Below are 120,081 nucleotides of genomic sequence, written 5' to 3'. Positions count from 1 at the left end.
CCATTGAGTACACAGAGCACAAGAAGGCCCTTAAGTTGCTTTACGCACTTGATCGCTCTGTGTGGGATCTCAAGGTGAACACCATCATTGAGTCTGCTGGCTATGGGACTCTGACGGTGAACGAGCTTTTCAGCAAGCTCAAGGCCACGGAGGTAGATAACCAGACACGAGCCAAGCTCAATGGTGCCCCTCCCTCTAAGAGCGTCGCTCTTGTGACTGGCCCAGATGGATCGAGCTCTAACGCTAACTCTGCTCTTGGCTTTTCTCTTGCCTCTTTGCCTTCTGTTTCAGATGAGCAGCTGGAGATGCTGGGCGACGACGACTTGTGCCTCCTCATCAGCAAGTTCCAGCGCGTCTACCACAACAGGCAGAGGAAGAAGAACCCCGGGTGCTACAACTGCGGCGATCTGAACCACTTCATCGCCGATTGCCCCAAGAAGTCCGGCGGTGGCCAGAACAACTCCTCCGACTACTACCGCCACCGCGACTGCGACGAGGGAGGCTCCAACAAGGAGCGTCGGCACCACAAGCACCGCAGCCGTGACCGGGGAGGACGCTTCGACAAGGAGTCGCTCAAGAAGCGCTTCCAGTACAAGGCCAAGAAGCGGGAGAAGGCCTTCCTGGCGTAGCTCAGCGACCTCGACAAGAGCTCCAACACTGACCACTCTTCTTCACCGACCTCCGACGACGACGATAAGAAGAAGAAACGGGACAAGGAAGCCACCGGCTTCATCGGCCTTTGCTTGGCGGCCGGTCGGCGCAAGAGCTTTTGCACCATGGCGGGTGAAGCCGACGGTGCTCGTGCGTCTTCGGGTGGACATGCTACACCGACGCACTCCGGCTCTTCTCCTGGATCCAAGAGCGATTCAGAGGTAAACTCCATGATCGACCTGCTTGATACAGAGGTTAGGGAGTTGTACGCTGCTCTCGACAACCAGAAGAGGCTGCTTAAGGAAGCAGCTAGAGAGCGTAGAAAGCTTAGGGCTGAGCTGGCTTGTGCTAGGGAGAAATCTAGTGAGGATGAGTGCGCTGGCTGCATATCTCACATGAACGATCTTGTTGCTCTCCGTGCCAAGCATGATGAGAACGTCGCGAACTTAGATGTTGCTAAGATTTCGCTTGCTGACGTGTCTCATGAGCTCGCTAAGGCCAAGCATGAACTAGAACTGGTTAAGGATGCTCCTATTGTTAGCGATGTGCTTGAATGCGAGGAGTGTCCTATCTTTAAGTCTGATCTAGCTTCGTTGCAGTCTAAGTTTGCTATTGTTGTGTGCGAGCTAGAGGAGATGAAATCTAGGCCAGTTTTGCTTGGCACTTGTAAGCTTTGTCCCACGCTTAGGTCGGAGCTAGAGGAGAAGAACGCTTTGATCAAGTCTTTTGGAAAGACTAAGGTCGTAGAGTCTAGCCCACCTATTGACTGCTCTGTTTGCCCTGGTTTGATCTCTGATTTGGATAATTTTGCGGTAGAGAAAGCCAACCTGGAGAATGAGAATACCTATCTTAGGGCGATTCTTAGTTGGGTTTCTGCTAGTGAGCCGCAGTTGGGCATGATGATCAAGCAGTTCAAGCGTGGTGACGGGTTTGGGGTCGGTTACACATACACGAAGTCAGACTTTGACAGGTTGTATGGTAAGATTGGCAAGGCTGCTGGAAACACTGCTAGCACGAGCACACAGCCTTCGCTTGTTGACCCCGCGGATGGTGTGCTTAAAGAACCACCTAAAGCACCTCCGCAGAAGCAGGTTTGGGTTCCAAAGCCCAATGAGCTGAGGAACTCCCTCGACACGCTCCCTGCTGCCACAGCCCAGAAGAAGAGGGCTGCTCCTCCCCGTCCGCAGGCTAGGCCTCCACCTCCCAAGCGTGAGGTGAGGTACCACTGCGAGTTCTGTGACAAGGAAGGTCACCTGGAGGAGTTTTGCTTCAGGAGGAAGCGGGCTGTGAGGAGAGAGCAGGAGAGACGGAACGCGGACATGTACTCTGCTCGGGTGCATGGTCCTTCTCGGCGTGGTGATAGGCGAGATGCTAGGGCGCGCCGTGTAGGTGGAGGTGAGGGAGACGGTAGTAGTTACCGTGCTCCAGCGGGTGGTCGCTTTGCCGGCCGTGCTCCTGGTCGTTTTCAGTACGGCTATGGACCACGGGACCGAGGCTTTGGAGGAGGTTTTGAGGCTCCACGCTTTCCTCGCGGTGGTGTTCGTCAGTCACGCGATAGACGGGACGGGGGATACGCTTTGTCTGGTTTTGCTAACCCTTCTGTAGAGCAAATGACTCGACACTGGTTTGCTTCTCACTTTGCTAACCCCAGTGTTGAGACATTTACTCATCCATTGTCTCACTACTGATGTGCAGGTCGGAGGCTTGGAGAACAGGTGGATCATGGACTCCGGTTGTTCGCGCCACATGACCGTGAATGACAAATGGTTCTCCAGCCTCACCCCGATGCGCTCAAAGGAGTACATTGTGTTCGGGGATAATGGAAGAGGAAAGGTACGTGGAATTGGCGTTGTTCGGGTTTCTGATCGCTTTACCCTGAGAGAAGTTGCTTTGGTTTCGAACTTTGGTTTTAATTTGCTCTCTGTTTCGCAACTTCTTGTTGAGGGGTTTGAGGTTCGCTTTAAGGAGGGCTGTTCGCGTGTTCTTGATTCCAAAGGAGATTTGGTTTGCCGGATTACACCTCGCGATCGAGTTTTCTTGGTTGACTTCTCTGGAACTTCTTTTGGCCCTTCTCATTGCTTGATGGCTGGTCCTTCTTCTGATTTGTGGAAGTGGCATAGGAGACTTGGACATTTGAGCTTCGATTTGTTGTCGAGACTGAGCTCACTTGGCCTGATCCGAGGATTGCCCAAGTTGAAGTATGAAAAGGATCTTGTTTGCCATCCGTGTCGCCACGGGAAGATGATTGCCGCTTCTCATCCGCCTGTTAATCAGGTGATGACCGCTCACCCTGGAGAGTTGCTACACATGGACACAGTTGGTCCTTCTAGGGTGATGTCTGTTGGTGGGAAGTGGTACGTGCTTGTGATTGTGGACGACTTCTCTCGCTATTCTTGGGTCTTTTTCATGAGAACCAAGGATGGGACTTTCGAGTTTGTTCGAGACTTGATCTTGAGGTTGAAAAACGAGCTACCCCAGGCCATGCGAGTGATTCGCAATGATAATGGCACAGAATTCAAAAACGCTCGTTTTGACGCCTTTTGCAGTGATTAAGGGATTGAACATCAGTATTCTTCTCCCTACACTCCACAGCAGAATGGAGTTGTAGAGCGGAAGAATCGGACGCTGGTTGAGATGGCGAGGACGATGCTCGATGAGCATAGGACTCCTCGCAAATACTGGGCTGAGGCGGTTAACACTGCTTGTTACGTGTCCAACCGCATTTTCTTGCGTGCTTTCATGCACAGGACTTCTTATGAGTTGTGGTTTGGACGCCAGCCCCGTGTTGACCATCTCAGAGTTTTCGGGTGCCGGTGCTTTGTGCTGAAAGATGGAAATCTTGATAAATTTGAGTCTTGCTCGTCTGACGGTATTTTTCTCGGTTATGCTTCTCACTCTAGAGCGTACCGTGTGCTGATTATTGATACTAACATCGTCAGAGAGACTTGTTAAGTCACTTTCGACGAGACTGCACCGTGCAATTCTTCTGTCTTTGAAGTTGCAGGAGATGATGAGCTCGGCACCTCCATCTTTGAAGATGAGGAGGAAGAAGCTGCAGATGGCGAGGCTGAGGCTACCACGCGTGCTGTGGACCCAGTTATCTCTGCTACGAGCTCGGACGATGACGACGGCCCCGATCCGACTACGTCTACTTCACGGGGGCTATTCGAGGAGGTGACTCAGGCTTCACCAGCTGCACCTGAGGAGACACCAGCTTTGGTTGAGGAGGAGGCGACTTCGACACGGGAAGCACCGCGACACATTCAGCGCCGCCATCCACCTCAACAGATACTAGGTGATCTCAACGAGCGAGTCCACAGGTCCAAGGTAACAAGTATCGCTGGCTTTGCTCATTCAGCGTTTGTTGCCTCTTTTGAGCCCAAAGATATTGGACACGCTCTTTCTGATTCTAATTGGGTCAATGCCATGCATGAGAAACTTGAAAATTTTGAAAGAAACCAAGTTTGGGTCTTAGTCGAGGCTCCACCTGCTTGTAATCCCATAGGAACGAAGTGGGTTTTCAAAAACAAGCAGGGTGAGGATGGTTTGGTTGTTCGAAACAAGGCTCGTCTTGTTGCCCAGGGGTTTTGCCAAAAAGAGGGTATTGATTTTGAGGAAACTTTTGCCCCTGTTGCTCGTTTGGAAGCTATTCGAATCTTTCTTGCATTTGCTGCTTCCAAGGGTTATAAGGTTTTCCAAATGGATGTTAAATCTGCATTCTTGAATGGTTTTATCGAAGAGGAGGTTTATGTGAACCAACCCCCTGGTTTCGAAAATCCCAAGTTTCCAAACCGTGTTTATAAAATTCAGAAAGCTCTTTACGGTTTGAAACAGGCACCTAGAGCTTGGTATGATAGATTGAAAATCTTTTTGCTGGCTCAGGGTTTTAAAATGGGATGTGTTGATAAAACTTTGTTCCTCATGCGATCTGGCATTGATTTTCTTTTAGTTCAGATATACGTGGATGATATTATCTTTGGTGGCTCTTCTCACGCTCTTGTCTCCAAGTTTTCTGAGCAGATGTCCAGGGAGTTCGAGATGAGCAAGATGGGTGAGTTGCAGTTCTTCCTCGGGCTGCAGATCAAGCAAACTCCTCAGGGCACTTTTGTCCATCAAGCCAAGTACACTAGAGACTTGCTGCGGAAGTTCGACATGAGTGACTTGTCTCCTCAGCCGATTCCGATCAGCACATCTACGACGCTTGATGAGAACTTGGACGGCGAGGCGGTGGACCAGAAGGAGTACAGGAGCATGATCGGCTCTCTCCTGTACCTGACGGCGATGCGACCGAACATCCAGTTCGGCGTCTGCCTCTGCGCGCGGTATCAGGATTCGCCGCGCACCTCCCACAGGCAGGTGGTGAAACGCATCTTCAGGTATCTGAAATTCACCCCTGAATTTGGTCTTTGGTATTATGCGGATTCTTCTCTGGTTTTGGTGGGCTTTTCTGATGCCGATTTCGGTGGGTGTCGGTTGGATCGCAAGTCGATATCCGGCACTTGTCAATTTCTCGGTACATCTTTGGTGTCTTGGTCCTCTCGCAAGCAGGCTAGCGTAGCGCTTTCTTCCACAGAAGCTGAGTATGTTGCCGCTGCTAGCTGCTGCTCCCAGATCCTATGGATGAAGCAAACCTTATAGGATTATGGATTGAGTTTTGGTAGGGTTCCCATCTTTGTAGACAACATGTCAGCTATTAGCATTGCAAAGAATCCTGTCCTACACTCTAGAACCAAACGCATAGATATCCGATTCCATTTCCTGCGAGATAACCATGAGAGAGGACACATAGACCTGATCCATGTCCCTTCAGAGAGGCAAACCGCAGATATCCTCACCAAACCGCTAGAGCAGGACACCTTTGCTCGCTTGCGAGGGGAGCTTAGGGTTTGTTACCCCTTTTGATCGCTGATTTTTGTTTTGGTTAGCTTGGTATGTCTTTGTTTTGCTTCTCTTGGTTTTCTAGGTTTGGTAGTTGCATTGTGCATATGCATTGTACATGTTTGCATTTTGCACTGTCTCACTTGCACTAGCATTTTTGTATACATTGCTATGATCTTTTAGTGCCTGATAGTGTGAGTTGATAAACTTGATCATGTATAGCTTGCTCCACTGTGTATATTACATCATCTGAGTTAAGCTATTTTGATTTGAAAATCTGAAAACATGATCACCCTGTCTTGGCCACTAGCATGTTAGGGCGTGTTGATATGCTTTGCTATCTTATTCATGCTAGTGTGGCTTTTTCGTTCAGCAATTAATATTTGAAATGATGTAAACCTGATAAAATTGGTTGAACTGTTCTTGAAATGGATTGAAAAGATCCAGGTGGGATTGCTTGTCGCACTGATCGAGTTTTCGGGACGGCTCACTTTGCACTTGTGAGAACCCGGGCAAGGCTGTGCATGACTGAAACGAGTGCTTTAAGCTTCTGATTGTCCTTTGACATAGGCTTGGCCTCGTTGCTAAGTAAAGCATGACAAGCTTTCAACCCCTGACATTAAGAATTGATTGCCATAAATTTGATGGAAAAATAAATGTTAACAACATCGTTGGCTGGTTTGGCTCACCTGTATGAGTTTGAGTAGCACTGTTTTTCATTCCCTATTTGTTAGTGCTAGATCATGGGTGATGCTTTTATTTCTCCTGAAACTGAACTTGCCTAGCTCTAGACTAATTTGATATACCCTGTTGAGCTAGATGCAGGTCTTGTTTTTGGATGCACACGTGCTTGAGACTAGATGTTGCTCATATCTTTGTATCCCTGAATGCTTTCACTTACACCTCCTGTATTGCATTCATTGCATAGCATCTGTTCAGAGGGAGTTTCAGCTTCAGGGGGAGCTTTAGGTCTTTTTAGGCTTGATGTGTGCATGTGCCAACAAGGGGGAGAATTTTGAGAGAAGTGATCGAACAAGGGGGAGACTTGTTTGATTTTTGAAAAATTTGTTGTGCACAGGGCTTTGAGAGTGCATCATTTTGGGAGAGTTGCACTTGTGAGAGGGAAAAACTTTGCTTAGGGAGTTTCTGCTTTGGTTTTGGCTCCTGATTTCCTCGTTTTTCCTCCGCTCCTTGCATGACTGCGTCGAGCGTTACCTCTGTCTTTGAGGAGTCATGTTTTGGCTTTTGATCGATTGCGTCGAGCCGTTGCCCTTATCTTAGGGGATCGATTTCTGCTTGAGTAAGTGACTGTTTATGCTTTTCTGAGCTTTGTGTCACTTGCTTGAGTTCTTCACTTTCTTGCTTCTATTTTTATCACTTCTTTGCTTTCAGGTGGTGTGTTGACAATGCACTCTTCAAGGGGGAGATTGAGGAATGTTGAGTACTCTATCCTACTAATATTTATAGGCTTGCTCGCATTTTGGCATGTTAATTGTTTTAATAAATTTTTGGCAATTAGATAAGTTATTTTTTGGCCGGCTAATATTTATAGGCTTGCTCGCATTTTGGCATGTCAATATTTTAGAAGCGAACCAATCAGATTCCATATTTGAGGAATGTTGAGTACTCTATCCTGCTTGTGATGAGTGAATTGTCAACCGTGCGGTGTGATCGTGCGCTTGGTCTTTGGATTGTAGGTACACGGGCATCGAGTGTCGACGGGGAGCTGCCGTGGAGGTGCTGTGGCCGATGGACCGTGCGGTGGACGGCGGTGAAGGGCAGCCGGGACCGGAGCTCGGACCGGGCGGCAGCTGTGGCGTCCACTCCTGGATCGAGGGCGCAAGCGGCGACGGAAGGCGGGTTTCTTAGTTTGCGCCACAAAACCAAGGAGGCGGACGGCGGTTGAAGACGTCAAGTCGTGGAGGCACGGGCGTCGGTCTCGGGACTGACGGAGGCGACGGGCGTCGACGGCGTCTAGGGCCTCGCTGCGGGCGAGGAGGTGACGGGCGTCGGGCGGCGTCTAGGGCCGTCAGGAGACCGAGGCGGGAACGACGTCTAGGGCCACGGCGTGGAGGCGGGAATCTTCCCGCGCGTGAGGTTTTGGCGGTTTTCTCAAAATCGGCCATCTACTCGGGTTTCGCGGACTCTCCAAAACCGCGGACCGGATCTTCGTTGACGTGGCGGCATCGCAGCAAAGACTTCGAGTCGAAGAAAGAAGCTCCGCCGTCGATCGAGGCTGTACAGCGGGGTGCTGCTGCCCGACCGGTCTGACCGTAGTAGCCGGGTATAAATACCCCAACCAGCCCGTGGCTGGGGGAGGCTCTTGAGTCTTTTATTTTCTCTGAGTTTTTCCTTCTCTCAACCTCTGCTCTAGGTTAGGGACAAGGACTCCAACGCAAAGAGAGATTAGATTATAGCTATTCTCTTCAATCTAGTGGGTGGATGACGGGCGGATGGCTCTAGCCTTTGTATAGGTGAATTCCTCGGTGATTAATGGATGAAATTTGTTTGAGATTCACTTGTGTGTGCTGAGCATCTCGTCCTCCCCTTCTCTTTTGCGTTTTGGGTTTAATTCTCCTCTTTTGGTGTGTTTCTTGTTTGGAGGAGATCAACCCTTGAATTCGTGATTTGATGGACTCTTTGTGACGATTCTAATCCCTCTAGCCGTGTGCTAAACCTACTGGAATCGAGAGTTCTCACGAGTTGGCGATTTTGTGTTCTTGAGAAAACCCCAATTCTCTTTGATCTTACCTTGATTTCTCTCAATCCGTGAATCTTTTGGGTGAGATCCTTTGGGGATATGTTCACGGGGTAGTTACGAAGCTTTCCTCCAAGTTTCGTTAGATTTGGACTTCGTTTGCTCGAGAATTGAGATTTGGAGCTTTGTTGGCGGGCTGACTGGGAGAGACCGTTCTGTGCAACCGGTCTGACCGGTCTGCAATTTGAAATTCCCAGCCGACCGGTCAGACCGGTCCAGTACACCGGTCAGACCGGTCTGTGTGTGCTATGCTGAAATTTGTGAAGTTTCACTCGCTTTGCTTCCACGCTGCAATCTGGGTCTTCTGCTTCGAGATAGCTGGTCCATAGCTATTCTCGCTGACCTGGGTTGGAGGGGCTTGCGGTGATTTTGGGACATAGGCCGACGATTCGAATTTCGGAGAAATTTTGATCGACTCTCGTTCACCCCCTCTGGTCGCCAGTTTCGGTCCCACAGTCTATATTGTGAACGTTCTTATGAAAAGGGAATCAAATGTCTACTTGGGTAAAAAAATACTCAATGGTGCTAGTATTAACATGCACATGCTATATTGCTATGCATATTTCCCTGCTTTATGGTTCTCTCTCTAGCCAAACGATTGTTGCGTGTCCCTCTCCACACTCTCCTAGCTTTTGCCGCTTTGGGACTGACTTGGGTCACCACCCAACTCTCCCCTCCCCGAGATCATCATCCAGGTTCCTCTCTTCCCCAGCAGATGTTGCACTCATGTCTATTGCATTTCTATATCCGTAGATTGTTTTGTGCAAGTGTGATCTGTGGGGTTGGAGGGGGTTCGATCGTTGTGCCTGCTTCAACGAATACCTTTTTTCCCGCGAAATTTCGAGAGGTGCGGGGACGGCCGGCGCCCTGCGGAACTCCGGGGCGGGGCGGGGACGGCCAGGGCCTGCCGGTTGCTGGGGAGAGCGGCGGCGGGGAGAGACCGAGCGCCTGCTTAGGCCGGCAAGGCAATTCGGGCGTGAGCATCCGCTGATGGCCCGGCAGATCGATCACCGTCGTGGTCCCCGTCTCTATTGCATGCGAAGCGGATTCGACTCGACAGAATCCCAGCGCAGCCATGCGAGGAGTCCAGCCCATTTCTTGTTTGGTTTCTGGGGTTGGGTGGTTGCATTTGCCTGATTGTCTATGAACTTTTAATTCTTCCTGCTAGAGGGCTATTTTCTCGACTTGCCCCCAAATTAAAAGAAGAGAGGGAAATAGGAATTCAAGCTGAATATAACTTCAATCTGCTAATCGACATGCAAGTTCACGCGACCACGCCTTCGTAGCTGGGTGGGAACTGAAATGCTTAAATCATTTGTAGCTAAAGTTTCTACCCGTTTCATTAATCGTTGCATGAAAGTTTGCTTGACATTTTTTACAATGGTCGTATTTTTAGTGACAGAATGTTCCTAATTTCCTTTCCACCATGAATTTAAGAGCTAATTATTTATGTGTGACAAATATGCAAGGTAGGTGGTCACCAAGTACAACAGAATACAAATTTTTGTTTAATATTTAACAGATTTGCAGTATTTGCCTCTCAAAGCATGTAATAGTTCTTTCTGTTCTTTTGAAGGATGGATCCTGCTGGACACAAAAGGCAGAAACTTGGTGATGAGCACACTAGCTCACCAGGGACCCAGTCTCAGTCAAACATCTTCCTTCATAATAGACGTCTTCGTCTTCAGTTTCTTGAGCTATTCAGTGAATTGAAGGCTGGGAGTGCCACAAAAGATCTGAAGTCAATCAACATCAAACGGCGTGAACTTATGGGCATCATAGAAAGGCTACAAGTACCAATCCAACAGCCTAATGCCAGTCCAGTGCCCAAATTTTCAGACGCAACACTATATGACTCTGGACTAATTGCGAGCAATTATAGTTCAGATAATGTTATCAACTTGGATGCAGACGAAGACAATGTTGAATATCATTCCCAAGCTAATGTGGGTAATGTTGGGGTTGATTCTACAGTTTCAGCAGTTGATTCTGACAACAAGGACAGGGTTAAATCCTGTCGAGATGAGAGTTCATCCTCTAATGATAATGGTAGTTACACCCAAAAGCACATGCTGGTTGAGCAGCAAGTCGGGCATCAGGATATCATCAGGCTGGATAATTGCAATAGCAGTACTGAACCACATGATTTATTTAAGCAACCGAAGGATGGCATGGACACCGGCAATGTTTCTGCTGAGGTGTGTTGCTTAAAAGCAATTGAATGTTGTCTCTTCTACAAAGTTGTTATTTTTTTATCTGATAGATTGATGTATACATATTCCTAATTAACCTATATGGAGACATGAAGAATCATGTTTTGCTTTCATCATCTTTAAGCGTCAAGATTTTGCTTACAGCATCGATTCTTTAAGCTCAGCTATCTCCACCTGATAATGTTCACTCCTTTGCATTTGAGCAGGATGATCTTGAAGAGAAAGGGAAGATTCGAAGAATGATAAAGAAACATGTTGGTTCCTATGAAGTATCTTGTGAAATTGTACAAAATGAACCACAGAGCAAAGAGAGTAATCATCACGAGAAAGACAGCTCGGTTGATGAGTTGAATGATCTTTGGATGGGTATGTCAGTTGCATTGGCATTTTCAGAGGTACTCGAATATGAAATCATTCAATTTGTTCTAACTATATCAAACTCGGGTTCTAGCTTTATGATAGACAACCTCAGACCTCAGTGCCTAGCTTCGCAATCTTCTTTGTGACTTGTTTAATTGTAATTTGATATCCACTTGTGAAGGTTTTCATGCCCACAATTTAGGAGTTTATTCTTACTAGATGAATCCCTTTGGTGCAGTCTTGCCTAGCAACATGACGATCTGACTAGTTGTATTGCAAATTTTAAAGCTATATGTTATACCCTTTATTATTCTTTGAGGGACTAGAGGCTAGAGTATCTGCCCTCTGCGTCATGAAAGCGCGTCCAACAGGATTCGAACCTGGGCTGCTTACTCCAAAGCTGGAGCAGCTAGCCACCCAGGCCTCCTCCCGTTCCCCCCTTTTATTATCCTTTGACTCTCTCATTTCGATGCTTGACCATCAGACTATCAGAGTAGTATTACTGAATTAATTTTAAACAGTATCTTTTACTCTCTTTTTTTAGTTTGTGATTTGCCTTTCCTTTTCCTGTAACTTGAGCTTGATTCCATTTACTTCAGCAGATCAATCAAGTTAATCAGGGTATAGTTCCAATAGAGAGCAACTGTGAGGAAACAGAGGATGCATGTAATCATGACTTCCTGTTGAAAGATGATTTGGGCATTGTGTGCCGTATTTGTGGTCTGATCCAGCAGCGCATTGAGAATATTTTTGAGCATTCATGGAAAAAGGTATAGAATTTCTTGTCCTAATTAGTTTAATCGATTCCCTCTTTGTTGGAATCCATAAATTGATTAAAAATCTCAATATCGTTTTCTTATATTATTTCAATCTTGGCATCCTCGCAATAGCAACTTTACTGGTTAATGTTGAATGCAATAATTAATAATTTTTTAGCAGGTTATCTTGACAATGGCCTATTTTTCATGAAACATCAGCTTTTACTCTGTTGCTGAAATTATTTGAAATTTTATGAGGCAATCAATCTGTACACAGTTACATAAGTTAACATGATTTCATGGCATCACTTGGAATAGAAAAATTGGAGCTTTTGTTATTATCTAATGAATTGATTCGCTCAAACAGTTTCTCCATGTATATTCCTTAAAAAATGTGTCCATTCATCGAATTTACCAGCTGCTGCTGCTGCTACTATGCAGTTTTGCTAGTGTTTGCTCATATGTTAACAACTTGGCAATTGGCACGTGTAGGCTGCAATTATTGATCAAACACATTTTTACACCATTCCAAAATTCTATTTCTAATGTGTTTCTGACTGAAAGAAAAACATAGATAACTTAAAAGTCCTTTTTCCGATATCAGGTCCTAATCAATATCCCATTTGCAATTTTTTTTAAATTTTTACATGAATGCACTTATTTCTTTTTCTTGGATCGCTAGTTATCCTTGCTCTTTATTTTTTTTGTGAGTTAGCGGATCCCACTTCTCTCTTTTTTTTTTCTCTTTCATGTTTCAGCACAAGCAGTCATACAGAACAAACCCAGCAAAAAACAGAAAGTCTAGTGATCCAGATCCAACTGAGAATCCTTTAGGTACTAATCTCAATGTGTTCCCTGATTCTCTGTCAATCCATCCTCGACATTCACAACAGATGAAACCTCACCAAGTGGAAGGTTTCAATTTCTTGATCAAGAATCTGGCAGATGAGAACAATCCAGGAGGTTGTATTCTAGCACATGCGCCTGGCTCTGGAAAGACCTTTCTGCTGATCAGTTTTATCCACAGCTTTCTGGCCAGGTACCCTGCTGGGAGGCCATTAATTATGCTTCCAAAGGGTATCATGGGAACATGGAAAAGTGAATTTCTCCGCTGGCAAGTTGAGAACATTCCTTTGTATGACTTTTACTCCTCTAAAGCTAATAGCCGGTCTGAGCAGCGTAAAATATTGAAATTGTGGGAAGAAAACAGAAGTATATTGCTGCTTGGCTATCAGCAATTTGCACACATAATTTCTGACGACTCTTCTGATAGAGAAACTGTAATGTGCAGAGAGAAACTGCTGAGGATCCCTAGCCTTGTAATTCTAGATGAAGGCCACACCTCAAGAAACGACCAAACAGACTTGCTCAGTGCACTTGAAACTATCCAAACTCCTCGAAAAGTGGTTCTAACAGGAACCTTGTTTCAGAACCACGTAAGTGAGGTTTTCAATATTTTGAACCTTGTACGACCGAAATTCTTGAAGATGCAGAGATCCCGTGCAATCATGAAGCGTATACTAAATAAGGTGGACATGTTAGGGACAAGTGTGCGATCGAAAACCATCTCTGAAAAGGTTTTCTATGAATTGATTGAGCAGAACCTTCAGAAGGATTCGAAAACAGTGAGAGTGATGATTATACAGAATCTACGAGAACTTACTGAGAATATACTCCACTATTACCAAGGTGAGATCTTGAAGGAGCTACCTGGACTTGTGGATTTCACAGTTTTGCTAAATATGAGTACCAAACAGGAAGATGTTGTCAAGGGTTTGGTAGGGTTGAAAAGATTTGAAGCACATGCAAAAAGCAATGCTGTTTCTCTTCATCCATGCCTAAAGGATGTCAAGAATGTTGATAAGAAAAATAGAAACATCTGCAAAAGGAAGATGGATTCGATCGTACACAGAATTGATATCAATGATGGGGTGAAGGCAAAGTTCATATACAATCTGTTGTCGCTTTCAGAAGCTGCAGGAGAGAAGGTACTTGTGTTCAGCCAGTATGTGCGCTCTCTAAATTTCTTGGAAACGCTGTTCACCAAAATGAAAGGATGGAAAGCAGGAGTTAACACTTTCCTGATGGATGGGGGTTTAACTCAAGAGCAGCGAGAGCAAGCAGTTGAGAGATTCAACAGCTCACCTGAAGCTAAAGTCTTCTTTGGTTCCATCAAAGCATGCGGGGAGGGTATCTCCCTTGTTGGTGCATCTCGTGTTGTCATTTTGGATGTCCATGAGAATCCTGCTGTGATGCGGCAGGCGATCGGGCGGGCGTTCAGACCAGGCCAGTCTAAAATGGTGTACTGCTACCGCCTCGTTGCTGCTGGCTCGCCGGAGGAGGAGGATCACCATACTGCGTTCAAGAAAGAGCGAGTGTCAAAGCTGTGGTTCGAGTGGAACGAGCTTTGCAACAACGAGGATTTTGAGCTCACCAAGGTTGATGTTTCAGACTGCAAGGACATGTTTCTTGAAAGCCCTGTGCTACAAGAGGACATCAAATCCCTGTTCAAGAGGTACATCTTAATGACTACTTTGGGTATTGTTAGACGTTCTGTATCAGCTAGTAGAAGGTTGAACACGATGACGAGTAAACCATCCTTTTGCTTTGTTTTGCAGGTGAATGCATGCGTTGGATGCTGACAGAGTGACAAACAACTTGATGGTACTGTTGACTAGTCTAAGTGCTGGACATTTGTAGTTAACGAACTAGGAGAGGAAGTGAAGCAGGTTCTTTTTTTTTTAATCTTCAAGCAGGGTTTATTTTTCGAGGAAAAAAAAGTTGATCATTAAACTTAATTAGGTCACATTCAGTCTAGGAGCACAACATGCTGTATACATCTAGGAATTTCTGTTAACCAAACCTCAGCTGATAGCTTGTCTGGCATGTTGTGCCAATTCATGCGCTACTTTATTTTGCTCTCTATTGCTTCTTTGCACTGTTTGGCAAATCCAGTGCTGCAGTGCAGTGTGTTTGTATAAAGTTGTGGCAAATCCACATCAGCAGCTGCACACGTACATCAAGGGACACAAGACACAACACAACAGAGGAACAAAAGATTCATATCCGTGATCTATCATCTAAATGAAAGAACATCTACGCTCTAATGCTCTATCCAATATTCCAGTTTGATGAACAAAGGTGCTGTTGCCGCTCTTGTGAGAGACCTCTAGGCACACCGGTTATGCCTGAATCGGATGGATTCTGTACTTGTTGATGCATTCAGATGCTGCATCAGTCGAGCTGCAGCCGCACACCGGTTTCTGGGCTGTGCCCAGGCGCAGCCGGAGACCTGGGCTTAGTGTGGGCCGCCTGGTCACAATCCGCGGCCCAGGTTGAGGGGGCCATGGTCGGATAGCGCGACGGGAGCCGTTGGATCGCAGACGCACGGCTCATATTTGATCAAGCACAAGTCCAAATATATGTGATCGACCTTTGACATCGACTAGGTGCGTGCGTGCTCCGAAGAAAATAACTGTAGGTCGGCACCAGTGCTGTGAAGAGACTAATCATTTTGTACACTTTCTGAATGTCCCCTCGATTTGCTAGAAAATTGACAGCCAACTCAAATCATAACTAAAGGACTTGGTTTTGGGTAGTCGGTAGGCAATCACCCTAAAACGTTGCAAACAGTTTGTAACAACTTTTAGTGTCGACATCTTTGCAAACAGTTGGCAGGGTAAATTTTGGCCTAAACCAAACATACAATGTGCAGAGAGAGTGGGGGACTGGGGAGTCGCTATCTCATCGAGGAGTGATGACCCTGGCCCTGCTGCTGGGCAAAGAGTGAGACAAGAGGCGACGAAGCATAAACTCAGCTGTCGGTGAGAGACGGAGTCATCAGGAATACGATGGACTCCCTCCAATACTGGTGCTATCCCAGCACAGTGAGAAATAGTCTGCATGGTATGCGTACAGGATGAACGAAATGGTCAACTATTCTGTACTGTTAGGTGATGATAATAGGATGATATGAACGTCTATTATTTGGCGGCGGCCATTTGAAAGTTCTCTTGCCCTCAGAAGTCTTTAGTCGTTGTCCTCTTGTGGGAGATGCAGCTTGCGTTCTTCTCAGCCAGGTCAACAAGGTTGTGGAAAAATAGCACCTTCAAGTCAAAAATATTAGAACAGTTGGACTAGCAACCTTGTTGGCCTGACTGATAAGAACAAAATTTGCATATACAGATTACTTCTGAAAGTTTGTGCCTGCTTGTCTGAATTGCATATGATTCTATACTTGCATAATCAGATATATATGGGGACATTCATTTTCAATCTCCACCTGCCTAAGTAGGTCAAATGAAAGGTTCTGACTATTCATATGCATCCATTCTACATGTCTGAATATCCAAACTATTTTTTTTAAAAAAAAGATCTGAATATTCAAACTTTGTTGGCCTGCTCCTCCACCTTTCGAGGAATCCAGGTGCACACACTGCATTGCAGCCACCGGCCAGTATATCTGTCTCGAATCAGATGTCATGAGAAGTTCAAAACTTCAAACCATGAGCTTATACCGGAAACCATGCAGACCATTACACAAAAGCCATAGAAACACACTACTGTTTCTGCATTGCTGTTAGAATTGAACTGAACAACTGGTACCATAATTCAGAACATGAAACATTAGTGTCTACAACCTCCAAAGGAAGCCAAGGTCCAATTGGACCAACAACCACTCTGTTCGCTGGGCTGGAGCTGGTGGCTGGAGTGGTGTGAGAGAAAAATACTGTTGGCTGGAAGCTGGTGCTAGAGCGGGGTGAGAGGAAAATACTGTTGGGCTGAAGGCTGCTGGAGCTGCCGAACAGAGTGAACACATCATATATGGGACTTGAATCATCAGTACACGAATATTCAAGCTACCAAAAATACCAATCTAATATCCTTTTACAGCACCCTACAGCTTACATATACAGTTTTGGTATACCCCGCCCCCGCCCCAATTATACTGCCCACTACGTACTACCTCACTTACCATACCAGTATATATATATGCGTATACACTTACTTGTTTGATGAAACCGTGTACCATGATGAACTGAATGTATACCCGCGGCGGCGCCGGCCGGCCATCCCAGGCTTCTGACGCCGTCCGCGTTATTCCCAGCGGGCACCCCAGCAGCCGCGCGCGCTCACGCGACAAAATCGTGCAGCAGCTGCGACGAGCCGAAGCGCTGCCTGTCCTCGGAGGCGTTGATGAACTCGAAGTCGCCGGCGTTGCCGTACAGGAGGCCCTGCTGCTCGGCTGGCACGGCCCCGGTGTCGTTGCAGTGCTGCAGGCCCAGCGTCAGCGACACGCTGCCGCCGTCGTAGCCACCGCCGCCGGCGAGGCCGCCCATGTCGCCGTACGCCACGAACCTCGGGTCGCCGTGGTGGTGCGCGAGCGCGTCCTGCAGGAGGCTGCTGCTGCTGCTGCCGTGGCCGACGGCGCCGAGGTTGAGGCTGGTCGCGTACGGGCCAATGGCGCCTCCGGCGAGGCCGGACAGGCCGACGCCGCCGCCGGCGTCCATGCCGCCGATCGCCTCCGACTTGAACGCGTTGAGGTGGCCGTGCTTGGCGGCGGTCGACGGGCTCTGGAACTCGTCGTGATCCTCGGAAGATATCGCCGCCTCGTCCTTGCCCTTGTTGCCCGCGTTCTCCGACGACGAGTGCGAGTCCATCTCCGCGCCGAATTCCTCCTTGTACATCTCCTCGATCATCGGCTTCCACAGGCGAACGCGCGCGTTGATGAACCAGTTGGACACCTGCGTATAGACACGCAGCTTAATTAGCAAGGACGCCAATTTTTTTCCTCGAAGTAGTACTAGTATATGACAGGACAGCACGGCATCGACTGAGTTCATTCATGTCTCACCTGGCCCCTGGACAAGCCTGTCTGCCTTGCGAGCATCAACTTCTCGGAATCCTTAGGGTACCTGTGTGTGCCATCGATTCATGGAGGTGAGCAGTGGAGTGATGCCTCATCAACTTGTCAGAAGGCGTATCTAGCTGGGTTCTTACGGGTGGAGGAAATGCTCGAAGAGCCAGGCGCGGAGCACGGAGACGGCGGACTCCGGGAGGCCGCGCTGCGGGCGCCAGGCGTGCTGCGGCTGCTGCATCATGCCGAACTGCTGCATGGCGCGCTGCTGCCGGAGCTGCTGGTCGATGTAGCGCAGCCGGGACAGCCCGCCGCCCTGCGCGGCGCCCTCCTTCTCGCCGAGGCTCCGGCGCAGGGACTGCGCCTGCGCGCCGATGGCGTCGCGCAGCGACCGGAAGTGGCGGGAGATCGTCTGCAGCGCCAGAGCCGTGTACGGCCTCGCCGCGCCGGCGCCGGCCACCGAGTCGAAGGACGACATCACCATCTGCATCTGGCTGCGGTAGTGCCTGTACTTCCGGTCCACCTGCCGCCAGAATTCCATTTATGCCAAGTTCTTGTTCCAATACCCGGCCACTTGCTGACTTGCAGCAGGCAGCAAAAGAACAGCATGCACCACCGACGTAGCCATGAACGAACGACTCGGCGAGAGACAGTGACAAAAAAATTACCTGATCCAGCAGGGCCATCAGCGCCGACACTTTGTTCTGAAGGTCTTGCCTCTCCGACGGCGTCAGCTCGGCGGAGGAGTTTCCCTCGTGCTCGTCGGCCTTCTCCTCGCTCTTCTCGGCATCCTTGGCGCCCTCGCCGGAATCCTTGCTCTGCTGGTTCTTGTCGCTCTTGCGCTTGATCGCGTCCCGGACATTGACCACCTCGTCCAGCAGCTCCCTCGCGGCCTTCAGGTACTTGGAGTTCTGGATGTAGATGCTCTGCGCGTTCCTGCTCGCCGCCGCCGTCGTCTGGCCCGGGCTAAGCAAGGAGGCGGCGGCCATGCCTGCCTGGCGGTACTGGTAGAGAGACACCGGCACGCCTTGAGTCCCGAGGCTAAGCGACAGGCCCTGGTGCTGCGCCGCCGCCGCGCTCGCCATCAGCAGCTGCGTCTGCAGGCTCATCTCGGCGCCACTCGATGGCTCGTCCCTGCCGTCGCCGCCATGCGCGACGTGGCCTTCAGACACGATGGTGGCGGGAAAAGGCATCAGACCGCCGGTTGGTGTGTCTGAGTACGGATTGGACGTGGTGGTGTAGTGGTAGAACGACATGTCGCCGCCGCCGGCGAGGTCCCTCTGATCGGTAGAAGCGGAGAAGAATGTGGCCATCCTCTTCAGAAGCAGAAGATGCGACCAGCTGATGGATCATCAGAGTGGTGACGAGAGATAGTGATTGATTTTGTCATCAGACTGGTGTTATGAAAGCTGCAAAAACAGGATCTGGTTGCACAAGAAAAAGCAAAACCATCAGAAATTCGGCTTTGCTGCATATAATTGGAGCTAAAAGAAAAGGATAGTGAATTCGTCAGACAACTTAGTGAATCCAAACATCTATTGGGCGAGCGTAAATCAGGACGAAAAGGATAGAGTGAACCCAACAGGATTCGAGGCATCTATCTACCTGGGACGATGAACTTCAGATTACTGCACTTCCGTACACAGTTCCCAAGGCTTTCAATGTACCTGCATATAGAAAGCAATCGAAGCCTTTCAGACGCTTTGATAAAGGCAGTACCTAATTTCAGCATAATGAGCAGTCCAAATTAGTGTCTATGAACGGAAATAAATCCCAAACTTCCACACACAGCCAGACATTTCAGAGAAATTTAGTCCGAACAAAGAACCTTGACTACTACTTCAGAAACAAGCCAAACAAGAACCAACCTATCCAGCTGGTGCACCCACCACCAACACAAGAAGCTAACGAGAAATTGAAAGCTCAACAAGCAAGAAGTAGAAAGTAGAAAGCAAAGAATTCATATGGCATATGTTGTCCACAGAAAAAAAAATTAAGATGCAAAAAAAAGAATTTAAACTTGACAGGATAAGGCTATACCTCTTCAAGAAACTGAACTTGAGACCAAGCAAGCAAGAGTTCTTGACTATAACAGAAACCACCCAGCAAGGGGACAGGGCTGATCCAAATGATTCTAAGAAGGAATCAGCAGATGAAAGAAGATTGGGATATGAAGAAGAGAGCTGTGTCTATTCTTTTTGTTATTTTTCCCTGTTGGTTCCCTCTCTAGACTTGAGTTGTTCTAACCTCTCACTCCTCCTACCTTGAGCAATAATATACTCCTGCCACCAATAAGGGTTGCCTAACACTATCTCCCTAAAAATCCTAAAGAGACCCCACCATCATTTTTGTTTGTTTCCTTTCGCTTATTCCTCTCTATCTCTTTCTCTCCATCATTTTCTCACATAGGTTTCGACTCTCGTGGATCGACTAAAATTATTCACACGCTGCTGCATGCTCGAGAAGTAGGAGATTCGACGGCTGGGATTGAGTGCAAGAAATTTTAATATCTTTCACATAATTAACGCCCAATCTCAGCCATTGGTTTGCCTACCTAAAGAGCTTATCATCCATGGTTGTGCTCACCACCTTGTCCTTCTTTGGTAAGTGACAGAGTTTCTGGCATTTTGTTTCTTTTTTTATATAGAAAAATCCATGTCCAAAGGCACATCGATGCAATTCAGACAGGAATTTTAATAACGTGTAAACATTTTTCCCCGTGCGCTATCAGATAAGCCATCTTGGATCAGCTTAGTTTTCTCCACAAAGAACACAAGGAAAACAAGAACCGTTTAATTTCTTAAATTTTGCGCTTCTTGGAAGTACTGATGTGATTTCACTTTTCCTTTTTGTACTAAAGTGTGATTTCACTTTCAGTAGTGCCATTTCAGCAGAGGAATCCAGCTTGTTGCCTAGTTCACTCGCCGGACAGAAAGGTATTTGCTCACTTGCTTGGTGTGTTTTTACCCGAAAAAGCCCCCCAAGTTGCCATTTTCAGGCGATTTACTCCCGATGTCTTGATTGCTGGGAGGCCAATGGCTAGAGTAGGTGATGCCATCTGTTAAGCTGTATTAGTCCTGTAACCACCAGTTGGTGGACCTAAACCCTCTTTGCCTTCTGAACCTCCCAATCTCCCAACTGATCATCATCAGATGCTCCTGGGCAAGTGCATAGGGATACGACGCTGACGTCTCACAGGACGAAGTGCAGCAACAGAAATGTACCACCAGACGTGCTGCGATGCACGCCCAAATCTCGTTTTTCGTTTCATTTCTTTTCTGGTTAAAAGTGCAGAGGGCGCCCCTAACACCACAAAACTAATGGCACCTTTATTTCAGTTTGGTGGCAGCACTTGCTTTTGAAATTGGGCATGTGGTAGTGATGTGCAAGGACAAGTGTTCCATTGGTCCCCTCCAATCATGGATTTGACCGGCCAACATCTCCCATTCATATGCTCTTGGTGGCATCACTGACATGTGGGATTCGGCGAAATTCGGTGAATTAGTAGAGTGTAACCAAGGCAAATTATGTATCCCTCAACCTAAAAATTCAAAGTTATAATGTGTTTCTCAAGATTGTGACTGTTCATAGTTTTCAGCGAATGTGCCATGTCCAAGCATAGGAAAAATCCGAAAATTCCTTTTTATTAATATCAGTTGCTTCGTGTGATTTATGACAAGCTATAAGAAAGTAATATGCGGGTGTCGTTGTCAGGCTTCAATGGTCAAGAAGCATCGGTCACATCAAATTTATTTATTTATCGTTGCAATATCTGATTGCATTATCTCGAAGTCTAGTTACAGCAGACCGGAGTATAAGGCTAAACTGACCTCAGTCAGTCAGAAATTTATTGAACGATGATAGGCGATCCTTCATAGGTTTAGATGAACATCTTCCGGTGATTTCAAGCTCAGGAAACATTATATTTGATTTTAGAGTTCAGGCTGGCATTTTCAACAATGAGCTTATTGCAGGCTCACAAGTTTTTTTTCTTTTTTTAAAAAAAAAGAAGAGAACAAGAGATCACTGAATATCAGAAAAGCATTCAGTACAGTCTGGTCAAGTCTTGCCGAAATCATTAAGATGTAAGGCATAAGGTTAGTAGTGCACGGTGCACCACGCACTTGGTTTCAGAAGAACTTCTAGTATAGCAATAGCCAATAAACACTGGAGATTTTTTTTTAGATTAAGGGAAATGTTAAGCTCACATCCCTTGTTTCTCAAGAAACATATGATGCACTGCACGGCCTATCAGATTTCGTTATGGACATCCCAATCCCATCAGACCGGGTCACACTACCTACAGGCTACAGCTACCCGATATGTCGGTTCCTGACACCAAGAAACTTCGGCCCGGTCGCGGCGCATCTCGTTCAGATCAGATGACGGATCCTGTGCCACCCGACGCCATTGTCGATCTCTGATCCTGACGTGTCTCCCCTCAGAAACTCCTCCAGCGAATTGTTTAACACCCTACCGCTGCCTCGCTCGCTCGTAGACCTGCTGGCTTTTTCCGTGTGATCGCCCCTCGCCTTGTCCTCACCGCTTATCCTAGTGGACGAAGTGACAGCGATCAACTCTGTCAGATCGCCATTGGAATCGAGTAGCTCGCCGTGTCGGCCGGCGATTCGCCGGTGCGGCCAACGGATCGAAGCTTCTGATGACTCGGGAGACGGAGATGCTGTTGGGTAACAGGGGAGAAACTCCCGGTGCTTTCAGTTCCGGGACTGTGGAGGAGCAGTCCGCGGAAGAGGCGCTGTCTGGGATCATTGACGAGACCGGGTCGCAGCAGGCTTGGAGGCGTTGCATTCAGACGAAAAGCTTGGGAGGAGGTGAGTGAGGTGCCCGTGGATGGATGGAACAAGTGGCGGCTTCACGCGAGAGCGAGCGAGACGGACGCCGAGCAGGACAAGGCTTGGTGTTTCTTAGGCGAGCGAGCGAGCTGTGCAGGTACTTGGTCGGCAGCTTCGCTCAACGGTGACGTTCAAGAGATCGTCGGAGGGGATAACAATGAGCACTTAGTTCGTATCAAATCGGGCCGACTGAAAATGAGAGGAAAAATCATAACAGCAGCAAGCAAGAACTGGGTTGTGTTCTCGACTAATTTTACGGGGGAAAAAAGAGAGTAATTTAAGAGTGGTTTCTTGTGGTGTTTAGTTGCGACCAAACGAGAAGAAGAAGGAAAGAGATGGTGGTGTGCTCTACTACCAAACGAGGACAAAGAAGAATTTTCTTGTCGAGTCACGTGAAACGCGCAGGGATGAGATGAGAGAGCGCCATCAGCTGACGGGCAGCAGGCAGGCCCGTTACCTAACCCCCCCGTCTGGATCGTCCGTCATCACATGCAATTTTCTTTTCCCCTACACTACTACCTGTCCTGATGACTTGTTTCTTGAGGCGGTTCGGGGTTGGAAGATGCCAGGAATGAGCGTCGTCTGGCATCAGCTGCCAATGATTGCACTAACGCGTGTGGCTCAGCGACCCCTGATTGAAGCGCAAGCCTATCTCTATCTCCATCTCCATCTCCATCTCCATCTCCATCTCCATCTCCTCCACGCGCTACCCTACCGACCTCGTCGCGAGCTTCCGTCTTCAGATAAACATTGACCTTGCATAGCAGCCTGCACGATGCATGTTCTGCAGTGCTCCATCAGGCATCAGTGCATCTCCATCCCTTGATTTTCAGTAATGCAACCCCTTCAGGTGCTGCATCCTTGTATTTGTAGTACGAGCGAGTAGGGATCGAGCAGGTGTGCTGCCAGTTAAAGAAATGAAGGAAAGCGAAGACATCGAAACGCAAATTTTTTGAGTGGTTTTTGTATATGTCGGTGGCGCGATCTGTAGACGATAGGTTTGGAGAAATTTCTAGAATGTTATTCACTCTCCCACTCTTTGAGTACATACATATATCAGTATACATGGGCCTCTTGGGCCTAGATTTTCTTTGTACAAATACACAGCCCAACACTCCCCCTCAAGATGGCTGATAGATATCTATCATCACCATCTTGTTACAAGCTGATGTACATTCTTTGACACCTAAGCCTTTCGTTAAGCAGTCTAGTTGTTCGCTAGAAGCTATATAATCTAGTTTAAGTGTCCCATCATCCAGTCGTTCCTTAATGAAGAATCGATCAATTTCCACATGTTTGGTTCTATCATGCTGCACAGGATTATTAGCAATATGGATTGCCGACTTATTGTCACACCAAAGCTTCAAGGGACCATCTTTCAACCTCAGCTCAGATAATAAGTTCCTTACCCATATCATCTCACTTAGACAGACTGACATGGCCCTATACTCAGCCTCTGCAGTTGATCGGGATACCACTGGTTGCTTCTTGCTTCTCCAAGATACCAGATTCCCTCCAACAAAGGTACAGTAGCCAGAAGTTGACCTTCTATCGTCAGGACAACTAGCCCAATCTGCATCACAGTAGCCTTCCACATGTAGGTGGCCATTCTTCTTGAACCATAACCCTTTACCAGGACTGCTCTTCAGATATCGTAAGATTCTGTAAACTGCATGTAAATGGCCACTCTTAGGATCATGCATGTATCGACTTACCACACTAACTGCATAAGTTATATCGGGCCTTGTATGACACAAATAAATCAAACGCCCTACAAGTTTCTGATATTTCTCTGTCTGCCGGATCTCCGGATTCAGCACATAATTTGTGATTCTGCTCAATAGGCATAGAAGCTGGGCGACATCCAAGCATACATGCCTCATTTAACAGATCCAACACATATTTTCGTTGTGAAAGGACAATCCCTCTAGGAGATCTAGCAATCTCGATGCCTAAAAAATATCAAAGTTGGCCTAAATCCTTGACTTCAAATTCTTTGCTAAGATTCTTCATTAGCCGAGTTATTTCAAGAGTATCATTACCCGTAATAATAATGTCATCCACATACACTGCAAGAATGGTAACATGATTTCTGGAATGGCGATAAAATACTGTATGATCGCCATTACACTGTTTGTATCCCATATTGCACATTGCATGCCTAAAACGATCAAACCATGCCCTTGGCGACTGCTTTAGACCATACAAAGATTTCTTCAACCTTAATACCTTTCCCTTGGTCTGAGCGGTAGCAAACCCAGGTGGAACTTCCATGTAAACTTCCTCCCGAAGATCTCCATGGATGAATGCATTCTTTACATCCAATTGATACAATGTCCAATCATAGTTAGCTGCACAAGAGATCAATGTTCTCACTGTGCTCATCTTTGCTACTGGGGCAAAAGTCTCGTCATAATCAATCACATATGTTTGGCTATATCCTTTTGCCACCAATCTCGCTTTATACCTCTCTATTTTACCATCAGGATTTTGTTTCACCGTGTATACCCACTTGCAACTAACCACCTTTTTACCTATAGGAGCAAGTACTAGATCCCAAGTCTTGTTCTTCTCAAGTGCTGCTAGCTCCTCGAGCATGGCCTCCTTCCACTTTGGATTCTGTTTTGCTTCTCTCCAATCTCTAGGAATTTGCACTGATTGCAATGATGCAAGAAAGGCCTTGTATGAGGGAGATACTGATTCATACGAGACATAGTTAGCTATGTCATTTCCGCTCCCATCATTACTTACATCTTCAAAGCCATATCTTGATGGGGGCTTTCCTGCAGTAACTCTTGTTCCTTTCCTAACAGCAATAGGTAGATCGATAGAAGGATCAGCTTCTTCTCCCCCTATTTGTGGAAATGGATCAATCTCATCACTTGTCGCTAGAGGTTGTTCTTGATCCACCATTGGTGGCTGTTCTTGATCCACCATTGGTTGTTGCTCTTCATCATTAGCAACCGTATCTCCACCGTTTAAAAATTCAACAACAGGGCCCCTTCTCCTCCTTGTGTAAACTCGTAAATTTTCTTCTGCATGTGATCTTCTTTCCCTATCCTCGTGTATGGTTTCTCTCACAGGCACAGGGCAAGGAATTGAGCCAATAATAACTCCCATCCTCTTGGATTGCTCATTATCCTCATTCCATGAAGTTTCATTCTCCTCCGCAACACCATCCTCATGTATATTGGGAGAGTCAAGATCAGAGAAGAGAGAAGACAGATATGTTTTTTCTCCATAGAATGGAATGGATTCCTGAAGGATACATCCATGCTGACAAACACACGATGTTCAAAAGGGCTCCAGCATTTATACCCTTTTTGACCACATGAATAACCAACAAAGATACACTTGATAGCTCGAGGATCCAATTTTCCTACAGAAGGTTTATGATCTCTAACAAAGCAAGTGCAACCGAACACCTTTGGTGGGACAATAAATTTATTCTTCCCAAACATCATTTCACATGGAGTCTTCATCCCAAGCACTCTTGATGGCATCCGGTTAATAAGATGAGTAGCAGTCATAACTGCCTCACTCCATAAGAATTTAGGGACATTCATAGTATACATAAGTGAACGGGCTACCTCCAAGAGATGTCGATTCTTTCTTTCAGCCACTCCATTTTGTGGGGGTGTATCGGGACAAGAAGTCTGATGTAATATCCCTTCCATAGAAAGAAAGCTTCTAAACTCATTATTCACATACTCTGTCCCATTATCAGTTCTGATAATCTAAACATTAGCATTAAATTGATTTTTTATACATGCATAGAAGTCCTTAAAACATTTAAGCACCTCATTTTTATGTTTCATTAGATATATCCATGTCATCCGAGAATAACAATCGATAAAGGTGACAAAGTATTTCATTCCACTCACAGAAACAACTGGAGAAGTCCACACATCATAGTGGATTAAGACAAAAGGTGACATACTTCGGAGTCCCCTACTCACATATGAGGTTCTTGTATGTTTCCCGAACTCGTATGCATCACAGACTAGTTTATGTTTATCCACCTTACACATTTCATTAGGAAACATTCTACTCATAATATCAAAAGATACATGTCCCAGTCGACAGTGCAAAAGCATTACCTTAGCCTCATCTTCACTTGCAGCAGTAGATAAAGCAAGACATATTGCGTCATCTGTTTTCTTTCTATCAAGATACCAGAGTCCATTATGCCTTACTCCAATCCCAAGTCTTCTTCCAGTCTTCCTTTCCTGAATTAAACAATTTTGACGATCAAGGGAAACCCGACAGTCCATATGATCAACCAATGAGCTTATTGAAACAAGGTTAACAGGGAAGGATGGAACATATAGTACTGATGATAATGTAATTGAGGGAGTGCATCGCACAGTACCAACACCTCTGATAGATCGAGATGTTCCATCAGCAGTTTGAATTGTCTCTTTATGAGAATATGGGTATGGCATATATGTTGTAAATTCACTTGACATACCGGTGACATGTCTAGATGCACCAGAGTCCAATATCCAATTTGAATTAGCATTTTTCATAGAAGAAAAAGGTTGATTTGAAGTACCTGTGTTGGAATGAACCATATTGGCAACATTATCAACTGAAGCACTTGTCTCCTGATCACCTGAACACTTTTCTTCATTTTTCAGCTTTATTAGTTCCTCTAATTCTGCAACTGGAATTGTAACCATATCAGATGTACCTTCCTCAATCATAGCAAGATTAACTCTGTAGCCTCTTCTTCCACCACGACTTCCACCTCCCCTTGTAGCTCTACCTCTGCCCCTTCCACGGTTGGGTTTAAGTGGCTGTTGACAATCACGACTCAGATGTCCAACCTCACCACAGTTATAACATACCCTTGTCTCCTTAAATTCAGTCACCATAAACACTGGACGACATGGAGGTGAAGCATTACCCTTCATCATTTTTAGTCTCAACTCCTCTTGTGCCATAGCAGCTATGGCCTCCTCTAGGCTAGGTAGAGCAGGTTGGTGAAACATGGAAGCATGCCTTCCCTCAAACTCTGAGTTTAGGCCTCTCAAAAACTGAAGGACCCTTCTTTTTTCTATCCACTTTTGCACCTAGGCCACACACTCGGGGTGTGGTAACTCAATCGGATCAAAGTGATCCACATCAGCCCATAGTCGCTTCAGTGTTGCAACATAATCCATTAAAGGCAGCTCCCCCTGTTTCATATCACTGATCATATCCTCAGTTTCAACCAATAGCATCACATTACCAGCTCCTGAATACATCTTTGACACGGCATCCCATATCCCAGCTGCAAGTGATAGTATCCACAGACCCGGCTATGGTTGGAGACATAGAGCTCAACAACCATGCAGCCACCAAAGAGTTTGTAGCATCCCATGTTTTCCAATCATCACCTGATTTATTCTCCGGCTCAGCTGACTTTCCATTTACAAAGCCTTCAAGTTTATGTGCCTTCAACAATAATAGCGCCTTTCTCGACCACGCCAAGTAATTTCTTATACCTTCCATGTCGGTACCCCAGGACTGGGGTACCCCCTCTTGCTGTGTCTAGGCAAAGGCCTTTGTAGTTATCCTTGACTACATCCAAACAGCCGGACCCCTGCGGTCCGAAGTCCTGTTCTCCCGACAATGGTCCGGACCCGTTCCACGGCTGGGGAAGGTCCGGAGACGCCACGTGTCCCGGGAGAGACAGGCACTCAAGCGCAAGCAGCCGGGGCTCCGGACCTCCTAAGGAGTCCGGACCCCCGCGGAGTCCCGGACCCCTCATGGGGTCCCGGACCACCTTATAGTGACCGGACCCCTCACTAAGGGAAGAAGTCGACACCCTGCCTCGAGGTGGTCCGGAGCCGACACGTGTCTACAAGCACAGACACGTATACAAGGCCGCTTGGTCTCCATACTAAGCCTCACCCACCACTGCATTCATTGTGGTAGGTGGACATCCGCATTAATGCAGCAGAAGCCGAGGCGATTCTTTGACCAGGGGACACTATTGATCGCGTATTACCAAGATAGTGGAGCTGCTGGCGCCGCCCACGCCGCGCCTGCCAGTCTGCCATAACAGATGGATACGACGGCTCGGCTTCGCCCTTTATGACGCCTACATAATAGCCTCCACAGGGCACGCCGCAAGCTACGTTCTCCCAACGGGCGCCTTGCTGACACGACCAGACAAGACCTCCCTTCGTCAGAGAGTGAGCAGGGCATGGAAGCATATCGGAGGAAAGATTCGCTACCACTGTAGCCGTTTAATTACTCTACGCAGTACGCTGCACAGTCACGTTGGGCCCACCTGTCGGGGCATCAACGTCCTATGTATCCGCTCCCCTTGGTCTATAAAAGGGGGGCGACCGCTAGAAGAAAGCTCAGGCTGGGTGAAAGCCAAGGCCTGGCAGAGGATAGGTTCATACACAACCAAGAATAATACATCTCCCAGTGGACGTAGGGTATTACGCTCCGGCGGCCCGAACCACTCTAAATCGTGTGTTCTTGTGAGCTTCCTCCCCAAGCTAGATCAGCCCTATCGCCAAGGTACTTCCCAGAGTCCTCCCTCACTGGGAATAGGCGGGTGCGCTCCGCCACCCGGCTGTGGGTACCCTAGAAATCCCGCAACATTCTAGTTTCACATCATTTGGCATCAACTATAGTTTCTGGAGAGGTTTCTGGACAGATTCCACTTGTGTTGCAGTCTCTGTATTTGAAGATGAGGTCTCACTTGTCTTTGCAGCTAGCAATTCAACCAATTTCCCAAGCACTTTCTCAATACCTTGATTTTCCCCCATGGTGCAGTAACAGAACACAACAAAATAAGAATTTTAGTTAAGATCACCTTCACCTGCACAATTTGACACACTTTAGTTTTATTCCCCCCAACAAACAGCAACTTGTATCTGATGAGGTTCAGATTGGAGTGAGGACGCATGGTTCATCTCAGGGCCTTCTGTGTCTGTGGGAGTTCCATCCCTGATCAGATCTTCCATGCTGTCTTCCAGTGATTCACCTTGGCTAGCATCAAAATCCCTATCTAGATTTCTTTTTGGTTCATCTTTATCAAGATTCCTGCGTTTCTGGGTGTTATCATCCCCCTTGTCGGCTCCATCCTTTTTATCATTCGGTTTTTCAGACTCCAGGGGAGCATCCTTATTCTTCATGGAGTTGGTAGCACCTTCAGTACAGAACTTAATCTCGTAGCCTACCCCATTGAAGAAGATCTCCACAAAGCCTCTCAATCTAGCTAGGTCCCTACAATTCACCCTAGCCCGCACTGGTTCATCCCTCAAAAGGCTAAATTCATCAACCTTGATTGGTTCAGCCACCGGAGAGATAATTTCCTTGATCACCTCCTCTTTTCTGGCAAAACTGGGAACTCCACTAATTCTGATCCAAGCAGTGTGTAAAATTGAGGAAGCAGCTGGGTCAACATTAGTCTTGGATATCTTGATCTTGTAGCCGTACAGAGCCAAGCCCATGGTGGTCAGCTTAGAGAAAGTGTTCAGAGATGCCTGATCAGGGAAGGAAGCACTGAATTCATTCTTATCCACTCTTTGACCTGAAAATTCCAGTCAGGTTTAATCAGATTTTGCAACTCTTTCTCCAGCCTATCACGCCACCCCATCTCTCTGCCTCCCTGGATGACTCACGCCCCCCTCCACACATGAGCTTGTGGCGCAGATCCTAGTCGTGGTGACGGTCCGGCTCCAGCAGGTCGTCTTCCTCCATCCACTCTTCGTAGTCCAGCCGCCGCTTACCACTCCGCTGCTGGGGGGCGCACGCCATGTCATGGCTTCTTCCTTGAGCACCGCCGCGAAGGTTCTGGCCAGGGGTGGCGGCAGACCAACTCGACGCACCCGTCTTGCGAGGTGCCCAAAGCGCCTGATCTCCTCCTTGCGGGCTGGAAACCCAACCCCCTCAATGGCACTCGCCTTAGACATCCACAGCCAATTTGGGCTGTCCAGCCTCCACGAGTGGGAGTGGATGGCCTCGTGGGTTAGCCCAGAGCAGTAGTTAGGCGGGTCATCGTCCTCCTCTGGGTTCCTATCGGCCCGGTCCAGAACGCATTCCGGGCTGGGCCTGGAGGAGATCGGGGGGGTTCGCCTACCTCGCGCCTCCCTGACAGCACGTTTGGAGGGGGAATCCTCACCAGAGCTTCCTCCAGGAGGGACGCTGCTCGATCAAGTTCCTTCTAGCCATCGCCAAACAGAGAATGCTCGAGGTCCAGCGCCAGCCGCTCCCGTTCCAAGTGACGGTCCCAATCCGAGCGAGGATGGGCGGAGATCTCCCCTGATCCCTGCCCTCCAAACCTGGCTCGTCCCTCGAATCACGGTGGGGGAGCCGAGCGGGGCTCATCCCGTCGCAAGGGGGGGGGGGGGAATCCGCCGCGTAATCGATCCCACTGCACCCCTGATCCGAACCCATGGTGATCTCCTTCAGATCAATCGGAGAGCACCGGGCCCTCGCCCGCCCAGAACCGGCGCCCCCGCCCAACGCCGGGGGCTCGAGCGGCAGGGGAGACCGGCGAACGGCGGAGGGAGTCCGGTCCGCTGGTGGTAATTTTAGCGTGAGAGAAAAATATTGTTGATGATAGCTTTCGCCGTCGCTGGCAGCGCGCGAACCAAGAAAGAGATAGAGAGCGCGCAAAAACAATAGTATCCGTGGGCGTCTCTGTCGGCTTTCCATTCCTTTGCCCCCGGGCCGTTTTCGCTGCGCGCTTTCTATCAGGATTAGTATATGTCGCTGCGCTGGCGCTTTAGGCAAAGCGTCGGCACCCGACGGGGAGCTCGCATCGCATCGCATCGGCTGCTCGCTGAGGCGGATGGATCCTGGTCCCGGGCACGGCACCCATGGCCCCCCATCAGCGCACGTCGATCGCCAACAAGTACCCTCCACAAGTACAGGCGCCAAGTGAGTCAGACCCCAGAATCTGCAACAGTTGTGCAAAGGCAAAGCATGGTGGATAGGGCATGCAGATGCAGGGGCTCCGCCGCAGCCAATAATTGTGCAGTGGGATTGGGATCGAGCGCTATGATCCGGGCCGCCGCCGCATGGGGGGGTTGGAGTTGGAGTTGGAGGGGGGCAACGGCAAGGCAGCAACCGGAGGGACGGACGGACAGCCCATGTGTGCGGCCGCGGAGGGAGGCCATGTACTTGCCGGTGCCGGTGCGCGCGCGCACGGCCCGCGTGGGGGGGCGTCACGGAGGAGATGGCCGTGCCGGTGCCGTGCATGCGCCGGCGGGGCCCTCAACCGGGCGCGGATGCCGGGGCACGGGGGCGGAGTGGGCGCCACGCCGCCGCGGTCAGGGTGCTGCGGGCTGCGGCGCGCTCTGGCCCTCTCGGGCATGCTGCCGCGCTCAGCACAAGTGGATGCGGTTCACGCTCCCTATAGCGCAGCTTCACAAGCTGGTCCATACAGAGCTGTGGCCCATTGATCTTGGGCTGCAGCGTAATAGGAGGATGTGCAAAATGGGCCCAGTTTTGAGCCTCAGTTGCAAATTGGGCTGGGGAATAGTTGCATGAGGTGTGTTTCGGCCTGCGCGCTAGGCCATTTCCTTCTTTTGCTGGGAAGTTCAGCGTGTGCGGCCCAGCATGGAGGCACGCAGCGGGCGGGGATTATTGGTGGAGCGGCGCCGGAGCCGCCCCGGCGGCCGCCCGACGGTACAACCTGTGGAAGTCGCCGCACCTCGGCGGAGTGTGCTCGGACGGTGGCAGTCGTCCTCGTCCATAGTGTCGCAACTGGCAAGGAAACGCCGCAGCGTCAGGAAGAAGGGCAAGACCGAGACCGGTCGCTTCTGCTGCTCCCAAACATTGCTCTAAAAAAAACATTGCGTGCAGTAAAATAAAGATAGACAACGGCAGGCAATGCAGGCATGCGGCGCTGCCCACTCCGTTCATGGCGCGGCGCCTGGATCGAAAGAATCTACCCCAACCAACCAAAGCACCTGAGTTCTGAGGACGTGTTTAGTTCCCACCCCGTAAACGCAAAAACGTAAAATTTTGCGAAGAAATCTTACTAATTTGAAGTACTAAATAAAGTCTATTTACAAAAAATTTTACATTGATGGGCTGTAAATCACGAGACGAATTTAATGAACCTACTTAATACATGATTTTGTAACAGTGATGCTATAGTAACCATCCGCTAATTATTGATTAATCATGGATTAATTAGCATCATTAGATTCGTCTCACGATTTACAACCCATCTGTGCAAAAAGTTTTATAAATAGACTTTATTTAGTACTTCAAATTGGTAAGATTCCGTCGCAAAATTTTTTTGCGTTTACAGCATCCGCCAACTAAACACGGCCTGATTCAGAACCGAACAGGAACGCGGCCCACGTTCAGCAAAATCCTCGAGAACGACGGCAGCCCCCAAAACGCACAGGAAGCATGTAGCGGCACAAAAGCATCAAAAGGCCACACATGCATGCTCATTGCTCACCCACACCTCGAGGAAAAAGACGCGGGTTTTCTCTAAAAAAAAACGCGCGCCCTGCCACCTTGTTTGTTGCTGTAGGATTCGATTCCCCCCGTCCGGGGACGAGCCGACGGTCGCCGGCGGCATGGCCGCATGGGTGTCGGTCGCCTCGGCCGCGAGCGCACCAGCCCACAGGCCACGAGTGCTGTGCCGCCAAGGTAGGGAGGGGGGGAGCACATCGTCAAAAGGGGCGCTCGTTTTATTATTGCGATCGCACTGCGCTGCAGATCTTGCAGCAGGAGGCTAACCGCCCGGTCTGTCAGCAAGGGCCTCCTGTCTGTCAGCACGTTTGTCGCGTCAGTCAGACGACTCAGACCTTGTTTATTTACCTTTGCCTTTCTAGCAGTGCCGCCACGAGTTCGCTTGCTAGTGTTCAGCTAATCAGCTAGTATAATGCATTATTCTCTTCTTCTCCTCCTCCTCGCTGGTTTCGTCGTGGTCGGGGCATTGCTGCTGCATCCTCTTCTTGTCTATTCCGCCATTCATCAGCTCTGCTGTGCGCCGGGAAAACGCACGACAAAATCATCACCTGCTTCTCTGGTGTTGGACCAACATTATCCTACGTCACCTCCTTTGCCCTTCGTCTCCACGGTTTCTGAGATCATTAGCTCCATGCCTGGTAGGCCATGCCGTGCCCTCCGCCTTCCCAGGAGGATAATGTATCTTCAGAACTGGTCCCTGGCCTGTCTCACGCAAATTTCTGCAGCAATGATGGCCGAGCCGAAGAAAACGCATCCAATGCTGAATGTATGAATGACACACGTTCCTTTAGAATTGGGAGTCCTTTTATCTTTTACAAGTGGGAGTGTCAAAACAATTCGTCAGCATTTTGGTCCCCAAAACCAAACAACTCCCAAGCGCGCGTACGTCGTATCTTCTTTTCTTTTATCACAAGTGAAGATTGATAATTCCAAAGAAATTCCACAGGCTCTCTCCATTCAGAACAGATGCCCTACCAAATCTAAACTTCGGTTACAGACAGTGCCAGGTTACCATCGGCATGTTCAGGCACACGGTTTCCTCATATTACCACTAGTACATCAAAAAGGTACAATGCACACTTCACCAGTTCACCTGCGTCTTTCTCCATTTCAAGAAAGACACGATGGCACGCGCGCTACTACTAACACAAGCAAAAGAATGCATCATCAATCTTTCGCGTTTACTCCCCTCTACACTCCATTCCCGGGCCAACTTCAGTTACCAAGTTGCCACTTTGAACAATTCATGGAGATGTAGTAGGGCATCAATCCTAATCTGGAAATCTGACCGACGAATGCTAAGTTCACGACCTAATCATCCAACCACATCTACTCCAAGTCGATACTTACAATTCATCTCCCCATTGTTTTTGGCCACCTTTTTGTCAACCTCCTTCAAATTCGTTGCTTGGAGAAGTAAGCTAAGCAGTGGGAGAACATACTGCCTCGACCGCCACCCTTTTTGTCACGTTCGGGCAGGGATCTCCTCCAAAGCTCTCGGGGGAGATAGCGACGACACATCTTTGTAGGCCAATGCATTTCTGTTCACATGAAACATAAAATGATGTTGTGAAGCTAAATGACATGGCAAAGTGCCTGCCCCAGTATTTCTTTTACAGGGCAAAAACTGAAATGGACAAAACAAAGAACAAACCTTCTCGAGAACAGTGTGAGAGTTTGCTGAATGGCAATCTCCTTGCTGGAAACTTCCACAAGTTCCCATAGGTGTCCCAAAGCTTGCAAATTTGATGGCAGAAATGGATTGCCCAGGTGCACATCTTAAGTGCACTTTGGCCCTGTGGTACTCACGCTCACCGTAGCTCTCAATCTGCCACTTCTTGATATTTGGATGATCCTCAGATACATCAGCACAGACACTTGAGACTGACCTCTTCACAAGAGCAATCTTCGATGAATCCCCACCAAGTTCCTCAAAAACTACCAACAAATTTCTAGTGGGTTGCAGCCAGGATCTTGGCACATGATACCTGTAGACAGCAATTTGACACCTTTTGTTAACAGTGGAGTTGAATCCACTAGCAAGCATCTCATGAATAAGAGTGCAGAACCATAATAGCTAAAACCACTCAAGAAAAAGGGAAAAAGGAGAACAAAAACACTAGACAGTAAAAAAAGTCAAGAGGTGGTAATCCGAATAAATCAACTGCTGTAACAAATATTCTTACCAACGTTGTGTGGGCTGACCGCAGCCTGCTTGACACTTGGGCGCACGGAATGTCCCCGTGTAACTGCATTCCTTGCAGTCCCCATTTGCATATGCTGTCCAATACCGACCAATGCTTTGTCCATTTATCCAGATTTGGCCCTTGCCCATACTACCCAAATCCAGAGCTAGTGGCTCATCCCCAGTGGGAGTCTCAAAGTAAGCCTACGAAGAGAAAATATACTAAGAATGGGGGTGCAAATGTAGCCACAAGCAAATGGTGATGGGATGGCAATTCATACCTTATACCAGGCCAATGGCTGTTGGTTTCGGGCTAACAACGATCCTTGCATCCATTCAACTGAGCTTGAGCCTTCTAGGGAGTTCAGGTTCATCTGTTCACCTTTCAGGCCAACCTAACATGGAGAAAAGGCAAGTTTGCTTTCTTTCTTAATAATAATCCATTCATTGACAAAGGTTTGTGATGTTAAATATACCTGATAGGACCAAGTTTGCCAAGTAAGGTCTCGCGAACCGTCATTCAACCCATGAAGTACAACAGGACCAACAACACCAGTGTTCCATGTCTCATAATGCACTCCAACATTCTATATCAGGACAGAAAACTGAATAGTCATATACTAGGTTATAAGGTCAATATATATCGATTCACGCAGTAATGAGGGGACGGACCGGCAATCCACAGGCAACACTCAGTAGTGCAATTCTATTAGTACCGGCTCGAAGGTTAGCCATGCCATTATATTTAATTCTTCGATCTTCCCTAGTACCATAAGCAGAACCTACAGAAGTAAAATGATTTTATTCAGAAACCATGTTCCGTGTCACTAATGTTCAGAAACAGGTGATTTTTCTCAGTATATACCTTGAAGTTGTCCATTGATAAAGACATGCAAGGTGTGACCAGCAGACTGCACACTGAGAGACAGAGGCTTGCCACCTTGAAGAAAGTTTTCAGATGGGCTTATCTCAACACTGTAGACAACAATTAGAGATTTTCAGATAAAAAATATTCCCATGTGTATTGAGATGTAGAGCAAAAGCACAGAATAACAGTCCTCCATAACCAAGAACAACAACAACAACAACAACAACAACAACAACAACAACAACATAGTCTTTTTTCCCAAGCAAGTTGGGGTAGGCTAGAGATGAAACCCGAAAGAAATAAGTTCAAGGTTCAGGCACATTGATAGCTAGTCTCCAAGCGCTCCTATCCAAAGCTATCTCTTTAGAGATATTCCAATCCTTAAGGTCTCTCTTAACCGACTCATCCCACGTTAGTTTAGGTCTACCTCTACCCCTCTTTACATTGTCGACCCGCTCAAGAACCCCATTACGCACCGGCGCCTCGGTGATGTACAAATTGATATCTGCGAGACATGGATACATCATTACCTGGTGATGTACCACAGATAATCACTGCTGTCTCTCGTGACATTAAGCTGTTCAAGCAAACCAGTTGTCGTTAGCAGTGGAGCAGCTGCCAGAGAATCAACCTCCTCATCATACCTCTCCCACATCATTGAGGAGGCCCCATCTGCCCACATTTGCATTTGAGATGTCTGAACACCAATCTGCAGAGAAACAATTTTAATCAGATAAGCCAGGTATCATACAGTTGTTGCGGAATAAAAGGGGTAAAATGCAAGAACAGGACAATGGGCCGTACTGAAACAAAAATACAAGTGAAACTTACTGTTGCACTGTTAAAGATTACATTCTTGCAATCAGGAAGGATGCTGATTGACCAAGGTGGAAGGTTGTAATTCTCATTGTTGAACACAACTTTTGCATAAGAATTAGAATTGTAGTTCGCAAGGAAAGCAGCACAGCCAGATGGAGATCGGAAGACATGGGCCTGATGTATGGATGATATATATAAGTGGCACATCAACCCATATATGATACATGGTTCACTGCAGAGAAAGGCGACTAAGACATACCTCTTGCATGGTTCCAAGTGTAGTAATTGCTGGGTCAACAGAAACCAATGCCTGCTCACATAACTTAACAGCTCTATGGAGTTCTTTCAGATGACTGTGCTTTGGTTCTCTAACAAGTCCTGGACATAACAAAACAAAGTATGAGTACCAATAACACACTTATAAAAGATATACTATATTCTACAAAATGCAGTTACAGGTTAAGTCTTGATGACTACCGATATATTTAGAATGCATGGATGTAACTTCATTTAAAATGGTATATATATACACTTTATAGAGATAAAACTGGCAACGACGCACATCTGAAAGATTCTACTGAATTTCTTCCTAGTAAGCTTACCATATTCATCAATTGGAGCATCATAATCATAACTTGTTGTGATGAAGGGACCCCCAGCAGTGCGTCCAAAATTTGTTCCTCCATGATACTTCATAGACAAAAATCAAAACCAGTAAACCACCAACCATGAGTATCTCGCAACAGGTAGCACAAGATAAACAATGAGTACTTCCATGAAATACCATGTAGTAATTGATAAAAGAACCACCCTTTTGTACAAATCGAGCAACAGCAAATGCGAGGTCTTCAACCGGTCGTTGGCGGATGGTTCCACCAAATTCCGTGAACCTAAAATTTTGTGAACATTCTTTTTAGGACAGATGTCACAAATACTAATACATATGACCCCTGTGAATAAACAGAAACTGAAACAAAAAGATAAAATCTGAATAAACCATTGACTATTGGCTATTGCACTTGCAACAATTTGACAAAAGACTACCTTCCCAAAAAGGAAAGGAAAGGACAAAAAGTTACCAGCCACTCCAAGCTTCAGTCCACATCATAGGCTTGTAAGGTTTGTTTGCAGAAAATGCATCACAATAGAAACCATTGCATGCATTGATCTGTTAAAACAAGTCAAATTATTCAAGAATTGGTTCCAAAAGACAGACAAGATAGTGGCTACAGTATAAATTCGTGAAGATCAAAAGAGAGCTGTTATTGATTTGATTTGGTCCACCAAGGCACCAAACGCTTACAGTTGAGATTCCATTTCATTATTATGAATTATGCGGCTAATAAAATAGAACGTAAGAATTTGTAGATACATCTGAACTCAGAAGTGACATTCTTTAGAACTGGGGATGAACCAGTTAGGGGAACCATAATAATATCCTTTTTACTGGAATTATACTACTGCATAAAGTAAAGAAAGGTAACAACCAACCACCTAGGCACATTATCAGAAGCACATGAAAATCGGTTTACTAATTCGACTACCCCTTGACCATAAGTAACATAGTGCAAATGGAGTTATTAGCATAGATAAGGATTACCGTACCACTGGATCTGGTGCATCCTCCTCCTTGCACATCACCCACGGCACACCAGTGTCCAATCCAACGGCCATCTTTGCAGCCCAGTTGATATATGACTGGCCAGCAGCACCAAACTCTTTGCCTTCTGGACCATACTCATTTTCAATCTGTACAACAAATAAGATGAATCAACTAGAAATCGCCACCCACAAAATGCTAATTTCAGACTTGTGTCAAGGTGTACCAGCACAAACTAGAAGAGGGGCTCAAATGTAAATTTGCTAAACCTAACAATAGTCCAAAATCTCGAAGCATATTAGCATGTTGTAGAAGGTGCAGTTGCTTATCACCATACTGCAGTAACTCAACCATAAACATTGGCACCAAACCTAAAGAAAATGTTTATACACTTATACTCGCCTGAGAGAGGATAATAGGGCCACCTTGGGAAGCAAAGAGTTTTTCGCTCTTCATCATTCCCACGATTTTCTCAGTGAAACCCTGCATTGCCGTCTGCAAAACAAAAAGGCAGCATTACAACCATGAAAAAAATGATGTGTCTCTCCAACTAGATCCAGAAATGTTGGTGACTTCACAGACCGACCTTGAAAGGTTCGTTATCTGTCCTGAAGCTGATGCCTGGTACATACTTCAACCAAACTGGGAAGCCACTACGAAATTGCATCGCAACATAAGTCAAGAGACAGGAGTACTGCATGTAAGGGATGCAATATTTATATTTTGGGTCATTGGTTCGACCCAAAATTTGGTAAAATAAACTACAATGGCATGCCACGTAACTAATTTAGACGGGAGAAATGAGCTAAAATGAACAGGCACCGTAATTAATTTGCTGCTCTAAAAAACGCAATTAATTTGACAGCACAAAAAAACACATTTGGGTAACCCCTTCATCCCTACTGCATGTACATAAACCTAACCAGGAAAATGGTAATACTCCATTTTACAGAGGTGATTTCAAGAAATGGAGGAATACCCGAAATTCCACTCGCCACAAATGTAGGGCCCGATGCGGAGATGTACAAACAGCCCGGCCTTCTGGACAGTCTTTATGAACCTGACCAAATCGTACCTCTCTTCGAAATAGTACTGCGCGAAGCGAGAAAATACCATCGGAAATCCTGTATGACTTATAATGATAGCGGAATGGAAATGCTGGAAAGGTATGAAGAGGTCTAAAATTTCTTACATTTCCAGGAGTAGGCTCATGTCCATTCCAAAAGACATAGGTCTGAATCACATCCAAGCCCCCATCTTTAGCCGTCTGAATCAGCCCTTCCCACATCTGATTAAGAGAGGCAAGAAGAAGCAATCACTATAGCACCAATAAATTACAAAAATAAGCCACAAACCCACCCAAGACAGTTCTTTTCGTCAGGAATTTCTAGTTATAATACCATATTAGTACAATGCAGAGCAACAAAGAACCAAGAAACATGACTGCTGGAGAATGGAGAGAAACAGATTGGAAAGACAGCATCCCGAGAAAATCTCAAAACGCTTCTTTTTGTAACCCCATCCCCATCCAACAAACTGCCCGTCGAAGAAAAACAACAGCTGGCTTTTCAGAACATTGCATCAAGAAACCGGCAACCACATCCATAAACCATCTAAAGAACCTCCCTGGGAAAGAGGAACAAAAGGAAGAGATTTTGAAGAATGTAGTTACATCAGGGGTGCTCCTGGGGTAGTGTATGGATCCGGAGAAGAGAATCCGCCTCTGCCCGTCAATCATCACCGCCTTCTTGTCGTACGTCACCGCGCATTCGACGGCGGACGCCAGCACGGCCACGGCCACCGCGCAGCCCAGCAGGGCAGCCGGCCACCACCTCACCATGGCTGGCTCCCCGCTCCGAGCAGGTGATCAAAGAAGACCGCACACACTGAGAGTGTGCAAGCGTGTGTGAGACCGTGGTCTTCACACACTGGTCTTCCTCTCCGCCAGCACCTCCTCCACCTCCTTCAGACCACCCCTGTTTTTGCTGCTGCCTTTCTTGGATTCTAGGATTCTTTGGGTGGGCTCTCGGGAGGTGTGACAGTGGGGTTACCTGCTCGGCTCCAGTGGAGCTTTTGGCGTAGATGTGCTACTATTATAATGGCTCCTCCCGTTCTCCCTCTGCTGCCCTCTCCGTGTGCGCGTAACAAGAGCGAGAGGAGGGAGGACGAGAGAGAGAGGGATTTCTGACAGTGGGGGCTGTAGTGTAGGCCCGCCTGTAGCCGGCTAGCCGCGGCCCGTGTGTTGTGTGTACGGAGCAGGGCGCCGGAGACGGAGAGTAGGGAAGCAGGAACAGGACAAAGATGGGCAGGTCATCATGTGCTTGGTGACCATAGCCCTGGCCTCCCTGCGACCCTGCGACTGCGATCTAGAGATGGGGAATTCTGACAGTGGGGCCTCGTATTCGTACCTACTCCCTTCGTGAAAAAAATATAAATCTCGTTTTTCGAAGAGCCAAACAATTTTAATTTTCACCGAATTTATATAAAATACTACTAATATATATATATATTACAACATAAATATTTTTAGATTAATCATGTAATATATTTCTATACTACATCAATTTGAAGACACAAATATTTATAATTTTTTTTATAAATTTAGTCAAAATTAAAAGTATTTGATTTCTCGAAAAACGAAATTTACATCTTTTTGGAACGGAGCGAGTACTACCTATTAAAAAAGCCCCGGGGGGCAGGCTTCAAGCTCCCTATTAGTCGAAACCGTTTTCAAAGGAAAAGTCAAAGCTGTAACAGTAGAAATTATTGAGGATTGGCTTTCCTGTACTTTAATTTGTTTGCTAGATTAGCACCTTAACGTCTTGTTTGAGACTTTGGACACATTAATAATCACCTCCAATCCAAACCTGCCAGAGTTCACAGAAATCACAGGGAGTGAGTTGGCCCTGGCTGGACTATCAGCTGGTTTCCACACACGTTTGCAAGTTACGATGTGGGTGGGTTGGCACGTGCAGAGGAGGGGGTGGGGGGATGGAGCAAATACGTCCACACTGCGTTACCAGTGGTACACCTGTGTATATTCAGGCGATCGGAATAGTGCCTGCCCAGTGGCGAAGCTCAGCGGGTCAGGGGGGCTTGAGCCCCCCCTACCACCACGGAAGCCACGGAGCCCCCTCGAGCCCCTCATAGATTTTAGATGCAAGATACAAGTGAAGGGGAGGTTGGATGGAGGTTGAAGACGACATGGCGTCGGACTGCTCACGAAAGCCACGAGTTGAGCTTTTAAATGTTATAAATGATATATGGCAGTCCACCAAAATCTGAAGCCCAAGACGCCAAAGCTCAATTGCACAAATAGTCAACCACTCAACCTTATCCCCGAGCTCCATTATCCCTATCCATTCATCGTCCATAGGCATCAGGGCTCCTGCCTAAGGGGCGGCGGCGGCTGTAGGATCAAGAACACCGACTAGAGGGGGGGTGAATAGGCGGTTTAAAATATAAAGCCAACAACACTAGAGAAATTTAATTAGAAACAAAGAAAAAGCCCTATGTCATGCTATTACTATCTCTAGATGGGTTTGCAACCTAAGGTGACAAGAGACAAGTCAAGCTCTAGTAAAGTAAATTTCTCAAAGTAAAAGCAAGTATTAAAATGAGTAAGAGAAGTAACCAAACTTGACACAAGAAATTATCCCGTGGTGTCGATGACTTGCCGGTCACCCCTAATCCACGTTGAGGTGGATTCCAAGAATCAACCGCTCCTCTATCAAGAACCTCTTGATCTTGAGCCGGCTAGAATCAAGGAACCGCTCCACACCTCGATTCCACTAGAGTTGCTCTTCACCACTCTGGTGAGGTGAGCACAAAACCTCTCACAACCGAAATCGGGGCTCCTCAACAATCTCCTTGGAGGAGCTCCACGAAATCCACTTCTCCAAGCCGTCTAGGGAGCGGCAACTCCCAAGAGTAACAAGTTGATGACGCTTGCTTGAAGTTTCCCTAATGCCACAAAGCTCAAACTCTTGATGCAATGCACTAGGAAGCTCTCACACTCTCAAGAATGTAATCTCTAAGCAAGTGTGTGTGAGAGAGGGATGCCTTAGCTCTAATGTGTCAAGAATGCTATCCAAATGGCCAAGAGACCCACCCAATGGCCGGGCATTGGGTATATATAGACACCCCTCAAAAAACTAGCCGTTACACTCTTTTCTGCGAAGTCGCGGACCGTCCGCGTTTCAAAAACCGGACTGCCCACCGTTATAAACCAGTGAGTCAGAGTGCAATAAATGCATGTCAGAACTAGCCGTTAAGCCCTGGCGGACCGTCCGCGCCCCAGTGGCGGACCGTCCGCAGTTAAGAGTTCCACACCACCAGAGACTAACATCGTCTCTGGAACAACTTTGAGATTAGCCTGCGGACCGTCCGCGCCTCAGCAGCGGACCGTCCGCAGTTTAACTTTTGAGCCCAAACCAGAGAAACATCCTCTCTGGTACAAACCTGAGATTAGCCGGCAGACCGTCCGCGCCCCATGGGCGGACTGTCCGCAGTTCAACTTTGAAGCTCACACAAGACAGACACCCTTTCTGGTACACATTTGAAAAACAGTGGCGGACCGTCCGCCCACCTGGGCTGGACCGTCCGCGAGCCCACCAGAGACTCTGCAAGCTCTCTGGAACGGCCGCGGACTGTCCGCCCCTCTGGTGCGGACTGTCCGCCGTTACTCAGTCAGCTCTCAAACTTAGTTTTTTTCAAATCTTTTCAAAACGCCGTTAGCCCTCATGCATGCAACTAGACATTTTGAGCAAAATGGCACTAAAGACCCGTCAAGCATGAGTACACAACCCTCTTGATAGTACGGCTATCTATCCAACAAATACGGTCACTTTTCATCCACTAAACGCCTTGTGACCGGTAAAATGCAAAAGCCCTATTTTATACCTTTGCCTTGAGCCCGAGCTTTACTCATCATCTCCAAAACTCCATACGTTCACAACCAAATCTCTTTCATTCGTGGATCAACCTATACTCATCATCTCAAATGAAATCGTTAATCCACAAACAGTTATCATTAATTACCAAAACTCGAATTAGGGGCCTAGATGCTTTCAATCTCCCCTTTTTGGTAATTGATGACAACACTATATTTTGGAGTGATAAAAGTTTTCAAGTCAACTTTATACACTAGGCATAAGGTGGACTTGGAATTGAACTTTGGAAGAACTTACTCATTTTCATGAAAATTTCAGAATAGGGTATGAATAAATTCACCAAGTTCGATGAGTAGAAAGAACTCCCCCTTGATATGTGCATATAAATTTTCATGAATACCAAGTACACATATATATATTTGAAACTTTTGACGGAGTTTTCCCTACAAGTGGAAATCGAGGCATACAAGATACAAGATATATATGATATGAATTTTAGCATGGTTAGCACAACCTCATAACCACAAGATGAACATAAATAGATAAGAGTAGGACAAACTAACATAGTTCATCACACATTACAAACCAAATGTTCAAATCCAAACACAAGTCTCAAACCGATCAAACATAAATATGTAAAGCAATACAAATAAGCATGAGTGGCAAGCGGAAGCCGAAAGCGAATGATCTCCATGAGAAATCCATGAGAAAATCCATGAGCTCCCCCTAGATCCAAGCACTCCAAAGCTCCTTCTCCCCCTTTGGCATCAATTGCCAAGAAAGTCAATCCATCGGCGGTGGAGGAGGTGGCGGTGGGTAGAACGGCTGGTGCGGGTAGAACTCTGGAGGCGGCACTGGAGCCGGAAATACCGAGTAGAAGTGGTCTGAGAACCCTGTGAAGGCTGTGCTGAAAGAATCAAATCTCTGCTCTAGCTGCTCCTGCCTCTGCTCAAGCTGCTCAAACTGCTCAGAAGAGGGCAAATCCTCAAAACGTGAGTCAAGTGCTGCTATATCTGGGTGTAAACTCTTCTGAAACCCCTGCATCTGAGCCATCATGGGCTGAAGCATCTGCTGCTGCATGTTCTGAAAGTTGAGGTTCATCTGATTCTGCATCTGATTAGCCAACCCCGCAATCTGAGAGGACATGCTCTCCTGCATGGATGCAAAATATGGGTCAAAATAGCCAGCTGGAGGAGCCCACTGCTGCTGTGCTGGAGGGTGCAGTGGTGGCATGGCATGCTGAGCTGCAGCTGCTCCCATGTGAGCATCATCATCACTATCATCATCATTCCCCTGTGCATCAACATCCATATCATCTCCAGGGAAAGGAGTCAGAGGCCTCAAAAGAAAAGCATTGTCATTCTTAAATGGCCTGAAAGGAGTGTGCTTGCTTTCACATAACCCTCTGAAGCTAGTCTTAACCTTGATGATGGACATAATGTATGGAGCAAAATACAAGTTCATCTCCATGTTAAGCCTCAAATCTGCAAGCTGATCCATGATGAGAGCAATGACATTTATCCTATTTCCATTCATGACATGAGATATCACATTCCAATAGTGTCCTCTAATCTTGTCCTTGTTGCCACTCTTAGGCATGAATGTGACTCTAGCAATCTTATTGATCACTGCAGGATGATGCCTCAGACCCTGAGTGCCCCCAAAAGTTCTAGCAATTCCAAGATGTGCAGGCTCATAGAACATGGGATAGTCATTCTCATCTAGAGGGTTTTCTAACACAATATTCATACTTTGCTCACTAGTGATGAAATTATAATCCAATTCATTTGCCTCAGCAAACTGTGCAAATGTAGCACCATAGGTTCTTTTGCCAGTTGTCCACCTAAATGTTTCCTCAACCATATTGATCTCTAGAGTGGCATAGAACTGGCGTATCACAGTTTCATTCCAATCACACCTATGCTGCAGAAAATTAGCTAACCCCATTTGCTGAAATCTATCCACTAGATTAGACATGACTTAATGTTGTCTCATATAGCCTAGGTCAATAGTCTGATGTTTGAATATATTTTTCTTAATTAGATGACCAAAGTAAACATCTTTTTGTACCTCGGTTTTGAAGAAGAGAATGTTGGTGTCACGAAGCAAGCTAAACTGATCCACTGCTCTTGCATTTGTATAGCTCTCTGCAGTCCACTGTCGGCTAGGTAGATCTAGCCCCATCAAATCTGTAACATCATTGTCAACCCCCTCAGTATCTTCCTCTGAAGACTCATCACCAACATCTCCCACTGAAGATGCAGCAGCCATCTCACTGACATTTGGAGCATAGTCCACATCATCCGAGTCATCACTGTCTCTTTGTCTTTTAGAAGTCATTGCCTTCTTGATTTTAGTAACTGTGGCCTTGATGATCTTCCGGGGTGGCCTGAGTTCAAGATTTAACCATAAGAACAATTGCTAAAGTAATAGGATCAATCCATAATGATATAAGTCAATTCAGCATTTCTGAAAAATCTGAGACAAGCGGACCGTCCGCACTTCTGAACGCGGACCGTCCGCGGTTCATGAACTACCACGGCGGACCGTCCGCGTCCAGCAGGCGGACTGTCCGCGACCCATCTGTTATGAGCAGGAACACAAAATCGCCCTCATCTTTGATTCACCCATATTTTGAGTTTCGATTCAAATCCACCAACCAAATTTTAACTATTGCATCTCCTCATCATTAAGAATAAGATCCCCAAAGTATTTTCAAGAAACCATGGTCCAAAAATAGATCAGAGCATCTAACCCTAACTCTTTCCAATAAAGAAATCCAAGAACAAGAGTTAGGGATTCATCGAAATACCGAGAGGACATGATGCACAATCTTGAGAAGAGTCCGGGGATGCTCTCGGACCGTCCGGGAACCACTCCAAAAAGGCTTGACCTTGTTGTCTCCCCCACGTGCTTGAGAGAGAAAGAAAGAGAGCCTTTTGGAGGATATGTGCGGTTTGGTGGGGGAGAGTGAGAGGGACATCCAATATAAGTCAAGTCTGGCCGACCCCACCTTTCTGTCCAGTCGCGGACTGTCCGTGATATCCTGGCGGACCGTCCGCCGTTGAATTTTTTACACTGCCAACCGACTGAAACTGCCTCTGGTAAAAAACTGCCCAGCACAGGCGGATCGTCCGCGGTCCTTTGGCGGACTGTCCGCCCCTTACCCGTAGACTGTCCGCAGTACCAAATTTCAGACTATCCAGAATTGTGCCAATTTTCTCAATTCCAACTCCGATTTGGGATCATTGCTCATATAAAAATCCAAAAATCTCAAATATTGCATGAAAACCTTCAAAAGACTCATATGAGCAAGTTTCAACAAGAATTCAAAAATAAATCGAGTAGAATCATGAAAACTCATAAATGGCTCAAAAATACCTCAAAAATTCAGAAAAATGAAACAAGGAGAGCATGAAAGAACCATATACCACATGTGCTAGTTTTCAAGCCACATTTGAGAAGTCAATGATATTTAACTCATTTCTCAACTTGCAAAACCGAGATTCATCCAAAGGCTTGGTAAATATATCGGCTAATTGATCATCCGTGCCAATACCATCAATCTTGATATCACCCTTGTTCACATGATCTCTAAGAAAATGATGGCGGATATCAATATGCTTGGTTCTTGAATGTTGAACCGGATTAGAGGCAATCTTCACGGCACTTTCATTATCACACAACAAGAGAATTTCATCAAATTTCACACCATAATCTAGAAGAGTTTGCTTCATCCATAACAATTGTGCACAACAACTTCCGGCCGAGATATATTCCGCTTCGGCGGTTGAAAGAGCCACGGAATTTTGCTTCTTTGATGACCATGATACAAGAGATCTTCCAAGAAATTGACAACCACCGGAGGTGCTTTTCCTATCAACCTTGCACCCCGCATAATCCGAATCCGAGAATCCAACCAAATCAAAATGAGCACCCTTGGGATACCACAAACCAATATTAGGAGAATATTTCAAGTATCTCAAGATCCTTTTGACGACGGTCAAATGACATTCTCTAGGTGCGGCTTGAAATCGTGCACACATGCAAACACTAAACATGATGTCGGGCCTAGATGCAGTCAAATAAAGCAAACTACCAATCATAGAACGGTAAAGCTTTTGGTCAACCGGGTTACCTCCCTCATCTAGGTCGAGATGCCCATTTGTGGCCATAGGAGTCTTGATTGGTTTTGCATCTTCCATACCAAATTTCTTCAAGATATCCTTCACATATTTTGATTGACACACAAAGGTGCCTTCCTTGAGTTGCTTGATTTGAAGTCCAAGAAAGAAACACAATTCACCAATCATGGACATCTCAAATTCCCTAGACATCATTTCACCAAATTCCTCACAAAAGCTTGGGTTAGTTGAACCAAAGATAATATCATCAACATAAATTTGACAAACAAACAAATCTTTGCCAATATCTTTAGTGAACAAAGTAGTATCAACCTTACCAATTTTGAAGCCCTTAGAAATAAGAAAATCCTTCAATCTTTCATACCAAGCTCGTGGAGCTTGCTTAAGACCATAAAGAGCTTTAGAGAGCTTGTATACATGATTTGGCTTCTTGGGATCTTCAAAACCGGGAGGTTGCTCAACAAAAACAAGTTCACTAATCTTGCCATTCAAGAAAGCACTTTTCACATCCATTTGAAAAAGTTTAATGTTGTGAGAGCAAGCATAAGCTAATAAAATTCTAATAGCTTCTAATCTAGCAACGGGAGCAAAAGTTTCACCGAAATCCAAACCTTCGACTTGAGTGAAGCCTTGAGCTACCAATCTTGCCTTGTTTCTCACAACCATTCCATCTTCATTTTGCTTGTTTCTAAAAACCCATTTAGTGCCAATAACATTATAATTCTTGGGCCTCTCAACTAAATCCCAAACTTGATTCCGGGTGAAATTATTTAATTCTTCATGCATAGCATTCACCCCATCCGGATCTCTCAATGCTTCATCTACACGGTTAGGTTCAACAAAAGATACAAAAGAATAATGTTCACAAAATGAAGCAATGCGAGATCGAGTTTGGACACCCTTACTAATATCACCCATGATTTGATCCACCGGATGATCCTTTGCAAGAACATGATGAATTCTTTGAGGAACAATGGGTTCTTGAGTTGATGAAGAAGGTGCACAAGATGAACCAATTTGATCTTGTACTTGAGAATCATCATTACTTGAATCTTGTACAATTTGTTGTGCTTGATCATTTGAGATAGAAGTTGAAGGATTAACTCTAATAGAGATAGAAGGACCATCTTCATCTTCATCTTCTTCTCTTGGTCTAACATCACCAATTGACATATTTTTCATTGCATTTCTCAAACCATCACTTCTCACATCATCAAGATTTTCTTGTTCATTATGAGAACAATTGGTTTCATCAAACTCAACATCATATGCTTCTTCAACAATGCCATGAGTTTTGTTGTAGACCCGATAAGCCTTGCTATTAGATGAATATCCAAGAAGAAAACTCTCATCACATTTGCTTTGAAACTTTGATAACCGAGTTCCCTTCTTGAGAATATAGCATTTGCAACCAAACACTCTAAAATATGATATATTTGGCTTCCTTCCAATGAGCAACTCATATGGGGTCTTGTTATGAAATCTATGGCAATACAATCTATTAGAGGCATGACAAGCCGTGTTGATTGCTTCTGTGGCAGAACCGCCTAAATTATCCCAGCTCAAGTGCGTAAACCATCACCATAAAGGCAACATTAGCTTAAACACACTTCAAACGGAACAATTTTTGGTCTGTCGGGTAACGTCCCGATACAACCACCGATTCTCGGATCGAACAAGCATACCTCGCACGAAGGCGAGTCCAGAGATATTACAACCACAAATTTTACAACACATGCAAGTTCAGTAGTGATTACAAAATAGTTCAAACCCTTATTACAAAACCAACTTAAGTAATACAGTTATACAAAACATAAGAGTAAGTTCAGAGTTTAAACAGCGGAAGATAAAACACGACGGCTACAACACGTCGCAAAAAGGATACCAGACTAGCCCAAGCATGGTATCACTCGTCATAGTCATTGCCGGCCGAAGACGTATCCCACTCTACGGACCAGCCAGGAGGCAACGAGCAAGGATAGGTTAAGTTAGCGATCTGATCCTCAAAACTCATACCTGAAAAAGGGTTTCAACAGCAAGGCTGAGTATTCTAATACTCAGCAAGACTTAACCGACAACGGGTATAAATAGCCCACCTTAGCTAGACTATGCAAGGCTTTGTAAGGCTCTGGTTTTCCTTTGCTGAAAAGCAATAAAGAGTAGGTCCTTACTTTCCAGTTTTAGCTTCAAGATTCTAGTTGATTAACCATTCTATGTAAGCATCTACTAACCAAACATGGTGGAACTTCTAAGCAAACATCAAGATTAATAAGAATATTGTTGCTCTTATTACTCTGTGTGGCAAAGAGATCAAGCAGTCTCATTTCATCGTGAGAGGCGGACGATTCTGAATCGAAATTCAACCTTGCAAGGGTAACCTAGCACACATGTCTGGAATACCGTCGGGTCATTCCCAAACAACCGTTAACCTTTCTTTCCGGCTTGTGGATAGTGCCACTCTCCCCGACTACAGGGCTCCAAGGCCGAACCTTGTCCCTAGAAGTCGTAGTGTTGCGCAACATATAGTAAAAACCTATCCCTACTGAGAGAGTGGGAGGTATATCCACTCCCCGGTCCAATCAGCTACTAGGCTTGCCGCGTACCATATTTACGGCATGTGACTAGTACTTTCAAAAACTTAACCAGCACTACCACACACCGCGACCTTAGCAAGTTCATCAACACAGACGGGGTCTCACATAGGACATAATATCGAACATAACCCCGTCTGTCGTCCTTATATTGATAACAGAAAGTAAACAAGCAATTCTTATAAAGCTCGCGAGTGACAGGCAATCACTCGACTTTTACCGTTCCTATAAGCTTAGCAGATAATCGAACTCAGGTCTAGTGTTCAGTACATAGGTTCCTAGGATCATGCATCTAGGGTTTCAATTCAAATCCTAAGAACTGTAAATGCACAAGTAAGTAATAACAGTAAATGATAATAATTTGAAATATAGGTTATGTCCGGGGCTTGCCTTCTCGGTAATTGCTAACTATTTCAGCGCTAGGCTCTTCCGAACTTTGGTTCGGGGCTTCAGTTAGTTCCGCAGTGTTCACTTGAGCTTCGAGATCACCTCCGTCAGATTCTGGGATCAGCTCGTACGTCCCGTCCGATAAGGCAGTCGTGTCTATATGCAATGCAAGAACAACATTATAAACAAACATGGGCAATCGTTTATAGAGTAGTTAAATAACAAATTTAACTACACAAGGCATCATGATCAACAGCACAAAAGAAGTTAACTAACTTCATAAAATGAGTGGTGGTGATTTACTATACCACTAAGTCATGGTTTGTAAATAAAACAACAACTCAGAGTACAAATAGTAATAAAATCTACCAAAATTACCCTAAACAGAACATTAACAAACTAAGCTACCCTGCAAAAATCATGCCAAGACATGAAACCATTTAATCACAATAAATCATTTATGCAGGCAACACCTAGCACAAGCTTGAATTATACAGACTAAAATAGATCAAAACAGAAGCTCAAAATTTAACAGGAGATCTACACAGGGATGATCTAGATACTGTGAATTTTTCATGATTTTATCTACAAAGAATTAATTCGGAGAAAATAAACAAAATAGACATCAGTTTAGAAAGATTCAATTTTAGCTCCTGTTCTAGCCATTAACTGATGCTCAAATTTCCTGGACAAGCTAATATACTCCAGAAGATCACTCAGGAATATTTTCACGATTTATTAAGAACAGAAACTATTTACCAAGAATAAAGTACACTAAACAAGGATTAAATCAAATAAAAAGTTACAACAAAGAACTGATCATGAAATTTTTATAGCAAAGCTAGTGTAACAAGAGTAAACTACCACCAAAATTTCAGAGCAATACAAGCTTTCAAGCATCAGATAAGAAAAAAAATTAAAGAACAAGTATTTATATACCTAGTAACACAAAACAAAATCTACAGCAAAAACTTGCAACTAAAGCCTAACATATTCTAGTTCTACTGCATAGAGCTCTTCAAGAGGATTCCAAAACATTAAGATTTGCTATTTTACGAATTTTGTACGAATTGATATTGAATTTCAAAGTTCACTGAAAAACATTACAAAGCAGTCCTTAGTGGCACTATTCAAATGATTTATAGTCTATTCACATAACCCCCTGGCCTTTCTCTAATTCTAACAAACAAGTCCCCGGCCGAGTCAGAGCAGGGGGCGGTGGTTTGACCGGCCAAAACCGGTGACGGCGATCGCCGGCGGCGAGGGTGGGGTTGGGGGAAACGGAGAGCAGGCCAGGGCGGACCTCCTGGTGTACTTAGCGCGTCGGGAGAGGGTTGGAGGAGGGCGGTCGACGATGGACGGCGGCCTGCGGGCTCGGAGCTCGGCGGCGGGATGGCTCCGGTGAGGTTTGGGCGAGGGGAAAAGGCCTGGGAGCTGCGCGAGGTCGAGGCGGTGCTAATGGTGGGGGATGTAGGGGTGGAGCGGGTCTGGGTTGGCGGCTCCGCGGTGGGGTGGAGCTCGCCGGGGTTCAAGCGGGGCGGCGACGGCGTTCTGCGGCGTGGGAGCGAGGGGAGAGGAAATGGACGAGCGAAATCGACCTCTGGGGTTTAAGTATTGCTTAAGCGCTCGCTAGAAGAGGGCGGCGTGCTCTGCAGCGGCCGTTCCACGGCGGCGTCGCGGTGGCGGCCGTCGGGGAGATTCTGGGCGCGGCGGGGATGCGTGGCGAGGGGTGGAGGCTCCAGCGCGAGGCAACAGGAGGGGGAGGAGCTCGCCCGCGACGCGTGGGAGCCAGCGCACGGCGAATTAATGGCCGGGAAGGCCGGGAAGGCGCTCCACGGCGGTGACGGGCGGCGCTGTCGGCGGCGAGAGAGAAAACAGAGCAGGGGGTGGAGGTGGAAGAAAAGGTTCGTTTTGCAATTACCAAAAGTTCCAGGGACCCCACTGTAAAACAGCGATAACTTTTAAACCAAAGCTCAAATGAAAAAGTGCCCAACATGAAAGTTGTTCAATTTTTCAAGAGCTACAACTTTGATGTTGTGCAAAAATTTATTTGACCAAAGGATAGAGAGCTAAATTTGAAAACACAAGAGGGATTTTAAACTCTAGGAATTTTGTCTTTTTCAATGCAAAATCACTTCAAATGTAGACTTACAAGCAAAATGACTACCATGCATTAAATGCACTGAAATTTTGCACAAACACCCTCCACTAAAACTATAATTACACAACCTATTCAACACAACTACAAAAAAGACCTTGCATAAAATCATAATTACACATATAACCTTTCATAATTACAAAAAGATCCTTTTTAAGCATTTCAAGCACAAGATGCATATCAACAAACACAATTACTGTGTAGACACCTATTTAAATTACTATGCAAACACCCGGGGTGTTACAGCTTCGGCCCAAAAGCTATCCGAAACATTATACTCTGAGAGCATTGATCTTGCCATATCAATCAAGGTTCTATTTTTCCTCTCAACAAGACCATTTTGTTCCGGAGTGTACTTGGTTGAGAATTCATGCTTGATTCCTTTCTCATCACACCATTCCTCAACTCTTGTGTTTCTAAACTCACTTCCATTGTCACTCCTCACTTTCTTCACCTTGAGCTCAAATTCATTTTCGGCCCTTGTAAAGAATTTCTTGAATGTGTCATATGTATCGGCCTTGTCATAAAGAAAGAAAACCCATGTATATCTTGAGTAATCATCCACTACCACAAGACAATAGCAATTTCCACCAATACTTCTATATGTTGTAGGACCAAATAAATCCATATGCAATAATTCCAATGGTCTCTCGGTTGACATGACTGTGACATCCCAGAGTTTTTAAATGCTAAGTAAGAAATATTAGATACGATATTATGCATAATCAAACAAGAAGATGGACTCGAATACATTTATGTGTGCATGCATGTGTATGTGTATAGATGCATAGGTCAGAAACCGTAAATAATTTTGTAAACCAATGCAAGTATACATATGAAAGCGAATAGGCATCTCTCTAAAATCATGTTAAATCAAAGTCTTGTTGAAGTCAAAGAGAGAAAATAAAAGTTTGAACATAAAATGACAGGTCCTTTGAACCGTAGTGTTCAAAGATTTAATTTATCTGTCAAATTTCAAACTAATCTGCTTTGAAAATAATTTCTAAAATATAGCTCAAATGAATTTTTGTCCAAAACCAAAGTTGTAGGTTTTCAAAATACGAACAACTTTCGTGTTCAAAGTTTTTCGAGTTGCTACACAAAAGTGGGAGAAAAAATTGAATTTCAAAGTATATTGGATATTTTCAAATGCACTCAAGTTTCAATTTTTATCTTTGAAACGAAGTCTCAAATGAAAAAGTGCCTAAAACGAAAGTTGTAGATCTCGAAATTTTAAGCAAGTTTGGTATTCAAAAGTTTTTCGTTTGACCTCGGGAGAAAGGAGAAAAATTGAATTTACAAATGAGAGTTTTGAACTTCGCTTTATTTACGATTTTGCCCTCGCTCCATTTCCCTTCTCTGTTCCTGCAGTGACGCCGTTCGCCGTCGAACGCCGTCGCCTCGCCGTCATCCACGCGCCGCGCCCCAGCCCTCTCCGCGCCTCTGGTGTTTCCCTGAAGCTTCGCGACATCGCCACGCGGCGCCATCCCGTGCGCGCACGCCGAGGACCGCCGTCGAAGCGCCACGGCGACGCCGTATCGCTCCGGCCGACCGCGTCACGCCCTCCCCGTCGCCTTGACTCGCCTGGACCATTTCCGCGGGCTCCGAGCCGTCCTCACCCTCCCCTCCTTCCTTCTTGAGCGCGAGCACCCCGCCCCGCGAGCCCCTGTTGCCGGGAACGGCCGCCGCCGCCGCCATCAGCGCCGCCGCCCCCTAGCTCACCGTGGAGCTCACCCCTCCACCCTTTCCCGCGCCAAACGGACCCCGTAGCAAGCTCCCTTGACCTCTGCTGGTGCTCCCCGACCTGCTCGCCGCCGCCCAGGCCCGCCGGGAACGCCGCCGCCGCGGACCAGTCCACCGCCGGCCGCCCCTCTCCGCGGCGAGGCCACCACAGGCCACCATCTCGAGCCCCAAGCCCCTCCAAAGGTAGCTCTTGTGCCCCTCTCGCTTTTCCCCAGTGGGGCCCCCACCGCCGGAGCCTCTCCTCGCCGGGAAAAGCTGCGTCCTACCTCCTCTGTTCCTTCCCCGTCCAAGGACCCGCGCTGAGAAGAAACAGAAGTCCAAGGGGCCAAGCGCAAAAACGCCATGAACTCAAAACAGCGAACTTTGAAAATACCTAGAAAATCGTAGAAAAATCATAAAAATACAAATCCAAATGTTTTGGAATCCTTGAAACAAGACCTACAACTTTTGTTACATCCAGTTTTGCATTTGACCAATAATTTTATCTCTATATTAAATATTAGTTTTATACACCTTTGTATGTATCTCAAGTTCTACTCACTATATTTAGATGATTTTTGGACAGTGTGCTACAACCTAGATGGATAGTTTACTGTAAAAATTTGAGGATATTTTGACAACTCTAGCTATAGGTTTCATTAGATCTTGGTTTATGCCTAGTTTAAATAGTTTTATTGCTCCGAGTTGTTCTACTGTGTTTCATGAGTTGAAACTTTTATAGTACCTTTGTGTTGGTTCCTTATTACTATAGAAAAAGTTTGAGAATTTCTAGTTAAGCTCAACTTGACCAAATAAGTTTTGGTAAGGAGAAATACATTAAATCATGAAAAATAGTCTATGTAACTGGAAAAAACGAAATCTGATATTTCTTTTACTGGAGCTTTTAGTTGGGTACATATTCATTCAAGTAAATTATGAACCTCTAAAACATACTAGAACTAGCTGTACAAATTAATCTTGTTCCCTGCAGTTATATTTTGTTGTTTTTTTCCATGTCTTGTGTTCTTATGGTCTGAGTCTAGAAATTTTGCAGTAAGCTCATTCTAAGATACATAACACTCGGTTAAAGTTTAATTACCAGTGCTTGCATGTTTTGACATGTAAAATTTATCCTTGTTCGACTAGTGTTTGTTGAGACACTTGTATTGCACGACTTAGCAAGATTTTGAAACTCACCCCTAGTTCCTTTATGAACTAAATGGTATTAAATTACTACTCTATAAATGATTGCCCAGTATTTGTTAATTAAGAAGTATCGCGTCCAAACTCACTTTAGGGGACTACAACTTTATCGTGAAGGAAAAAAATAATAATAATAACATCTACATTGTTGAGCAACTCGGGGCTTTGCATTCATACATATGAATTGTCGCATTTCTTTTAGGTACGATAAAAGAACCGCGTGAATGACGTGATATTGGAGGCGAGCCAGAAGACGGTGAATGGTGGATACGTCTAGAAGATGGACGGATGGATCCCGATACACAAGACCGAAGGAAGCGGCTCACTAAGCAGTTATTCTCTAACTAACACTGACCTAGTGTTAATCCCAGGCAAGCCCCGGAGCATGTCCTACTATTGTAAACTTATGCAACTTATTATTGTTCTATCTATTTGTGCATCTAAGTTACAGGAGTTGATTGGAACATTAGTTGCATGATCTTAGGTACCTATGCTTGAACACTAGTATGTGAAGGTCGCTAGTTGGCTATGCTAAGTGTTCGGTAGAAGTCGAGTGATTTCCTGTCACTCGCGAGAATTATAGGAGTTGGTTGTTTAATACCTGCTGCAACTATAAGGCTTACGGGCGGGGCTGTGGTACTTGTGATGCCCCGTCTGTTTAGTGAAATTTTGATAAGGCCGCAGTGTGTGGTAGTGGTGGTTAAGCGTTTGAACGTACTAGACACATGCCGATAATATGGTAATCGGTAAGCTTAAGTACCTGATTGGACCGGCAAGTGGACTTTACTTTCACCTTCTTTGAACGTCGTTTCTCATGCGCGCACATGCGGGTGCAGAGTCGTCGTACTCTGTAGTCGAGGACGGTGACCCTGATCCACAACCCGGAAAGAAAGGGGAAATGTTGCACGTGTGACTCTGTGAGTAACCACGTGACGTGTGTTTAGGTCTGCCTTGCAAGGTTAACAAATTCGATTCGAATCGTCCGCTTCTCACGGTTTGGGACTGCTTAACCCTTCTGCTACATAGAGTAAGAAGTGAAAGATGATGATGATGAATATGGTTGGTTGAATGTTGAAAGATAATTGTTTCCCACCATGTATGCTATTGGATAGATGCTCACCTAGAATGGTTAATTAAACTAGAACCTGAAAGCTAAAATATAAAATTAAGGATCTACTCTTTACTGCTTTTCGGCAAACAAACCCTCAAGCCAAAAGCCTTGCATGTCTAGATAAAGGGCTAAGTATACCCTTAGTCGGGTAAGCCTTGCTGAGTATTAGTATACTCAGCCTTGCTTGTGGCTTTGTTTTTCAGGTGGTACATCTGAGGATGTGGCTGACGTCATGTACGGGCTTCATCATGACGTCTTGTTTCGTCGCTAGACTATCGTTCGTTTTCCGTCAAACTTAAACTCTGTTATACTTTTATGAATTCAAACTTGGTTTGTAATAATAATTCAATTTCATACTCTATGCTGTAAAATTTGTGGAATGTTGCATTCTCTGGACTACTTTGTCGATCCTGTTCAAGTGGTTTAATCGGGATTTTACCCGACAGCACTGCCGGATTACTCCGTTTTAAGTGCGTGTTAACCCTAATTGTTGTTTTGATGATGGTTAGCGCGCTTAAGCCGGATTAATTTAGGCGGGGCTGCCACAATGACACTCTTAGTGGGATGAGTATTTGCAACTTGCTTTCCGGCTTGACATGCACTACAAAGCTTATCTTTATCAAACTTCACATTCTTCAAGCCAACTACTAAATCATGCTTCAAAAGTCGGTTGAGTTGCTTCATGCCAACATGACCAAGCCTTCTATGCCATAACCAACCCAAAGATGATTGAGTGAATAAGCAAGTGGACAAATTTGCCTCTTTAGTAGCAAAATCCACAAGATATACATCCTCATGTCTAAATCCCGTAAAGATGTGATCTTTTCCATCCAAGCTAGTCACCACAACATCATCTTTAGTGAAACTACACTTATATCCAAAATCACAAAGTTGAGTGACCGCTAAGAGATTAAACTTGAGAGAATCAACCAACAAAACATTTGAAAGAGAATGATTGCTTGAGATAGAAATTGTACCAACTCCTTTGACTTTGCCCCGGCTATTGTCACCAAAGATGATGTCACTATAGCCACCCACATTCTCATCTAGAGAGGAAAACATCATTTGATCTCCGGTCATGTGTTGAGTGCATCCACTATCAAGCACCCAATGTCTTCCTCCAGACTTGTAATTCACCTACAAAGAGGAAGTAACTCTTTTAGGTACCCAAACTTTCTTGGGTCCTTGAATGTTAGTGATCACATTAGTGACCAAGACTTTTGGCACCCAAATGGCATTCTTTTTTGCACCATTTATAGGTATCCCAACAAATTTTGCACTAACATTGTCATTTGAATTTTTCATAAGAATGTAACTTGAATCAAAGGATATGACTTTCTTGTTGGTGCAATTCTTCTCAACATGGCCAACCTTCTTGCATTTTTCACAATATGGCTTGCCACTACTCTTCACAAAGGTAGTTTTAGTTTGCACAAAAGCCTTCTTCTCTTTCTTAGGAATATATCCAAACCCTTGCTTGTTCAAGGTGAACTTTTGGCTTGCCCAACAATGATTAAACTTTGCTCTACTATCATAGCATTTTCTCAAATCATTAGTCAAGCAAGTAACCTCTTACTTTAACAAATCATTTTCCATAATGAGAGATTCATTGCATGATGAGTTATCAATTTTGGTGCACAAAGAACTAGTAGAGCTAGAGCCACAAGATTTAAGATCAATTAAATCACAACTAACACCAATGCTCAACGTTGCTTTTCTTTCATGACTAAGCAAGGTATTGTGAGCTTCCTCAAGCTTCTCATGAGTTTTTTTGAGATTCTCATGAGAAGTCTTTAGCTCCTCATAGGAATCTTGAAGAGAAGTAAACTTCAACTTCAAGTCCCTCAACTTAGCCTTTTTCTTTGTCATGAATTCATCGGCATCATTAAGCATTTCAACAAGATCATCATATGAAAGTTCATCAAGTTCACCATCTTGTTGTACCTTTGCACCACCCTTTGCCATAAGACAATGTGGTGTAGAGAAGAGTGATGGAGCCTCCTTGACGGCGATCCCGGCAACTCCCTTGGATGGCTTGTCATTATCATCATCATCATCATCGGAGCTTGCATCGGAATCCCATTCAACAAAATATGCTTGGCCATTCTTTTTCTTCTTGATGAACTTCTTCTTCTTCTTTTCATCATTTTTCTTGTCCTTTTTCTTGTTTGGACAATTTACAATGATATGACCTACTTCACCACAATTGAAGCAAGTCTTGTCCACAAAAGGATTTTTTCTTGATGATTGACCTCTCTTGCCAAAGTTCTTCTTGCTCATCATTCTATTGAATCTCTTGACAAAAAGAGCCATCTCCTCATCCGATTCTTCTTCTTGGCACCCACTTTCTTCTTCATTTTTGCTATCTTGAGCTTTGAATGCCACACTTTTCTTTTTCACATTAATTTCTCCACCATGAGCTTCATCTTGAGATTTCTTGAACATGTCATGGGTGAGAATTTCTCCCAATATTTGTGTGGGAGTTGCGGTCTTCACATTTGACCTTACAAGTAAGGTCACAATTGTGTCATATCTTTCCGGAAGACATCTAAGAAACTTGTGGTTGAAATCCCCATCCGGTACCTCAAATCCAAGTCCCTTGAGGTCATTCACAATGTCATTTAGCCGGTTAAACATCTCGGCTATACTCTCATCCTTCTTCATGGTGAATTCACTAAAATTCCCTTTGAGCAAATATAACTTGGCCTCCTTCACAGTTGATGTGCCCTCATGAATTTCCATGAGCTTCTTTCATATGTCATTTGCATTTGTGAGGCTCTTGACTCTATTAAATTCATTCACATCAAGAGCACTAAAGAGCACATTAACCCCTTGATCATTTAGTGTCTCATTTTCCTCATCTAGGGGTGTCAAACTCTTTGGGTCCAAAATGACATATCCATCACTTACTACTCTCCATAGCTTTCTACTCATAGCTTTGAGATGAGCCGACATCCTAGTCTTCCAATAATCATAATTGTTCCCATCAAAGAACGGTGGCTTCCCAACATGAATCCCATGATCACTAGTCATTGTTCTACTCCAAGATGGTTAAATCCGCAATTAATGGAGTACTTAGCTCTGGTACCACTTGTAGGATCAAGAACACCGACTAGAGGGGGGGTGAATAGGCGGTTTAAAATCTAAAGCCAACAACACTAGAGAAATTTAATTAGAAACAAAGGAAAAGCCCTATGTCATGCTATTACTATCTCTAGATGGGTTTGCAACCTAAGGTGACAAGAGAGAAGTCAAGCTCTAGTAAAGTAAATTGCTCAAAGTAAAAGCAAGTATTAAAGTGAGCAAGAGAAGTAACCAAGCTTGACACAAGAAATTATCCCGTGGTGTCGATGACTTGCCGGTCACCCCTAATCCACGTTGAGGTGGATTCCAAGAATCAACCGCTCCTCTATCAAGAACCTCTTGATCTTGAGCCGGCTAGAATCAAGGAACCGCTCTACACCTCGATTCCACTAGAGTTGCTCTTCACCACTCCGGTGAGGTGAGCACAAAACCTCTCACAACCGAAATCGGGGCTCCTCAACAATCTCCTTGGAGGAGCTCCACGAAATCCACTTCTCCAAGCCGTCTAGGGAGCGGCAACTCCCAAGAGTAACAAGTTGATGATGCTTGCTTGAAGTTTCCCTAATGCCACAAAGCTCAAACTCTTGATGCAATGCACTAGGAAGCTCTCACACTCTCAAGAATGTAATCTCTAAGCAAGTGTGTGTGAGAGAGGGATGCCTTAGCTCTAATGTGTCAAGAATGCTATCCAAATGGCCAAGAGACCCACCCAATGGCCGGGCATTGGGTATATATAGACACCCCTCAAAAAACTAGCCGTTACACTCTTTTCTGCGAAGTCGCGGACCGTCCGCGTTTCAAAAACCGGACTGCCCGCCGTTATAAACCAGTGAGTCAGAGTGCAATAAATGCATGTCAGAACTAGCCGTTAAGCCCTGGCGGACCGTCCGCGCCCCAGTGGCGGACCGTCCGCAGTTAAGAGTTCCACACCACCAGAGACTAACATCGTCTCTGGAACAACTTTGAGATTAGCCTACGAACCGTCCGCGCCTCAGCAGCGGACCGTCCGCAGTTTAACTTTTGAGCCCAAACCAGAGAAACATCCTCCTGGTACAAACCTGAGATTAGCCGGCGGACCGTCCGCGCCCCATGGGCGGACTGTCCGCAGTTCAACTTTGAAGCTCACACAAGACAGACACCCTTTCTGGTACACATTTGAAAAACAGTGGCGGACCGTCCGCCCACCTGGGCCGGACCGTCCGCGAGCCCACCAGAGACTCTGCAAGCTCTCTGGAATGGGCGCGGACTGTCCGCCCCTCTGGTGCGGACTGTCCGCCGTTACTCAGTCAGCTCTCAAACTTAGTCTTTTTTAAATCTTTTCAAAACGCCGTTAGCCCTCATGCATGCAACTAGACATTTTGAGCAAAATGGCACTAAAGATCCGTCAAGCATGAGTACACAACCCCTCTTGATAGTACGGCTATCTATCCAACAAATCCGGTCACTTTTCATCCACTAAACGCCTTGTGACCGGTAAAATGCAAAAGCCATATTTTATACCTTTGCCTTGAGCCCGAGCTTTGCTCATCATCTCCAAAACTCCATACGTTCACAACCAAATCTCTTTCATCCGTGGATCAACCTATACTAATCATCTCAAATGAAATCGTTAATCCACAAACAGTTGTCATTAATTACCAAAACTCGAATTAGGGGCCTAGATGCTTTCAGCGGCGCACCTCACGCGAGCGCGACCAGGGGCTCGGGCCTCGGGGCGACGGCAGTCGGCACTCGGCAACGACCAGGGGCTCGGGCCATCTTGACTGAGCTGAATCATCGATTTAGTAAAACTAGTTCAGAGTTATTAGTATGTATAGCTTGTTTTAACCCAAGGAAGTCATTCTTTAATTTCGATGTGGATAAACTTGTGAGACTTGCTGAAATCTATGCTGAGGATTTTAATATTGTGAACTTACTGTTTTGCCAACTGAACTTAAATCTTTCGTCAACCGTGCTAGAAGAACTCCAGATTCTCTTGGATGCAATGAACTTGGAAAAGTTGCTAAAATTATGGTCAAGACTAATATGAACACATCTTATCGATTGGTTTATCGTCTCATTGAGCTAACCTTGATACTACCGGTGGCAACAACTTCAGTTGAGAGGATATTTTCAGTCATGTCCATTATAAAGACAGATTTGCGTAGTAAAATGGGTGATGAATGGTTCAATGACTTGATGATTTGCTATAATGAGAAGGAGATATTTAGAAAGATTGATAATGAGCAGATCAAAAAGAGATTTGAAGAGATGAAAAATCATCGTATATTATTACCAAAAAATTTAATGATAAGCTCTGTTCTATTCTAAATTATAATTTGAAGGTTCATATATGTTTGATTAATTAATTATGTTTATTTATGCAGATTGCTTCTTCAGATGAATAATGGGTGTCACTGTCACGCGCGGCGTCTATTAGTTTCGTAATTTGGCTTTTCGGTATGGATAAACCGCATCCTTTATTTTTCATGATTTATTTTGTGATTTTCATTGTCCATCGATGTTTTAATATAAGACTACTTCAAACTATTATATTTGTCTCTTCTGAGATGTCGTAGTGGTGTTATGTCTTTTGTAGCGGGTTTTTTTTCAGCCCCTCCTAAATTTTTTTTCTGGCTTCGCCCCTGCGCCTGGCAAGTGCAAAAGATATAAGCAGACCGGCAAGGAGCAAGGGAGCTTAAGAGCTAAGCTTTCAACATGCTCCTATGATGATCCCGTGCTCCTTCAACGATCGAGACCGCTTTTATCTTTTTTTAAAAAAAACTACCCAAATGCGTGTCTTTTTCAGTCTTCTTCGTATACATGTCGTAGTGATTAGGCCAAGCACACACAAGCGATGTTTGCCGTACGGGCATCAGGATGTGCATTGCCACCTGCGGTCTCATCAGCCATGCCACCCGGAAGTGCCGCATTCTTTCTTTCAAAAAAAAAAGTGCCCCATTCTTGGCGACGCTGCCCTGGCTGCGTACACCAACCACTGTCACGGCGGACGAGTTCGTTACTCACCTACCATGCCGAGACGGCCGGCTATAGCAGCTGCTGTACAAAGAAGGGAAAGCACCTTTCAGTACTGCGAGAGTGCGAGTAAAGGTGACCGGATCGGAACGGGCGGGTTGTTGTGGGCAAGTCCCGGAGAGGCAACGAGGTCGGTTTCGGTGAAACCATGGCGTCAAGCCTTCAACGCTGCGCTGTAACTGCGACTGCGTGAACGGGCACAGACCATTCAATTCGGTCGGCAAGCGGCGGCCTTGTTTGGTTACAACAGTAAAAATTTCGCAAAAAGTGAATTTTGTATACATGGAGTAATAAATGTAATCTATTTGCAAAAAAAATTAGAGATGGATGCAACTTTGCGAGCCGAATCTAATAAGTTTAATTAATACATGATTAGATGCAGTAATGCTACAGTGATCATACTCTAATCATCCTCCAATCATGCGGTCAAAGGCTTCATTGGCTACATTATTGATACAGTACTCATGGTTGTAGATGTGCTTTTGTAATTATACTTAATTTAATACCTCTAATTAATGGTCAAACTTACAAAAAGTTTCCATCAAAACTAACGCCTGAACCGAAACGCTATCTATCAGTCGAGCTTTGGTTCCTGCAGACTTGTCACGGAGAGAATTGGGAGACCGGAACTGGGGAGATTATTTGGCCCCCAGGCCTGCACGCTCTCGTAATCCCGGCGGCGGCGGCGCCATTCATCTGTTTTTTCTAGGTGACCAGGTGTAGCCAGGTTTGGCACGCCGGCACCGCTGCGCGCGCGACGTATTGCGCCGCAACGTGTCGGTCGGCGTCGGTGAGGACACGCCAAGCGCGGCAGCAGCGACAGCGATACGGTGGCCGAGGCACCACGTATCCCACCTACAAAAACCTCAGCAAAGCATATGCACATATTGGGTGCTTTCGTAAAGCTAGGTAGGTGATGGATGGATTTGAAGGAAAAAGGTGGCGATTCCGAGTGGGGAAGACGGTTGAGAGGTGGGGTAGTGGGGGGAGGGACCGGCGGGGCACTGCAATAATCCGGCCAGGCCCCCGTGATCCGAACCAAACCAAGTGTCAAGCCTCTCTCCTCCGCGCGCCGTGTGCCCGTCCCTTTCGGCGCATGCTCGGCACTCGGCGCGGCATGTGTGCGCTTCATTCCTGCCGCTCTCCACGGCCGCCATCCGGTCTCGGTCACGACACGCTTGCACACGTAGCGCCGGGGATGACGCTCCGCGTGCGTGTTTTGGTGGCTCTCGGGATTCGGGAACGAACGGCGCGACGTGGCCGTGACATGGACGCGTACGGCTGCCGTCTGCCCAGCGTATTATCCGAGCGCGCCGTGCAAGAGGACAGAGCGCCTGGGATGGCGGATCTCTCATCACGCATCAGCAGCGTACAACCAGCCAGTAATGTGCATACGCGAGCGGCGCCTGGTGGACCACCACGCCATCACCCCGCGTCCGCGTTTGATCCCGCACGTCGCCTGTCCCCGTTCGGTGCTGCGGCGTCGCTTTGTTGGGCGGCGGCTGGACCATAGGAAAAGATGGACAAGATTTTATTCGGAGATATGGGTGGAGGCGGAGAGAGAGGATGGATGGGATTAGCAGCAAATCCAAAGTGATGAAGCCCGGTCCATGAACAGCAGCTGCTGTTTATATTTTTACAGCGCCGGTAAATAGGACCACGGGGCACAATAACATAATAACATAGGGCGGCGTCCTAGTCACTCTCAGCGATCCGTGTTCCAGGCAGGGTTCACCTTTTCGTTTTTCTACCGAATCCCGCCAACTCCCGAAAACGAAATTTCGGCCGAAATTTCGCCGAATTTCGCTAATTCCGAACGGAAAGAGAATTCAAATTCAAAAAACGAAATTTCAGTGAATTCCGACCGAAATTTCGGTGATTTCGACCGAAATTTCGGTGATTTCGACCGGAAAATGATGTCCGTTGTGATTTTCGTACTGTTTCGGAGGTCAAATGAAAAACTTTTGAATACCAACTTTGTTCAGTTTTTCGAGATCTACAACTTTTGTTTCAGGAACTTTTTCATTTGAGCAATGGTTTGAAAGTTATTTAATTATTTCAAAAACTACCAATTAAAAGTCTTGTCATTTCATGTGACAACTTCCATTTTCTCTCTTAGGTCTCAACTAGACTTTTATTATTCTTGTTATTGCGGATATGCCTATTAAATTTCAAGGACATTGGTTGATCCAATTGAAAGTTGTTTTAAATCCAGGACAAATATGATTTGAATTGGTTATCAATTCATGTGACAGTGTTTGAATTTTTTTTTGATTCAATTTGTATAGAGAATTCCTAAAATGTAATTTGTATAGAGCGAGGAGGGGTCTGGAGAAATGCCAAGCTGCGTCGGATACTAAAAAGCTATAAATTCTACCTCATTAGACTACAAATAACCTTGTTTTTCAACTAAAATGCAATTTTAGCCTAGCAAATGATTTTAGATTTGAGTGTGTTCTAGTCCTATTTGCTCAGAAGAACACCTAGTTTTTTATCATATTTTTTTCGAATTTTTTATAAATATTTTTAAATTTTTAAATTTGAAAACGAAAAATACCGAAAAATACCGAAATTTCTCTTTCCGGTAACTAGCGAAAACGAAAAAAACACCGAAATTTCGGCGAAATTCGATGGAAAAGTTGAACCCTGGTTCCAGGGCACTAGGGCAGCAGGCAGGCAGGTGGCCGCCAGCGCCACATGGGCACGAGGTGCAGTGGTCGCGTCGCCCCAAGTGAACAGGTCAATCAGACAGTTAGCCCCATCCCCATTTCCACGTGGGCCTCCTGCTGTTCCGGGTGTTGCCAGTGCTGCTCAGTGGTCAGTGGTCACACACACACAGCGAGAACCACTACTCCATTGTATTCTACTACCGGAGATGCAGTCGTATGTATGTTGCCGAGCTGCTCAGTGGAAACGGCAAGGCCGATGAGAGACACAACGCAACGCAACGCAACGCAACAAATGGTCAGATCATTGACTGAAATCCGAGGGGCCGCGCGCGCATGTCCGATCCGAGCCCAGCCGCCCGGGCCGGCGCCGTGTGAGCGAGAGGAGAAGAGACGGAGGAGGGGCCGCGCGGCCGAACGGAGTGACGGACCACCGCGGAGATCGAGCAGCATCTCGTACGTACACACACCGGCGCGCTGCCGCCGCCGCGGCTGGGTTCGCGGTCACATGCGCGTGTCGTGTCGCGTCCACGGGCCTCCGGGGCCATGGCAAGCGACGCCGATGGCGCCGAAAGCGCGGCCCGCGCTTTGCCCACCTGAGAAAAGCACGGGCGCCGGAGGCAGCAGTATCGGCAGGGCGGGATGCGCATGATGACGCACACGCGCGCGGCATGCCGCGCCTGTGTCGGCGCCAACTTCTCTTTCATCAGGTCTCGCTCGCTGCTGGCCCCGCCTGTGCGGCTGTGCCTGCGCGCGCTTGGAATCAGGCGGGATCGAGGGCTCGTTGTTCGTTAAAAGCGCCGCTAGCTTGTGGTTAGCAAGCCAAGGCAGCATCACCATGTCGCTCGTTGTTCCTGCAAATACTACCACTCCGTACTACTAGCTTGCTTGCTCCGGAGCGTGCAGCGCCGGCAGATGAATGAATGAATGAATACGTACGTGGGGCACGCGCTGATGGATGGCCATGGAGTTCCCTTCAACCCTACTGCAAAATCGTCGTGATGCTTCCCAGTCCCAGCCCAGCCAAAGCGGCAACGCAGCAGGAGGAATATAATGAACGGCTAGACCCAAAATACTGCTACATCGTACTAGCTAGCTCCTGATCAGACGCTGCGGCGCCCTACGCCGCCCACGCATTCGTTGGAAACGGCGCGGCACCGGCCACGGTAGCAGAGCATCAATCAATCAGTACTAGGAGACGTCCTTTCACCCCGGATATATTGAGCGCGCACGGCACGGCACGAGAGCAGCAGCAGCTAGTAGTAGCACGATTGCCGGCGGGGACTAGCAGGGCAGACGGCAACTGGGGTACTGCCTCCTCGTTCTTACGGTGGCGTCATCCACTGGTGGAAATTGGAACCGGAATGGAAGGTAGAACCCACCGCCGCCGGCCACCGCTCGCTAGGCTAGTGCGAGCCCACACAGCTGGAGTGAGTAGGCAGCTCGCCATACCGGCTCTGCCTCTCTGCCCCTGCACCTGGAGTAGCTAGCTAGGACTAGGAGTAGTTTATTCATGGCGGTTGCGTCGGTGGCGCGCGGGCGGCGGGCGACGTCAAGGCCGCCGAGGATCCAAGACGCTCGATCTCTGCTCCCACAGCAGCATCTACGCGTACGTACAGGAGGAGTAGGAAGCAAGGGATTTAGCATTGATTTCTAGCTTGCTCCTTCCTTGGATCTTCTCTTGGGTGGGGTCTTCTTCTTGTTTAAGGAAGCGAGCAGGCGAGGCCATGGGCGGAGGCGGACATTGATTGCTCGCGTCGGTTGCACTCTTTTAATTCCCTTCGTGATCTGCGAGCGGCCGCGTAGTACGGATCTGGATCTCGGAGGGTTTAGGGTTTTATTATTTAACAATCGGGCTGCTGGCCCGGACAACGCATGATCTGAGATTTGGCCGCTGGATTGGAGCCCTGCAAGTGCTAGTGCTAGCTCGGATCAGGAGCTACGAGCTGCAGGAATTAAGTCGTTGGTCCATACCAAAGAGAGGGGGTGGGGGTGGGGGGGTGGGGGGGGGGGGTTGGAATTTTAGTCTAGTCGTCCACCTTCACCGCACATGCCAGATTGCCAGGGTCATGTGTTTTTGGGATTTGACCGATCTGCGCGATTTTTTTTCCAAATAATTTCAGCTGGGGTTTTTTTTTTTTTTTGAGCATCACAGAGCCTTCACTAACTTGGAATCAAATTACAATCAATGGCTGCGAGTTCGGACAACCAATCCGGAACATCGTCACGCCAAAAGAGAGAGCGCTCAGTCGCAGATACCGTACAGGCACAGTAATGAGCGACCGAGTTGGCACCTCTACTCACCCACTCAATTCTAAATTCACTAAACATCTTACTAAGCTCTGTAATGTCGAAGCAAAGTCCCCCAATCGAAGAGCGAACTCCCGAGCCATCCTCGATCAAAGTCTTGAGGTTCTTGCAGTCCACTTCCAAGATTATACGATCATAACCCATCTCCACCGCAAGCTCCAAGCCCTCCCTCGCTGCCAATGCTTCAGCCATCAAAGCATCTTGTACATTGTCGAACCAGCGAGCCGCACCTGAACACACCGCTCCCATATCATCTCGGATCACCACCCCTGCTGCGCCAGAAGATGAATTAGGATAGAAGGAAGCGTCAGTGTTGATCTTAACCCACCCAGGCATCGGAGGTTTCCAGTGTACCACCCCGGCTGTATTCTTTGACTTCGCCGGCATTTTCAGAAAAGACATCTCCTCAATCAACCCGGATATATACCTTGCGATGGCTCCAGGTTCCCACACCTTCCGTCCATGCCGACGATTATTCCTCCCATTCCATAATGCCCAAGCTCCACAAATTAACCATTCCACACTAGAGCTCGAGCACACTTCTTGTCTGAAGATATCCGCTGTCCAGGATTGAGGGTGAAGAGTATTAATCCTGATCCCGAACAACCTTTTGATCTCTGCCCATAGTCTCTTCGCCACCGGGCACAAGAAAAAAACATGATACAATGATTCATCTGGATCACCACAGACTTCACAAAAACTCTCCTTCTCTATATGCCTTCTCTTCATCTCTGACTTAGACGGGAGCGAGTTATGAATCACCCTCCACCAGAACACTCTGATCTTGGGCGGCACATTCACTCGCCACAGCGCCCGCCAGACGTTGGACTGTTCTGAAGGTGCCTGTTCATTCGACCCTGCCATAGACACAGCCCAATGATCATCCTTCAACATTCTATATGCAGACCGGACGGAGTAGGTACCATTCTTTTCCAAGGCCCAGGCCAGTACATCATGTTGCAACCTGAGACTTGGTTTGATCTTGAGCACCTCCTCCGCTTCTAGCGCCAGGAAAGATCTGCGCACCTCTTGTTCATCCCACAGTCGGGTACCGGGAATAAAGAGGTCGGCTACCTTGTCCACCTCCGCAGTCGGGAGGCGAACCAGCGGCTTGAATGGTCACAAGCCTGGTATCCAATTGTCCCTCCAAACATCGACGTCGCCCGGTCCAACTCGCTTAATCAGGCCCTTCTTCAGCACCTCCCGGCCCCAAAGAATAGATCTCCAAGTCACCGAACTGCGTTTTTTCTTAGTCGCAGAGAGGAAATCAGTTGAAGGATAATATTTCCCCTTCAGGACTTTTGCACATAACGAGTCTGGTCTCATAAGCAGTCTCCAACCCTGCTTCCCTAGCATCGCTTGGTTAAAAAGATTAAAATCCCTGAAACCCATACCGCCATGAATCTTGGGCCTTGTCAACTTTTCCCAACGCAGCCAATGGATTTTATGATTATCCACCGAACTCCCCCACCAATAGTTTGAGACCATCTATGTGATTTTCTTACAAATCCCCGGCGAGAGCTTAAAACACGACATCGGGTAAGTCGGCACCGCCTGAGCATTTGCTTTAATTAGAACTTCCCGAGCTGCACAGCTTAGTTGCTTCTCTGCCCAACCAGAAATAAAACTTCGAACCCGAGCAGGCACATAATTGAAAGCATCTGCATCTCCCCTCTCAGCCGCCGTGGGGAGACCCAAGTACTTTTCTCCCAAAGCTTCAGTATCAATTTGCAGCCTTGTCAATACTTCCGATCTGCATTCCTGATCGCAGTTGGGGCTAAAGAAGACGGCTGACTTATTCTTATTAACAAGCTGCCCTGAGCCCCGATTATAATCCTCAAGAATTGCAGCGATCCTATCTGCACCCTTCTTAGACGCCTGGGTAAAGATCATACAGTCATCTGCAAAGAGTAGGTGGGATATCCACGGGGCAGCCACACCAACCCGGATCCCTTTAGAGATGTATCGGGGGCCAATGTTCTGCAGCATGCTCGAGAGACCCTCTGCGCAGAGTAGAAATAAATACGGAGATATCGGATCACCTTGGCGAATTCCTCTCGATGGCTTGAAGCAATCCGAAAACACTCCATTCACCCTCACAGAGAAGGTAACCGATGTGACACACTTCATCACCAGATTGCACCAAGAGATCGGAAAACCCAAAGCTTTCATAATTGCATCCAAATATTGCCATTCAACCCGATCATAAGCCTTAGCCATGTCTATATATATATATATATATATATATATATATATATATATATATATATATATATATATGTTGGATGTGACCCAGCCCACCCACCGCCCTTCATTTGTTGGGCTGTCGCCGTCATGGCCGCTCGGAGCCCGTGGGTCGCTGCCATACAGGATACAGCACCCCCGCGAGAGCGAGACCACCCCCGCGGCCCCGCCCAGCACCGCCGCCGCTGGGCCTTCATGTGACGTTCCAAGTAGAGTATGAATGGCGCATAAGCTGTCATGGACTCATACTTTGAACGTTCATGGACGTTCAAAAATTTCGCCACAGACATTCAAATAGGAGATTGTATAATTTTACAATCTGGACTCGTCTTTGGATTGGGTAATCACAATTTTACAAATTCCCCCTCCCACCTCTCTGTGCCCCTCCCCTTGGATGCTGATCTGATGGTTCAGATTGAAATTTTCATAATTTGCACGAAGAAATTGGTTTGCACCTGATACGTTCCCATTTAACAGGAACCAAATGACAGTCACGCATAAGCTGTGACATGGCGAGATGTTGTCATTAAACTTAGCTAAACACGCCCTGTAGGAGTAGGACTTGGCCAGTGGGGTGCGTTTGATGCTGCGAAGGCGAAGAATGTGCATTGGGAGTGACTGGAATAAAAATTCTTTTTTTTTCTTCTAAAAACAGATGAACATACAGGCATACAGCGGTGGTAATACTAATATCAGAGGGAGGAGATGGAGATGGGGCTCCTGACGGTGTACGTGGCCGACACCCACCGGAGCGCGCCCTGCACCACCTTGGCGCCATCATTCCGCCTCGCCCCCACGGCCACCTCGAACCTCTGCTCCTGGTTTTCCTCGGAGAACTCCAGCTCGCGTGGAACCACGTCGACCGCCGCGTAGTACACCGCCGGCACCTCCCCGACGTTCCTCACCGTGCGCTCTACCGTCACCGGCGTGCTCCAGTTCCTCCAGCGCTCGAACGCGAGCGAGATCGACGGGTAATTCAGCATGCTCTCCGGGATCACCGCGACGGCCGAGCAGTCGACGGGCCTTCGCGCGATCACCGAGACGTTCTGACTGTTGTAGAGGCCGCAGAGGAAGCCGACGTAGTCGCTGGCGGCGATGTCGTAGACTAATCCGGGGTCCGCGGCCTTCTCCGGGCTGACGTGGCCGGCGCCGGTGCCGAACAGGTCGGCCGGCTCGCGCTGCTCGTCGAGGATGGGGTAGCCGGCGCGGTCGGTGGCGTCGGCGGTGGTTATGATCGCCAATGCCGGCTCTTGATGAACGCTGCGACGCCGCTGAGATGAGGCGCCGACATGGACGTGCCGGAGTCGACGTTGAAGGTCGTCGGTCCCGGGAGGGGAGGAGGAGGAGGAGACGCTGTCGTCCGCGGGCCTACCTGGAACGGCCACGCGGCGAGCACGTTCACGCCGGGGCCCGTGATGTCAGGCTTGAGGATGCCGGGGTTCTGGAGGCTAGGCCCGCGAGAGGAGAAGTAGGCGATCGATGGAGCCGGCGACGTGCCGAGTATGGTTCCCCAGGCGAGGATCTGCGCCGTGGGGTTCGCCGTGGAGCTGACGTAGGAGTTGATGGCGGCGGCGGCGGCGTAGCCGACGTGCGACGCCGGAAGGACATGCGCATCGGCGAACGTGGTGTAGCCTTGGCGAATGTGTTCAGCAAGACCATGCCGGCGCCGCCGGCACTCCGGACCACCGCGCCTTTCCTGATCCTCGAGATGTTGCGCCCCGGCCCGCTCTCGTATTCGCAGAGCACTATCTTGCCGCCGACGTCCAGGCCGTCCAGCGAGCCGTTGCCGCAAAACTCGGCGTACGGCTTCCCGCTCGCGCCAGCGTAGACCAGCGGGTAGAAGGTGGAGGCCGGGACATGCGGCTGCTGGTAGACCGACTCGCCGTCGAGGAGGACGCCGTTCCCCAAGCGGACCGTCGAGCGAATCGATCGGTCCATCGTGCTCGCGGCGACGGTGAGCATCCACGGCGCCTCGTTGGTCACGGAGCTGACGTTCAGGCCGGAGTTACCGGCCGACATGGCGACGAAGACGCCCTTCTCGACGGCGCCGAACGTCCCCATGGCCATGGTGTCACGGTAGAACGGCCTCGACAGCCCGCCGATAGACATGGAGATGATGTCGCAGCCGTCGCCCACGGCGGCGTCGACGCCGGCGAGCATGTCCGAGCCGAGGCAGTTGGTCTCGTTGCACACCTTGTACATGGCGACGTGCGCGCGGGGCGCCATCCCGGCGGCGGTGACGCCCGCGGCCTGACCGAGGACCTGAGCGCCTGGCACGACGGCCCCCGCGGCCGTGCTCGCGGTGTGGGTGCCGTGCCCGGCTTCGTCGACCGGCTGCACCCGCGGGTCGTTGGACATGAAGGAGCGGGCGCTGACGAGCTTGTTGGTGCACGCGGCGCCGCCGGTGAAGTCGCAGCGCCCCTTCCACCTGGGCGGCGGCGGCGGCATGCCGTCGCCGGCGAAGGAGGGGTGGGTCGGGAAGACGCCGGTGTCGAGCATGCAGACGATGACCCCGGCGCCGCGGTCGGAGCTGCGGTTGGCGACCGGGGCCTGGTGGGCGTCCAGCCCGAGGAAGAGGGGCGTGTGCGTCGTGTGCAGCTCGTAGGTCTCGTCCGGGACGGCGGCCACGAAGCCGGGCGCCGCGGACAGCGCGTCGAGCTCGTCCCGGGCCAGCCGGGCCGCGAAGCCGCTGGCGACGTGGTGGTACCCGTGGACGAGCCGGCCGTCCTCGGGCAGGAACGACCTGTACCAGGCGTCCCTGTCGTCGGCGGACGCGAGCACCTGGCCGTCCTGAGGCTGCACGTGGACGATGAACGTGGCCAGCTCACCGCCGGCCACCTCGGCCAAGGCAGCGAGGAGGAGAAGGAATGGGGCAAGGGAGAGCACCGAGAGCTCGGAGCTGCTTCCCATTGCTGCTTGCCTGCCCTGACCATGCTGAGTTCTCATAGAGCTGAGTTGTCGGATTGCCAAAATATTCTGTCCTACTAGTGCCAAATTGCAGCTGCTTTGGACTAGTCTACTACAACGACGTCTCCAATGATCAGATTGCCTTTGAGCTATGCCGTATCTGTATCTGGGAGGCTGTTGCCGTTGTGACAACGGCGCCGCAGCAGACCGGTGTAGGCCCAAAGTCTTCGACGAGGAGCTCACGTCGGCGACGACCCATCGACGACTTGCGAACTGAACTATCAGCCTGCGCATGAAGCCAACAGGTAAAACAGCTACGGTCTCCTCCTACCACATGCACTGCGACCTTATCCGCAATCCCTTTCGCATCGACACCTTCCTCTTCTTCCACCATGTCCCTTTCGCGTCGCCCTCGTTGTTCCTCAGAAGAGCGAGGGGTAGTAGAATGGCGCCTCCCTCGGCGGCCACCGACGACAGGCGAACTCCGGTGAGGCAGTCAGGTAGCCTTTTGTCTGCACCCGCTCGTTCGTTCGCCGGAGAAGTCGTGCCGCCAATGCCACAGGATGACCCGCGCCATGGCCGGAGGAGGTCGATGAGCACATGCCCCTAAACCCCAATCTCAAAATCGAGTTGATTCTTCCCCAATATTTATATGCAAATTCCCCCCTTTTTGGTGGATTTATGTGAAACAATTTCGTTAAATTGTCACAAAGCACTAACAACATCAGCCCACATGTCGCCGGGTCATCCTCGAGCAGGAGCGCGGCCGTCCTGGCTCGCGTGCACTAATAATAAGCAGAGACCCTTTATTTTGTTAAGCTCTCTGGCCTCCGAACATGGGAGTTGGAAACGTTCCGCGATCTTTGTTTTTGTTAAGCTGTTTGACTGGCATTTCGCCATACATGTTCCTTCGAAGCTTCAAGAATTGATGTCATTTTATACTCGTGCACATGGACTAATGCTGCAGATGGACTTGTTGTCTGTTCCCCTTAATCCTTACGACAAAGCCAAGAGATCGATGTCACTAGCTCGTTAGACTAGCAATAAGATATGCAGATTTGAGCAGCGCAAAAGAGAAGGCAATAAGATCGAGTACAATAAGGAAAAGGAAAGGGGAAGGAGAAAACAAATTGAATCGTGCACTGTGTTTGAACAATGTTATTTAAACAAACGTTTGAACGAATTTCAACAGGCTCATCGGTTGCCAATGTATCGGAATTTTTTTGTGTTTGAAGTTAGCGGCTGCCCGAGTTTGCTACTGGCTATACTGATGGATAATGGGTAAGAGTCTCTTACTAAGAGAGCACGGGACTATTGGACTCCCGCGGAAGAACAACGCCGAGCCGAGCAATGGCTGCGTGCAAGCACGGCGCTCTCCCCGCACGACGATGGCGCGGTAATGTTGGATTGGCACAGAACAGTTGCACAGATGAACCGTCTCCCAGCCTAATTTGCAATTCCAAGTTCAAAGAATCCATTGAAGCTGAGCACCAGGGGCGGAGACAGGGGGCGGGCGGGACCCTGCCCCAATGCTCCCGTAACACCATTAGCAAAGGTGGAAATCGCATCAGCGATGGTTTGTGGCAACACTGTTGACCCCCTACAACCACTATTTGCCCCCCCCAATGATCAAATCCTGGCTCCGCCCCTGCTGAGCACTGATTTCATCTTTACAACAGGCGTGAACTGGTTGCTTGTAGCATGGTCGATGCAATGAGACCACTTGTAGCCTGAAAAGATCAACGCAACAACACTCTACACCTACCGCAGGGACAAGGTGTTGGTGATATGCCCAAGAGCCCATCATCACAATACGGTTTAAAAGCCCAAGAGGATATTGATCTAAGAGAGATTAGGGTTACTAATGGGCCTATGAGATAGAAGCTCATTAGTACGCCCTATATATACGAGGGAGGGGCTAGGGGGGCGACAACCCGGTGAGCCGCGCCACCTCCTAGCCGCCGCCCCTCCCTCTCTCTCGGCCGCCGCCCTTGCCGTGCGTGCGGTGCTAGCACACCGACGCCCGGCGTTTCATCCCCGTACGTGTGGACTCCATGGAGGCGCTGCTGCGACTGCTGCGCTGATCGGCTGCTGGGATCAAGTACGAGGAGCTCGATTCGTGGGACGTGATCGACTACTTCCTCTACATCGACGCGCGACTTCTTCCGCTGTGCTGCGCGTCTAGTGGTAACGATCTATGATCTTCTACTCGCAAGTATCTTGGGTATATGCGGTAGTGATGCTAGCGTAGCCCACCCGTTTACCTACACAAGCTACTCTGCAAGAATGGCCATGACAAGTACTCCCTCCGTATCGGTTTTAGAAGTCGTCCTGGGCAAAACGCGAAGTCGCACAATAGAAGTCGTTCCTCCCTGCGGTAGCCCGAACTGACGTCTTTGCCCTCGCGTGCCTCTTCGTTCGCTGCGCGCACGCGCCGTTCCGGCCATAAACGCGGCGCCCATTCCTCGATTTCCATCCGTCGCGACCCATTCTTATTCGCCGCCGCGCCCCTCGGCTTCTTCTCGTCCCGCTCGCCGTCGCCATCCGCCACACCGCCGCCGCCTCCAACTTCTTGCAGTCGGCTTCCATGGATGCGGTGGAGGAGTCGGTGCCGTACTCTAGCAGGGATGCGTCAGAGGATTTGGCGGAGGACTCCATGGAAGCGCCGGCGGAGGTCGCGCCGGACTCCATGGAGGCGCTGGAATGGGTGCTGCCGGACTCCATGGAGACGCTGGGCTCGGTGCTGCCGGTCTCCATGGAGGCGCCGGACTCGGCCATGCCGGACTCCATGGAGTCGCTGGTGGAGGTCTTGCCGGACTCGGTGCTGCCGGACTCCACCATCGTTCCGGACTCGGTGCTGCCGGAGGACCAGCCTTCCCTTTGCGTTCGCTGCAGCACGACACACGGCGACAGTGACGAAGAAGGATGCCACCTAGCTCGTCGCCTCGCCAGCAGGTGCGCCCGCTGCGGTTTAGTTCACAGAGACTACGATCTAGCAGCAAAGATTATGGGAGACATGGAAAAGTTCGATTGTGAGGTTTTTATTCCTGATGTCAACGAGCTGCAAATGGATGGCGACACTATACTTGTGCCTGACCATGTTTTGATTAAGTTGGACAAGCAAATGGAAGATGCAAAGAACAAACAGTAAGATTACATGTCCCATTCATTCAAACAAAGATGCACCTTCTAGTTTGCAATTGCTCCTACTAAAGTATTTTGTCTAGTTTGATGCAGCAAGACTAGCGAGAGCTTCGTCTAGCAAGGATGCTTCGCAAGAGATTTGCAATGGCAGCCGTTCTTCTCTCTCAAGTCTTTGTTTTTGCATGTGAGGAATTTTGTAATTGTTGTTTCCTTTAACCTTGATGGATTCCTTCAAAACAGTCTGAAGAGTTACAAAAATTCTATTTGCTTTGTACGGACAATACTCCATGAATGCCTACAAAATGTGTGTTAGAAATCAGTCAACAAGTAGGGGTAAACTAGTAGTTGAAACAAGCGAACAATTGAGCATTTTACCTCTTGCACTGTTGGAACTAGGGCTTCTAATGTTTTAGCATTTTTCTTGTATTGAATAGCTTGAATTGCTCGGAAAAAACCCAAGTCTAGAATGTTGAAATCCGGAGAATTAGGTGGTTGACAGATTAGTCGAATATCGAAGCCATCTTGCTTAGCAGCCTCACAAAACACCGGATCATCCAGCTTTAGATGAGAAGGCGCATTATCCTGTTGAATGAATATCGGTTTGCCCACATCTTCCCTTGGCCATTTGGCTCTAATAGCCGGCAGCACCTTATTGATCATGAAGTCCCTAATGACATCTCTTGTGATCGATGTAATGGGCTTCATAACCAATTCTCCACGGACACGGCCGGTTCTTTGATTACCCCTTACAGCCGGCTCATAAGTGACAAGAGGAAAACAACCAAGCTTACCATCAAAAATGCACTCCCCATCCCTAAACCTTGGCCGAGCACAAACACACAAGAACATGAGCCTAGGGATGTAATTCTTGTTCTTACAAGTCCGATTGGGATCATCTTCTTCAGGTAGCAAATAATATTTTTCTGATTTTTGATGGAGGTAGAACCATTTTTCATCAATGATCAAAGTCATAAAAATCCTTAAACCTTGGATCAGCAAGCAATTCTCTCTCTATCATATCAACACACCACTTTAACCTAGACTTTTTGTTAGCTTGAGTGAGATATGGTTTGATGCTACTAGAGTGGTGCCTAAGAAAACCCTTTTTCAAATACCTTTGAATCCTCCATTTGCTCAAGTGTAATTGGTTGCACACATCCTCTATGGTCATTCTTTCCTTTAGAGGAATGTTGCGCAATGGTTCTAAATCAACAGGGACTGCCTTACGGCCAACTCTACCCTTCTTTAGACTAGAAACCACAACCGGGACAGAGTTTGCAAGTTGAATTTTACCTCGCTTCCATAAACGTTGAACTGTTCGGATGTGAAGGCCAAACTGATCGGCAACACTTGCAGTATCTTGCTTGCCTAGTTTTCCATTCTTGTTTCTAGCCAACAAAGCTTGATAAACTTGTTTCCTGAGTTCCTCTGTCATCTCTTTCCTTCGGTGGTTTGCTTGAATGGGAGCCTCAACAGCAGATTCTAAAAAAACATAGAAGAAAGGAATGTGTGAACCGGATGCTACTGTAAAAAAAAAGAGGAAAGCAACCAGCAAGGTTTATCTTACTGTCAAAGAAGCACTCAATCTTACCAGCGAGGTTCTGTAGAAAACTGAAATCAACCGCACCATATTCATCCAATGGAAGGTTCAAATCAAAGCCTATAAAAAAAGCAAGGTCCATATGAGAAAGGAAACTAACGAAATAATATGCTGTTGATATGGAAATAAACTCACCATTGTCGTTGTCATCCACCATAATAGGCTGGTTGAGGTCGAGCCCATGTGCTTCCTCCAGTACAACAGCGTTGAGGTCGAGCCCCTCGGCTTCCTCCACTGCAGGCTTGTTCAGGTCGACGTCCATGTGTGCGATACACGGTTTGAATTGGAGAAGGAAGCTCAAGCGACTGAACAAAGAGTCCTAGCGGCCGGGCCTTTAAATAAGAACGGAAAAAAAAGCGCTAGCGGAATGTTGCGAGCGCGCACCAGCGGATTTCTGAAAAACATTCGCGGCCATCCTCCGCACCATGAAACGGAAACGCGAAAAAAAAAGCACGCGGACACCAGCCACCAAGCGCGCCCACCGTCGAAACCAACCAGCGCGCCATGCAGCGCACCAGACACACAGTACCATGCAAAATCAGCTAAAACCAAAAAATGTTGGACCAGAAAGGAGTCGAACTGGTGCCCGTTTGGTTTGCTAACCCACTGCGCTAGCCAACTTAAGTGGGAGAGACAGTTCTGCCGGGAACATCCGCAATCGTATTTAATAAGGGCAAACATGGAAAACTTCTCTCTAATTAATGACTCCTTGGTATGCTAAATGCTGTCCTAAACGATTTCTAATACCAGTATGGAGGGAGTACTGTATAAAATGTACTATCAACGATAAGAGGGTGGATTACTGGCCTTGATTAGCTGCTATCCTATCCCCGGCGAGGAGGCGAGCGCCCCCGGAGCGAGTCCCAGAAGACGGGCCAGTTGCGGCGGGCCTCGGTCCAGCCGAGCAGGGAGCCCTCCCTGGCGGGGTCCCAGCTCGCGGACACGATGCCGTAGCTGACCCCCAGCAGCGCGGCGCCGAAGAAGACGAAGGACACGCCGAAGGGGATCCACGTCGGCACGTCCACCTTCTGCACCGCCTTGAGGTAGTAGAACACCGGGAAGAAGCCCACGCCCAGCGCCAGCGGCAAGCCCACCGACACCCCCACGCGCCGCATCATCCGGTTCGTCACCACCTCCGGGATCGTCGCGTCGCGCTCGTCCTCCTCCTCCTCATCGTCGTCGGCTTCATCCTTCTGCGGCTGCTGCTCCTGCTTCCTGTTGCGGCGCCGCCGGCTCTTCCCCGGCCGGCCGAGGGTGATGATTTTGGCCTCCGCGGCGCCGCCGGCGTCCTCGTCGCTCCTGTAGTTCTTGTTCCTGCGGGCTTGGAGCGGCCAGGCGCGGCGGCTCGGAGCGGCGGAGCGGGAGCGGAGCCCGAAGACGATGGGCGCGGAGCCGCAGGAGAGGAGGGCGGCGTGAACGGAGAGCGGCAGCTCCATAGCGAGAGCCAGCCAATTCAATTGCAGCAGCAATGGGGCATCTTATCTCTAACAGGCGAATGGGACGGGCGGCAGGCGCGTCAGTGTGAGGCATCGAGGTCGGACTCCGTTCATCAAAAGTTTGTAAAAAGTGTACTTAACCAATGAACTATTAGTGTTAGTCTACTTCACTCCTCTAATTTTAAAACCGTCTACTTTACCCCAACTATCCAAAATCGGTCAAATAACCCCTCGGATGGTCTCCTCTAATTTTAAAACCGTCTACTTTACCCACCAATTATCCAAAACCGGTCAAATAACCCTCGGGTGGTTTCAGACGGCGGGTTGCTACAGTAATACTATTTTATTTTATCTTTTTATTTATTTCCACTAAATTTTTAAAAAATCATAGTAAATCATAGAAAAATCATAAAATAAAAAATCTAATTTTGTTGTACTCTACATGATTAGATCTACACAGTGAGCATATAATATGGTATAGTTTTGTACAAAATTTTTGATGTAGCTTTAGATATATATTTTTCTATAACTAATTGGAATAATTCATATGTGCAGCTTCTATGGTCCAATTGGGGTGAAATTTTTATGGTAAAGAATTATTGTATGCTTGAACTGTAATAAAAATTTCATACTCATTGGACCATGTATAATCTAGTTATAGATTTATTTAGTTTTATACTTGTTAAATCTATGCTCCAAATCTATTAAATCTATAACTAATTTATAATTGCTCCAATGAGTATGAAATTTTTACTACAGTTCAAGCATACAATAATTTTTCTACCATAAAAATTTTACTCCAATTGGACCATAGAAACTGCACATATTAATTATTCCAATTAATTACAGAAAAGTATAGATCTAAAGCTACATCAAAATTTTTGTACAAAACTATACCATATTATATGCTCACTGTGTAGATTTACTCATGTGGAGTCCAACAAAATTAGATTTTTCATTTTATGATGTTTCTGTGATTTACTATGATTTTTTAAAGATTGGAAATAAATAAAAAAATAAAATCGTGTTACTGTAGCAAACCGTCGTCCCCAAACCACCTGAGGGGGTTATTTGACCGGTTTTGGATAGTTTGAGAGGTAAAGTAGACGGTTTTAAAGTTGGGGGTGAAATAGACTACCATTGACAGTTTAGGGGGTTAAGTAGACTTTTTCCCGAAAGTTTTGATGTTCAAAGTTTTTTTTTGAAACCTATGTTCAAAATTTCTTGCCTGACGCAGAAATGGGATTCTGAAGACCTATTAGCTATGGACAATGGATTTTCTGAAGAGCTTGTAAGGTTCTTTAGTTTCTGTAAAGTTGTCGACACGAGAGGAACCACACAGTATGAGATATCAAATGGCCTCAGGACTTGTCTTTTTTTTTTTTTTTTGAACTTAAGGACTTGCTGTCACATTCCAATTGAAGAATCGCAGGGAGAATGGAAAAAAAATGTAACAGCAGCGGCAGCATTTTTTGGTTGCTGCCGCCAGTCAGTCAAAGAGGCACCAACAGTAGTCACAAGGATTCTGTTATCCATTGCCTATAACCATATCACAATCTCATCGAGTCATTCTATGTAGACTCATGATTTACACATTTCTCGGAACAAGATACCTTCCCGGAGGTAGTACCATATCCAAGTGGTGTTGCTATTCCAAACATTTCTCGATGAATGAATACAGCTGACACCACATCTTGCCTTCCGTTTCCTCCCATTAGAAACCTTACGACAGCAAACAAACGATCCTATACCAGACACCGCATTGTAAGCACAAAATTCTATACATAGTTGGTGCATAAAGACGAGCTTTTGACAGATTCAGGTAGACTTGTTCGATGGCAGTGCGAGTGCCCCAAACCCACTTGATCGGCGGTGAAATCTTATTGGCAGATGAAGGGTCAGAGGCTCAGAAACTATACCCAAGATTAAGGGAAAATAAGAGACAAGGATAATCAGCTCTCTTTCTGCCCTTGTATGCTCAGATGACTGCTTATTAAGGGCTCAACTGACGGACCAATGCAACTGTTGGATACTGCTCTATCCCCCCACTCAACGAATTTGCTATTCTATTTCTAATCTTCACGACCACAGGGAAAAACCTATATATCTGAGGGCATGTTAACCATTGCACAGCACTCATGAAGCCGAAGCATAACTAACTTGCAGCCTCAAAGAAAAGCACCTGTGGTTGCAAATGACCCTTTTCACACATCACAACCACATCACCCCAACTACCAATAACCTGCACAAATGACATACAATCAAAACAAGGTCATACTAAGCAAGAGTAGGAAAAGCAGATGTAGATGCTGAATTTAGGCTATATGGTTACCTTAACTGTCTGGTCATCATACATGATCCACCGTCCATCCTTGAAAGCAAAACAATGATAATGCTGGCCATAGTAACAAACCTGCAGGTATCAAGAGCAATAAGATATACATCTGATACTGTTTGAATTGACAGATTTCTTAACACCAGATTTCGGTAAGGATTAGGTACTACAGTGAAAACCTATGCTATTAATATCAAGACCCTCAATGAACAACATCAGAGATAATATCAGAAACAAAATCAAAATCAAAATGTACACCAATCGTTATTGAAACATGGATTGCTATGTTACTGCAGTTGGCAACCAGAAGTTATAATATATCATCACAAGTACGTGAAAGGTAATAGTAGTACAACCACTTTGATGTTATGGGTTTTAGAACAGCTGAACGGAATTTGCATCTGCACCTGCATCCAACTATGCTGCTGTTGACAATCACATTATAGTCCAGCTGTCGCTTTTCACCTTAAATATTTATTCAACAACAACAACAACAACAACAACAACAACATAGCCTTTTTTCCCAAGCAAGTTGGGGTAGGCTAGAGATGAAAACCGAAAGAAATAAGTTCAAGGTTCAGGCACATTGATAGCTAGTCTCCAAGCGCTCCTATCCAAAGCTATCTCTTTAGAAATATTCCAATCCTTAAGGTCTCTCTTAACCGACTCATCCCATGTCAGTTTAGGTCTACCTCTACCCCTCTTTACATTATCGACCCGCTCAAGAACCCCATTACGCACCGGCGCCTCAGGAGGCCTTCGTTGGACATGTTCAAACCATCTCAGTCGATGCTGGGTAAGTTTCTCCTCAATTGGTGCCACCCCGACCCTATCCCGAATAACTTCGTTCCGGACTCTATCCCTCCTTGTGTGCCCGCAAAACCACCGCAACATCCGCATTTCTGCTACACTCAGTTGCTGGACATGTCGCCTTTTTGTAGACCAACATTCAGCTAGTCTTCTGAACCGACTAAATATCCTATTACTATCAGCCTTAAATATTTATTCAACCGACTAATATCCTATTACTATCAGCTCACAGTTCAGAAAACAAACAAAAAGTTGCCCAAGTGGGTGATACCATCCTATTTTCTGAACTGAAGTTATTTTGGTAGTTCCCCCATCTCCCAGCATAACAAAACGCTTGCAGAAGAAAAAGTGCATACTTTTGCTGGTATATAAATAATGCTAAATATGCATAGCAGAAGAATATAAATTACAAGTTCAAGAAAACAGCAATAAACAAAACCATCCATATATTCAAAATTAGGATAGGACAAAATAAAAGGTCTTCATGGCCATACCACTGACACTAGACTGTGTTTGCTTCCTTGATCTAGACCACGGTAGAATATGCTAATGTCTATCTCAGTTGAAATACCAGCCAAAGTTGCAGATATGTCATCCACACTCTCTTTGTTGTTCTGCCATCCCAAAACTAAAATGAAAGTTCAAAAAGTAAGGAGAGAGTTCAAGTGCATGTCAATAAATGATCTCACCAAACATAGAGCATAGAGTATTAGAGTGTTCAAGTGCAGGCATGTTCCCTCACAAGGCTGCAACATGCCAGCAGCAGGCAGGATTGCAGTTTCATATTTAAGGATGGTCAATTAAGAGAATACAGCAATCTATCCTACATGATTATAGCAAAAGATAAAATAATTCTAAGAGAATAGTGTGAGACCAAATATTTGTCAGACTGCTTAACTGGACATGGAACTCCATGGGATAAAATAATTGAAGCCAGAAACATCCTAGAACAAAATGCTTACCAACTGTAAAAACATGCGGGCAACTAGAAAGAATATGGTGTATATGATTCGGTTTTCCACAGCCACCAACATCTTGATCACAAGCTAGTTGGTCATTCATTACTACAACCTTCAAAAGTTCATCAAATGAATAATCTGGACACATTATCTGAAGAAGAAAGAATAGTTAGGAATCAGTAACTATCCTCATTGCAATATATAAAGGGCACATGATAAGATGAGCAACCAAGCAAAGAAAACTAACCTTTGCAGTTCGGAGTGAACTAGCATTGATATTGTGGAAAAATGAAGTATATTTGAGGCGTCTAGACTCCAATTTACAATTGTGACAGTTCATCCTTTCATATACGTCCATTCCAAAAAGATTATGTGCTAGGCAAGAAATATTTGCACAATCCCATGATCCAATCGAATTCTTCTCATGAGATTTACCATGGCAGACAGTGCGAGAAGTGTACGACTTATGCAAACACTCGAAGATTACTCCCAGTACCTCAGATGCATCGTTCATTTGCCCCTGCGATGATCATAAACTGATTAGGGTCAATGAACATGGAGATCGCAAGAATATAGATGATAAAATGCTGAATCAATGTGTGTAAAGCTCACTATCACAGGAGAACGCCAATTTACCTCCTGAAAGAATTTGCTGTTTGGGTAGGATTTGCTCAAAGCAATTCTCAAAGAAGTAGGCGCAACAGCTTCTCCTTGACCCTTGGAAGCTTTGCTCAAGTCAATGAAGATATCATATAATGCGCAGACAGCACAAGGATCTTCAACATGCTTGTGCAGTGATGATGTTTTAAGGAACTCGTATCGAAACCGCCTTATATGCCATAATGACTGCATAAAGAAGAACATTACTAGTCAACAAGCATGGTTACTTGATCCTTGGGAAAAGCACATACAAATCTATCCTTACCTGAATAATCACATTCAAGAAACAATTGTATTCACCAGCAGCATTTTTAAGGCCAGCCCCATACACTTCTGTCCCATTTGAAGTGCTTATTGTACCAGCAGAATAGGTATCATAACCTTAAACGATAGAACATAAGTCATAAATGGAGATTGCAGAAGATGAAATAATATCATTAATATATGATACTAGAACAATCATTGCAACACCACATCATCATTCCTATATAACGATCACTTGGCATAAGAAAATAGTTATTTAAATCCCTCATCCTCGACTAGTATATCATCTCAAACTCAAAGTGCATGCTGTTGGTGAAGTGATAGACAACAAATGCATAAAAATACTCTTCCAAGAACTAATCAAGCTTAGATCCTAATGTGAGCAACCTGAGGTAAAAATATAATACTGTTTCATAGTATCATAATCACCAAATTATTCTTCAAACTGGCCAACAGGACATTGGTACGGAAACACTTGGCAATAATAACTTACTAGACAAGCATGCATTCAATAAGAGGAAAGCATGTTTCATGTGGAACTATAAAAGCAGATTATTTGTAGACCGTATACAGCACAAAAAGAGAACTATTTATGATGTTACAGAGGTGTTAAGTACAAATGTTCATGCGAGCCTGAGATATGAGCACAAGCATTCAGAATGGAAGCAGCCATAAAAGAAAGGGTACCAAGGCTTTGGCGCACAGCTTCATCGAGGTCTTCTTGAAACCTTTTATCAAAATCTTCCTCAATGCAGACATCTGCTGAGGGAATTGCATCACTGCCAACTGGATGAGAACACAAAATATCGATCATAAAGAAATAAAGATATATACAGCATTAATTCCATTTCTTGGTAATTTACATGACATGGTGTCAAGAAATTAGGAAGTAAAGAACTATTGGAACCAATATGCAAAATTTGCCATATAGTAAACAAAGTACCTACAGGTTGCCTTGGTCAACTAACACAAATGCTTATAAAGCAAGTACACGAATACTACAGAAATAAAGTAAAAATACAAGAACAATTGGTGCTTTGATGTATTTCAATGCTTTATAAGCTTTTAGATCTATTCAGGCATTCCAAGATGTGTTCAACTTTTTTGCTATCAATCTGAATGAATTCTATTGCTCATTGGACGTGTTTGTATCATAGGAAACCCAAAAATACCCTTTTTTTAACCAAAAAAAGGCAACTAGCCAGAAGGAAACAGCTTAGAAGGAACCACAGCATATTATTACTATACAGGGAACTACTCCCTCCGTACCAATATACAAGTCAGTCTAGGAATTCTATGACAGATTAATAAGGAGGTAAAACAACCATGTTTGCCCTATTTATTTCCCATATTTGGCACTAATTGATTCTTGCATGCACATGCGCGTTCTAAATAGGGTAAACTGACTTGTTTTCAAGGAAAAATTTTGAATCCTAGAATGAATGACTTTTTGTTGGGACGGAGGGAGTATTTATGCTAATTTAGTGTGTCAAGCTTAGCAGATTATATTTGAAGCTTCAACTACTATATCAAGTACTTGAAAAATTATAGTGCAAATCATTTTATACAGATAGTGATAGACTTGTGGATATACAAAAATAGCTACCTTTCTCACAATTTGGCTCCTCTGTTCCTGCAGAGTGTCCTTTATTAACAAACTGTCGATCATCTGAAGGCAACACATGCAGCTTATTCTGCTTTCCATCATGATAGCTGTGATTTGCATAGGGAGGTGTTTTACCAGTGCTGCTCCATCTAGCAGTTGTCATACCAAATTGGGGATCAGATGCCCTATCATCACCATTATCATCATAAATAGCACCAGGCACACCTGCAACAGTAAACAGAATATACTTGTAAATGACAATGATAGTGAAAGATTCTTAACTTTTACAAGGTATAGCACCATAACCAACAACCTTGGGTGTGCTTCTTTTGTGCTTCGCTGGTACTTTTCCTGGACTTTTGGAAGCTAGGGTTATCCTGAGGTTTTATATGTTGTGCATTTTTCCAAATCCCATTCATTCCCAATGTTAACTTAGAAACACTCATATCACTGCTAGTTAATGCATGCGCCCCAGGTGAATCCAATCCATTATGTTTCTCCCTGAAATTGTTCTCAGTGTAGTTAGAGTGTTCACGCAATGGAACTTCAGAATAGCGAAAGTCGCCAAACTTTATGCCTTCTAGATAAGCAAGCGAAGAGTTAGTGGATGCACTTTCACGGTAATCTTGAGCACGGTTTAAATTCCCAGAGCTTAAAAGACCAGCAGTCCCAACAACAGAAGATGCATAGGTACTTCTAAATTGTTCGGCAAGATGCTTCTGTTTTGTTTCCTCCTCTATCCTTCGTTGATATTCCAGAGCCTCTTCCAGCTTTCTTTCCTCTGCTTCAAGTTGTACTCTACGCCTAAGTTCTTCCTCTTGTTCATTGAAGTAATCATCACTTGTTGAGAGTTTGCAGTCCAAATCATCACAATCAGCAACAAGTTGACTGCAAAATATTAGCATGATCAAAATCAAAACAATGAAAAGAGCATACAACCACTTTTCAAAAAAATAGGACAATGAAAGGATTGTTCCATTGCAGCTTCTTTGTAATCATGCTGCACGATCTAAAGAATTTAGGCACTAGTGACTGATGAAACAAGCTTTTTGCAGTAAATTTCTAATAGAAGCACATGTAAGATCCGCACTAACATCTCAGGTGAAGAATGGCATTAATGAGATAAAGGTGGCCCTCTAGCACATGATAGATATTGGCACCAAGGCATTCACCATTATGTCATGATAACCCAGAATCATCTGATCCGATATAAAGATCAACTTGCCAAAAAGAATGTTTTACCGATGTTTTACTATTCATTTAATACAACAAAATGGAAATATTCGCTTCTACGAGGCTGGCATTTATAACCACAATAACCAATTAATTGCCCTCAGTTGTTAAGTGGAATGCATGGTTTTAAAACAATACTTGCATGATAACATGCAGTACCATCACTGTTCTCAACATTATCCAATGAACCTATCAAGCAACATGGCTAGCTCAAGTGGAAGTAAAATTACTGGTTAAGGTTAACATGGTTCAGCAAGTATATAAAAAAACATGCAACGTCAATTGGCTCCTTCATACTGTGGCCAGTTTACATGCCATGATATATGCAGGAAAAGAAATAAAACGTTGCATCAAACAAAGTATGCTGACCAGGATGCAAGTTAATAGTACTAATTAAAAACGGATACCCAAATAAGGAAAGCTAGAATTCCAAAACACTTCCCTGAGGAAGCATGTCAGTGCACCGTACCCAATTAAGGAGAAACTTGAATAGATGTGCCCCTCAGAAAGAGATCTTCTATGGCAATCAAATTCATGCGAACATAGGTAGTATAAGAATCACTTACAACTTCTCTCTTGTTTCCTCATCAGCACTGTCTTCATGAACAAGATTCTGGCCACTCCAGCTTGAATCCTAGGGATGAATCAGGAGAATTATAGCAAGAAAAGAAATTTCCTTGTAAATGAAAAGCCTACTGCACTCAAAATCGCAACCACCTTGAGGTCCTTCGATCTCCGAGAATCCTTCAACTTATTCTTATCCTTCGATTTCTCATGGTATTGTTTCATGTCACCCCCTTTGCTAGCATTCTTCTTAGCATCCAAGGCAAGTTCAGCCAGGAAGGCTTCCCTTGCAGCATCAGATCTCTCTCTGGCATCCTTGTCCACCAGCTCTTCCAAATGGGCCTGCATTGCATGCCACAGCCACAACTAAGCAATGAAGAACCAAAAAGATAAGGCACCGACTAAAAACAGAGTTTGGATGCTGCACACGAACTTGCAAGAACGATTTCATGAGAGGTACAAGAATCATTCGATAATCAAGAGAAGAAGAACGTCCATGATCATGCTCCAGTTGATGCATCACAGCTACATTTCGCATTATCTTAGCATCTACCTTGCTAAGCTGCAAGCAAAAAGAAAAAAGTTAGGAAACATATATTGCAAATGCATTTTGAAGATTTTAAGTAACTCCTGCAGTTAATATCCATGAGAACTGACCTCCATAGTAATTTGCTCTTTCATCTTTGAAACAATCACCTCTACCACTGAATCATTTGAAGTTGGATGCATCAAATCATGCATACTCCAATCCTCATCGTCTAACCCATCGAAGTCACAAAGGCGTGGGGCCATGCTAGAAAGAGCCTCATCATAACCAAAGTGCGATGTGTGAAGTTCCTTCAAAATAGCTGAGACTGCATCCAACTCATATCTGCTGCTGTTAGTCAGATCCTCAGCATTGCACTCGAACAACACCCCCTGCCGCTTCCTGAGGAGCTCCTCGTACCCAATGAACGGCCCCCTCCCATTCCTTTTTGCTTGCTCTTCAGCAAAGATGCTCTCTACAGAAATCAAAGCCTCCTCATTCCTCAGCTGTTCAAGCTTCCGTTCACATAAGTTCTGCAAGCTGTTGAACTCCCTCTCAAGTGCCCGGAGAAGATCGATTCCCTGATTTGATCTTTCCTCAAGCATACGATTCCAACACAATAGCTGCTCTCCAATTGAAGATCCAGCGTACAACCATGAAAGCAGTGCATCAGTATCAACATTCTCGGAGTCAAACTTTCCACCAAAACTCTCTCCATCAATGATCAGTTCTGATGAATCAGAATTAAGTGTAACCTTCTCCAGCACATCGTGATTTTTGGGGAAAGTATCCCCATCACCTAGGCCTTCAGCCTTCTCTAAGTGCCTATTGAGTCCAGAGGACTGCATCAGGTCCTGCAAGAATTTTAGTACCTTCCTCAGTGATGATACCTCTAAAAGGCAAATGCAAAGCGGTGAGTCATCCAATGGGTGATTAAGCAACAGTGACCCAGACAGCAACCCCTTGAGTTCCTCTATAGCAAATTGTATCACCTTGTTCAGATTGGTCACTGAAAGATTCTTGTTCTTCACAAGGATTTGGAACAATGAATGGATCCTCTCTAAAATATTTGCCCTTTCACCATCATCCGGGAGTGGACACTTACGGTCACCTTCCCTCGTCACCACTCCAAAACCATCGCACTCCTCATTATGTGGCGAGACTGATGATTCCGACGTGTCCGATTTGTCTTTGTTACTCCAATTGTCCGATGACATGGAATCCTTGTCCCTATCCAGGCCAAGATTGTCGGCTTGCTCTTCCTCAAGCAGTTTCAATGCTGCAGTAGCGTCCAATGGCCTCCAGTTCCAACCAATGAGCATTGCTGCCCAGTCAGCATCGATCTCCTGCGGCACCATATCCTGCTGCTCAAGTGAGAGTATGCCAACATGCTCCCGCAGCACATGCAACCGGTGTGACTCTGCATCCGCAAACTGCTCCCGGCACCTGCTACATATCCAGAACTCCCACTTACCACTCTTGGCGGCAAACCCTAGCACCTCATTAAGCACGTCAGATGCCATATTGGCAGCGTCTTTCTCCTTATGCATTGCAGCAGCATAGTGTGACTTGAGCTCAGAAATGCTGGTGTTTAAGAATGCAAGCCTTTGCTCCACTGGTATTGCGCCCCAGTAGGCACGCACCTGGTCCATCCGATCAGAAGCAGATGAAATCGTGGCTTTCCTAGAGCCGCCTCTCCTCCGGTCAGCACGATGTCCACCCACAGATGACTGAGATGAGGAGGAGGGGGCCTCATCTCCCTGCGATTGAGAAGAAGTGGGGGTGGCAGCCACAGCACCATTGCTCTGCTCCTTCTGCTGCTGCAGTAGCCTTATTGCAGCCAGCCGTACCTCGATCTCCTGGCGACGCTCCTCGGGGGTCTTGGTGGACTTCTTGATCTCGTTTGGGCGGCGCGGGGAGGGCATCGAGGGGACAAGGCGGCCCTCCATGGGTTCCTCAGCAATACGGCGCACTGGGATGAGGCGAAGCTTGTCGTCCCCCGCGCCGCCCAGGGTTTTGACCCAGGTGGAGATGGAGGCGAGGTTGGCCTTCTGGATCAGGTTGCGCAGCTCAGACTGGACCTGGTCGACGTCCGGGCCGGGCAGCCTGAGGGAGTGGGGAGCGGGGTCGGAGGGGGCCTCGATGCTGAGCCCGCGCTCGCACTCGGAGACGACTTCCTCGTAGCCGCGGGCGTCGGTGGCGGCGTCGTAGAGCAGCATGGCGTGGAAGTGGGCGAGCTCGACGGAGTCCGGCGCGAGCTCGACGGCGCGCTGGGCCGCCTGGAGCGCGGCCCGCTGGTGGCGCGCGCGGGCGGCGGGGTCGTCGAGGACGGTGGCGGCGCGGGCGTGCACGGTGCCGTGCGCGCGGAGGAGGAGCGGCGAGGCGCCCTCCCCGTGGCGGGCGACGGCGTCCTTCATGCGGCGCAGCGCCCGCGCGTGGCTCCCGCGCTGCAGGCACGCGAGCGCCTTCTCGACCTCGGCGCGCACGGCGGCGTCGTCCCCGCCGCCCCCCGCCGCCGGCCGGCGGGGGGCGTCGGTCGGGGGCGGAGTAGGGTTTGTTGCGGGGGTTCGCTTCTTTCGGCCCATCGGCGGCGGCGGAATGAGATTTGGGGCGAACCGGCGAATGCCCTATTATATTGTAAAAAAGAAAAACGAGGAGCCAGTGCCCCCCTCGCCCCCTCCCTCACTTTCCATTCCTGCCGGTGGGTCCGGGTCTAGGTCTACCACCTAACCCAAGCGTGCGCCTAGCCGATGCCGATGCGAACCGCGGGCTCGAATCGCGAGAGGTGGGGACGGGGACTTCGGCCTCACTCTCTCTCTCCCTGCTGCGTCGCGTGCGCTTCTTTCGCCGGCGTTTGTTCAGGCCCTATGGGCCACGTTTCCCTTTTCTCTTGGGCTTTTGTTTCCGGTTCACTATCACCTCGCCTGCCGGCGTCACCCATGAGGTCATGATGTGCCACAAAGAGACATTTTGCGACGCATCAGGGAATATGCGACAGCAGCCTGAGTGTAGTAGATCCAAGACATGATGTGAATTTTGTTTAGAGTTCCCCATGTGGTGAACGTTTACAAGAGCTTATTATAATTTGGATGACTTGCTTAACACTGGATTCATAGGACGCAGTAATTTTTTACAAGGACTCAGAGACATATCGTGTCACATATATATCTAGTGTATCCTATTCTCTCTGTTCTGATTGTCTGCTCTCAGCTTATTCTAATTTATCTCAGCTTATTCTCTCCCCTAAAATTATATTAAATCATTTGAAATCAGACCAGCCAAACAGAGGGAATAATTATTATTATAGAACTTGCAAAGTTGGAAGGCTTAATCACTGTCATTTTATAAGTCGACTCGACTCCCATTCAATTTGCACAGTACAGGTGACCATCGCACATTATATTCATTTTATAAGGTGAACTGATGTAACATTTTCCTCTTAATTAAAAATAAAAAATATAAATAAAAAAGGGATGCCAGGAGCATGCATGCAACCACAAGCGCCATGGGAGGGAGAATCACCAGCCACCTGCCTAAACTTAGCATCCATGCTTCCTGGCCGCCACAATTCTCCGGCACCTCCTCCAAACACCGCGACCTCCTCAGCAGCAGGTCGTCCCTCCTCCTCCAGACCACCACCACTCCCGCATACCCACCCCTTCGCTCCGCCACCTCCAAGGCTCCCCCGCGCAGGCCGGCCGGCGTCGGTGGTCGGAGAGATGGGGCAGCAGCGCACGCTGGTCTACAGCTTCGTGGCGCGAGGCACCACTGTGCTAGCGGACCACGCCGAGGTCTCCGGCAACTTCGCCTCCGTCGCCGCCCAGTGCCTGCAGAAGCTCCCTTCCAACAACAATCGCTTCAACTACAACTGCGACGGGCACACATTCAACTACCACGTCCATGATGGATTCAGTAATGCACCCGTGCTCTCTGCTCATACATCATTAGCATGCGATTCTTTTATCTGAAAGAAGAATGTATCTCTCTCTCTTTTTTTCACTTTTTTTGCTCAAAGGCGCGGCTATCATGGAATGCATTAGGGAATTGAAGAATGTCTCTACAGTTTACACTAAAATCTTGATAAGACAAGATGAAATAAACCAAAGTGCGATGTTGAGAAAACTTCTTGTCTGAAAGGGAAAAAAATCTGTGGCAATTTGTAGTGCAAAATGGATGTGCTTTGCATTGCTTGCGGTTTTTAATTTGACCAATATAATTAATGTGGTTAGCCCGGTAATATATTTGTCTACGGACGGGTTAATTATCATCAAGCTTCATACATTTGCAGGTTAAATTTTTAGGTATTTTATTCTTCTCTCGGCCCATATATAGATTATTAAGACGGATGCGTGGGACGTCCCTTTCCAGCATTTGGGTCCACATGAGAGGACGTGGCACTGGGGCGATCCATCCACATGAGAGGAGACAGGGGGAGACCCGGCAGCCGGGCCCGCGCTGCAGCGGCGGTGTCAGTTTCTCCCTGCGTGCGCTTACTGTAGTGCCACAGTACTCATCCAACTCGCAGAAGATGGTTTATTGTACGTTAGGCACACAAAAAAGATTGTACAGTTTTGGTAGATAACTACTTAGATGGCTACATATGTTTTGCCTCTTCTTTCAAGCTTATCTAGCAACTGCAATGATGTGGTTTCGACATGGGATTGTGCAAAGAAACCTTGTGGTAAGCAGCTTATCTCTGGAGCTTGAACAACCTACAAAGAGAACCCTGCGCTTCTTCTGCCACAAAAGTATAGAGTGCCAGAACAGTAGAGGTGATAAAGAGACTAAGATTTTGAACTAGAATATTTAAAGGCCGAGCTCTAAATGGATTGGGCTCTAATTTTATACAATATTGAGCTAAAAAAATTTAAGGGTCTTGTTGGGCTGTGAAGAGACCAGTAGGACCATGACTCATTACCACCCCTAGCCAGAAGTTGTTATTTAAGATGGAATAAATTGCACCCATTATACATCAACTTGTCCACTTGTATCATTTTAGTCTAAGAAATTGTAAAACACACAAGCTGATGCATGAACTTGTCAAAAATGTGCATTTACGGTTACACATACACCACATAGCGTATTTAGATCACAAACTTTGATGTGGAAAAGAGGGAGGGCCATAATACAAATATGTGTTCCCTTTTAATCAGTGGCCTTTCAAATGATCCGAGTAAAACATCTGGAGAGCTATTTAAAAAAAACATTTGAAGTGCATGATCTTCAATTTGATGAATGAGGTTAGTACCTTTTCACTTGCACTAATGCATTTTTAATAGTGCAAAAGTGAATGCCAGTAGTATCTAATTTAGAGATATGTTACACGCCAACTCAAGGCAGGCACCCAGACCATTACGAGAGTTTTTTTTGAAACAATCTCTTTATTTATGGTGTGATTATTATAGACCATGCATGAATCTCTAGTACTGTTACTGTCACAGTGTTTATTCGAACTACAATATTCTTGTTTGTTTTTTTTCCAACTCGTTGTGCATTTGCTTATAATATTCTAGATCTCAAGAATTCAGAACATTAAATTTTGATGTCAAGAGTGGCCACAAAAAGCAAACAACAGATATATGATTATGTATAACAAGCTATCGACGGATCGAACCGGGTAGCGCGAGCATCATCACATGGTAGAGACCAACATCAGCCAAAAGATATTTGCATTAAGCCCCCCCTTCTGCACATTAAAGCTTGTGACCTAAATACGCTCTGTGGTGTACGTGTGACCGTAGGTGCACACTTTTGACAAGTTTATGCATCTATTCGTGAGTTTTACAATTTGTTGGATTAAAGTGATACAACCACACAAGTTGATGTATGATGGGTGCAATTTACTCTTTAAGATGTCATTGCAAAGCAACAAATGACCTCACAAACATCCTACTAGTCTGCAGGGATAAGTACCAATGAGAAACTAGTTTCCTCTGTTCCAAATTATAATTCATTTTTGTTTTTCTAGATATATAATTTTGCTATGTATATAGCCATAGTGTATGTCTAGGTGGGTAGCAAAATATATGTAACTAGGAAAGTTAAAACAAATTATAATTTTGGAAGGAGGTAGTTCTAAACAAGTAGATCATGTACCTTCAAAGCTAATACTGATACATCGAGTAATATAAAAAACAACATACTAAAATTTTGCATTTTTAAATAACCTTTTTTTTCAAATGGCATTTTTAAATAACCTTTGTGCTGCAGTGGTTACCATTAGTAGCAACCTAAGTTATGCAATAGTATGGGTGTATGAGTACTCCCTCTGTTTCAAATTATAAGTCATTTGGTTTTTTTAACTCAATTTTGACCGTCGTCTTATTTAAAAATTAGTGCAAAATATAACTTCTTTTGTTGTGGGTTGTTTTATCAATACAAGATCTTCAAAAATAACTTAAATTTTGCAATGTCTGCACAAACTTTTGTTGAATAAGACAACTGGTCAAACTTAGGGTCGAAAAGTTTTTTTTAGGAACGTTTGAAACGGAGGTAGTACTTCGTATCAACTCCACGATTTTTTTTTAGAATCATCAACTCCACGAAATAAACAGTGTATCGTCTTAATTCAAGCCCATTTGCGCCTGGTTATTGTCCCAGCAGGACATGGGCCTAATGGCGGAAGCCCAATACGGTCCAACGCGGCGCCGCCGCGCCGCATTCCGAAAGACGCGTCGAGGTCAGACACTACAGCCTCTCCGACACTCCGACGCCGCATGGCTCTCCTCCTACGTCAAGCTCTCCTCGCCGTCCTGCTTCTCCGCGCCACCCTCGGAGGAGAGGCGTCCGCCTCGCGCAACCGCGACGATGCAGGGCGCTTCGACCCCACCCGCGTCGCCCACGTCTCGTGGCACCCCAGGTGATCGCCCTCCTCCTGTCCTCCAGCCCCGAAATGCCGAAACCATGGCGATTGACGCCGAGGCCAAGGATCTGGCTCAGGAATGGCGCACACGTAACTTGCGCTCGTTTGCTTGTAGGGCGTTCCTGCACGAGGGATTCCTGTCGGATGCGGAGTGCGATCACCTCGTCGCTCTGGTGAGTTCAATACTTCAATTCCGCCCGATCTGGCTTGTCGGGGGCACTGTGTTGCGGTGTCGTACTGGCACGGCCACTCGCTGAGCCTGAGCTGACGCGCGCGGCTTCTTGGGTGTGAGTGTGACCTCCGAAGGCCAAAGAGCGCAGGCTGGAGAAGTCGATGGTGGTGGACCACGAGTCCGGGAAGAGCGTGGAGAGCGAGGCGAGGACCAGCTCCGGAGTGTTCCTTACCAAGACGCAGGTGAGACTCCCAACTCCCTCGTCCCTTGATCGTGGGTAACTGGATTGGATCTGTGTTGGTGTGCCATGTGTGGATGGTATGAAGGCCTGTGCTACGGGCGGGAAATGCTGGCCCAGTTAAACATAAAAAAGGGGGCCTCCGAACGTTCGTTAACTTCAGTTAACTTCCCCTTCTCTGTTCTTTCGTTCAGATTTGCGTGTTTTCAGACCATGAATCTCGGTGACCAGTTTGTGAGTTGTCTGAAAACCATTTGTTCAGTTCTGATGGTTTGCTATGGAATACTTTTTTCTCAAATTTGCTATGGAATACTGGATTCTCTTTCACCTGACACATTTCAGGGGGTGGAAGAATTTATATGTCGTCTTGTTGGATCCCTGGTACAAGTCTGGGTGCGAAATTTGGGAGCATTTTATCATGAGATGCATGGGCAGGCACGAAGATTTCATTCACTCCGAAATTTTTTCCTGGGAAATATGACTTTGTTTGATCATGTATTGAATATTGATGTACTCCCTCCGTTTCAAATTATAAGACATTCCAACAATCTTGGAGAGTCAAATTTTTTTATATTTGATCAAATTTATATAATAGAATAATAATATTTATTATATAAACTATGTACCATTAGATTCTTTATTAGTTATATTTTCGTAGTACATCAATTTGATATCATAAATCTTTATATTTCTTTCTATAATTTTGGTCAAACTTGAGATTATTTTAACTTTCTAAGATTTTTGGGATGTTTTATAATTTGTAACAGAGAGAGTACCACTACATCGAGGGCCCATGGCCTTGAGTGGGGTATGGTCGTATGGATGCAGTATTTGGGACTTCATCAAACGGAAGAGAAATGGAGCTGATGCCATTTTTTCGTTTGAGATGCAGGCGATACTCTTTGGAATCTTGTTCCAATTCTACAAGTCGTTTTGGTTACTGCCTCTAGCGTAGATTCTTCGAATGTTTCCGGTATATATGCTCAGTGTTAGAAAATTCATGGTTGTTTTCGTTGTCCTAAAGACTCTTGAAGAGCAAGGGGTATACACTAGGAGCTTTAGGATAGAATCATGCTAACATTAATCTGAAAATTGGTTACTTATCTTGCAAATTGTCTAGTAATTCTTATCTTCCTGTCCATTCGAAGGATGAAGTCGTTGCAAGAATAGAGGAACGGATTGCAGCTTGGACCTTCCTTCCACCAGGTAGAAAGTAGAATGCAGCCTGGACACTGCAAAGAATATTAATCCATGTCTTATACTACTCCAGAGTGTATATGTTTGTATTGTTTTCTTTCGATTGTGATAGTCTTTTCTCTCTTTTTTTTCTTATGTGCTGAAATGCACAGAAAACGGCGAATCCATTCAAGTACTACGCTATAAGAATGGTGAGAAGTACGAGCCACATTTTGATTACTTCAATGATAAACAGAATCAACTTATCGGGGGCCAACGAATTGCCACTGTACTCATGTACCTGTCCAATGTTAAGATGGGCGGAGAGACCATCTTCCCAATTTCAGAGGTAACTTACCTCCTTCTGCACTAGCTTTATTTTCAGAGACTTCTTTGCATTTTTTCTTTAAAAAAAAGACCGCTTTGCATTTTGGAATGACTTCAGGTTTCCCACACAGGACCAGCTGACACAGGAGAAAGACGATACATGGTCCGAATGTGCAAAATTGGGTTATGCAGGTATATACTGTATAGTCACAGATACTTCCAGCACATAGAGATTTATGTTGCAGTAGGTCCAGTTTGTAGAACTGAAGGACCTATTATAGTTCACCCTATTAATGTCAGACTCAAGACCAAAAAAAAAAAGTGTTTTAGGGACAATCTGTCTGAATGTTAGTTTGCCCATCTGTGATGTTAGCTTTGTATTGGCAGTTAAACCGGTAAAGGGTGACGCGTTGCTGTTCTTCAGCCTCCATCCCAACGCGACAACGGACACGAAGAGCCTGCATGGGAGCTGCCCCGTCATCGAGGGCGAGAAGTGGTCGGCGACGAAATGGATCCATGTGCGATCCTGGTCCTCCGGTTTCCCGAAGGCAAGGACGGGTGGTTGCCAAGACGAAGATGATATGTGCCCAAGGTGGGCTGCGGCCGGCGAGTGCGCGAAGAACCCAGAGTACATGGTGGGTACCAGAGCCTCGCCTGGTTCCTGCCGGAAGAGCTGTAATGTGTGTAGACTGTTAAGTGTAGCTGTGAACTTCTGAATTCAATGGCTGATGATCAAAATAAAAAGAAATGCTGTTGTTCTAACACCCAAATTATTTACCGTTTTCGCCATATCTAGGACTCTAGGAGCATGTGTACATGATCACCCAAAATAGATTATTGCACAATTTATTTGCTGCAGTGAAGAAGTAATTACAAAAGAACTGGTCCGTCTCTGCTACCAAACAACGCGCTTCTTCTCGGCGATCACAGGGACTACCGGACTACGCCGTCGCTGTCGGCTAGCTCCCGTACTTGTCCTTCCTGGTGAAGCTGGTGCACTCGTACGAGAGCGTGGAGGCTATAAGCTTCTGCACGTCGTTGGGCACCTCGTGGCTGGACTTGCCGCCGCCGCAGGTGAGGCCGGCCGGCAGCTTGTCCATGAACGTGACCGTACGTGTACACCGGTCTCGGGTTCATGAAGAAGAAGAAGCTTCTTTCAAAAAAAAAACGAAGAAGAAGAAGGGGTCCATCCCCTTCCACCCCCTCGCCGTCGTGCCGCGGAACATGCTCATCGGGCACTCCATCGCCACCGGCCTGATGCCGTCGGTGAGCTCGGCGAAGAGCGCGGAGAACCGCAGCAGGACGAAGGGCTCCCGGCAGGTGGTCCCCCCTCGGGGCAGAGGGCGAGGTTGCCCTCGGACAGCGCGCCCCTGATGGTGCCCGCGTCGGCGGCGCGGTCGCGGGTTTGCCGCACGAGCGCGACGGAGAGGAAGATCGCGTCGAGGAGGGTGCGGTGGCAGCAGGCGAAAGAGCACGCCCGTCGTGCGGCCGGGGCGCCGCGGCGGCGTCCCCCGCACGACGACGCGCACGCCCAGCGCGCCCAACTCGTGTGCACAACGATTATACAAGTACAAGGAATGCAAGCAGCTCTATTCAGGGCTAAAATGCATTTCCATTCCATGGACAGTCTGCGCCGCGGCGCGCGCGCGCGTGACGTGCGGCGGCACGGACGGACGGCCGGACGCGTGCGAGGGTGTGGGCCACGCGCTCGCTGTGTCGCCGGGGGCGCCGGGCAGCGGGTGACCGCGGCGCCCGTCGATCGGCGAGGAGCGATCGCCGGTTGGTCGCGGTCAAGGAAAAATTTCTCGGCGAGAATTTTCCGAGAAAACCGAAAATCCTGTTTCTCGGTGGGGTCCGGTTTTTTTACTTATCGCTCGAAATTTTCGGTACTTTTGAATATTCGCCCAAACCAAATTGGTGCATCCAAATATCAGGCCACCCCGCTACCTCCTAACACTAAATCTTATTCATATTCCATTCCCCATCTCTCTCGGTCCCTCCACGACTTCATAGGAAGCCATGGCGATAGCGGTGGCCATATTAAACAGACTGTTTGTTGTGGCAAGAAAGTCATATTTATATGCATTGCTGTATCTTGTTTATACTATTAGATTATTTGGAAATAATCTAGGTTACTTCCTGCATAAATTGAGAATTTTTTTTCTAAATTTCATCCGAAATCAAAATGGCAAATCCGATAATTTTCCGAGAAATCCGATAAACACGTTTCTCGCTGACCTCCGGTTTTTTTCCCTTACCGGTAAGGAAAACCCTGGTCGCGGTCGGCTTTCTCATCGGTGGGCACGGCAGGTTTGATCGGAACAGCGAGGACCCCCACGACCACGGCGAGCAGGAAGGACGGACGGACGGACGGGACGGCTCAAAGGGTGGGCCGGGCCTGGGCTCAACGCGGTGTGCCTATTGGGCTATCTGTATCAGGCTTCGTACTTTCGGCCTAGCCAGATAGAAAGCTTTCAAATAACTGGGCCATTTAGTGACCATTTCTTTTTTTTTCCTACGGCAGGAAAATAGATTTTTTTTTTCTGGGGCCAGTGGAGGATGGGGTTATCGTACTCTTTCATATTTCAAAAAAAAAACATAGAGAATTTTAATAAATAATTTGAAGTCTCCGTCGGTATTGTGACGTCTAAGGTGGCTCCATTATATTTTTTAGTACTTGTCAATACAGGTTTCCGTAGATATTCCTATGTTTGATTAATTGTGTGCGTGCGTGTCCTAGTGGTGCTGCGCTCGCATTCTTAAAATAGTTTTTATTTTTTCTAGGCGCTTTTATGGTACTAATTAAAAAAGCATGGTGCTCTGAAGCTACTCCGTGGAAGAATTGTCAAGTGTTACAAATTATAGGTTGTAGTGCCAAATCCCAACCAGAGAAGAAAACAAAAATGCATAATATCATAAGAAAATTCCACTTTAGAATATATATATATATATATATATATATAAATTTATAAAAACGAACTATAATTTGGAATTGAGGGAATAGAAGGTAGAGCCTTGCATCCCAATTGTGTAGGACATGATATACTTTTTAGGTGAGATTTGACATAACTTTCAACGATTGTGCGATAAAAAATTATATAGTTGTGGTGATGGCTTACGACAAAAGAGAGAATAGGTATTTGCTGTATTTGGAAGACGCAATTGATATGATATGATGCTTATAATAATGAATATTATTATTTCACACCCAACTGGCAGTATTTTTTTTCTTACACCAAACCAATATCAGCTATCAGCCACGGCCAGCGGTACTTTTTTTTACAATATATTAGTACCATCCATCAGTCGCAGCCAGCTGAACAGAGTGTGATGGTGTGACTTAACATGGGTGTGAAGTACAGTATGATTGTGTGACTTGAACGTGTTGCTGCAATCAGACTTGGTCCTTGGTCCCACATAGACCTGGGCATGGGTCACCCAATCCGAACAACCCGACCCAACCCGTCCGAAAAAAACCCGACCCGACCCGACCCGAGCTACGTGGCGGGTGGGCGCGGGCCGTATTTTTTGACCCGCAACAATCAACGGGCCGGGCACGGGCCGTGATTTTTGACCCAAAACCCGACCCAACCCGAAAAACCCGACCCAAAGACCAAAAAACCCGACCCAACCCGAAAAAAACCCGACCCGACACGCCCACGCAGGGTGCACGGGCCAACCCGACCCGACCCGGTGATAGGTACGGGTCGGGCGCGGGCCGTCCTATGCGACCCGTGACCCGACCCGAACCCGACCCGACCCGACCCGACGTTTGCCCAGGTCTAGTCCACTCCCACACTTCCTCAAGAGTTCCAAATGGACGCAGCAGGGCTTTAACCCCCTCAAAGCCTCGCCGCCGAGCACAAGCCCAGCCGCCGCCGGCCCCTTCCCCGCCGCGGTCTCCTCCGCCCGCTGCTCCTCTACCGCTCTAGCGAGCCGGAGATCCATCACCATCTGGACGACGACTGGTTCCTTCTCGTGTTGGTTAGTAACCCGCGCTTGCTCCGATGGGTTCCTTGGATGCGAGGGAGGATTTGGTTGCGTTCTCCAATCAAGCCCGAATCCCTGTTCCTCTCCATCCAGATTCATTTAGACGTCGATTTGTGCGCTACGCGGTGTTACCCTGCTAACGCAATCGAATCCATCCATTTTTGGTTCGATAGGGTTCGTCTTCTTCGTTGCGCAAGAGATCGATTGCATCGTGGCAGTTCCGTGCACCTAATCGAGGTGCGGGCGGAGTTGATTTCGAAAATTTTGGGGGTTCAGCTGAACCCCCATGACCCAGGTGAAGCCCGCCCCTGGGGGAAGGATGCTGACCGTGCTGCGGGTGCACCTCCCGTCGGAGATCCCCATCGTCGGCTGCGAGATCACGCCGTACGTGCTCCTGCGGCGCCCCGACGGCGGCATCTTCACCGACGACGTGTCTGAGGCCTCTCCTGTGGATGGCTACTTCATGCGCTACAAGTGGTGAGCACTATTCTCTTCAGTTGCAGTCATGCAGCTAGGACGATTATAGTAAACCTGGCTCGGTAGATTCATTTGAGCAGCTATTTGAATGCAAGCTGATTGATGTAATGCTTTTTTCACCATTCCAATACTTGACTCCGTCCAGAATGACTGAATTATTATCAATTTTTAGCACATCTCGCATTCTAGTTAGGCCTATGAAATATGAAAAATTCAAGCTCTATATTTTTCAAATGATGTTCTTTTGGTTTCGTGTGATATTATTGCGTGCTCATAGGATGCTACATGCTAGATACATAACTAGTTCAACTACTTATTATGGCTCCTGTGTTAGATATATATCATATCTGCAAAATCATTTGTAAACTGATGAGTTCGAAATTTTGCATGTTTTTAGTTGCATAGTTAATTTTCTGATTCCAGCTTCATCTATGACAATGGTATAGTCGTTTGCAGTAGTGCATATTGAGTTATTGACTGGTAGATATATGAATAGTTAGATGCTTAAGGTTTATTGCATATTTACTGGTAGTTATATGAATAGTTGGATGCTTAAGGTTTATTTTGCGGTTGCTATGTTCTTCTTATTATGGTTCTTTAAGGCCAGCAAACTTCGTCACTAGTGTGGTATTTATAGGATGCTTGAACATTGCTTAGAAATTCATGCATCAGCTGTACTTTCATTATGAATCAACTCCTGTTATAGCGTGGAGTCTCCATACGACACACAATATACAATAATCTTTCATTCATGATGCCTGAAGTTTCTTGTTTAATCTACGCTAACACAGTTTTGAACTTTTTAGACAATTCCCATGAATGGCTGAATATTCATTTTCCTACCTTGAAGGTACCGCATACAAAGTGATCGAAGAGCCGCTGTCTGCAGTGTGCACCCAACAGAAGAAGCAACGCTTCAGTGCATAGGGTGTCTGAAGTCAAAAATACCTGTTGCGAAGAGCTACCATTGTTCTGCTAAGTGCTTCTGTGATGCCTGGCAACACCACAGGGTTCTGCACGAACGTGCTATTAGTGCTTTAAATGAAAATGGAACAGAAGAAGAGGAGTTATTTGGAAGATTTGGCAGTGGCAGTTCGAGTTCAGGGATCATCAGTACTGCTTTGTCTGGTTCAACTCCAAATCTTTCGCAGAACTCAGGTTTTAATAATGGACCTACACCTGTGTATCCAACCGGCACTGAAAAGAGTTCTGGTGAAACTTGGTTCGAAGTGGGACGCTCTCGGACATATACAGCAACCGCTGATGATATTGGGCATGTACTAAGATTTGAATGTGTAGTTGTGGATTTGGAAACAAGGGGGACCGTCGGAGTTCCTACTTCCGTCATGACATCCCGTGTGATCCCAGCACCAACCCCCACTCCACGTCGATTGATCCCTGTGAATACAGCTGATGCTATGGGGCACTTTGATCTAGATAGCCGAACTTCTTCATTTGGGACATTCACTGTGCTATCCTACAATATTCTCGCTGATACATACGCGACAAGTGATACGTACAGCTATTGTCCAACTTGGGCACTTTCATGGGCTTATAGAAGACAAAATTTACTGCGTGAAATTATTGGTTACCATGCTGACATTATCTGCCTTCAGGAGGTATATGTGCTATTTTTTTCATAATTTGATGTTGAATGATTGGAACTGCTTCTTTATTTGTTAGTAAATTGTAACTGTTATGTTCAGCATCATGATCTTAAGAACCAGCAGTTGATGTTGTTTTATTCCTGTCAACTTGTGACAAATACCTTCAGAATTTCTAGCCCCTTAAACATTGCTCCATTGCTTCATGATGCTGTCAAATACTCTTCCTTATGTTATTTCTGAGTAACTAAAAAATGCAGAGGTTAGAACAATAATTTGGCATATGGTAGGATATTGTTCATCATCTTTCTTTTGAATGAGAAGAAGTATAATCGCAATATTTCTGTCTGCCTTCTGAACTTACTTTGAATTCTTTGGTCTTTGCTACTTGATTGGGCTACATCCTCTGGACTCTCAACCCATATAAATGACACCTGCCAATTGTTATTTTTCTCATATGATTGATGATTCAGAGAGAATAGAGAGCATTTTCATAGAAAATAACATAAAACAAAAGCATGCCATCCCTATGTTTGTGAAGGTGATCTCTATGTCACTATTTCCAGGTACAAAATAATCACTTTGAGGAATTTTTTGCACCAGAGCTTGATAAACATGGATATCAAGCACTTTATAAAAAAAGGACAACGGAGGTTTGTCTGGTTCCTTTTTGTTTCCGGTAAAACAGCAGTATGATATTGTGCTTAATTTCATAAGTATTGTTGTAACAGGTGTACGCAGGAACTCCTCAAGCAATTGATGGTTGTGCTACTTTTTTCCGAAGGGACAGATTTTCGCATGTCAAAAAATATGAGGTGGGTGCCTTTTAGTATTTTGTTTACCCTTTGGACATTGTTCTAATACTTTCTGGACATTGTTCTTTGCAGGTCGAGTTTAACAAGGCTGCGCAGTCTTTAACTGATGCTATTATTCCTGCCACCCAAAAGAAGTTGGCCCTAACTCGTTTGGTTAAGGTACAACCAGTTTGAAACCTACAAATATACTTTACATGCTTCATGGTTAGTCATTACCTTTCCTCTAACAATTCTGCTAATAATTTATCTGCATTGCAGGATAATATTGCGTTAATTGCAGTTTTAGAAGCTAAATTTGGTAACCATGGGACTGAAAATCCTAGTAAAAGACAGCTTCTTTGTGTGGTAAGTGCTTCCTTATTATTGGGGTTAGCATTGTCAATAATATCTCTGCTGCTTTTGAAGACGATCAAAAACTTCCATGAGTCTGATTATTTATCCCCGAAACCATCCGAGTCTAGATGAAGGATGCCATTTGATGCAAGCTTTTCAGGTCCTTTTAATGATCCTTAGAGCACCATTATATTCTCTCATGGTTAGAATAACAAATAATACACTGTAGTAATCAACCGTATCTTTGTTAATTTAAAGTAGTTGTCATGTACCCGTTATTTGAGAGGACCATATGCACATTATCTCTGTTCACCATGACCCATAGGTAAGCTTAGTATTACTATATACAACTTGTTTTTCGGATAATCTTTAGTTCTAGATTCTTTAGATTTTGTTGTAGTTTCTCTGATGTGTTGTGACTTGTGAGTAGCTTACAGAATGTTTGCTACTGAGAAAGCTTTCCTTTTCCCATCAAGGAGAACCATGCTCTCTTTCTTATCATTAGTTCATTATGGATTTAGGGTGCCACCTCTGCAGGTCAATGTTCATTGGGCATTGTTAGCTTGTCATTTAATTACCTTTAGTGTGTGGTATGAAGAGGCATGGCGGTGCTAGAGAGATACATTGATGTAGATCGAATTAATCGGCTAGAATTGGAAAAATGGTAATAGTTAGAGTAGTAAAATGGATATTGCTAGACTTTTAAATTTGTTGGTGTCAAGTCTCGAAGGTGGTCAACCATGTTTGTCCTGATGAAAGTTACAGGAAAATGAGGTCCTTACAAAACATTGAAAGATAGAGAAATCCAAACTCTAAATGACAGATCAGAGAATAGATTGTGGGATTTTTTAAGTGAAGAGGAGAGGCATGGTGCTCCTGGAAATTGTGCTAGTCATAGGAAAGATGATGATAGTTAGGGGATAGTCAGGTAAACTAGTCCTCTATGCTATTATTATTACATATGTAAGGTGTTCAACCATCTTTGACCTGATGATAATGACAAGGAAACCAAGATCCTTACCGAACAGTGGAAAATAGAGAAATAAGTTTCAGTGACAGATTGGAGAATAGTTTTCAGTTTACGGGTAGCAAACAGAACTATTTTGTCTAGATTATGTCAGTTACTTGGTTATTCCTTGGACAAGTTTCTTTGTGCTTTTAAACATATGAATTGATCTTGTTTCCATGCGTGATTCTCTTTTACCCTGTTCCCATTTACTTGTCATTTAGGATGCAATGCACGTATTTTGACCATTATTTATTCTAAGTATATGCACTTATAGTAATACAGAGGTTACTTGATGATGATCTGTTCATACCATTTTTCATGTGACAGCTAAATACTTTTGTGTATAATAATGTTCAAAGTTTTGAAAGTTTGTCTATGTCCATCACAAGATGTCATCTATTTTAGACCAGGGATAGTAATAACATACTTTATGCCCTGTGGATCTCATTTGTTTCTTGAATTGTTTGCTTATGCTAAACAGGCGAATACACATATAAATATCCATCATGACCTGAAAGATGTGAAGCTGTGGCAGGTTCGAATCCCCCCCCTCTCTGTTTCTTAAACAATTGAATCTCATGTCTATGAATTTTTTGTAGATACACACCCTCCTAAAAGGATTGGAAAAGATAGCTGTAAGTGCGGATATTCCTATGTTGGTCTGTGGAGATTTTAATTCAATCCCTGGAAGGTTTGTTAGATATTAGCAGCAGTTTTTTTGTTTGTGTCGTAATTGCTGTGTTTCAATGTGAATATTTAATGGTAAACGATCATGTTCTTCATATAGTACGTCACATGGGCTTCTTGCTATGGGCAAAGTTGATCAATTGCATCCAGATCTGGCGGTAGATCCTCTCGGAATTTTGCGTCCACTAAGCAAACTGACACACCAGCTTCCTCTGGTACAATTAGGCTACCATGGCTCTTACCAGTTGATATCTTTTTTTTTCTCTCCTGGTCGTGGCTCTGAACAGAAGATTTACTTGTTCATAGGTCAGTGCATACTCGTCTTTTGCGAGGATGGCTAGTGTTGGTTATGATTTGGATCACCAGCGAAGGAGGATGGACCCCACGACAAATGAGCCATTGTTCACAAATTGCACAAGGGATTTCACTGGTACCATCGATTACATATTTTACACAGGTCAGTGCGTAAATCCTTGAGCTGGTTCAAGCGCTGCTATGCTGTGTTCTTTTAACTTTGTCTACCTGTTGACATGGAGTAAGTAGATGTTGTTAACTTTATCTTTTATAATGTGCTCTACTATTTCAGCGGATTCATTGACAGTGGAGTCGTTACTGGAACTATTGGATGAGGATAGCTTGAGAAAAGACACGGCTCTTCCTTCTCCTGAATGGTCATCGGATCATATCGCACTCCTAGCAGAATTCCGGTGCACGCCTAGAGTTAGACGATAATTTTAGGTATGGGCAGACTACTACTTATAAAATTATCTGTTGTAAATAATAGGATGGATCAATCCCAGTATTATTGCAAATGGTATGCTGATTGTGGAGCTCAGTTGAATGCTCGAGCTGCTACAAATCGTATTAGTATATGCGGGCATGTCTTGATCCTGCATGATATTCTTGTCCTCCATGCTATTGGAACTTTGAAGTCTACAATATTACTGTTGATGTGATCATGTTGCCCATTTTTACCATTAAGAAGTAAAATCCTTGTTTCTTTATTAGCTTTGTTGCAAGTCCTACCATCCATCCTTAATATCCTATTCATTGTTCACCAGGAGGAGCTGTAGGTGAGGGATTCTCAACAATCTGAAGAGAACGTGCCCTCGTGGAAGTTAAGAATGAGAAAGCCTAAGGGAAAGAGGCTTGTGATTTTCCTCACCCTTTTACATGCTGCCCTGATGTTTTGTAGTGGCTCTAGTTGGATTGTGACTTCCTATAGAAGATATATCTTTGCAAAGAGAAATAATTCAATAGATTTGGATGACATTTTTAGTTTTCCAGTCTCACTTTCTCACCCCTCACCTTCAGTGTGAGTCCATTGTCCACTTTTTTATTTCTTACCATGGAATCTAGTTCTTACAAACTGGAAATGATCCCTTCCTATGTCTCATTTTCTTGTGACATGTAAATTCTGTTGTCTGGGGGGTAAATTTTTGTTTGTAAGCGTAGTTGTTGTTTGGAGATGCTTAATTGAAAAGTGTTGTTGGGTTATCATGGAGGACATGGAACAGACCTGTTGAGGTTGTTGCAAGAATTTCGAGTTACACATTTGGGAGGCTATATTGAATGAAAACTGTGAAATTTGATCTGTCCTTTAGGACGGTTTACTTGCTTCTGGAACATCCATCTCTATCTGCCTTGTACTTGTTATACAATTTATTTTGATTTCCAAAGGTAAGGGGCATGTTTGAAAATGGTTCGGCAGAAATGAATTTTGCTCAATTTTTTTTATTGGAACACCCAAAGGTGAACTTACAGGTGGCGTTGTTGTTGAAGGGCCAAGTAATTCAGGCTGGCATGTTAGAAAATGTTTGTAATCTGTACTACAAAAATGGATGGAAGGACGTCCCAGGCAAGTGGCACCGTGTCAGTCTTGATTTCACTTCCGCTGGCAGTGGCTTGACGCCAATCCCTATCTACAGTAGCCTGTTTAATATGGTGCCGATAATTCACTGCTCGTTCTGCTGTTCCTGGTACATGAAAGTTAAAGCGGCATTGGTTGGCTTGCCTCCACTTTTGACAGTGTCCCTGATGTTAATCTGATTCCTTTTTACTGGTTGCTTCCTCTAGGTCTAGGGATGTTCTTTCTGTTTTGGCCGTGTAAATTTCAGTGCCAACCAGAAATCCAGAGAGTTTTGTTTTTGATTGCGCCTTCGTGTCATCCTGCTGCCTTTCCCTCGGCTTGTTCTAGTGCGTGATGCGTCGCTGAAGAAGGCCATGGTCTTTGCTGCTGTCAGTCTGGATGTCACAATGTCAGCTAGCGCACATGCCGCGTGTAGAGTTTCCAGGCTTTCACCAGTCCCTACGGGGAGGATGAATGCAGAAGTTATTGGGCGCTGCAGTGGTCGGCTGCTCCGGTGCTCCCCATCCGCCTCATCATGCCAAGAATCAAAAGCCGGGCTACTGTTGCTGTATTTGCATCATGTCATGTGTTGCTCCCGTCCATGGGTGAGATCGGCGATCGAGTGGGCGGCTTCCTTTGCGCCCCACCACCATCGCTCATCGGCGAGCACGCGGCGATGGCGAGAGTTGGGCAACGGTTCCGAGGGGATTCTTGTGGCACCACCGATCGCATTTTTGGCAGCGCCATCAACATGCCCATTTGGTCAGTTCTGATTTCAGACAGACAAACATGAGCTTTGCTTCTGTTCTGTGCGGCCTCACGTCAGTCGGTCAACACACAACACTGGGTTAGCCTGGGTCGGTCTGCACCGTGGTCATTTTTGACCGTTCATTTCACGGGAGCAGACGAGCAGTTACCAGTTCACCGCACTCCGCGCGTGTCCGTTTTACCGGCGGCGGCGGGGCTGCTGGGCCTCCCGGTCCCGGCGGCATCATTCAGAATTTCAGAGTGCCTGCCCGAACCCGAACAGTGTGCCACTGCGAACCCACCTGTCCACACGAGCTCGACACGTCTAGGAGGACCAGGCGCCCGGGCACGTCACGTCACTGCTGCCCCTGCTCTGTTCGCCCCGTCCGGCCGCTATAATAACTCACCCCCTCGTCACTCCCATCCAACACTCACTCGAACAACAAGCCTTCCAGTTCCAGGGGAGAAGAGAGCCAGCAGGAAGACGGCTATGGCGGCGGCGGCCCAGTGGGCGATGGTGGTGGCCGTGGCGGCGGCGGCGACGCTGGCGGGCGGCGACATGAACGCGGACAAGACGGAGTGCGCGGACCAGCTGGTGGGGCTGGCGCCGTGCCTGCAGTACGTGCAGGGGCAGGCGCGCGCGCCGCCGCCCGACTGCTGCGGCGGGCTCCGGCAGGTGCTCGGGAAGAGCCCCAAGTGCCTCTGCGTGCTCGTCAAGGACAAGGACGACCCCAACCTGGGCATCAAGATCAACGCTACCCTCGCCCTCGCCCTCCCCTCCGCCTGCGGCGCCACCCGCGCCAACGCCTCCCACTGCGCCCGTACGCCCCTCATCGCTCTTGCTGCTTATTCCTTCTTGCCTGGCTGGTCGCTGCTTCGAGTTCGAGCTGGGGATCTATCTGCAGGAACAACCTCTAGCTCTCTCTCGCTCTCTCAGTTGTCCTCGGATGCCATGCCAATTGCCAGTGACGCCACGCGACAACCGTCTGTCTATGTCTACAGGGGCGATGCGTGCGCCGTCCTGGTTTTGGCACCACGCGCCTCTTGTGTTTCGTGTCGTTGTGTGTTTTCTGTTTTTAGCAAGCGGTTAGCCGGCCATGAAATGCAACTGGATCTTGCAATATGGAAATGCAGAACTATTCTTTTTTCTCTCACTCACTCAAACTCACCAGCATGTTCTGCTTCGAGTTCTGCAACTACTAGGCATAGAAGAAATGAACCGGTGCACGGTAGTAAAATGTTTTTTTTGTTTTACAGAGCTCCTGCATATTCCTCCGGGATCGAAAGACGCCGCCGTCTTCAGCCCCGGCGGCGACAAGGGGTCCGCTGCTGCCCCAGGTGAGCCGTGAGCCTACCTGTCCTCCACACCATTATCGCCTCCACTGCTTCAGATTACTCTGGCACTGTTTAGTTCGAGCACAATTTTTTTTTCGTTGAAATCTTACTAATTTGAAGTACTAAATGAAGTCTATTTACAAAACTTTTTCACAGATGGGTTGTAAATCGCAAAATGAATCTAATGATGTTAATTAATCCATGATTAATCAATAATTAGTGGATAATTACTGTAGTATCATTGTTGCAAATTATGAATTAAGTAGGCTCATTAGATTTGTCTCATGATTTATAGCCCATCTATGGAAAAAGTTTTGTAAATAGACTTCATTTAATACTTTATGCATGTGTCGAAATATTCGATGTGACGATTTTTTTTGCATTTACGGGATTTATGGGGGTGGGAAGGGCCTCTGTCTGAACACCGTTTCAGACTTTCAGTACACAACCCTTCAAAAAAAACTGTCAAATAATAAGTCCAATTTTCACACTTGGAGTTGCGACTTAACCATCCTTTTTTTTTCCTTGTCAAATAATAAGTCCAATTTGGTCGTTCGAATAAAATTGTAGCCTGTAGGACCTGACAGCCGCTGGTTTTTCTTGGCAGCCAAGGACAACTCAACGGCCACGACCGACTCGCGCGGGCTGCAGGCGACAAATGGAGGCGGCCGCGTCTCCTCGGTGGCGACCGCCGGCGTTGCGCTCATGGCGCTGCTCGCAGGCTACCTTCTGCTCGTGCCGGAGCTGTCCCCTTGCTCATTCTAGACCTCTGTCAAGTGCTCCCCCAAGAAATCACCGGGACGTGTCATGCTGTAGTAATTCGTGACAGGATAATCTGTATGCTCGTGTTGGTGTTATGCTGCTTTACTGTAATACTGTTGTATGCTACTGGTGTGTAAGCCAAGCTAGACGATGGGTGTAAGCCAAGCTAGACGATGGGTTTCGCTGGCTTGAATTTATTATACCAGTGCCTCTGGTTTCTGATCCTTATTTGCGTTGTTTGCCTGAATGCCTGTTTGATGTGAACATGTGACGCATTTGTATCAACTAAACTACCATTAACGTTTCCATGATCATGCAGTAACCTTGCAAATGCAATGCGATATGACGCAATAGAGTGGTTGCTATGACTAATTGAGCGAAAGAGCAAACTAATATGATTCGGATAATATAACGTGAGCTATAAATAGGAGAATTAGATCAGGATTTGAAAAAGAAAAGCTGACTGGTTAATAGATCATGGAAAGGGGTCGTGAGCAAAATAGATCGTGAAAGAACTCGAGAAGAGCTCCATAACTGTTTGAGCCGGTTCTCTTCAGAGGACAGGTTTCCAGAATACAGGATCAGTAGAAGAAGATTTTACCATAAACAAAAACCGTCTCTGTTTTCCGCTGAGTAACATATCCTGAAACTTACTGTTTGTGATAACAAGGAGAGCAGTAGTAGAGGATTATATAGCTGAACAAAAAAAATACTGAACACGATCTTATTCATGCAGGATGACTATAATATATATATATATGATCACATTTTTAATTTATTCATATTTATCCGAGCAAGAATGCAGGCAAGTTCATTTAGGCATAGAAGTCAAGGCAGTTAGAAATAACAAATATCTATGTCAGAAGAACACTAGGATGTTTCTAGTCATTAAGAATGGCCGGGATGGATTATCCGAGAGCATTTGAACAAATGGCCTAGAGACGAGGATATATGATCTCAAATTAACATTGACCAATAGTAAAAAGCATCAATGTTTGGATAAAGCAGAATGGTCATGGAACGACAGATAGGACAAGATTAGCTGATTATGGTGGGGAAAGGTATATTAAGAAAAACGATCAAAGATCCCATCTAAAGTAAACATCCAAATTTTTAACTCTCAGCCAGACAATTTTATCACCGGAAACGAGGAACACTAACCATATTACCAAATTCGTAATTTCGCATGTCTATTAATTGAAACAGAGACTAGATTTTATTCAAATACAGCATATTTATTCTTCTGCTTTTCTAACTACATGAGGTCCGGAATTGCCAAAAGGGAGATGTTCATGGTGCGAAAAAATTTATACGGAAATGCTAACATCACTCAAAGTAAAATAATACAACAATACGATGCATGCATGACCTATACGTCCTCACCAATTTTTTTTTTGCCAAATCAACTATGGCAATATACGGAAATTATTCGGTAGCACAATACGTACTCTCCCAATATACTAACCGTTTGCTACGAATCTTCCTTACGTAAGCAGGGTTAGTGTACCTGCAGAAGAACCACAATATGTATGATAATTAGTTAGAAGTTATTTGCTATTATATACCTAACCATCTGATATAACCTACACTATGTAGGGCTTACGAGCTAATCTTTTCTAATCCCTTAAGCGCAAAGAAATGTATTTTTCTGAAACTCATTTTTAGTTTTTAAAACACCAAAATAATAATGTTGGTACCCCTGGTGCATTTCAGCTCTGATACCAGCTGTGACAGACCCGCCGAGTTAAAACGCTTAATTAAGCGTAAGCGACATCATTTGAACACATCAGACGCATTAGCTTAATTAAGTGTAACTTGACAGGCTGTTTCTAACCCACAGGCCGATCGAAACACACCAGAAGTCTCGCACGACGGTGAGCGCAGACGGTACCAGCATGACATAATCTTACAAAAATAATAAAAAATATTCAGATATTTACAAAATAACTTTTCAAATTAAAGTGCACATACTAAATAAGAGCAGCGGAAGAGAGTCTAACCTGAGAAATTTTTTCATTAGAACCAAATGAAATAAAATGAAATAAAACGATAACTATGAAGACGTGAGGACGTCACATAGAGCCCACCGATGCGAATCCGGGTTAGCTCCTATACCTAAAATAGGGTAAACAACAAACCCTGAGCAACTAATACTCAGCAAAATTTACCCGACTATTGGGTATACTTAGCCCACATATCTAGACATGCAAAGCTTTCTGGCTGGTAGTTTATTTTGCAGAAAAAGCGATTAAAGTAATTCCTTATTTTCAATATTTTAGCTCTAGGTTCTATATAGATTAACCATAATCTAATATTTGCATAAACCAACTATAGCAAACATGGTGGAGCAATAACTAATAATTCAATGTATTCACCATCATATATAATTTACATTCCATCATATTACTACGATGCAGCAAAGAGATCAAGACTCTCATAACCGCGAGACACGGCGAATCGACTCGATTTAATCTTGCAAGGTGGACCTAACCAACACGGCACGTATTTGCCCCGTCGGACTATACGAGCCAATCATTCCCCTCCCCGTCTCGAACTACAGAACCGCCCCACCTGCATATAGTTAACTGAGCTCAACGAGAGACCACCAAAAGTAAAAATACATGCATCCCAATTCTCCGCGACTACTCGACTCGCCCTAAGGGGTGGGTAGAAGTTCTGTACTTTCAAAGCAAGTCAGTACTCGGCTTACAAGTTTCGACTACCTCCTACTCCCGGCATGCGGTTAATACAATTCAATCCCCGATCAGCACTGCCGACAACGACCGGTCCTTAATCGACACAGACGGGACTAAGACACCCAGGAACCCTGTCCTGCTGCCATACCTATATATCATCATAATTCCCCCTCCGGTCTCAAATTTCCATTCATTCCATATCAAATTCAATAACTCATGTACTGGAATATAAATATATCCTATATCTCGCGAGTAACCGTAAATTACTCGACTTCTAAACATCCTATATCTCGCGAGTGACAAGAAATCACTCGACTTCTACCGAGAACTATTAAGCATAGCATTACTATCGTCCTATACATGCTAGTATAAAATCAAGAGAACTTAGGGATCATGCAACTAGGGTTCTAAATAACTCTTGAAACGTAATGCACAATAAATAAATATATATAGTGAGTCATAATTTAAAATAGTAGGTCATGCACCGGGGCTTGCCTGAGGGTAACACTAAGTCAGTGTTAATACGATTAAGGCTTTGGGTCCTTCTGACCTTGGGCCGGGTCTTCGGTTGCTTTAACGGGTCCTTTCATTTTCTGGAGATGTCCACCGAACACCGTCTTGTGGTTCGGCTCCAAAACCACTTGCTTCACGTCCCCACGTTGCGTCCACACGTATATCTAACGTACCTAAATGAGATGCAATAATGCATATGTATAAATGCATGGACGATACCTAAATGAGATGCAATAATGCATATGTATAAATGCATGGACGATGCAACAAAAAGTGCAGCAATACAAGCACAAAGTCACTATTACCTAAACCTAAACAACTACATAAGTGGAGGTTAATTAAACCTTACACGAGTCTAACAAAGTTAACCCAACTGGTTTTACATTTTTTGCACTTTCCTAGCTCCGATTATGCATTTACAAACTATAGAAGTATTTTATCTAGCATAATTAAAACTACAAAGTAAAATTTGTCAAATAACACATTTTACAGTTCTATTTTATAGAGAATAAAAATACGAAGCTAACAAAACTAGTTTTGTATTTTTCCCATTTTTCTACAATTTTCTACGTATTTTACAAACACTAAAGGTCTGTGCTGATCGGATGATCCGACCCAACGCCGGATGATCCGACTATCACCAGAAAGTTTTGGCTTCGGATTGCCGTAAATTCCCCATGGTCGGATGATCCGCCCATAGGCCGGATGATCCGGCCGAACAGTACTTTTTGCCACTGGAAAGTGCCAGATGATCCGACCCTTGGCCGGATGATCCGGACCTGGGCGAATGGCGGCGCGCGCACGGCGTGCGGTGGCGCTCCGGCGAGAAAACTAAGGGGAAAATGGCGGGGAAGGTTGAGGGATGCATATAGAAACGATTGACCAAAGGAAAACACTTAGAACCTCCTAGAAAGATATATCAGACCGGCACAAGTTTGAATACCTAGAACGAGTTTTTCTTGAACGAAGAACATGAAAATCAAGGGCACCCCTGGGAGGAGCGCATGGAGAGGAAGGTCCCCCACGCCGATTTGAAGCTCCCTTGATCTTGTGATCGATTTGGGATGGAGATTTTGGAGTTTGGGATTTGGGGAAAAGGGAGAGCTTGTGAGGGGGAGGGAGAGCGCGTGAGAGAGTGAACGTGAGGGAGAGAGGGAGTGAGATGAGAGAGAGAGATTGCTTCCCGTTTTAATGATCATGGGCCATCCGGATCAACCGGTCTGACCGGCGACTCACACCGGTCGAACCGGTCCGGCCCGAGTTAAACAACAATTTTTTAACTAGAAGTTTTGTCGTCTAAATTTAAAACTAACAGTCATGATTAAAATTAATTATAGGTGATTAACACCCGGGCGTCCTCGCGAGAACCAGAGGTGCGCCCCTCCCCTTCTCCATACCTCTCTAGCGTATCCGTAGATCTTACCCTGCTGTGCGTTTATATTTTATTCTGCTGTTTGGGAGCCATGATTCGTGTGTCGATCGTTGCTGCTGGCGCAGAACGTGGGTTTTGCCTCTTACCATGTTGTTGAGTTCAACTGACGACTGACGAGCAAGATGGATGACATCCACCACATGAGCTCTGATGTGTTTGCTCAATCCTGTTACAACTCTCCACACTAGCAAGCGTCCCAATTCCCAAACCCCTCTGCAACTTATTGATTCAAAAAAATTGGCCTATGCCCAAGCAAATTGAGGCGAGAGGTGTAGAGAAACGGGCATCCAAAAAATAAAATTTTATACCCATACCCACGAACTACTGTTGTTATAGATCACGGGATTACCACTAGACGCGCGGGTGCGGATCTTCTGTAGCGCGTCGGTATAGTGCAGATGGAAGCCGACAATGCAGTTGCGAGATCCTCCTCACGTACGGCTCGTCCTTGTACAGCAGATGCGGCACCTCCAAGGTATCCACACGTACGGGAAGAAGTGTCGCGATCCGGACTGCTAGGTCCGCGAGGGCGACCTAGGGTTTGGCGCACAGGAGGGGCGGCCAGCAAAGGAGGTGCTGCTACTGTAGCAGCTAACGTCGGTGTAACCCGTTACAACGAGCTCTTCCTCACCTCTATAGACCAAAAACACATTCTTAGTTCTTCTTAAGTACTTAAGAATGTTCTTCACAGCTGTTCAGTGACTCTCACCCAGATCAGACTGGTATCTGCCTGTAATGCTTAGAGCATAAGAAACATCTGGACGGGTACTTATCATTGCATACATAATAGATTCAATTGTCGAAGCATATGAAACTTTGCTCATGCGATCACGCTCATCAGTTGTCGTAGGACACTGACTCTTGCTAAGATGTATGCCATGTGACATAGTCAAGAACTCTTTCTTCGCTTTTTCCATGTTGAACTGTTTCAACACTTTGTCAATATAAGTATCCTGGCTTAATCCTATAAGCCTCCTTGATCTATCTCTATAGATCTTGATGCCCAAAATGTATGCTGCCTCCCCTAAATCTTTCATTGAAAAACTATTTTCAGTGAAGTCTTTACGGACTCAAGCATAGGAATATCATTTCTAATCAGCAATATGTCATCCACATACAGGATTAGAAATGCAACAGAGCTCCCTAAACACAAGCTTTTTCTTCGTTTTTAATGAAGTCAAACCCTTTGACTACTTCATCAAAACGAATGTTCCAACTCCGAGATGCTTGCTTCAATCCATAAATGGATTTTTGAAGTTTGCATATCTTTCCAGCATTGTTCGGATCAACAAAACCCTCGGGCTGTATCATATACACATCCTCGGTCAGGTTTCCATTAAGGAAAGCTGTTTTGACATCCATCTGTCATATTTCATAATCGAAATATGCAGCAATAGCTAGAATAATCCGAACAGATTTAAGCATCGCTACGGGTGAGAAGGTCTCGTCGTAGTCAACTCCTTGAACTTGTCGAAAACCTTTTGCGACAAGTCGAGCTTTATAGATGTGAACATTTCCATCCATATCTTTCTTCTTCTTATAAATCCATTTGCACTCTATGGTTCTCACACCATCAGACGGGTCTATCAAGTTCCAAATTTGATTTTCCTTCATGGATTCTATTTCGGATTTCATGGCATCTTGCCATTTCTCGGAGTCAGGGTTTGCCATCACCTCTGCATATGTCGCAGGCTCATCATTGTCTAACAATAATAATTCCCGCGCTGCACGGAGTCTTGCCGACCTTCGTGGTTGCGGAGGTGCTTCTGTTGCCATAGGCATCTCAACTTGTTCAGCTACATTAGCGTCACTTGTAGAGTCTTGTCCTATTGGCTCATCTCGAACTTCTTCAAATTGCACTGTTCTTCCACTTTTCTCTCCTTTGAGAAACTCTTTCTCTAGGAAAACTCCGTTCCGAGCGACAAACACTTTGCCCTCAGATCGATTGTAGAAGTAGTATCCTAAAGTTTCCTTTGGGTATCCCACAAAAATGCACTTATCCGATTTGGGTGCAAGCTTGTCAGACTGCAGACGTTTGACAAATGCTTCACAACCCCAAATTTTTAGAAAAGGCAAACTGGGACTCTTTCCAGTCCACATCTCATAAGGTGTATTAACTACGAATTTAGATGGTACCCTATTTAATGTGAAAGCTGATGTTTCTAAAACGTAACCCCAAAACGATAATAGTAGGTCCGACTGGCTCATCATTGATCGAACCATGTCCAACAAAATTCGATTACATCGCTCAGACACATCGTTTCTCTGAGGTGTTCCAGGCGGCGTAAGTTGTGGAACAATTCCGCAACTCTTTAGATGACTGCAAAACTCGTGGCTCTGATATTCGCCTCCACGATCAAATCGTAAAGCTTTAATTTTCTTGCCACACTGATTTTCAACTTCACTCTAAAATTCTTTGAACTTTTCAAAAGTTTCAGACTTATGCTTCATCAAGTAGACATAGCCATATCCACTCAAGTCATCAGTGAAAGTAATGAAGTACTGGAATCCACCTCTAGCAGTCGAGCTCATTGGTCCACATACATCAGTATGTATGAGTTCCAGTAAGTCTGATGCTCTCTCTGGAAAACCTGTGAATGGCGTCTTGGTCATCTTGCCTAGCAAACAAGCTTCGCATGTCTCGTATGACTCAAAATCAAACAAAGTTAGAAGTCCATCCGAATGGAGCTTCTTCATGCGTTTCTCGCTATGACCGAGACGACAATGCCACATGTAGATAGAATTCAAATCAGCAAGCCGAGGCCTTTTAGCATTAATATTACAGATTGGTGAATCATCAAGATTTAAAACAAATAGCCCATTCACAATGGACCCAAAAGCCACAAACATATTATTCTTAGAGATAGCTCAATCATTGTTTTCACTCGCAAAAGAATAACCATCCTTTATCAAACATGAAGGAGACAGAATGTTTCGACTCAAACTAGGAACAAAATAACAATTACTAAGCTCTAAGACAAATCCTGATGGTAGGTGAAGTTGCATCGCCCCGACGGCCACAGCAGCAACTCTTACATTATTGCCGACGCAGAAGTCAACTTCTCCTCTTCCAACGCTTCTACTCTTTGTTAGTCCCTACATCGAATTGCATATGTGAGCAACCGATCCGGTATCAAATACCCAAGAATTAACACACGAATCAGCGAGAAATATTTCTGTAATATGAATAACAAGCGTACCTAAGGTGGAAGAACGGTTCTTCAACGAGGCGAGGTACAGCTTGCAATTCCTCTTCCAGTGTCCCTTCTTGTGACAATGAAAGCATTCATTATCTGCAGCTGGTCCAGGTTTAGCCTTGGGTGCAGAGTTTGGCTTAGGATTCACAACCTTAGCTTTGCCCTTCTTCTTTCAAGAAGAACCTTTCTTCTTGAAAGCAGACTTGTTCTGGACAGCCATCACATGGCCGCCGCTTGTGCTCTTCTTGATGCCACTCTCTACTGTCTTGAGCATGCCACACAGTTCAGTCAGGCCCTTTTCAGCCCCATGCATATGGTAGTTCGAGATGAAGTTCCCATAGCTTGGCAGTAAAGAGGCGAGAATGAAATCAGTGGCCAACTCTTGGCCAAGTGGGAAGCCTAGCTTCTCCAACCTCTGTGTGTAACCAACCATCTTGATTACATGCGGACCCACTGAAGCGCCTTCTGCCAGCTTGCTCTCGACAAAGGCCTTGGACACATTGAACCTTTCAGTCCTGGCCTGAGTTTAAAACATGTCCTGAAGCGCCACGATCATATCGTGCGCCTCATGGTTTGTCTCGAACTGCATCTGTATGTCAGGTTCCATGCAAGCGAACATAAGGCAACTTACTTCAAGGTTGTTGTCACAAGCCTTTCTATAAGCAGTCTTTTCCTCAGCAGGTGCATCATCAGCAGGCTCTTCTGGTAATGGGGTATCCAAAACATATTCCTTTTTTCTGCCCTGAGAACAATTCTCAAGTTGCAGATCCAATCCGCATAGTTAGTCCCATTCAGTTTGTCCTTCTCAAGGACCGAACGCAATGAAAAGGATTGGGTGTTATTGCGGACCATGATCTACAACAAAATAATAAGCAAAATACTAAGACAAACGTATTCATGATGGAGTAAACGACATTAAGCAATTAACAAAATTTACTCCCACTAAAATCAATATCCCTCTATTGATTCTTAGCGATTCAAGACCCACAACTATCAAGTCGACTAGTGAGCTTTAGCATCACCGCTACAAGACTAGATAGATCGGTAAGCAACTCTTTGCTAATCATATCACATATGACTCTTGTTGTTGGGTGACATATCTATGTCTCGGCTCCCAACCTTTATGCCCCAAGGTCCTTAACCGTTAAGATAACCTTATCAAACTAACCAACCTTTATGCGTGTAAATATCCGATACAAACATGTCTAGCCAAGGAAAACTGGTGGCGCGCTAATTTCATAGACCCACCACCAATTGTACATAACATGGGACAGTGCAAAGTTTAGTTGGTAGGGCATAATAACTTAAAATTTGTGAGGGATCAATCATTCTACTTCTACCGTATGCATAAAACTCTTTATCGCATATTGAAGTAAAACGATAAGAACGGCAAGCACATGGTTGTGAATCAGTATACCCCATGTTCTTTTGGTGATCTCCATCTCCATATAACCTATTCACCATGTTGATCTCCATCTCCATGACTTATGTGCACCATCCTCCATGCGATGAAGCCTCCCAGAACTATAACTATCTTAATCTAGTTACATTGTTGGTACGGATCATCACAAGTTGGCACGCAGGCCATTACATCAAATGTAACAATTCATATGGCTCCTGCCGAATTGTCATACTCATGACACGCAGGTCATGAAACAATTACACACATGCATCTCATACACATAGGGGCCATACCGATCACAAAAACCTGCAAAACTGAGTTAATCGCTTCCGACGTCCAAACTTAAATCGCCAAAAACTCAATCTTCCTGGCCGAATTTCACAAATCCAAATTCGGTGAAACTGACAATGGCAGTCTGCATCGCTTGCAAAATTTTCTGTAGATGAATTTTAATATAAAAATTGCCTCAATCCGAGTTCGTATGCAAAAGTTATGGCTGTTTTACCAAACAGCATGTTTTTGCCTCTCTATCACAACTCGGTGAGCAGATCCAATCTGCTTTGTGCATCTCATGCATATGGCGAACCATCCAAAGTTTTGATATAATCAATCTCATTGATCTCCTCATGATGTGACTGGATTT

The 120,081-nt window shown here is 46.0% G+C and overlaps 9 protein-coding genes and 1 pseudogene across 14 annotated transcripts; 5 read left to right on the top strand and 5 right to left on the bottom strand.

The window, feature by feature from the left end:
* Positions 1–8,856: 8,856 nt before the first annotated feature.
* LOC120647205 (protein CHROMATIN REMODELING 35-like) lies at positions 8,857–14,541 on the top strand. Of its 2 annotated transcripts, none has more exons than XM_039923883.1 (6): positions 8,857–8,982; positions 9,864–10,485; positions 10,707–10,895; positions 11,460–11,630; positions 12,377–14,133; positions 14,237–14,541. In XM_039923883.1, exons 2-6 carry the CDS (start codon positions 9,865–9,867, stop codon positions 14,238–14,240), a joined length of 2,742 nt encoding a protein of 913 aa, XP_039779817.1. In that variant the 5' UTR covers positions 8,857–8,982; position 9,864; the 3' UTR covers positions 14,241–14,541. The 2 variants fall into 2 exon arrangements, with proteins under 2 accessions (XP_039779817.1, XP_039779818.1); XM_039923884.1 differs by having other exon boundaries at positions 8,858–8,982; positions 11,463–11,630.
* Positions 14,542–16,416: 1,875 nt separating this feature from the next.
* LOC120647211 (BEL1-like homeodomain protein 7) lies at positions 16,417–19,784 on the bottom strand. The gene is made up of 6 exons (XM_039923891.1): positions 19,516–19,784; positions 19,081–19,142; positions 18,144–18,899; positions 17,619–17,998; positions 17,473–17,533; positions 16,417–17,362 (listed from the first exon to the last, which is right to left on the bottom strand). The coding sequence occupies exons 3-6, from the start codon at positions 18,786–18,788 to the stop codon at positions 16,751–16,753; spliced, it is 1,698 nt and encodes a 565-aa protein (XP_039779825.1). The 5' UTR covers positions 18,789–18,899; positions 19,081–19,142; positions 19,516–19,784; the 3' UTR covers positions 16,417–16,750.
* A 13,914-nt stretch (positions 19,785–33,698) lies between these two features.
* Positions 33,699–40,349, bottom strand: LOC120647203 (beta-galactosidase 5-like). Its single transcript, XM_039923882.1, has 19 exons — positions 39,916–40,349; positions 39,436–39,531; positions 39,223–39,335; positions 38,830–38,896; positions 38,646–38,738; positions 38,249–38,392; positions 37,723–37,811; positions 37,428–37,533; positions 37,246–37,333; positions 36,903–37,021; positions 36,656–36,817; positions 36,355–36,533; positions 35,822–35,931; positions 35,629–35,738; positions 35,433–35,543; positions 35,238–35,351; positions 34,958–35,160; positions 34,426–34,759; positions 33,699–34,312 (listed from the first exon to the last, which is right to left on the bottom strand). Exons 1-19 carry the CDS (start codon positions 40,081–40,083, stop codon positions 34,193–34,195), a joined length of 2,526 nt encoding a protein of 841 aa, XP_039779816.1. The 5' UTR covers positions 40,084–40,349; the 3' UTR covers positions 33,699–34,192.
* A 29,880-nt stretch (positions 40,350–70,229) lies between these two features.
* LOC120647201 lies at positions 70,230–72,922 on the bottom strand (annotated as a pseudogene).
* A 1,425-nt stretch (positions 72,923–74,347) lies between these two features.
* Positions 74,348–78,959, bottom strand: LOC120647202 (protein PAM68, chloroplastic-like). Of its 3 annotated transcripts, none has more exons than XM_039923879.1 (4): positions 77,558–77,970; positions 77,414–77,482; positions 76,198–77,304; positions 75,689–76,117 (listed from the first exon to the last, which is right to left on the bottom strand). In XM_039923879.1, the coding sequence occupies exons 1-3, from the start codon at positions 77,682–77,684 to the stop codon at positions 76,778–76,780; spliced, it is 723 nt and encodes a 240-aa protein (XP_039779813.1). In that variant the 5' UTR covers positions 77,685–77,970; the 3' UTR covers positions 75,689–76,117; positions 76,198–76,777. The 3 variants fall into 3 exon arrangements, with proteins under 3 accessions (XP_039779814.1, XP_039779813.1, XP_039779815.1); XM_039923881.1 differs by having other exon boundaries at positions 75,692–76,117; positions 77,558–78,959; XM_039923880.1 differs by lacking the exons at positions 75,689–76,117; positions 76,198–77,304; positions 77,414–77,482; positions 77,558–77,970 and adding exons at positions 74,348–74,457; positions 74,954–74,982; positions 78,188–78,958.
* LOC120648254 lies at positions 75,266–76,085 on the top strand. Its single transcript, XM_039924983.1, has 2 exons — positions 75,266–75,825; positions 75,906–76,085. The coding sequence occupies exons 1-2, from the start codon at positions 75,266–75,268 to the stop codon at positions 75,922–75,924; spliced, it is 579 nt and encodes a 192-aa protein (XP_039780917.1). The 3' UTR covers positions 75,925–76,085.
* Positions 78,960–80,304: 1,345 nt separating the features above from the next.
* Positions 80,305–90,415, bottom strand: LOC120647198. Of its 3 annotated transcripts, XM_039923874.1 has the most exons (14): positions 87,947–90,415; positions 87,723–87,851; positions 87,443–87,631; positions 87,292–87,359; positions 85,806–86,380; positions 85,493–85,717; positions 84,574–84,672; positions 83,888–84,003; positions 83,599–83,808; positions 83,210–83,482; positions 82,966–83,113; positions 82,498–82,631; positions 81,191–81,271; positions 80,310–81,100 (listed from the first exon to the last, which is right to left on the bottom strand). In XM_039923874.1, the coding sequence occupies exons 1-14, from the start codon at positions 90,398–90,400 to the stop codon at positions 81,014–81,016; spliced, it is 4,788 nt and encodes a 1,595-aa protein (XP_039779808.1). In that variant the 5' UTR covers positions 90,401–90,415; the 3' UTR covers positions 80,310–81,013. The 3 variants fall into 3 exon arrangements, with proteins under 3 accessions (XP_039779809.1, XP_039779808.1, XP_039779810.1); XM_039923875.1 differs by lacking the exon at positions 84,574–84,672 and having other exon boundaries at positions 80,305–81,100; positions 87,947–90,400; XM_039923876.1 differs by lacking the exons at positions 80,310–81,100; positions 81,191–81,271; positions 82,498–82,631; positions 82,966–83,113; positions 83,210–83,482 and having other exon boundaries at positions 83,682–83,828; positions 87,947–90,400.
* Positions 90,416–94,878: 4,463 nt separating this feature from the next.
* Positions 94,879–97,343, top strand: LOC120647200 (probable prolyl 4-hydroxylase 7). The gene is made up of 5 exons (XM_039923877.1): positions 94,879–95,091; positions 96,236–96,293; positions 96,437–96,612; positions 96,722–96,782; positions 96,978–97,343. The coding sequence occupies exons 1-5, from the start codon at positions 95,011–95,013 to the stop codon at positions 97,304–97,306; spliced, it is 705 nt and encodes a 234-aa protein (XP_039779811.1). The 5' UTR covers positions 94,879–95,010; the 3' UTR covers positions 97,307–97,343.
* A 3,044-nt stretch (positions 97,344–100,387) lies between these two features.
* On the top strand, positions 100,388–107,103 carry LOC120647197 (carbon catabolite repressor protein 4 homolog 1-like). Its single transcript, XM_039923873.1, has 13 exons — positions 100,388–100,574; positions 100,754–101,057; positions 101,908–102,676; positions 103,228–103,314; positions 103,393–103,476; positions 103,549–103,635; positions 103,735–103,821; positions 105,300–105,353; positions 105,418–105,509; positions 105,606–105,720; positions 105,812–105,962; positions 106,092–106,243; positions 106,567–107,103. Exons 2-12 carry the CDS (start codon positions 100,867–100,869, stop codon positions 106,235–106,237), a joined length of 1,863 nt encoding a protein of 620 aa, XP_039779807.1. The 5' UTR covers positions 100,388–100,574; positions 100,754–100,866; the 3' UTR covers positions 106,238–106,243; positions 106,567–107,103.
* A 1,413-nt stretch (positions 107,104–108,516) lies between these two features.
* On the top strand, positions 108,517–110,426 carry LOC120647196 (non-specific lipid transfer protein GPI-anchored 14-like). The gene is made up of 3 exons (XM_039923872.1): positions 108,517–108,922; positions 109,359–109,439; positions 110,044–110,426. The coding sequence occupies exons 1-3, from the start codon at positions 108,592–108,594 to the stop codon at positions 110,199–110,201; spliced, it is 570 nt and encodes a 189-aa protein (XP_039779806.1). The 5' UTR covers positions 108,517–108,591; the 3' UTR covers positions 110,202–110,426.
* The last annotated feature ends 9,655 nt before the right edge of the window (positions 110,427–120,081 follow it).

Source organism: Panicum virgatum, chromosome 9K (assembly GCF_016808335.1).
Source record: "Panicum virgatum strain AP13 chromosome 9K, P.virgatum_v5, whole genome shotgun sequence".
Classification (NCBI taxonomy): domain Eukaryota; kingdom Viridiplantae; phylum Streptophyta; class Magnoliopsida; order Poales; family Poaceae; genus Panicum; species Panicum virgatum.
Note: the sequence above shows the minus strand (reverse complement) of the source record. Positions and strands in the feature narration are given on the sequence as shown.

Excerpts from the sequence above, each read along its gene's own strand:
- LOC120648254 (XM_039924983.1), top strand. The coding sequence starts at position 75,266 with ATGGATGCGGTGGAGGAGTCGGTGCCGTACTCTAGCAGGGATGCGTCA.
- LOC120647203 (XM_039923882.1), bottom strand. The coding sequence starts at position 40,083 with ATGGTGAGGTGGTGGCCGGCTGCCCTGCTGGGCTGCGCGGTGGCCGTG. Across the intron at positions 37,334-37,427 it reads CTTTTATCAATTACTACATG|TATCATGGAGGAACAAATTT; the intron begins GTATTTCATGGA and ends TTGTCTATGAAG. Across the intron at positions 36,818-36,902 it reads CACTTGGAACCATGCAAGAG|GCCCATGTCTTCCGATCTCC; the intron begins GTATGTCTTAGT and ends TCCATACATCAG.
- LOC120647200 (XM_039923877.1), top strand. The coding sequence starts at position 95,011 with ATGGTGGTGGACCACGAGTCCGGGAAGAGCGTGGAGAGCGAGGCGAGG. Across the intron at positions 95,092-96,235 it reads TGTTCCTTACCAAGACGCAG|GATGAAGTCGTTGCAAGAAT; the intron begins GTGAGACTCCCA and ends GTCCATTCGAAG. Across the intron at positions 96,783-96,977 it reads TGCAAAATTGGGTTATGCAG|TTAAACCGGTAAAGGGTGAC; the intron begins GTATATACTGTA and ends TTGTATTGGCAG.
- LOC120647196 (XM_039923872.1), top strand. The coding sequence starts at position 108,592 with ATGGCGGCGGCGGCCCAGTGGGCGATGGTGGTGGCCGTGGCGGCGGCG. Across the intron at positions 108,923-109,358 it reads CAACGCCTCCCACTGCGCCC|AGCTCCTGCATATTCCTCCG; the intron begins GTACGCCCCTCA and ends TTTGTTTTACAG. Across the intron at positions 109,440-110,043 it reads GGGGTCCGCTGCTGCCCCAG|CCAAGGACAACTCAACGGCC; the intron begins GTGAGCCGTGAG and ends TTTTCTTGGCAG.
- LOC120647197 (XM_039923873.1), top strand. The coding sequence starts at position 100,867 with ATGACCCAGGTGAAGCCCGCCCCTGGGGGAAGGATGCTGACCGTGCTG. Across the intron at positions 103,636-103,734 it reads CCCTAACTCGTTTGGTTAAG|GATAATATTGCGTTAATTGC; the intron begins GTACAACCAGTT and ends TCTGCATTGCAG. Across the intron at positions 105,510-105,605 it reads TTTAATTCAATCCCTGGAAG|TACGTCACATGGGCTTCTTG; the intron begins GTTTGTTAGATA and ends TTCTTCATATAG.
- LOC120647205 (XM_039923883.1), top strand. The coding sequence starts at position 9,865 with ATGGATCCTGCTGGACACAAAAGGCAGAAACTTGGTGATGAGCACACT. Across the intron at positions 10,486-10,706 it reads CCGGCAATGTTTCTGCTGAG|GATGATCTTGAAGAGAAAGG; the intron begins GTGTGTTGCTTA and ends GCATTTGAGCAG. Across the intron at positions 10,896-11,459 it reads TTGCATTGGCATTTTCAGAG|CAGATCAATCAAGTTAATCA; the intron begins GTACTCGAATAT and ends CATTTACTTCAG.
- LOC120647211 (XM_039923891.1), bottom strand. The coding sequence starts at position 18,788 with ATGGCCACATTCTTCTCCGCTTCTACCGATCAGAGGGACCTCGCCGGC. Across the intron at positions 17,999-18,143 it reads TGATGGCCCTGCTGGATCAG|GTGGACCGGAAGTACAGGCA; the intron begins GTAATTTTTTTG and ends TTCTGGCGGCAG. Across the intron at positions 17,363-17,472 it reads CAGGCTTGTCCAGGGGCCAG|GTGTCCAACTGGTTCATCAA; the intron begins GTGAGACATGAA and ends GTCTATACGCAG.
- LOC120647202 (XM_039923879.1), bottom strand. The coding sequence starts at position 77,684 with ATGGACGTCGACCTGAACAAGCCTGCAGTGGAGGAAGCCGAGGGGCTC. Across the intron at positions 77,483-77,557 it reads GGTGGATGACAACGACAATG|GCTTTGATTTGAACCTTCCA; the intron begins GTGAGTTTATTT and ends CTTTTTTTATAG. Across the intron at positions 77,305-77,413 it reads TTTTCTACAGAACCTCGCTG|AATCTGCTGTTGAGGCTCCC; the intron begins GTAAGATTGAGT and ends ATGTTTTTTTAG.
- LOC120647198 (XM_039923874.1), bottom strand. The coding sequence starts at position 90,400 with ATGGGCCGAAAGAAGCGAACCCCCGCAACAAACCCTACTCCGCCCCCG. Across the intron at positions 81,272-82,497 it reads AACACAGTCTAGTGTCAGTG|GTTTGTTACTATGGCCAGCA; the intron begins GTATGGCCATGA and ends TGATACCTGCAG. Across the intron at positions 81,101-81,190 it reads ATGATGACCAGACAGTTAAG|GTTATTGGTAGTTGGGGTGA; the intron begins GTAACCATATAG and ends TCATTTGTGCAG.